Here is a 144,179-nt window from a genome sequence, read left to right as displayed (position 1 = left end):
ATTCAACCAAACAATTTTTAGCGTACTCTTTATTATAAAGCATACTGTATATTGTAGCGTAAGTAGTAGGTGGCAGTTCAGTACTCTGTAGTGTGGTACTGAATAGTAAGTTTTGTAGGCGTATGTTAAGTTTAGAACGGTTTAGATAAAATGTGTTCATATTACTTTTGGCATAAAATTTAGTACAGCAGTACTGGTTCTAACAGATTTCCTGTATTTCTCCAGGGTCATGCTGTCTGCAGCTTTTGCCTGCCAAACAATCACGCATGGATCAGGTAACGTATCTTCAGGCCATTTCTATTTCAAAACTATGAGCATCTGTTGTTTTAATACAGCATACAGTGTTTTCCTGTCTTGAATGGGGCCGTGTTTTTGTTAATCCAGGCTGTGATGGTGTAATATGTGGGAATGCTAAGGCACCTGGAAAGCAGCGTGACCAACACAGCGAACTGCTGAATCAGTTTAATGAAATGAATGCACCATCTTCGGCTGGCCAGCACCAGGGCTCTGGGGCCGTGTTACCTTTTATCGGACTCACTGGAAGTAAGTGATAAGCCATGTGCTATTTATGAGATCATCCAGGGTTTCCAAGTCTTGTTTGGTGTGTCCAGATTTTAAGCACAGTTTATAGGCTCTTTGTTTGTTTCGGAGGAACAAGCTGAAAAAAAAAGTTAACTTTTCAGTTAAACACTGTCCTTTCTGTTCAGTGGCTTGATTGGTCATATTAGGATTGTTTGACAAAGTATTTTTCACATCCTTAAGCATGAGGCCTTCTTGTCATATTGCACACCCTAATTGGGATCTGAAGTAGGACACAAAATCTGGATTGCTTTTGGCATCCCTCAGGATCTTACAGTCAAGTGTGTCAGGGAAATGCAATTTCTACTCAATTAAAAAAAATGCATGTGGAGCTGTGGACTGTTGGAAATGTCTACGCATTAATGCACCAATGCTAACAGATCTATGTCTTGTGAGTACAATGGCAATGCATCAATTTGCACTTTTTGTTTTATTGAAGGTGCTACACAGAGTCGAAACTGCTGTAAAAACGGGGGTACGTGTATTTTGGGGAGTTTTTGTGCTTGTCCAAAGCACTTTACCGGGCGGAGTTGCGAGTATGACGAACGTATCAGGTAACCCTCTCATTCATCACAGGCAGCATAAATTTGTAAATGAATTTGTAACACAGAATTTAACAGTTTTGTTTGGGTTGTTGTTTTATAACAGAAACTGTGGAGTTATCCCCCATGGAGAATGGGTTCAAAAAGGCTGCTCCTACTGCAGATGTGGATATGGAGTGTTACACTGCTTTCCTCAGGTCTTTCATAGTGACTGTGGTAAGCACAATGGTTTAACTGATCCACACATCCAAAAATCCATAAATCTAAATTTTTTTTAATAATATATACAAAATGTATGACAACATAATATAGTACAGATTTGTTAGATTTAAAACATCACACTGCAGTACTAGATAGTATAATAGACTAGTAAAAACCAAACATACTATATTATGTAAAAGGTCGCCATATTGTTTTGATAAACTATAGTTCTGAGTAAAATGTCAAAAGCATCTGTAATATTGCTAAATTAGTTTTGTGACATTTTGGCTACATCTGAAGCATCTATTACATAGTATGGCAAAATAACCAAGTATATCACAGTACTGTATTAAAAAATATGAAAAGAGTTTATCCAATAAATAACATATTTTACTGTAAAAAATGTCCACAGTTTAAATTTCTATTTAATACTACACAAGTATCAAAATTTTGCCTCCTACTAAAACCCAATACTGTTTTCCTAGGCACTGATATAAGAAATTACACAAATGTAAATACACTGGGCCACATCCTTATATAACTTTGGTATCCTCTAACTGATCTCTTGCATTTTGCTGTAGCAATGCATATTTTAAGCTTTCCTGCCTTATTTGCCCGCTTAAAGCTCTTCATGTCAGACGTTTATCTCTCCCATTAATATCGTGATAAGCAAGAGGGTGCTCCTCGGAGCCAAACCTGCTCTCTCTATCAGCAATTGTCTGGGAAAGGAATAGGCTGCGAAAAAAGGTCTTCACACCTCATTCACTGGCCAAATAGAGTCGCGAATCCCCACTGGCTGGCGCTTAATTCCAGAGAACTCTTACAGGATTAGTCAGCGGGGGCTTGTTTTTCAGGTCTAAGCATGTGATAATGGTCCTATTTCCCCCCAACATGCATCTCAAATGCTCAGTGTGTGGATGCGCATGCACTTAATTGCACGTCTCTGTTTCTTCTGGTCTGCAGACGATTCCCAGGAAGTGCGCTGGTTTCGTTCGAACGCCCAAAGAACACTATTGACCCACAGTCTCCTGTGTCTGGCGCTTCTTCTTTCATTTCTGCTTTGAAGACGACTCCAGGAATTGCTCTGATATTCCAGTCAGTCTTTTGGGCTCTGATGTTTTCAAGCAAGAGGGATGAGAGACAGGCTTAGCAAGAAGAAAGAAGTTTTATTAATGTATCTCTTTTTGTTGTTGTTTTATGCAGCATTTAATGGCAGCACTGATTTATTTTTATTATTTTTTCCATCCAATGGAAGCTAAGTGTCTAGCTGTGTTAAATATGACTGTTTTAATGTGAAGGACCATGTATAAAGGATTTATATAGAAAATATTTGTCAATGTGGATTGTGCCCATAGAGCTGTATATGTGTGATACGTTTTTTTTATATATATGAATTAATGTAACCAGCCAGTGAATGTCCTTTAAAGAAGTCTTGTACTTCTATAGAGTTGTTTGTTTGGCACCACTCTTCATTGGGAGAGAGTACGATAACGCCAAGATAACCTCAGATTGTTGACCTTTCCATTTTTTTTCACCTTATCTTACACAAACAATTGCTCAGGCCAATCAGTCACACTGGCTGAGTTGATCTGATAGATCATGGAAGGGATGTACTGTATTTGACTGTCACTGAAGCAATTAAATTGTCTCAGTAACGCACATGACTGATTATTTACTGGTCTTAATTTAGCCGGTAAAACCACAACAGCATAATTTATCCTGGGCATGAATTAAAGTTTTACAGTGTGGGCAAATAAAAATGCAATGTGCAATAAAGAAATGGAATATAACTGTGCTTTTTCTCCATTCGTGCTTCACTTAAAGTCATGATTTTAAATGTGGTAAGCATTTCTTTCAAATTACGACAAGGATTCAAGGTCTGAAATCTTGCTGTATTTGAAATAACTTAACACAAGTCTCTTTTCTTCAAATTGCATGGCCCCCTGAGAAACAAAGCAAAAAAAAAAGTTTTATTATATAAATGGAATGATCGATTTTCTTGTTGAGTACATCATTATATTTCACAACTCTGTTGAAATATTGTTTGTGATTGGCCTGAAATGAAGGTTAATTCATTTCCTTTAACGGCAGCCCTGGCATTAATGTAGACTAGGCTTCAAACCACAGGTTTATATTAATGCACTCATTGTACTATTTCAATCTTTTCTATAGTAACACCTCACTGTGGATTTGTAACCTGCACAGCAGATACTCTATGATCAATGTTGGTATTGTTACTTATGACAAGCCCTGGGTTTCTGTCAGTTCTTTTTTTGTCTTTAGCATTAAAAGAGAAAAACAGAAAAAAAACTGTTTACAGTGTTTGTTTTTGCAAACAATCCACCTCATCAAACCCAACTATAAATGGATAAAAACAATTCAAGGGCCATGTTTGATTTACTATGGAATGTATTTGTCCAGTGAATTTTGATGTAAGTGGAACAAATCTGCCACTTCCTGTTTTCCAACTCATGTCCCCTTAGTCCTTGATTATTTTCCTAGAACGACATGCCTTCACCTACATTACAGTAAATTGATTTCAATTCTTTTTCAGATTATTCTTTGTATATCCATACAGCCTTTCCATATCGTTAGTATCTGATTAGCTGAGGGCAGCTTAGCCTTTTTTGTCCCTGAGTAGTAAAGGTAGGCCTTTAGATTTTTTCAAATGTGCATGTACCATGTGCAATATCAAACATGTTAGGAAAATAAGTATTTAGAGCTTTGGAATGGATGCAACAACAATGAGATATTGTAAAGTATTTTTTTTCTATTGTTTATTGTTATTGTTTTTCCCCTGCTGATACCCATATATGGTATGAAGTATAAAGTCTTTAAAAATCACTCATCCTACTAAAGACTGAAGAGTGGTATAGTTCCTGGGTGAATGTGTAGCTCAGTAGTGATCACTCTCTATTGAAATGCATGCAAGTGTCTTTTATCCTGGTAACAAGGGCAGGGTGGGGAAAAGTGCTCAGCACACACGTTTCAACTCCTGTGACTTCCACCATCACTATCAGCACCTACAATGGTCTCTTTCTGACTCATCAATGTGCTTTTTTTCTTCTTCTCATTTTACATCACAGTGGTTGCTGAGTTGCTCCTTTACCTCAGGAGCCTCATTCATGCAAAATGAATAGTTCAGCTTAGAGAGTTCACTACAAGGCATCTTGCTCTGCGAAAAAGGCGTTCTGTCAGATTTATATTAAGCAAATCGACTGACGAATTGTTATGTCGAAACAACCCCCCAATCAGCTTAACACGATAGGCAATTACATACTAAATTGTTTAATCCTTTCACACAGAAACTCTTTCTTTCCCCTCAATAGATTGGATTCAGATCAAACCTTTGGGCATTTTTTTTTGTTAAGGACATTCTTCTTTAATTTCAGCTCCTTGCCATGCTCTACAGATACAGGTACAGGTGTGACAGGTACAGATGCGACTAGGTACAGACGCGACTGTCATATACAAATACAGATACGGCTAGGAGGTTGACAATTTGTTAGTTGTTACTTCAGTGCAGTCTCATAGAAGAAATAACCCACTGTCATGCATTTAGCATTCATTAGTTCATCCTTAGTAGCTACCTGGTCAGGTAGTTAAAATATTGTCTGTTTATATTTTGGGAATGTAATTTTTTTAAAGAAACATTGTAGAGAAGAAGAAATCAAACTACTAACTAGGATTAAAAATATTCAGTGATATAATTGGGGATGACAAACCAAAATGTGGCCACCAAGCAAGTGCCTCAAAGTGTTTTTTTTAAGACCCACCGACTTTGCGTTTAAATCCAACAACATATCAAGATATAAATAGGTGGAAGAGAAGCCTTAAGAAGCTCATTATTACTTTGAAAAAGATCTTAAGTTTATAAAACCAGGATTCTTAAATGACTTGAGTAGGTGATACTAAGGATTTATAGTACCTCCCACTTACCCTCCACACACCATTAGCCGATCCTCTTATCCCAGCGTTTTCCCACAATGTGCCCCCTTTTGAACATTGCCAGTTCATATGCACAGGCTCCATCAAATCCCTTTTGTAGCAATCCTTGTATGTGGGTTCCGCGGGACTGAACCTGACACGGCAGGATCCAACCGAAATGAAAAGCTCGGATGTGTGGGATTACACACAGGAAATCTGCTACTGTTTCATTCAAAAGGAGTGGACGTCTCACTCGGAGGGAGCTGCAATCATCTCCTGTGTCACGTCTGACTCCAATTAGACTCAGTCGAAAGAGCTTTGTTAGACAGCCTGTCCTTTATCTGTGCAACGAGATCACCTTTGCAGGGGGGGAAATTGAACTATAATAACACAAAAATGCAAAATAATAGTAATAAAGCTCAGGAGATTTGAAATGAGATCCATTTACTGTCTCTGCAGGTGTTCTTTGTGGTCCACGTCTCTTTTAACGAGGATTTCATAGATTTGAAGCTGAAGCCAATAGCTGAAGATTTGCAGCTCGATCTCAACATAATGAACCAGGCAGTGTAAAAAGTATTGGCCCCTTCCTGATTTTGTTCAACATTGTATGTGTGATAGAGTACTTGCATTTTATTTTATGCAGAATATTGAGGTTTTCAAATCATCAACCTCACAACACATTTCTAAACGCACAACGTTTTTGTTATTTTATTATATTTCAGTCAGGTGTTCAAATAGGAACTGCTCATCTTAGGCGACGCCTGATCAGATGTTCCTCTTTTTTGACACATAACAGAATTGATTGTCTCACCATTCCGGCACACACACCTTCCTCTCATTTAGCTCAGAGATTCAGTTTAGCAATAGACCTCAATTGAGCTACAGAATTTCATCTTGTGAGTGCACACTGAAGATCGATACATCATAGTTATTAATCTTCCTGCATCTGAACGTTTGAGATGAGGTTTGAAAGCTGAAAAGGGAAAGGAAACATAATTAGAACGAGAGAAAAGCTGTGTTTGGCTGAGGATGAGTTCTTGATTTAGAACACACACACACACACATACACGCACACACACACACACATACAAGCTCTTCAAGTCCGTTTTGGTTTTAGCAAAGTGCTGTAATAAGCAGAAACAAGATTTGTATCTAAAACTTTAGATCTCATATGACAAAGCACGGGTCTGTGAACAAAATATGCCAACCCGTTTTCGTTTCCATAGTAACTAGCAATTCACAAGGTCTGCTTTGTATATTGGATGCTCAACATATTTTTAATTGAATACAATATATTTATTTACATAGTGACTTTTTCAGTTGTGAAAGGAGTGGCCAGTGTCAGCTCATGTTGTGTTAGTTGCTTTATAGTTTCCCCATTGGGAACTCCAAAAACAAGTCTTTTATTTCCACCTATTTAACAAAAAGGAGAAAGAGAAAGAGTGGCTGGTGAGAAAATAACTAAATGCTGATTTGTACAGGATAACAGAAACCTGTGAAAACATAAAATGTAGCTACAAAGGGACAAAACAATGTCATTCTTTAATACTAAACTACAATTTATGTGTAACTGCTCAAAAACAACGAAACAAATAGATCTAAAAACACATTTGCTGTTATAGGAAGCCATAGTACAGTAAGTAAGAGTCTCGAGAGCATCACAATACATGCTCAGAGATTTTTCTAAACTATGTTTCCTTTATTTAAATAACTGTGGGTATGCTTACCAGGGATGCTAATATTTTTGCATAAAAAAAAATCACGTCTGTCCACAGACCTCAACAAACTCAGATTTATCAGCAGTGATCCATTTCTCATTTAAAGAGCACTTTTTGGTTCCTGTCCTGTCTGTTTCTGATTGAAGAGCCACATCACTGACCTTAATTAAAGCAAAAGAAGTCTGCAGCACTGCACTTTTCTTTTGGAGTGGAGACATTATTTGCCAGACTGAGCAGATGAGCAGTGATTCTTCTCGAGAGTGGTCAGTCTGGCAAAAAAAATATCTCCACTCCAAAAGAATGTGCAGTTCGCTTCGTCTCACTTCAAGTGTTCTCCACTGGGATACTGTGGTTTAATGGAATCGTGGGACTTGGAAATGGCACCGTTGCCCTTTTCCAGCCTGATGGTTATCATAAGCCACTTAGGGAATTCGTCTCAGTTGTATTGTTGTGTATAATGTGTGGAATTCTGTCTGCCGGTGAAACTGGCAAGTGAGGTGTACGACGTGCAGTGCTGGCTGTAATCTAGCCTGGCTGTGTTCGCTCATCCGACCCTAATGATCCCTTTAATTAGGTTAGATTTAAACAGGCAGTTTGGGGCTGACTATTGTTCGATGACACTGTTCACTAATGAAATAAATAAATTTACTCAATCAGTTTTTTAAAACTCCTCATTAAAGATTTTGATTCATATTTCAATTATTATCAACATTTCTTTCACAATCATGCCACCATATTGATATCAATATTCACAATCTTTCCTTTCACCATTCTCCTGAAGAGTTTTAGTTTTTTTCAGTTTTTCTTTCACTCCTTTTGAGCTGCAGCTTGAGAATGCTTTTCTGTGGTGGTAAATGCCTCTGCTCTGTGGCAGTAAACAATGGTGGATGGGGTAAACAAACCTTAGTGACCCACTCTAACAGGGTGGAAATAGAAGGTTAGCAGGAAAGTGTTGTCTGGCTTACACTCACACATCGAGGCATGCCATATATCACACCAGCTAGAGACATATTTACCCTTAACAAGCGTACGGGGAAGAAATCAGGAAGGTTCATAGAACTGACATAGCACTGAAAGCATTCTGGTGTTTAATGCCAATAATGTTTAATAATAATAATTGTTAAATGCCAACATGGAAATGAACAAAATAATTATAAAGGAGATACATTTTGTAGTTATTTTGCTATTAAATTAAGGCAAATATTTATTTTATTTATTTATTTATTTTTTACATTTGAACGGTTTTCCAAAACGTACAATTATTTATAAAATAAGGCCCTATCAAAATAAATATGCAGACATTTGCATTGTTATGAAACAAAACAATCTATTTTTTCCTTAGAGTTAAAATATATTTCACTCATGGTGTCTCACGGTAAAAGTATGCTGGAATAAAATTTTATTTTCTGAACAATACTATTGTATTCCAAACCAGAAACGTTTCCTGCAATATCAATTCTATATTTGTTTATTATTTAATACTGTTATCTTGAAAATTGCCTGTGTTTTTAAATGAAAAATAAATAGTTAATAGAAATGACCATTAACTATTTCCAAAGAGGGGGATTAACATTCTGTTCATTCTACTGCTTTATAACCACGGTTCCCAAATTCTGGGTTTTAGAAGACACAAGTGAAGTATAACCAGAAGTAAACAACAACAAAAAGAAAACAGATTAGTAGTAAGCATATCACAAGGAACATTACATACATCCCCAGTTTTGCTTGAATGACACCATGGACTCAAGCTGACATGTACTCCAGAAGTTGGGGTAAAACCTGCATTTTGTATTTGATAAAATCCTGTGGTCTGAATTCATCGCCATTTTAAGACAAAAGTAAAAGCTGACCTATTGTAAATCTGGTTAGCATCAATATAAAAAAATGTGCTTCCAATAGAAGCACTGAAGTTGAGTATCCTTGTGAGTGAAACCTTGAATATTGAAGATATTTTGGAAGGCTTTCTGGACCCCACATGACCCCTATATGTGTACAGTATAGTGTGTGTTCACAATTAAGTTAAATAAACTTTTAGGACAAATTTCTTTCAATGACATTTCCATTCTCAGTGTCAAGAAAAATGTTACGAATTGATAACATACGTCCACTTTTTTTTTCATCTTTCACTTTTATATTCTTTTTTTTTACCTGCACACTTTCACCTTCTTGATCGAAGCCGGTGCCATTCTTCCTTCCTGTCTGTACATTCCTACATCAGAGGCTTCTCTGCTTATCTGTTTGGGCAGTGTGTCAATAGCGCAGACCCCGCAGACACTTCCCAGGCCATCTGGTTTCCACACTGCTGCCAAACTGCAGAGCAGCAGCTGTGTACAGGCTGCAAGTGGTAACAGTCCTATAAAGAAACTTCGAATACCAATTATGTTCCAGTCTTATCTCAACAGGCCAAAAGTCCTGACCCTGAACACATTGCCAAAAACCAGGTTGACAGAGCCAACAGAGATCCTGATTGCCTCTGGAATGGAACACACAAAGTTTCTTCCTTATAGCTAGTGACGATTTCAGGGCAATAAGACTCATCATTACCCAAAAGACAGCTCAAACTGGCCAAATGACAAGTTGATTAATAGAGTAGGCAATGAAGTGTGTGATATAAACATACTCATCTTCCTGGCTCAAGCAGTGAACCCAAAAGGTCCAGTGAATGAATTATACAAAGCCCAAACTTACCTCAAAACCCAAAGCTGATAAACTACAAGACTATCTATTAAAGTTTTAGCAAGTCTTGGAGTTGGTCCATCAAATTTATAAGTAACCAGTGGCTAAGATGTTGATGCAACTCAATGTAATTTAAAGGTGTATCTTTGGATAATGGGAATTCCTACCAAACTCGATTTTGTGAACATGATAACATAGTACATTTGCAGAAAGAAAAGTACCACATTGTACCTTTTCTTGTGGCTGGAGTACTATCATCAAAAGAATATATTTTTAGCTTGGAATGAAGCATGTATGAATCTTTATTTACTTTTAGAGATAAGTTTTTATCTTTTACAGTGGCCAAGTTAGACCAATGACTGTATTTGGGTGGAAGTAGGGGAAAAATACTAATCAACATGCAGAGACATTGACACATTATTACCTGTGTGTCCTGAGTAGGATTACAATCAGACATGCCTAAAGAAAAAATCTCTGTCATCTAGCAAGCTACAAATAAGATTAGAACTGACAAAATATTTGGCTTACTTCATGTTATGTGTCTATATAACTTGCTAATGGTAGCTAAAAACGATCTAATGAAATCCAATGTTTTGCCACCAAATTGTGGTTTGTTCCTGCAAGACATTACACTCCAGCATTAAAATATTCCTTCATTCAAACAATTCTGTTTATATAATGGTAATGATGGTCATGCTACACCCATGTTTGAGAATTTATAAAATAACTTACATGTAATGTACATACGTTAATAACATTTACTAAAGACACATATTTAAAGTATTAAATATTTTACTATACAAAAGTACAGTTTGGTGGCTTTGTTTATGAAAGTGTCAGACAAAGCACATAGTAATAACGGTTAAAAAATATTTTTTGCAATTGCAGTTTAAACATATTCCAACCCAAACTTGAGTTCATTATTTTGGTTTTTAATTGTAAGATTTGATTCCCTCAATTATGCAATACACTCTCCATTAAGGGGGACTAAGTTGCACTAAATTGCCTGATTGCATCTTTACTTTTAAACGTAGATATTCAGTGGCATTCCTTTAAAAACGTTTTAAAGCTATACTATACGGACCTCTTTATGTAAAAGGCACATAGTAAAGATACAGGTGGTTTAAGTTTGAGAGTACCATGCCAGTACAAAGAAAAAATGTATTGTTTAGTGGCAGTTGTTTCTGAATGCATTACCCCTGTTATAATTGTCCTAACCCTAATTTCATAAAAAAGCAAGCAATGCATCCTATTTATTGTTCATATGAACTTAATAAGCAAGTGCAATTTTTAAGAAATATGTTCTCAAGCATGGGTATAAATGCTAAAATTGATTTTAGGATTTACATGATGCATTGTTGTTAGAACATCTGATGTGTCTGTTTATTCTTCACAAATTACAGAGACAAATACAAGCTGCTTGAAGCTTTTCGAGAATGTGAACAGTCCACAGGGAAAACATACTGTAAGGGGGAAAGAGCGGGGCAAGAGGAAAAAAAAAAACCCTGAGTTATTGAGACGCTTCGGTGGGGTAAAGCTCCGTGTGGGCTTGTGGGATTGACGCTAGGGCAAATGGATGGAGGAGGAGGGTTTAGGTCAGCCTAGAGGAGTGATTACTCCAGCAGGAGAGGACTGATCCTGTGATTCATCACTCCTCCCTGTCCTCCCTTCCCCTATGATCATATGCTCTGCTTCTTACCCAGGTTTACATGCAGGCACCTCAAATGCACTCAAGATCCCTTTAGGCTGCTGTTACTTCTATAGTACTAGAGACTGCAGCCACTTCATTAAACTGCAGTGTTAGTCCATGAATCAGGCAGGCGGCGACATAGTTCTCTTTCCTTCTTGTGCATTCTCAGGCGATTTCTTAATCAAGCGGTCTTGACGAGGGCTTGTTATCGTCGCACTGCTCCTATGCCACAGTGTTGGAGTCAGCTCAATTATTCACACTCATTCCAAGGCCTCCAGTCAGGCTTCGGAATGGAAAACAGTTTTTTATCTAATCTCACTTTAGACACATGAGACAATGTGCAAGTTTTTGTGTTTGTTAAGAGAAAGCACCAGCTCACAATTTTCTGTAAAGCATAAATGCACTACAGTACACTGTTTTTCTTATCATAAAAATGCAACATACCCCTAATGGTTTCATATCAAAGTAATTATTTACTTCTTTTAGTGTAACCTTTTAAAAAGTATCTTTATCTTTGTTTGTAAAAGTGCTTGTAAAAGTGATTTGTTAACATTTTTGCCTATGTGGATTTTAAACATCACATTTCCCATTTAGTCCCCATTTGCAATAATAATCTTCACTTTTCTGGGAAGATGTTTAAGTAAATTTGGAATGTGGTTGTAATAATTTGTGCTCATTCAGCCACAAAAGCGTTAGTAAAGTCTTGTACTTTACTAGTCATGTACCTGTGGTAAAGCCTCCTCCACTCCAACCCATGCAGACCATATCAAAATAGAGCTGGCATTGTGCACAGGGGCACTGTCATACTGGAACAAGTTTGGGTCTTCAAGTTTAAGTGAAGGGAAAATGTAATGCTCCTGCATCCAAACACATTCTATACAATCATGTGACTCCAACTTTTTGGAAACAGTTTGTTGAAGAATGACATGGCTGGAAAAGTCAGGTGTCCCAATACTTTTTTCCATAGTGTAGATGTATGGACTGATTAGATACAGTATATACATACTTAAATACTTAAATACATACATGCATATCCATACATACATACATACATACATATATACATACATACATTATATTTTATTTTCATAAACACCTCACAAGCACCTAAAATAAAAGTAACTCCAATTCTGCAAACATTAGTACACAGTATACTCAGATAACTGATTAACCTTAGATAATCTCACCCTTCACATGATTCTACTGTAATACACACATTACATTACAACTTTACATTCTTTTAAGTTAAACATTGAAATTTATTTCCACAATACTTCGAGCAAAGCCAATTTCTGTCTCAGAAAACACTTAGGATGCATCAAAGCATTAATGTCAATTTCGCTTTCAAGGCTTTCAAGACATTGTTTCAAAATTTCTCAACTAAAGTGCAATGAGGAGAGCAGCACTTTTCCCTCAGGAACTGGGAACTAAAGTATTTTTATTTTATTTGTCTATCTACTTCAAAAACTTTTATAAAGTGTTTTAGAATATATAAAAAATCAGACGTACAGCACAAAGCAATAAAAATAAAGTAAGCAATAAGGCACAGCACGGCAAGGCAATAAAAACAAATCAAACGCAAACTTTCTTGACTTCTGTCGGTGCTGATACAAGGCGCAAATTCATAAAATATATTTGTCATATTTCAAATACAAAAATCACATATATATATATATATATATATATATATATATATATATATATATATATATATATATATATATATATATATATGAGGGCTGTCAAAATTATGGTGTAAATGAATTATTAATAATAAATGAATATTAATAAATTAATATAGAAGAGGTGAAATTAAAACCTTAAACGCAACACACATTTATTCACACAAGTTCTTTGTGTACTCTGAAGAAAAAAAATCTCCAAACAAATCCCAGACAATTGTAGCACTGACCTCTTCTCAGCTGCGCTTACCACAAACTGAGGGTAAACAACCAGAAATGTAACATAATTGTTAAAGACATCACGTACAATGTTTACCAATTAAAACAACTACAAAAATTTTTTACAAAACTATAGAAATTAATGAAAAAGAAATTAATGTTAAAAGAATATTTTCCACAGTGTAAAATATTCAAATTAATGTAAAATATAACAAAGGAAGAGATTTTAAGTGGCATGATTATATTTATAACATCTGTTACAATTAGTATTGTATTAAAAACTTGAAAAGTATTAATTTAGGGTACAGTGAGAAAAAAAATGTGTGATTAAGTTATGATTAATAACAATAAAATATTTTAATTGATTTGCAGCCTAATAAGTTAATTTTGATATTTTGATATATATATATATATATATATATATATATATATATATATATATATATATATATATATATATATATATATATAATTTATACATTATTTAATTTTTTTTTTTTACTTAAAGAGGAATACTGAATAAAAGAGAGAAAATAAGACAGGTTTCTTTAAATGAACAAGTAATTAGTTTTTCTTTTACTTCTTAAACTTTTTATTGCTGAAATTGCATAAAAGAATATCGGTGAAAACTAAACCCATTTAGTGCATTGAATACATCACAATTACATCAAAATACAAATACAGCTGCATTAAAATAGACCCTCTGCAGTGGCTATGTAGAGTAGGTTATAGTATTCATAATACCATGTATTTATTTATCAAATCTCACACAGTATCGTGATGTGGTTTTCTTGTCTCCGGAAAAGCTGCTTGAAATGTTCTACGCACTAAATCCATTTATTTATTGCCAGCTTTAAAAACTTGCTCTACTCCCTACTTTACGCAGCCACTGTGGAGGGACTTTTTGACCACTCTGTATATAAATAAAAATACAAAACATTTTTTCATATTACTTTAAAAACAGTAACCACACTGTACAGTTTTTCTTTATGTTTTACTTTAAAATGATCCCAAACTTTGGAAACTTTCTGCCATTTTCTTTAGCCTGAATCTTCTCATCTCTCATCTCTTCTCCAAATTTCTTAATTTTTCATTTTGCAGAACCTTCTGTGTTACCTATTCAGAATGCTCCAGAGTTTATCGGGTGATGCATCAGTAGTAATGGTCCATGGGAAATACAGTGCTCCATGTTTAGTGGACTAAACGAAGCATTGAGGCAAATCAATTTGCCTTGATAAATTTTTGTAGTCAAGTTACTCAAGGAATTGTTACAGCCCTATATATGTATATATATGAAATATATCAGTGGTGACCTGAGGCAAGGCCTGCAAGCCAGCAAGGCCTTCTCTCTTGGCCGAAACATTATCAGAAGCACTGACCTACAACCTAAATTCTAATATTTGTTCAATGAAATTGTATTAATTTATTCCCAGCAGTTTATTTTCTTTATTTTGTATCGTTTCTCTTGGCTGCACTGCTTCCAGTACGTGTATGTGAATGTTTTTTGTCCAATCAGATTTCAGACTTTATGTGCTGCCATGTCAATCTAATCTGCCCAGGGCTTTCAAAGTCTGTACTGCTGGCCTTTTCACCTTAGTCTCTATTATCAATAGGTCTGTTTTTTAACCAATCATATTTCAAATTCGCCTCACAGGGCCAGCCAGCTGGCCCAGAATAGCGTCAGCATTTTTCCATCCTCTGATTGGTTGGTCAGAGCGAAACTGTTACATCCAGGGTCGACTGGCAAAACACGTCTGTAGTGATCTGCACACATTAATACATCTGTGTTAGACATTTTTACACCCACAATGGCTGACGGAGGAAGAGGAATTGATTTGGTCTTGGACATACTTAAAAATCCATTTCCAAGAAAAGCTAGACATCGTGAAGAGAGGTCGGCCAACTCCGAAGCTAGCTCGCTTGTCTCAGCCAGGGAAAGGGTTTGATCGCCACTTCCAGACCAGTGAGTACGAGCTGTACCACTGGCTTACAGCCTCTGAGGAGCAGTGCAAATTATGAGTATGCATTATGAGTCTGCATCTCTGGTAAGTAAGTTGTATTTTATTTAGATTTTTTATGTTTTTGCCATGTTCTAAGACAAATATTGATTCTGAACTGCTCCAGATAATGTAGGTGTCACAGTTGCGGTTGTAGTGTAGAGGTTTGGAGCTTGCTTTAGTAAAATGGTATTCACCCACCATATGTGAAATTCCTCCCTCTCTGTAATGCCACGCATTGTTATATTGCGTTTTTGTACAGTATTGATGGTTTCTATAATTGCAACGCGATAGTGGTAGTATTAAGAGGTGGATTAAGTTGGTTAAGTCCCCACTGAAGGCCCAGGTACCAAATGCATGGGCCACTGACACTGACACAAACACACACACACATATATATATATATATATATATATATATATATATATATATATATATATATATATATATATATATATATATATATACTGTATATAGTTGGGACACTGAACAAATTGTGAATAAAAAAGGAATGCAATAATTTACAAATCTCATAAACTTATATTTTATGCACAATAGAATATAGATAACATATCAAATGTTGAAAGTGAGACATTTTGAAATGTCATGCCAAATATTGGCTCATTTTGGATTTCATGAGAGCTACACTTTCCAAAAAAGTTGGGACAGGTAGCAATAAGAGGCCGGAAAAGTTAAATATACATATAAGGAACAGCTGGAGGACCAATTTGCAACTTATTAGGTCAATTGGCAACATAATTGGGTATAAAAAAAGCCTCTAAGTGTGGCAGTGTCTCTCAGAAGTCAAGATGGGCAAAGGCTCACTAATTCCCCTAATGCTGCGGTGAAAAATAGTGGAGCAATATCAGAAAGGAGTTTCTCAGAAAATAATTGCAAAGAGTTTGAAGTTATCATCATCTACAGTGCATAATATCATCCAAAGATTCAGAGAATCTGGAACAATCTCTGTGCATAAGGGTCAAGGCCTGCACTGCATCACATACAGGAATGCTACTGTAATGGAAATCACAAACATGGGCTCAGGAATACTTCCAGAAAACATTGTCGGTGAACACAATCCACCGTGCCATTCGCCGTCACCGGCTAAAACTCTGTAGGTCAAAAAAGAAGCCATATCTAAACATGATACAGAAGCGCAGGCATTTTTTTCTCTTGGCCAAGGCTCATTTAAAATGCACTGTGGCAAAGTGGAAAACTGTTCTGTGGTCAGACGAATAAAAATTTGAAGTTCTTTGTGGAAAACTGGGATGCCATGTCATCCGGACTAAAGAGGAGAAGGACAACCCAAGTTGTTATTAGCGCTCAGTTCAGAAGCCTGCATCTCTGATGGTATGGGGTTTGCATGAGTGCGTGTGGCATGGGCAGCTTACACATCTGGAAAGGCACCATCAATGCTGAAAGGTATATCCAAGTTCTAGAACAAAACTTAGCATTTTCCAACATGACAATGCCAGACCACATATTGCATCAATTACAACATCATGGCTGTGTAGAATGAAGGATCCGTGTACTGAAGTGGCCAGCCTGCAGTCCAGATCTTTCACCCATAGAAAACGTTTGGCGAATCATAAAGAGGAAGATGCGACAAAGAAAACCTTAGACAGTTGAGCAACTAGAAGCCTGTATTAGACAAGAATAGGACAACATTCCTATTCCTAAACTTGAGCAACTTGTCTCCTCAGTCCCCAGACTGTTTGGAGACTGTTATAAAAAGAAGAGGGGATGCCACACAGTGGTAAACATGGCCTTGTCCCAACGTTTTTGAGATGTGTTGATGTCATGAAATTTAATATCAACTTATATTTCCCATAAAATGATACATTTCCTCAGTTTAAACATTTGATACGTCATTAATGTTGTATTCTGAATAAAATATTGAAATTTGAAATTTCCACATCAATGCATTCTGTTTTTATTCACATTTTGTTCAGTGTCCCAACTTTTTTGGAATTGGGTTTTATATATGTATAATACTACACATATATGCATTATATTCCAGATTTAGTCCTTTTAAATTAAATTATCTCCATCATTATTGTGTACCTCATGTGGATTAGTTTTTAAAAATGACACGCCACACGCCCATGCTGAAAGCTTTATAATATAGACTTCTTCAGATGTGAGAGAGAATCTACACAAACAGAATTCGGTATCAACACCATGTTGCTCAGCACACTGGGCTGGAAATCCTGTACAAACCTGACAAATCTCTGTTCTCCACTCTACAAGTCTCTGCTCATGAATTCTGAAATGCCCCTGATGCATGAGCAAACTGTCGATAATAAGCTCACACACTGTGCACAAGTAGTGCATGGGCTCAGAGAGAGAACGAGAGAGATTAACATATGCTAAATGTCTATGGATTCATTCTCTCTCTCTCTCTCTCTCTCTCTCTCTCTCTCTCTCTCTCATGCCTGGGAATCGATGGAGCTCAGCCATCATTAACTCCTTGTCTGAGTTACGGGTCATTGCACTTCATCCAGCTCTCTTCTCTGCCTCATAGCACCCAAATTTGATCAATCCTTCAGCCGGTGTATGATGCCGTTGTCGCAGCTAAGATAGATTTTTCACCAACACCACAGAGCATTAAAAATCTTTTTTATTTATATTTCTTTTTATATAAGCATTTTTCTAAAACAACAGCTTACCACTAGGAGTAAAACAGTATGAAAATTTAATGGCATAATAATTGCAGAACTCAATATTGCAGTATTATTATATCACAGATTGTATTTCTGCACTGAATTACCTGTGAGAAGGGGGAAAGGGATGCAGCAGAATTGTTATTGAATAGGTTAGATATGGATATGCCTTATTCTCATTTTATCAGTTTGTAATCATTTTTACATAACCAACAAACAATCACTAACAATACAAGAAGACGGTACCAAATTTACATTTGACCCACAGCTAAATGTCGCTTAGGTCAAAAATATTGCTTATGCAAACTTATATGCATACCTTTTATTGTAGTTATGCTGTAAAAATATAATCAATGTGAATCGTAGGACTTCTCAATTCTGGATTGGTAATAAATAAAACGTAAAAAAAAAACAGAAAGTTAAATTGTTTATGCAATTAAGACTTCTGTGAGAAAATGCTTAGGGAAGGTGTTATTTATTTGTTTGTTGTCTAAAAATAGAATGCTAGTTGTACTAAGCAGTGAATTACAGTTACGATGATACACAGTGAAAGGAACACCTATGTTGAACATATATATAAAGCCTTAGGTTAACAAGTTGCTAGCTTGTTAGTACTAGCTATGACAACATTAGCCTGTTGAGATATTCAAGATAAGAAACAATTCATTCTTGCATATCACTGTCTTTTATGTCTTTTTTAAGATGATCCAAAATAAAAACCAACAAATATATAAGTTGTTTGTTGGTTTTTAACAAATGGTGTAGCTATATCAGCTAATGTGTAAATGGCACTATTTTTTCTGTAAATGGCTGAAATGCCTCTGGGTTATCAGTAAAGTGAATGGTGCTGTAGAGCTGGAAAATGTTCTCAGGAGAATGCATCCTAAGGGAAGAAATGGTCTTTCTGTTGAAGCTATGAAGCCGTCACCGCTCTGCTGCCATTATTTCCAAGCACACCAGCCCACAGCTGTTCGAGTTGCGCCGGGAGAAGCTCAGGCATCTGTCAACATGTTTGGTGTCTTGACTATTTGACTAAGAGAGAAAAAACTAACAACACTACTTGGTAAATGTGTGCAAAAAGTATTTCCCTGATGGAGCTTAGAGACAGAGGAAACGAAATCCGACGTCAATGTGGCTCTGCTGCTGTGCGGAATCGGCAGCGATCAGCATTTATGAGGACGTGGGGATGAAATGCAGGGTGTGACTCAACAAACAAAAAACTAAAAACCTGCCATCGTTCTATTTTGAAGCGAAGACAAATTGAAGTTCAGGATTTTCAAACAATTATCAGTGTAAGAGGATAGAAAGAGAGAAATGTACCACTGCCATCTAGGGGATGGATTGAAAGCATCTTAGCACAGGGAGGAAGAGATTAACTAGTTTTATTGCACGTTCGATGTAAATGAGAGAACGTGTGCCAGTTAGAAGGCGCCCTGGATGCCCTTGGTGTCTCTCAGCTGGGAGTTACAGGAGCACGAGACAAAGCTGCAGACCCAAAAAGTGCAGAGGCGCAGTGACTCATCTGTCTGTGGCAAAAAGGAGGAATAAAAGCAAGGGAACAAAGGAGTGAAAAGGGGGGAGAGAGAGAGAGAGAGAGAGAGAGAGAGAGAGAGAGAGAGAGAGAGAGTTTGTGTTGGTATGTGTGAGTGAGTGTGTGGGAGGAAGAGAAGGAGAAAGACAGGTGTTTTGATGGAAAAGGAGTAGAGGTATAAATGTTACAATTCAGAAAGGGGATGGAATATAGAGGAGTTGAAAGGAGAGAGAAAGAATGTGAAAGAGACTAAACCAGTAAAGAAAAAATAGAGAGTGAAACAACGGCAAAAAAAGAGAAAGGGAGAAGAAATACAAGCATGGAAAGTACAAGAAAGGGAGAAAATAGGTGTGAGAGAGACTGTGAAAGAGGAGCAAGTGAGTGTGGTTAGACAACAAGAGGGGAAGCAAGGAAGGTGAGACAATGAAGGAGTGAAAGAGAAGAAAGTGAGACAGTGGGGTGGAGTAAGACAGTGAAGAAGAAAGAGAGATAGCAAGCGAAAGCGAAAGAGAATAAAGTGAGACTTAATGGAGAGAAAAAAGGAAAATTAAACAGTTAAGAAGAAAGAGAAAAAAGTGAGATAGTGAGGAAGAATGACACGGAGAGAGAGAGAGAGAGAGAGAGAGAGAGAGGAAGTAGGGAAGAGTGAGAGACTAAAAGAAAGATAAGTGAAAAGTGGAAAAGAAAAGGGAGAAGGGATAAAGAGAGTGAAGAGGAGCATACAACGTTTTTCGGTAAAGAAATAATTGCAATAAATTGCCCCATGGAAAACATTTGTCAAATAAATAATGGAATAATGATAAATGTGAGGTTTTCTCTTCTCTTTTATTCTCATTCCCTTTTTCAGAGAATGACAGTTTCCAGCTTTTTGCTTGTATTTATGGATGACAAATGTATCCATTAACTACAGCAAATGAGAAATTAGGACTTGCCCAGTTTTATTAACATCCACTCTGCCTGAACACTCCGCAAACTCGTTTTAAAAAGTGTCCGACGATCAGACGGCAAAAGAGCTGATAATAGAATTCACGTGCCATTTCAGACTAAACTGTCAATGGCGGTTTCATTTGTCAGTTTCACTTTAAACTGATATTTGAAAACATGGCATATGGCTGCTTCTGTAATGGATAAATGGAGACATTTTGAAGGGGGGAAAGTGCTGTCTCAAGCATTATTCAGGTAATGTAAAGTGTGAATAGAATTATTACTGGAGTGTGAGATTTTAATCTGCCTGAAATCGCTTAAAAGGTTCATTCTGCATACACTGTATATATCAGAAAGGTTATTTAAAAAAATACACATTTTACAATTTCCTCTTTTACCATGCAGTTCATAAGTTAAATACAGTTTTCACTCTCATTGAAATAAATTTTCTTTTATTAATTTTGCGCTTGCGCTAAATGAACGATGCTGTATTATACTGGGTCTTCAGTGGGGACGTACCCGACTTAATCCACCTCTTAATATCACCACTATCACGTCGCAATTATAGAAACCATCAATACTATACAAAAACGCAATTTAACAATGCGTGGCATTACAGAGAGAGAGGGGCATTTCGCATAGGGAGGTGAATATCATTTTACTAAAGCAAGCTCCAAACCTCTACACTACAACCACAACTGTGTCTCCTACATCATCTGGAGCAGTTCAGAATCAGTATTTGTCTAATAACATGACACATACATAAAAAATCTAAATAAAATACAACCTAGTCAACAGAGATGCAGACTCATAATTTACACCGCTCCAGAGGCTGTAATCCAGTGGTACCGCTCGTATTTACTGGTCTGGAAGTGGCAAACAAACCATTTCCCGGGCTGAGACATGCTAGCTAGCTTCAGGGTTGGCCGACCTCCTCACAATGTCTAGCTTTTCTGGAAAATGTATTTCTTCCGTAGGCATTAAAAAGTCTAACTCAGATGCATTAATGTCTGCAGAGTGCTACACACGTGTTTTGCCAGTCGAACTTGGCTGTAACAGTTTCCTCTGACCAACCAATCAGAGGACAGAAAAATGCTGACGCTATTCTGGGCCAGCTTACTGGCCCTGTGAGGCGAATATAAAATCTGATTGGTTAAAGAAACAGACCCGTTGGTAATATTCTCAACGGTAAAAGGGCTAGCAGGAAAGACTTTGCAGGCCCTGGACAGATTATATTGAAATGGCAGCACATAGAGGCTGAAATCTGATTGGAGAAAAAAATCCACATACATCCATATACACGTACTGGAAGCAGTGCAGCCAAGAGAAACTCTACAAAATTAAGAGAATAGACTGTTGGGAATAAATTTATACAATTTCATGGGACAAATATTAGAATTTAGGTTGTAAATGTGGGTCAGTGCTTCTGACAGTGTTTAGGCCAGCAGAGCAGGCTTTGCTGGCCCTGACGACCACCACTGTATTCTATATATAATGAATGTAAAATGTTTTTTTTGCAAATTTCAAGATGAAATGAGATGAGAGGAGACAAGACAACAGCAAGTTTGACATTTGCTAACCTGTCTGAGCAGAGTTTCATACCAGGAGATGTCAGAGAGAGCTAAGATGTGAATGTAGATCTGAAGCAAGGGATCTTGTGTGGAAACTGAGGCAAAACATACAGAAAAAGAGAACAATATATACTGATAAGAGCAAATGTTTATGCAAAATGCTAACAAAAATAAATTTAACTACTGTGGATGGTTAAACTCAAGAACCATGAAGGGTGATTTTTAACTTATATAAATCAATGCTCTGAATAACGTGTGTAATCAGTCCAATAGAAAGCGGGCGTCACTGGCTGGGTGATTACAGGACTAGGAAGCTATAAAATGCACATGGAGTGAAACCGGCGCTAGCTCCTGAAAAGAAAAGGAAGCACTGCAGGGTTGCCGGCAGTGTGGCATGGAAACTTCCCTTGATGAACCATGGTCACATGGTAACCTGGAGACTTTCCCTTTAGGAGCTTGGGCTGCATCAACAACAGTTTGGGAACGAGAGTCCATTAATGCCAGACTGACCAATTCCTGCCTAGTGTGGATGGGCACAGCTAGGTAGAAGGACAGAGGGGCCAGGAGTGGCACTAAGGTCAAGACTATAAAACCTGACAAAGGTCAGTGGGATTGCAGATGTCTTGGAGGGAAACAAGCCTTAGAGACTGCCACACACGAGTGAGCTCTGACCCCGAAAGGAGCGGGGAAACCAGAGGACTCATAAGAGGATAAAATAGCATCTACCTTGCATCTGCTAAGCGTGTGCTTGTTCGCAGGGAGACCTCTCCTAAGAGGGCCATAGCAGACAAAATAGCTGCTCCGACTACCTCTACAGCGCCGTTCTCCCGTTCTACAGTCAGTTAAGCTTCTCCTGGTCTGGGGACATAAAAGAAGGAGGGAAGAATGCCTCGACCAAACAGGTCATGGGACAACCGAGGGTACCTTTGGAACATAATTTTGGGTAGGGAAAGGCACTGGGCATGCCTGGAGTAAATTCTAGGAAGAGGGGGCCACAAAGATGGCCTGAACATCCCCTACTCTCTTGAAAGAGTAGATTGTCAAGAGGAACACAGTCTTACCGGTGAGGAACCTCAAAGGTACCTTGGTCAATGGCTCAAAGGGAGACTCTGAGGGGTGAGAGGGCAAGACCAAACAGAAGGACCCGGTATTGGTAGGCTTCGGCCCCTAAGCAGCCGCAAAAGAGCAACGTAAGGAATACCGCTGAAATTGGCAGCGTCCAGATGAGTCATAGGTGCTTTTCAGTAGACACAAGGACCCATGGACCGACATATCTCCTACGTCTAGCTCCCGTCAGCCTGATACGCCTGCAGCACAGCCATGGTGTGCAGACAGCCTGCGGCTTGACCTAATGAGGCATAAACCTTGCCCACCAGCACCGAGGTAGTTCGAAGGGGCTTGGTGGGCAGCGCTGGGGGTTTTAGGGATGACGCAGCACCCAGGTAGAGATAGCTAGCCAGCGTCTCTTCAATCCGGAGGTCATGCAATAACACTCTTTCAGTCCAACTATATTAGCATATAGCACCGTAGGACTGAAGCGGCAAACCCGAGTATGGCTTAGCCCAAGATGTGGACACATCAATGTGCAGGTCATAGAAAAAGGGCAGACCCCGTCATGGAGGCAGTGACATGAGTTGCATCTGCCAGCCAAACTATCTTAAGGTCACCACCTCTAACAGCTCCTCGAAAAAGGACTGGCTGTAGGGGTAAGTGTCCCCTCTCCACACAATCTGCCAGGTCTATTTGTGAGCCCCAGGTCCTTGAATGCATCTTTGCCTCAGCAAAAGCGGGGCCAGAACCACGAGGAGAGGGAGCAGCTTGAGTTCTTTGAGTTCTTAGAGGAACTTTAATGAATATCATGTGTCACCCAGTTGAGGTTGGGTTTCCATTCGAATCTGGTTCTTCTCAAAGTCCTTCCTAATGAATTCTCAGTAAGTTTTTTACTTTTTACTATAACCAATGACACTCATTTGGGATGAACTTCAAGGGACAATTTTATGATGTTAAAATTTATAATTAGTTATCTATTTATTTCTGTAAAGCTATTTTGAGACAATTTTCATTGTTGAATGTGCTAAAAAAATTAAATTAAAATTGCATCGACTAGGTCAAAGTAGGGTTGCATGATATACAGGCAGAATCCCGATACTAAAGTTTCAGAATATCACAGATGACAATTTTTTAAACAGTGGTATTCTCAGTACAGTTGTACCGTAAGTAATATGTGCATAAGTTAATACTTTATTTAAACCCATCTGAGTTCCTTTTGCCCTTGTGCCTTCAAATGGATAAAATAGATTTAAATATGATGTTTGACTTTTTTTTTTTTTTGAGGGGTAGGAAAATCCATTTGCTGTGAAACTGCCTACAAAGATTTCAAGTACAGTTCAACATAGACTTTTAAACAAAAAGCTGATCGTTTAACCAAAAATGGGTGTTTCACAACAAATAACTACCAGATGTGCTGTATTTTGGTATTCCATGCAACTGTCAGGAAACAAACACAGGTTGATCAAGCCTTCTCAGCAGAGAATGAGAAAAAATCATGTAATTACTGGTTATGAAACATTGCAGTAATGAAGCAATGTATATATATATATATATATATATATATATATATATATATATATATATATATATATATATATATAAAATGGTCAGTATCTATCAAAAGTGGTCCAAGGATGTACTGGTGACAGGGTCATTTATACATGTGTCCTGTGTGGTCTAATCCAACAGACGAGCTACTGTAGCTCAAATTGCTAAAGAAGTTAATGCTGTTAATGCTTAACAGGTCAGGACTATTTTTGGCAGTAAATGGGGGACAAACACAATATTAGGTGGTCATACAGGTGGTCATAATGTTATGCCTGACCGGTGGCCATAAAGTTAGCCTGGTTGGTGTTGTGTGTGTGTGTGTGTGTGTGTGTGTGTGTGTGTGTGTGTGTGTGTGTGTGTGTGTGTTTAGGTGTTAGATGTTCACAAATAGACAGTATGCATACACACCCACACACACACACACACACACAGAGAGAGAGAGAGAGAGAGAGAGAGAGAGAGAGAGAGAGAATATCCTGCTATTTGTTTACGGCATTGTTCTGCCAGAGCTCAACGCTGCCCCCTTGTGTTCATTAAATTAAAAGGAAATTAGATTTTGTCCCATTGTTAATCAGTTAAAATAAACATTTAAAAAGAAAAGTCATGTATTCCTAAAATCTCAAACAATATTCCTCGCAGATTTATTCAAATAGTTTTCATATTTTTATATATTATACAAAATATATTTTACCATTCTGTCCATTATAGTCTAGGGTTACCTGGGAGTCCACTGTTAGTACCAGCTGATTAAACATTATTCCTAATCTTACAGACAATCTGACTGGTTTGACACATACATCATCTCTCTCTTTTACTTTTTCTCACCTGAAACAGCCAACCTATGACCCCTCCGTGCCTCAATTGCTCTAATTGGGATCTGGCAATTTGGCTTTGTGGTTTTCATTAATAGTCCTATTCCATACCATGGAATGATCCTGCAGGTGAGGCATGCGAGTGTCAAAGGACCAAGCATTAAACAAGGTATCTGGCTTATCCCAACGGACTGTTTATTATCAATGGAGATTTCAAGCATGCAAATCTCAGGACTTTGCTCCCTAAACTCCATCAGCATGTGGGCTTTGCAAGGAGAGGGGCGAACACGCTGGATCTTGTTTACAAAAACATCCCCAGCACGTATCGTACAGAGCCATCTTGGCTACGCAGGTGAAACAGTTACCGCCCAGTGTAGAGCCAGCAACCTGCCTCTGAACGTTGACAAAACCAAACAGATGGTTGTTGACTTCAGGAGAGCACAAAGCAGCCATTCTACACTGATCATCGATGGATCCTCCATGGAGTTCATCAAGAGCACCAACTTCCTTGGTGTACATCTGGCGGAGAACTTCACCTGGTCACTTAACACCAGCTCCATCACCAAGAAAACCCAGCAGCACCTCTACTTTCTGAGAAAGCTGAGAAAAGCCCATCCCCCTTTACCCATCCTTACCTTGTTCTACAAAGGGACTATCGAGAGCATCCTGAGCAGCTGCATCACAGCCTGGTTTGGGAACTGCATCGTCTTGGTTTGCAAGACCCTACAGAGGATAGTGAGGGTGGCCAAGAAGATCAGTGTCTCTCTCCCCTCTATCATGAACATTTACACCACACGCTGCATCCACAAAGGCAACAGCATTGTGGACATGCTTTCAGGAAGCATTTGGGCCTCACATCCAGACTGTGCAACAGTTTTTTTCCCTCAAGCCATCAGGCTCCTCAACACACAGAACTGAACTGTATATAACACTCACTCCACTGTGTGTTACTGATCTGTACAAGCTGAACTCAACACACACTCATTACTCATCTCTATCCATTCCACCACCCATATTATATTTATATTTAATCATAATACACTGTTTACATGCTGTTTTGCACCTCTCGACTGCCGCTACTGCTGTCTTGACAGCAATGAAATGAAAATGACAATAAAATGAAATGACAATAAAAGCGTTTTGACATGACAAAATTTGGAAGAAGCTTCAATTTATTCAGAGGCAAAAACAGAGACAAGAACCGACTAGCTGAAATAACAAAAAGAAGAAACCATGATGGTAAACAGACTCAGAGAGATGTTGCCAAATAGTGGGATCCCATTTTTCACACAATTCACAGATCTAACAGAATTGGTAAACATGGGTGTATGTCAACTTTATTAGTTGACAACTGAGCTATTCACTTATTGTTAAATTGTTTGGTTTACCCCCCTCTGATTTAATTTATGAGGTTCTTTTTTCTATATTTCTTTTTGGCTTCTGGAGGGATTTTTTAAAACTTGTTTTTCATCATGTTTTTCCCAGGGCCATCTGGTGATGATAAATTAAACCTTAATTGAGTAGAGACTTCTTGTCACTAATTTCTATGAAAAACACCATGATTTTTTTTGTGTGTCATCTGAAATTTTAAATTGTTGGATGCCAATGAAACAAATTAGTCCCTGAAGAAAGTAACATGTTTGCAAACTAAACTGACACTGAAAACGCCTTCCAAAAATTTGAAGTAAAAACAACTCCTCATAGAAAACGTCACCATTTAACAGATATGGATTACACAGATCTATTTTTTAACCCATTTTTTACCAATCAATTATGAGCTGCTACTGTAGAAATGATATGCATATCAGAACAAGCTGATTATATTATTTAACATAAACTGCTACTAAAGTAAAGGGAGTCAACAATTTGAATTCTTGACCAATCAGGAGATGAAGAATTCAGTGCTGTGGTATAACGAGTAACGGCATGTCTAGCTCTACGCTATGCAGACAGACTGATGCTTTGTTCACGAGTGGCATAATAATTACTTAGTATGTCACTCTCACTTACGTAAGTTGTCTTTGTGATGTGACACAGTAGGAGACAGGTCAGTCACTGCTAAAGTCACTGCTAAAATCAGCCAACATTTCTTAGGATTTAAACAGACAGGAAGTTTGGTGTGTGTGTGTGTGTGTGTGTGTGTGTGTGTGTGTGTGTGTGTGTGTGTGTGTGTGTGTGTGTGTGTGTGTAAGTGCTCTCTTGTGATGAAGCATTTTTATTGGGCCATATTTCTCCATGCATCATAAAGTCAGTCCTATATCCCTACACAAGTCCTACAGCCTGTTTACCATCCCTTTTTACAACACCTGCAGCACAGACACAGCAGAACCAGTGATGCTCAACCAGAATCCTGAACTTTGAACATGAAACATTCTCAAAAAGATCTCCAATTCTCATGCAAGATTATAAGTTATGACTTGCCAAGCTGACTTCAGTAGTAACAACAGGACAGGCTTCCAGACTGTTCCTGGCATCTGCATCTCTTACCCAGGAGGACTCCCACAACATCCACTCAGGCAGCTGACGATCCAACACCTGACACATCAAACCACGGTTTTATCATGCCTTCCGGGTGACTAGAGTCGCTCCGGAGCCCGAGATGAAACGCAGATGAGTGTGAATGTGTAAATATCACAGCTGACACCTCCAGTGGGATCGCATACAGCCAGTCTGCCAGGATTACATTCTTTAACAGGGGGAACGCTACAATCAATATTAGCAAATCTGAATAGGGATCGGAATGGCATGTGACATTATAAATGGCGTTTAAGCCAAATACTTTAGAGTGCCAAAAGTATTAGAGGATAATTACTGGTAACAGCTTGTATTAAATTAATAAAAACACTAACTTTGGTGACAGCTGCTTTTACAGTTTATGAAGAATTTCCATTAAAAATTTCCAGACTGAGAACTCCATATATAGATAGATAGATAAAAAACAAAATGCAAGTATTAGTTATACATGTATTTAACAGATGCGAACATTGTGTATACAACAGTATCTACATTATGCAGGGATACAACAATGTGTATAAGGATGTATGTAAAGATAAACTAGGAAATATATTATAAATCTTTAACTGTAAAATGATAATACATAATATACAGCATAGAATAGATTTGCAGAAGCTCAGCCAGGAAGGAAAAACTATTTAAGATGGCCTAAGGAACAAACATTTAGAGGAACCAGACTTAAAAGGAGCCTATTCTCATCTTGGTGACATTGAATATTTATTTATTTATAGTTCCATCATTGTTGAGGTTATCAACTGTCCACTGATGAAAATTTGAATGCAAAAACTGTTTATGGCAACTGTAGTCCTAAACCAGTAGCAGACGGCTTATATTAATTACAGTTTAAATTCATCCTAATTTTTTTTTTTTTTTTTCTCTGTTCAAAAACTTGGATTTTTAGAATGTTCGTGTGGGACCATCTTCAGCAGCAGCAAGTAGACTCCAATTAAAAAGAACTCCATCCAGAGGTAGGGCATCAGGATGAATCAGGCAAGTCCAGATTGAAGATAGGGAGAGCTAGAAGGTAATTCAGACATAAGGGAGCTCTGGGATACATGACGACCAGCCACAGCACAATCAACAAACATAAGTAAATATGTGAGAGTCGGGAAATGACCGCATCCAAACATCCCAACTCACCAAAACACTCTATAAACATGATTTCCTCTGTTAATCTACCTAAGAAAAACCTATTCACAAAAGGCTTGACTAAACAAATACTATATGTTTCTCCTCTAAACCTAAACCCTGAGACTGTGGCTTACAGCATAATATTTTTTTTTTTTTTAAGATTATTAGATTTTAGTCAAATTTCAGTATCACAAGTTGAATTTTTTTTTTTTTATCATTACAGATCTAAGCCCAGATTCTTGAGAAGCACACTCAATATTTTTAAACTTGTGAAACATTTCGGTTTCAAGTGTGACTGCTTTTGGCACTGAAACTAAAACTGCTGCCACACACAGGTGTTTCAAACAAGACTTACAGCTTTTTATTTCCATATGCTTTGACACCAGGGCATGAGATCAATATTCACAGTTGTACACATGACAGTGCATGTGCTGTGGATATATTGTGTTTTTTCTTTTTAGCAGAGATGAGAAAAACTTTAGTAACTTAGCATATTTATACTTTGTGCATTAATGAAAAGGAATAGTTGTACTCTTACATAATTTTATTCACAAGAGATAAAAACTTGCTTTGGACATCTTACATTTGAATTTAAATCTGTAAAGTACTTGTTAGCTTTCTTTTTCTCTCATCTAGTCAGAGTTTGCTTAGCATTCAACTGTGTAGACAAGGAATGTACTCACCAGTGAAATGAACTCACCAGTGACCTATTAATTTGACACAATGTAGTTAGCGTGAAAGCAATTCGTGTGTGTTAAAATGGATAAACCACTCAACTGCAGTTGAACTTAAAGACGGGCATCCTTCAGTAAAAAAATAAGGCGCACCACAGTAAGTTTTACAAATTTGCTAACATTAACCTTTACAGTTATGAAGAATTTCCATTGCCAGACTGAGAACTCCATAGATAGATAGATAGATAGATAGATAGATAGATAGATAGATAGATAGATAGATAGATAGATAGATAGATAGATAGATAGATAGATAGATTAGGTTAACAAACTTTAATATGTAAAAAACAATATGCAAGTATTAGTTATACATGTCTTTAACATATGTGAACATTGTGTATACAACAGTATCTACATTATCCAGGGATACAACAATGTGTATAAGATGGCCTAAGGAACAAACATTTAGAGGAACCAGACTTAAAAGGAGCCTATTCTCATCTTGGTGACATTGAATATTTATTCATTATAGTTCCATCATTGTTGAGGTTATCAACTGTCCACTGATGAAAATTTGAATGCAAAAACTGTTCATGGCAACTGCAGTCCTAAACCAGTAGCAGTTGAACTTAAAGATGGACATACTTGCACTTGGGCATAAGGTGCACCACAGTAAGTTTTACAAATTTGCTAACATTAACCTACTAGCCTGCTTTCTTTTAATAATATCAGGTTGGACTAGTTCATTCAAGTAGTTCATAAACCTGGCTAGGCAGGAAGTCCAATTATTTTCTTCGACATGTATAATTAATTATACATGTCGGTTATTGGCAGGATTAATTAGCAAAATTATGCAATTAACAAATTTGTTGAAATTGAATGTTGTTTTCACTAACAAAGGGCATACACAATGCAGTAACAATAATAAGTATTAAAAGCTACTTTTACACACAAAAACTACTTCTTTTTATTATTTTAAATCATTTACTTATTCCCTCTTTAAAGCCTGAATAAATTGTTTGGCCAGATTCTTCTACTTTTAAGTGCGTAGGATTTTGACACTGTCTGTATCTATGCTTTCACTAATGGATCGTTAAGTATAATTTGTCAGTCTGTCCTCTAATCTTAACAGCAAAAAAGCATATTGAGACACAATATTTAATGACCAATGTGCAAGAGTGAGTAATTGAGAGAGAGAGAGAGAGAGAGAGAGAGAGAGAGAGAGAGAGAGAGAGAGAGAGAGAGAGAGAGATGTGTCTAAATCCTGAAAGGACCAACCATGTTCTGTTTAATCTTCCTGTCATCATCAGATGCTCTGTGGCACAGCCTGCCTGGCGTTCCGCTCGGTCACCCATAGCCCCCAGCTCTGGTGGGGGTACGGCTTTTAGCATTATTGTTCTGTAACGTGTCCAAAAAGCTGCCTGTGACCCGTGTGGATAGACACACATGAACAAGCCTGCACAGATAGGCCCAATGTCTTTCCAAAATCTCTGTGCGTCATCCTTTTTGTTTTCAGTGCCAAATGCTTTATTGGGTTCTTTCTGGATTCTGCGTCGCATCAATGCACTGTGACTCAGGCAAGAATTAGCACAAAGGTAGGTGCCATGTCTTATCAGTAAGATTTTATTTAATAATAAATGGTGGCAGTCAATAGCTCTGTGGTTAATATGTGCACTAGTGACTGAGAGCCTGTTAAGGAAGAAATTCTTGTTTGTGAGAGATCAAATGTGTGCTTGGTTTGGATTAATGAAAGCAAATGTTAAAAGAATTAATGCTTGTATTGTACAATAAGGTTCACAAACAAGCACACACTCAAAGACCACTTTTTTAGGAATACCTCCATCTCCCAATTCAGTGACTTAATTATCCGATCTGCCAATGTTGTTGTTATTGGAGTATTGAAATAGGAGCTCTTGGCTGCAACAATGTTTTTTAGATCACTGTAGTTAAAAAGAGTAGCAATGATTATTTTGAATGTATTTATTATATATTTCTTTTGACTTGAATAAAGTTTTGTACAAATGGACTGTTTGTAATAATCATATTATATATACATAACTCATGATTAGTCGCAACTTAATCATTTAATCAAAAAATTAAACTTTTTTTATCTTTTATTTTAAATTAATACTTTTTTTATTTAAGTTTTTAATACTCTAATCAACATGGGCATTGACAAATTTAGATGCATGTTTATTATTAGTGAAACCATACACAACCATACTCCTCTACGAGGAGTTTGAATGCCACGAGATGGCACCTCTTCATTGTGTGGTGCGATTGGTTCAGTGCTGAAGTTCTTGCAGGAACAGTTCGCAACGGTTGGTTCCTTTCACTCTTAAAGTCTACGCGTCCACCATTTCGTCGTATTATGCCTCCGTGGTGGGGAATTCATTGGACAGAGACCCACTCCTGATGCGTTTTCTCCGTGGCACCCGGAGGCCGAGGCCTAGTGCGACCTAGAGTGCTTGGGGGGATCTGGCCATTGTGCCGGAGGCTCTATCTGAGCCCCCCTTCGAGCCTTTGGCAGAGGCTTCATGGAGGCACCTTTCAATTAAGACTGCGTTCTTGCTGGCTATCTGCTCTCTGAGGAGAGTAGATGATTTACTGCTCACAGGATAAGCCCTTGGAGGAAGTTAGGAACAGTCCTTGTTCATAAGCAGTCTCTTAGCAGATGGATTATTGACGCTATCGCTGAGGGAACGAGATGCTGCGTCTCTACGCCACACTGCTCCTTTACAGAAGCTGGCACCAGCTTTACTCCATGTGCGTTTTATAGCTTCATGGTCGTGACGTCACCCTGACGGTGACAGTCTACCTCCAATTTTGACTGATTGCACAGATTATTTCAGAGCATGAACAACGCTGCCGCGTTGTGACACAGTGTCTCATACCCTCAGGGAACTAGGGTTACATATGTAACCTAGAGACATTCCCTATTAGTTTTAAAACAAATTAGTTACGTGGTAAATTCAATTCCGCGATAAACCGGGGGCACGAGATTCCAACCACGGTATATATATATATATATATATATATATATATATATATATATATATATATATACACATTACACAATTGTAGGCTTTAATGTAAAGCCTTACAGGCTTGACAAAGTACACCAGCATGCAAGCTAAGTCACTTTTTAATAGCTTTAAAACATTTGGAACGGAATTGTTTTATTGGTCTTATTTTACTGCTGATTTTATTACTCTAGTAAAAATTGGATCCATGTGAAAACTCGAAAACAGTTTGCCTATATATAAAGCCAAAGCGGCTCCTGAGGCATTATGGCCGCTCGATACAAACGCCTCCATCCGTAGCAATAGAGCAGGGTTTGAGCAGCCTTCTTGTGTCTATTTGTCACCCTAAAACATTTTGCTCCCATCCATGCAGGCGATGAATTTGGCTCGGATTCATGACAAACAAAAGCTCCAGAAGTTTTGGGAGCAGAAGATTGAGAGACACCATCAGATGACTGGGAAAGAGGAAGCTCGAATGAAGAGGAGTGCTTTATCAAAGTATGTATGGCCTTGCCACACTGAGTGCTAGGGCTCAACCTAAATGACTTTTCCATAGGGGAGAAATGGTTCTTTATCAAAATGGATTCTTTGTTTCTGTCACAGAGACCTTTCTTTGTCTGGCAGGGGTGATTACCAAGAAAACCCCTGTCTATTAAATCAAAATTGGAGATTATTGTGAAAAATGATTCAGCTTCTGGAGCCCCATGTGCAGTGAATGAATACGGTTAAGACTGCAAGGGAAGATGGAAGGAGATTTAGACTTTTTTTTTGACAAAAGCAGATTTTCAGTAGTTCTTGCTTTCACTTTATATTCACAAATTCCTCAGGCATATCTTCAACTGTTTTCGAATAATAGTGGGTTTTGCACATTATCTTAATTAACCATTAGGCTACTGTTTTCCTGATTTAAAAAAGAAAATAACTAGCTAGCAAGCAGCCTTTATTAGTTATGTTATTTGAGAACAAAACTTGAGCTTCATTATTACCAAAATGTATCAAGTATCCTATATATACTTTTTTAAATAATGTGTTTATTGTGTCTTATAGAAGCGCATGACAATGAACAAATTTTATAAGCATGAATGACACATATGGTGATAATTTTAAATTTAAATTTTTATTTTATTTTATATGTAAAAATAAATAAATAAAATAATAATAATCTGTACATACTACAACATTAAACATAATTATAAAGATATAAATGTATAATGTGCAACCCTGACTCCAACCCCAATCCTTAAACTCTAAACCTAACTTCAAAACATACCCCCTAACTCCAATCCCTCAACATAACCCCAAACCATCCCCTAACTCTCTACACCTAAACCCTAACCCTAACTTTAGTCCCTAACCCTAAATCTAAAATTAACCCCTAACCGTAGCCCTGACCTAAAACTTGTTTTCACAGTGATGAATTAAATAAATATATATTACATTATATTGCATTATATAAGTACTAAATTATTATGTGGGATGTGACAAATTTTCCATGAGAGAAACTGGAACATAAGAGAACAGTGGCCGAAGATCAGTTTCTTCTTTTTTCAGGTTCTCCCATTAGGGGTCACCACAACGACTTATCCGTTTCCATACCCCCTCGTCCTCTGTTTCTTTCAAACCAACTACCTGCGTGTCTCAACACATCCCTAAACCTCCTCCTTGGCCTTTCTCTTTTTCTCCTTCCTGGTAATTTCATCCTCAGCATTCTCCTACTGATGTACAGTTGCGCTGTCCTTAATATACTAATTTCTAATCCTGTCCATCCTCATCACTCCCAACAAAAACCTCAACAGCTTCAGCTCTGCTACCTCCAGCTCCATCTTCTGTCTTTTACTCAATGCCACTGTCTCTAATCCATACAACATTGCAGGTCTCACCACAGTCCTATAAACTTTCCCTTTCACTCTTGCAGATACCCTTCTATCATTAATCACTTCTGCCACTCTTCTCAACCCACTCCACCCTGCCTGCACTCTTTTCTTCACATTACTTTGCACTGTTAACCCCAGGTACCTGAACTCCTCCACCTTCACCACCTCTTCTCCAGTTTATATCAAATAATATTAACAGGGCCTCACAATTTTCCAATGTGAATTTTTGGTCAAAAATGGAAATGAAGTGCCATAATTAAGAACCACAAGAAGATCTGATTTTGCCCTTCTTGTTTTGAGGTTTAAAATAGTAGCGTAGGTGTGTGCCAGATAAAGAACTTTAAAAAAGAAATATGCAAAAACCATTTAGCAAATCTCAGCTGTGCAATGAAACTAACCATGCTTGAACAAGATATAGTTAGATGAGATCTAGTGTGTTGGAGTGCAAAACCGCAATAAGAAAGTAGAGAAAAAAACATCCTCTCAAAATGTATTTACTTTGTAGGTTTTTGAGACATAAACCTTCAACAACCCCAGTGTTGTTTGGCTTTCTTTTCCTCTCCTGAATTTATCCCCAATTTGTATTATTCTAAATCACTTCTCAAACACAGTAAATACTACATTATTTTTTGCATTTTAAGATAACATTATATGTATGTATATATGTCAAACCATCCAATCAATATTAGAGAGCCACTATCAGACTGAATTACACAATAACACTATACCTTTTCCAAACTTGTTCTGCATCTGTTCAGTCATTTGAATGTAAATCTTAGATTACTAGAAATCACTCATAGTATGGGTATATAGCCAACAATATGACCCAGAAAACTGCCTCACCAACATTTATGGTCAGGAGCTGCTACTGTTCAATTGTCATTTAGCTTATTAAAATACAACCCTAATTTTGAAAAGTTCTCTAGATTTGTTTCTTTCAAACCAACTACCTGCATGTCTTCCCTCACCACATCCATAAACCTTCTCCTTGGTCTTCCTAATTTCCTCCTTTCTGGTGGTTCCATCCTCAGTATTTTCCTATTAATGTACCCCGTGTTGCTCCTCTGTCCAAACCATCTCAATCCTACATGCACTGTCCATCTGATAAACTCATTTCAAATCATGTCCATCCTCGTCACTTCCAATGAAAATCTGAACATATTCAGCTCTGCTACCTCCAGCTCCACCTCCTGTTTTTTAGTCAATGCCACTGTCGCTAAACCGTACAACATAGCAGGTCTCACCAGACTAGACTTCTAGACTACTAGAAATCACTAATAGTATGGTTATATAGCCAACAATTTGACCCAGAATCTGCCAACATTTAATGGTCAGAAGCTGCTACTGTTCAATTGTCATTTAGTTTATTAAAATACAACCCTAAATTTAAAAAGTTGGGACACTTTGTAGAATGCAAAAAAAAACAGAATACAATGATTTTAAAATCTCATGAATCCATATTATATTAGCAATAAAACAAAAAAAACATATGAAATGTTTAAACTGAAAAAATACACAATTTTAAGTAAGAAATAAGGTCATTTTGAATTTTAATGGCTGCAACAGGTCTCAAAATACTTGATCACTGTGTAGCATCACATCTTCTGTTCATATACCTGGGGAAAGTGAGGAGACCAGAAGTTTAGGGAGAGAAATGTTGTCTCACATGTGTCTGATACAAGATTGTAGCTGCTCAACATGGGTGTCCTTTTTTTTTCCTCTTTTGTTTCATGATGCACCAAATGTTTACAAATGGTGAAAGATCTAGACTACAGGTAGGCCAGCTCAGCACCCTGACTCTTCAACTTCAGTCATGTAATTGTAATAGATAAAGTATGCAGTTAGCATTGTTTTCTTCAATTATGTGAAGACTTCCCTGATAAAGACATTTTTAGATGGAAGCATATGTTGCTCTAAAACCTTTATATACGGTTCAGCACTGATGGAGCCTATCCAAATGTGCCAGCTGTCCATTCCACAGTTACTAATGTACCCCCATGCCATCAGAGATGTGGCTTCTTGAACTGAGCACTGATAAATAGCCCCACTCCTCCCACTCCTCTTTAGTCCAGAGAACATTGTGTCCATGGTTTCCAAAACAAAGTAAAATGTTCCAGTTTGCCTCGTTACATTTTAAATGAGCTTTGGCTCAGAGGGGATGGTGGCATTTCTGGATCATGCTCGCCTTCTTCTCTGCATGATTGAGACTTACCCTGCGTTTGTGGATGACATTGCAAACTATGTTTACAGACAATAATAAAAAAAATAATTTCTGGAGGTGTTAATGAGACCCTGCAATGACTTTCATTACAAAATCACGACATTGGGCCTTTTTTGTTTGTTCCTTTGTGCAAAGAGATTTCTCCAGATCTGTGGAAACTTCTAATAATATTATGTACTAGAAATAATGAGATATTCAACTGTTTTGCATTTTTATGTTGAGACACATTATACTGAAATTGTCCCACAATGTCCTGCCCATCATTACTTTTGAGAGTCTCTGCCTCTCTAAGAGGCACTATTTATACAGTACCATCCGACTGACTTGTCAATTAACCTAATTAGTTCAAAATGCTTGTCCAACTGTTTAATTTTAATAACACTTACTTTTTACAGACTTTTGTTGACCCTGCCCAATTCCTTTATTTTATCGTGCTACAGCCATCAAATTCAAAATTACCTTAATTTTTCTTCAAAATGGAAGTTTTCCTCAGTTAAAGCTTTTTCCATGTTTTCCATGTTCTTATTAAATACAGGTAGTCACCAGCTTATGATGGAGATGCGTAAAGAGGACCCCATCGTAACTTGAAAATATTGTAAGCCTAGGCATGGCCTAGCCTACCCAGGAGTCTTACAGAATGGTTATCAGTATGGGGTAGTATACTATAATTGGTTATTAATTTAACAAACTGCAGTATATAAACTTTCTTTCGGCTTCTCCCTTTAGGGGTCTCCACAGCGGACCATCCGCATGTTTGATTTGGCACATGTTTTTACGCTGGATGTCCTTCCTAACGCGACCCTCCCCATTTATCCGGGCTTGGGACCGGCACTAAGGCTTGTGCAACCCTAATGGCTGTGGTTGGTCCCTGACCAGCAGTGACAGCGTCGCATCCTAACCACTAGACCCCTGCAGTATATATTTTTTGCAAAAAAGAACAATTTACAGTACCATAATGTATAAACTTTACAGTATATATATTTATTGTAGTCGGCGTGTGGATGAGCACCGGTTCGGCAGTGGAGGACGGAGCTGGATGCACTCTGTTGCAGTGTTCATCGACGCAGTAAAAAGGAAAGAGATTACAGCTAAAATTGGGCATTGAAACACCAAAAACACAGAAAAAAATCACCGCTAGTGAGAGTAAGGCATCACACAAATCGGGGTATTTGTACATCCTGGCAGCGTCCTAACATATCATGCAGCATATACACTGCTACGTTTGCCTGCCATATGATATTTTTTAACAATTTTGTTGTATTGCTATTGTAAGTGCATGATCAAAAAATCATAATTAAAACCATCATAACTCAGGGACTACCTGTAATTGTGCATGTAGTTCCAATGCATTACTTTACAATAAAATTTAGTATTTGTGTTTAGCAGTATGCTAATAAAAATGATGGTATATATCAAAGTAACAGCAATGTAAATCTGTAAATATGACAATATATGACAATAATATATATGGCAGTATTATTAATTATAATCTGAACAAAACACTAACAGATTTTTTTGCCCTCTGTCTTTTGTTTGGGGCTGTTGGATGTAATAGTATACCATATATTTTTTTGAGTCTAGATACAGCATTTCCTTCTGTTCTATAAGGTTGGTATGGATTAACAAATGCAGTGATACAAACACACACTAATCCCTGTGCATTGTTCCTCTTGCTAATATATGGGAAGTTTCTGAGTTTATAAAGAATGTATAGATTGTTTATGCTGATCCAATACAACCAGTTTCAGGGCAAATCCATGGGTCTATTAGAAGAGGAGCTACATAAAGTGTAAATCCTTTAAAGTAGGACTGGAGGCTGATTGTAATTTGGGGTCTGAATGCAATCTCCTGAGCCTTGCTTAATCAGGGTTACGGTTTGGAGTAACAATGGCTGAATGAGGATAAAATGTTAAGTCTACCTACAAAAAAAACAATACAGAGACAGTAAAAATAAATTGTGGCTTTATGGTTGGGGGCAATGAGGTGCAAACTTGAATTTTATTTTTTTTTTTTACTTTTTCATTGTAATAAGTAACATTTGATATTGTAACTTTACATATCACTATAAATTAACCTGACATCCTATAAAAATTATACATACCAATATATAAATAAATATTCTTATTTTGCTATCACGTTATGCCAACATTCAAGTTATTCATCACATTTTGATAATTTTGCTCTGACTCTCCACAGGTTACGTAAGGAGTGGATCCAGAGACTGCAGATCCAGAGTCAGACTGGGAATGGAAGTATGAATACAGAGGAAATGAAAAATACATTAAAATAGAAAACTCAATTCTGATTTGACTCATGTTTGGTTTTTGCTCCCTGGATATGAAGAAAATATAGCATAAGCTAAAAAAAAAATCTATTATATGCATGCAAATCTTTGTTCTGAATGACCAGCGTTTAATTAATATACTGTATTCTGAGATCCTAACAAAGATTAAAACAAGAGCAACGAAAATACACAAGTCCTACACCTCTTTAAGAAAGGGCCATATGAGTTGGGCATTTTATCCAGCTTTGGAACTCTATCTTCAACTAAAATAGCATTTCAGGTCATGCCACATAACTAAATTATTAGGGATAATAAGTGTGCTCTCTCTGTATTCTAACTGTAGTTGATCCTAGCCAGTATTATGAATGACTTTGCTTAGAAAATAAGTGAGAAATTATAGAGTTATAGAGAAATTATAAAGTTAAATTTGATGAAAAAAGTGGTTATTATGTGTATATACATAAATGCATATGTCTTAAGCATTCAATCACATCAACTTTCAATCACATCCATCTATAAAAAATTATTTTCAGAAGACAATTGTTGTTACTAGACTTCAAAGACTACTTAAAACAACTTAACAACTTAAAACTCCGCAATTTAAAATTCAGCATTTGACAATGAGGAACATTGTGTACATCTCTCAGATATTTACAAAAATTGCTAAAAAAAAACACAGCATGTTAAATGTGCAAGTTCAGGACAGCACATAACTATAATACCAATAACAATAACTAATAGCAATAACTATTATACCACGACTATGATAACCTGAATAGAATTTTAAAATCCACAACATATTGAACTTTTGAAGAGGATAAGTCACAAGAGCAGAAGACCATATCACTTTCCACTGAATACTAATTTCAGATCATTTCTTCATTAAAATAATATAATGTGTACCGAAAAAGTTATTTTTATTAATGTCAGCTAACTATACATTTCATGAAACTGATAAATAACAGATGAATTAAGAGATAAAAAATATGCATGTTAAATGTGCAAGTTCATGACAGCACAATTGAAATAAGGCTGAACTACTAAGGTTTGTTTTAAAGGGTTGCCAAGAGAAAGCCTTTTCCCTCTAAAAGAACATGGCAGCACAGCTTAGATTTGCAAAGTTGTATCTAAACAAACCACAAGACTTCTGGAACAATGTCCTTTGGACAGATGAGACCAAACGGTAGAGGTTTGTCCTTAATGCACAGCACCATGTTTGGTGAACACTATACACAGCATATTAGCAATAACACCTCATACTACCTGACAAGCACTGTGAAGGAATGGTGATTATTTGAGCTTGTTGTGCAGCCACAGGACCTGGGCAACTTGCAATAATTGAATTGACCTCTTTTTTTTCTTGAAATTGTGTTTTGTATATATAGTCTTTTGTATATCAGTGTATTCTAGAGTCATGTGTGATTCCATCTGTCTGACAGCTAAATCTTGGACAAAATTTGTTGTCATATACAGTACAGACCAAAAGTTTTGACACACCTGCTCATTCAAAGAGTTTTCTTTATTTTCATGACTATGAAAATTGTAGAGTCACACTGAAGGCATCAAAACTATGAATTAACACATGTGGAATTATATACATAACAAAAAAGTGTGAAACAACTGAAAATATGTCATATTGTAGGTTCTTCAAAGTAGCCACCTTTTGCTTAAATGACTGCTTTGCACACTCTTGGCATTCTCTTGATGCCTACTTTGAAGAACCTACAATATGACATATTTTAATATGACACTTTTTTGTTATGTATATAATTCCACATGTGTTAATTCATAGTTTTGATGCCTTCAGTGTGACTCTACAATTTTCATAGTCATGAAAATAAAGAGAACTCTTTGAATGAGCAGGTGTGTCCAAACTTTTGGTCTGTACTGTATATATAATATATATAAAGTTTTGGTCTGTACTGTATATATAATATATATACAGTACAGACCAAAAGTTGTGTGTCCAAACGTTTGGTCTGTACTGTATATATGTTTATATATGGTTGTATTTACCTCATTTTAAGGCCTGCTCAAGACCAGATGATTTCTATTATGTTCTTATATTAGGGGTTGTAACAGTACACAAAATTCACAGTTCAGTGTGCGTGTTTTACATTTACTATTTAATTTACTATAGATATGTTCTACCTAACTGTTTTGCTTATTTCAGCATATTTTAACAAATGTCTTCATTCCTTCCATCCTTTATTCATCCTGTTACGCCAGGGCAAACATAGGCGGAAGCCGTGAATGTATGCGAGAGTGAATGCTAGAATACCGGTGAAGTCAATATAGTTCAGAGAAACCCGTAGCCAATGATAGGGAAAGAATATCCGTGGTACGCCCGAGGAGGGCGAGGCCCACACAGTCAGAAAGGGAAGCAGAGGCCCAAGGGGAATATCCGTGGTAGTTAGTATAAAAGAGATTGGCTCTGTGAAGGCGGGGTGTGCAGGAGAGGCGAAGCTGGTGGTTCCCTGACACATTCACTCCCTCGAAATTGTCAGGATTTTCTTCTTTTAAGAAAAATTCTTGAAGCTGTACATAAAATTCTGATGAATCCATAGCACTAGCATTAGCCGATAGCCACTTCCTGATCAGCAGCTAACGCTAGTACTATGGACTCTTTAGCTTTTTAATGCATGCACAAAACAAATCTTATTTCCGGTACGGAGCGAGTAGCCACAGTGACACTGCACTAACTGTAGTTTCTCTTTATACCCCTGGCACTGTTATGTATGTTTTTAATTTTAATAATAATAATTTTAAAAATGCACTCAAAGTACAAGACGGAGACTAAATAAACTTGCGGTCGGCCACTTCCTGAGGGAACTCAGATTTTAACTTTGTTCCGCACGTAAAAAGGATTGCATTCAGTACACAAACTGAAAGTCCTGTACCGAAAAATTCCGGTTCGAATATTTATACGTTACACCCCTAATTTATATGTAAAACCATTGTATTAAAAGAGGATTTACTTTATTTAACACATGGCTGTATATGTCATCATTTTGACATGGAAGATAATGCATTTAGATTGAAAACTTATTAAATTCTTGTCAAGTAAACAAGTTTACAAATAAACCTACACTGTGAAATGTGTGTTTATAATTTAGCTGTGTGTCTAATGGCACAAATGTAGGGTTTTGACAGCATATGCTGAGTGGTCAATAATTACGCATTTACATTTTTTGTAATTATATTACTTTTTATTTATTCATATTCAATTTAGTAATATTGTGTCTACAAAATGTGTAAAGTACAAAAGGGATGAATAGTTATGCAAGACACTGTGCATACAAACAGAAAAAAAATTAACAAAAGAATATAGGATTAATAGAACACAACTGTATACACTAAACTTTAGAAACCAGGAAAAAAACTCTACTTAGTTGCAATCTTTCTTTTTTCAAGCTTTCTTAAAATATTCTATTTTAAATATTTATGTTTTCATTTTTTTTTTTTTTTTTTTTTTTTTTGCTTTTTTTTTTCTTTTTTTTTTTGCTGAGCTTCATCAGCAAAACAGACCAGAAACTTTTATGTAAAGTAAGCACTGACAAGGGGCAGAAAATGTATTAGAAACAGGAACTTAAACAATTTGGTAGAGGAGGAAGTGGAAGTCACTTTCGGCCAAGAAGAGCCATTCTAATTATAAAATATAAATAGATTTCCTGTGTGCTTTCCCATGAAAGCACACATTACTAACAACAGAATTCTGGTTTTATAATAAATAATCTAAACAACATTTTACCAATGCAATTGCTTGGCAAAGCAGAAAATAATTAAAGTTTACATATTTGTGTTTTGGTGACACCCAGTGGATGATACATAAGAGTCAAACTGTGCGCAAAGTACTGTGTTTTGTTTGTTTTACATTAATGATTGTTTTAATCAAGTTTATTTGTGTTTCAATAACACCCAATCAGCATTTACAATGAAGCAATCGTTGCATGCAATAATATATATCAATAACCAAATAATAAAATATGAATAAAGTGAAGCATATACAGATGGGAATACTGCAATTCATTTGAACATTGAACATAATTTCTAAACTTGTCATTCTATGTTTGTTTCATCAAGGCAGTGCAAAAACCAATGCAATTATGATTTTTTTTTCTTTTTTCCTTTTTCATCATAATACTATGATTTATTTACAAGAATTTCTTTGACATTACTGACCCTAGTCCATTTAGGAACCTCATGCCATAAATGTGACCTATATAGAAGTAATGATCTAGCGATTTATAAGCCCCTTCCAAAGTGCAACAGTTTGAAGCTCTTAAATAAAATAAAAAATTAATGAATAAAATGAATAAATGGAGCGTTACAGAATATACAATACATCCACACGCTGCTGTATAGAATAATGTTTTGAGTAATTCAAAAACTGGTGATCTCTTGGTATTTTTTTTGCACCCAAGATTTTTTATCTATTTTTTATCTAGATTTTTTATCTATTTTTTATCTAGATTTTTTATCTATTTTTATATATATCTATCTTTGAAAAGTTAAATAACTATTTAACCACAACCATGTTAACCTAAATAGCATTTCAAAATCCACAACACATTGAACTTTCAAGCGGGTGAGTCACAAAAACAGAAGACCATATCACTTTCTACTTCTGTCAAAGGGATACTGGACAGTATGTGAATAAAAAAATGTCTCCTGTGTCCAGATTTTATACACTGAATACTAATTTATTCATTGTAATAATGTTATTTCCTTTTTCCTTTTCTTTCTATTGTCTTATTCCTTTCTTTCAATACTGATTTTACTTAAAAAGTAAATATTTTATAAGTATGTCAGTTAACTATAAATTGTATTATATGCAACTATACATTTTATGAAACTGATAAATAATAAATGAATAAAAGGATAAAATAATAAAGCCAGGATGTGTAATGTGGTTGTGCTTTCACATATTTCTGTTACAAGACACCATTTCACAATTCAGTATTTTACAGAAATACAAAAGCTACATAGGCAAAAATTATTCACTGACAACAAAAAAAAAAAAAAAAAAGAACTTCCCTCTAATCCACTGTGGCATGCTTAATAACAGATGTTTTCAATAGTTGTTTAAGCATGGATTAGGAAGAAGTTTAACTGTGGCTTCTAAAGCATTCACAAAAACAAAATACATTTTTAGCAAATCATTATTTCCTTATTGACAAGCTGCCTAATGAAACAAAAATTCTAAATTGAAGAAATCCATTGTGACCCCTTAATGTTTCAATCAGTCATACACCAACCAAACAGCCAGAACATTAAAATCACTGACAAGAAAAGTGAATAACGTTCACTTGGCAGGTGCCACTGAAACAAGATAATCAGAGGTATATTAAGCAGCAAGTCAACAGTTAATTCACACAATTAATGTGTTACAAGGTGGAAAAATAGGTTTAAATTAGAGCATCTCAAACATGTCAGGACTAGTGGGAAGTGATGGTTATTACCAACTAAAAGTGGTCCGACGAAGGGCAACCGATGTACCAGCAATAGGGTCATGGTTGCCAAAAGTTCACTGAAGCAGTACGGAATGTGTGTGGTGGTCAAGAGGTGAAAACCATCAAATGTTGCAGTGGCCAATAATAACTGATCACTAAAAGTTTTTGCCAACATAGGCTACATACTTGCAACATAAACTTTTGAGGAATGCAGCCATTAGTTAATCTGTCTCTTTTTAAGTGTCGTTTCCTTATGTAGTTGACAAAGTCATAGTGAAACAGACACGTTAAAATGCTTGCAATGGTTTCATGTCACAATCAGAATAACAAATTTGCATGCCGTTTTTCTCCATTTTCACTTCATCTAGTTTTAAAGGACTATTCTGCACCATCATCTATTTCCTTCCCCCACCCCCACCCCCACCCCCATCCTTTTTTATTAATGGTAATTGGTTTGTGTGAAAAACTGCAATGGATCACTTGAATACTTATACATGTTTTGTTATTACAGAAAATATAGTAGGACTCCATAGTTCCTTTCCGTGCTATAATTAACATTAAGGCACATTATACATTCACCGTCACAAGCATGATCTGAGAGACTGTCAGAAAAATAAAACGTGCAAAAATATACGGCAATATGCAACTCTGACACAAACACGAAAAAAATGATAATAAACCTGCCCTGAGTAAGCAAAGATTTTCTATTCTTCATCATCTTTATATCCATCCTTTATATCAATTGAGTCATGGTGAATCAGGCTCCAGACTAAACTGTACATACTCACTGTCTGACAAAACTGTTCAAGAATGCTGAGTGTACCTCATGAATATTGAAACTTCCCCTCCTGGAATCTGATAAAACCATGACTCAGATGTGTTTGCTGTTCTGCATGACAAACTTAATGACTGCAGTTGTTCATTTAATAGGAATGCAAACATCTAAATAAGTGCTCCTAATTTAGAAATCCTGTCGTTTGATGACCTTTTTTACTCAAGTGATAAGAATCTATAATGCCAGCATGGCATCTATGTGGAAATCTGAGGTCTAATATCTGAGGTGGTGGTAGCTCAGTGGTTAAGACATTGGGCTTTGGATCAGAAGATCACAGGTTCAAATCCCACCACCACCAAGCTGCCACTGCTGGGCCCTTGAGCAAAGCCCTAAAACCCTCCCCTGCTCAGTTGTAAGTCGCTCTGGATAAGGGCGTCTGGCAAATGTAAATGTAATTTTGTTAAAATTATAACTAGTTTTTATCCGTTTCAATGTTTTATTTCTTTACCACAGCAGCAAAGATCATAAAATAATAGAGTTTATAGCAGGTAAAAAGCAAAAGATACACATCAAGAGCATTAGTTAAGAGTCAAAAAAAAAGTGTAGTTCAGTAAAATGTGCTCCAATTCTGCATTTGTAGTTTTCCCTTAATGCTATACTATAAACATAAACTAGACTGTACTGTAAGAGTAAAAACATGCTCTGGGCATCATGTAACTTTTATAGTTGAGCATCTGAGGAGTTGGTGAAGCTTGTATGCTGTCCTTTGGAAGTAGCTGACAAGTGTGTTGTATCTTCACTGAAAGCTTTCTCGAATACCCGTCTTAATGAAAGTTTCACTTTTTCTTTAAAGTCCTGCCCCATAAACACATACAGTATGGGGTTCATGCAGCTGTTGGTGTACGCGAAAGAGATGACCAAAGTATCGATCTCTCTAGCCAGCATGGCACTGTGTTTGTCACCATAAATGTTCAGCAGATCCACCACATGGTAGGGAAACCAGGAGAAAAAAAATGCCAACACCACAGCTATCATGATATGGAATGCCCTTCCTGCACGAAAGTTGCTGCTCCTAACCCTACGGGCGATCCCGGTGTAGCAAAACACAATGCACAAAAGTGGTATAAGAAAGCCAAACACAAACCGGGTTATGGTTAGTGCCCTATAAGCACTAGTGTAGTCTGGGCTGCAGACGTCTTCTTCTGTATCGAATATGTTGTTGAACATGCAGATCGTTACGTTGGCATCAAGGTTGAACGTTTCTCGCATGATCATAGTGGGCAGGCTGAGGATTGTGGCCAGGGCCCATGCAATGGCACAGCAGATCCACGCTAATCCAAGTGTACGATTGTTCTGAGCCCAGACAGGCTTGACAACCTGGATGAAGCGATCCACGCTGATGAAGTTCAGAGTGAAAATGCTGGTAAACATGTTGACAACAATGATCGTGGGCAGCACTTTGCACATTGCATCTCCATACGGCCAGTGATTCCCCAGAAGGATTCCAGCCACAGTAAATGGTACAGACAGGCAGCACAGGAGGTCTGTGATGGCCAGGTTCAGAAACCAGATGGTGTTTATGGTCTTCTTCATTTTTATACCAGCAATCCACACTACCAGGACATTTCCAGGAACTCCAAGGATAAACGTCAGGCAGTAGAACACGAGTGCCACCGTTTGAATGGAACTCCTTGATTTTTCAGACAAACCAAGGTCACAAGTGTCATTTTCAATGGAGTAATTGTAGTCATCAGAGAACGAGTAGTTATAGGTGTCATTCATCTTGATGCCTTTTCAAAATCCAGGTGAAAATTTCGAACTTCACAGCTTCCTTGGTCTGGAACGTATGGAAGCAAAAGAGACAAGATACATATAAAATGAGATTTAAATGTTAATAAGGGAATTTTAAACATGACATGAAGACATGAAACTCAAGTATTTTACTGGTAATGATCCTTAGAGTTTAAAGGGCTATTTCAGAGTTACATTTAAAATTCATAAATTTCAAAATTAATCAATCATTAATGTTCTGATTTCTGAGTAATAAACTTTGGTGCTACGAGGCACCCAAAGGTTTCAAAATGGATCTCAGTACTGCTAATCAAAACTGGAATCCTTATTTTCATTCTTCCCTTCTAATCTTTCCATAGTTTCCAAGTGTTATAAAAGCACTCTGGTGTCCCTGTTATAATATCTCATTACATGTTAGATGTTACATTACAGAGTTACCATGATCACACACACAGGGTGTAATTATTCCAACAAAACCCCCAAAAAAATAACAGATACAAAATAATCAAAAGAAATTTACATTTAAATTTACTGTTCAGACTGTAGAAGAGCTTACTTACCCTGCTGATATCGTGCAAGTCGAAACTAAAATTTGGCTAAGAGTTAAAAAAGAAAGAAGAAGAAAAAAAGCAGTCCACAGGAAAAGCATTGAACAAGTTGTGGCACAATCGGTCACGTCACCTTATCAGCAGCAAGGATATTTAACACAGGAAGTTGACAAACCACTAGCGAAAATGAACGGCTGGACTTTTTTTTCTGAAAATACATACATTTATAGTTAGGACACCATTTCCTTCAGTGGTTTTACTTTACATTTATTATTATTTTTAATATTGTACAACATTAATACTGAAGACATCCGAATGATAAAAGAACACATATGGAATTATAAAGTTTAAAAAAAAGGTGTTAAACTAACCCAAAATATGTTTTAGATTGTCCAAAGTAAATACATTTAGCGTTGATGACAACTTGGCACACAGATTCATGAGGTACAGTGGGGGTAAATACTAATTAATCCCCTGCTGATTTTGTAAGTTTACCCCCTTACAAAGAAATGAACAGTCTAAACATTTTTTGGTAGGTTTATATTAACAGAGAGGGACGGAATAATAAAAAAATCCATAAAAAAAAAACATTAAAGAAAAAAGTATTTGATCCTGTACTAACCAGCAAAAATTCTGACTCCCACTCTCCCAAATTAGTCCTGTCCTTTTAAGAGAGTACTCCTAATATCAACTCATTATGTTTAGAAAAGACACCATTCACAGAATTACCCTCTTCCTTTCAAACCTCTCCACCACCATGGGCAAGACCAAAGAGCTGTCAAAGGACGTCAGGGACAAGATTGTAGAGGCTGGAATGGGCTACAAGACCATCAAATTGTTGCCTTGGCCATATGTTTTTGGTCATTGTGGAATCCTCATCCATGACCCATCTTCTGTGTTTTGGCTGAGGCCAGAAGGTTCTCATCCAAGATTCTGCGGTGCATGGCCCCATTCATGTGGTTAAGTCGTCCTGTACCCTTAGCAGAGAAACAGCACCAAAGCAGAATGTTTCCTCCTCCATGTTTGGCAGTGGGGATGGTTTTCTTGGGCTCATATTCAGCATTTATCTGCCTCCAAACACGGCGAGTCGAGTTGATGCCAAAGAGTTCAATTTTGGTCTTATCTGACCACATCACATTCTCCCACATGCTCTCTGAATCATTCAGGTGTTTAGCGAGTTAGGTGTTTTCTTGGTTCTTCCAGCTCCCTTGAGATCATTAAAAAGTTTCTCCCGTGTAATTCTGGACTGATCCATAACCTTTATCAGAATCATCCTTAACCTGTTAGCCTTCGCCACAGATTTTGGGACTCACAGCTGAAAATGCCCTACCTAACTTTAAATGTTAACAGTTCCTGAAAAAAGTGGGCTACATAAACAATTTAAATATGGAAAGTTATAGATAATGAAGTTAAATAGTTTTTCCTGAATTTAATTATTTTTTTCTTCATATATAAATACACAAAATCAGTCCTGAAGCAATCCAGAAAAGTATTGGGCTAAAAGCCACATGTCTGATTAGTTTATCTTTTAAATTGAATGAAGATATCTTAAAAATGAGATTCCTACAAACATTTATTTGAGACTATGGTTCACCCCGCCCTTCCACTGTTTGAGAGCCACCTGCTAAACTCAGGTGGCCATTCATACTCTATTCATACAGTCTGCACATAAATGAATGGCTGACCATTAAAGGCTATTGTTATGTTTGCATGTTTGGCTATTGATATTGAGTTTGCATTCATATTGATGGCCAGGTAGTCAGACAAGCTAATTTTTTACAGTCATGGCCATTCATATTGATGTCTGGCCATTCCAATCGCAACAATTCACACACACACACACACAGACACTTACTTTTTTTCGTATAAAAACAAACGGACAATAAAACGTATAACATCGTATAAAACTGTAAAGGGAGATATATTGTAACTTCTTCTTTCAGCTTCTCCCATTAGGGGTCGCCACAGCGACTCATCCGTCTCCATACCCCTCTGTCCTCTACATCTGCCTCTTTTAACCCAACTACCTGCATGTTTTCCCTCACCACATCCATTAACCTCCTCATTGACCTTCCTCTTTTCCCCCTTCCTGGTGGCTCCATTTTCAGCATTCTCCTACCGATATACCCTGTGTCCCTCCTCTGTCCAAACCATCTCAATCTCGCCTCCCTCACCTAGTCTCCAAAACGTCCTACATCCGCTGTCCTCCTAATAAACTCCCAACGAAAACCTCAACATCTTCAGCTCTGCTACCTCCAGCTCCACCTCCTGCCTTTTAGTTAATGCCACTGTCTCTAAACCATACAACATCGTAGGTCTCATCACAGTCCTATATAACTTTCCTTTCACTTTTCCAGATATGCTTCTATCACAAATCACTCCTGCCACTCTTTTCCACCCACTCCACCCAGCCTGCACTCTTTTCTTTACTTCTTTTCTTCTACACTCTCCATTATCTTGCACTCTTGAACCCAGGTACCCGAACTCCTCCATCTTCTCCACCTCTTCTCCCTGCAACTGCACCACTCCACTGCCCTCCTTCTCATTCACACACATGTACTCTGTCTTACTCATACTTAATTTTATTCTCCTTCTCTCCAGCGTGTACCTCCACCCAGACTCTTCTCCACCCGCTCCCTACTCTCACCACAAATCACAATATCATCCGCAAACATCATAGTCCACGGAGACTCCTGTCTGACCTCGTCCGTCAACGTGTCCATTACCACTGCATACAGGAAAGGGCTCAGAGCCGATCCTTGATGCAGTCCAACCTCCACCTTGAACCAGTTTTTATTTCCTACTGCACACTTCACTGCAGTCACACTGTCCTCATACATGTCCTGCACCACCCTCACATACTTCTCTAAAACACCTGAATTCCTCATACAATACCACATTGTAACTTACAGATGTAAAATAGGCTCAGATTGTCCATCTCCATGCAGATTTACAAGTCTCTGTTGTTACTTCGCCCCCAAGTATGTTCCACCTTGCTGCTTTGCAAATCGCAGATAAAACAACTTTTTTGACTGTTCTTTTTGTTTTGTTTTTTTTTTTTTTTTTTTGTTAACAAACCCCAGTTGGCACGAGCTGAAAACAGCTGTTTGTGCCGAACTGAGAGCTGCATTTACTTACTGGTCTGTCCCAGTGCACGTGTGCTGCTTCGACCAGTAAGAGTTTGTAAAGTATACTAAAACTAAGACTCACCCACGTGGTGAACAAAATCCCCCCATATATCGTTAGAATCCTGCAACCATTGGCTACATTTTCCATCAATCATTTTGTGTCCATAATGCTACTGGCTGGAAATAAAAGATTTAAAATGATAGGTGGTGCATAATAAACATCACCTGGACACTTACCTATGGATTGTATACTGAAGGCCGAGATTCCACCTCTTTTACTTTTTTTTTTAGTGTGTGGTCTCATTTGTTTTGTAACACTATATTCTACCAGCCATATTTGTTTTTTTCTATACCAGAAACATACACACACAAACACCAACCAAAGTTCTGTGTACAAAAAAGAATAACCATCTAAATTACAACACTATTGTTTGGTTATCTTTCCTAATAAACTGGGATTTGCAGCAGTGAATGTGTTTGTGACTCGTTATTGCAATAATAATGTAAGTAGTGCATTGGTGTTTGTAGTGTACTGCTTACACAAATTCAGCAAATAAATCATTATACGTTTTCCATTGAAAAACAGTGATCTGAAATCGCTGCTTGAGGCCTAGACCTTTAGAATGATGTGTAGTTAGTCATGGTTATTCTTGTGCCTTTTTATTTAATCTATTGCGAAACATTAACACCTCAGACGCTGATGACTAAACGTTTTTTTAACCCAGGAGGTGCTACACCCTCTGCTACATCCATATTATGGCAAGAATCACTCAGTAAAATAAAGCAAAAAGACAGTCCATTATTGCTTTAAGAAATTAAGTAAAAATATGAAGAACTTTATATGTATCCCCAAGTACATTCGGCAAAACCATCAAAGCCTATGATGAAACTGGCACTTACGAAAGGAAGATCCAGCTACCACTACTGCAGAGAATACGTTTATTAGAATTGCCAGTCAAAGTACCTGCCAATTTGCAGCACCTCAGATTAGAGCTCACATAAATGCTTTCTTGAGTTCAAGTAACAGATATATTTTAATATCAACAATTCAGAGGAGACCATGTGAGTCAGGCCTTCATGGTCAAACTGTGGCAAATAAATCATTATTTCAGAACAACAACAAACAGCCAAGAAACACAAGAAACGGACATTAGATAGATGGAAAACATGCAAATTTGAGACAAAATATGAGGAGGTCCACTTTATTATGGGAACAACTGCATATTTGCACATTTATATCGTTCATGCATTTATCAAACTTCAGAATTTAAGGAAACATTAGAAATGTCGATAGTATGGCCAGACTGGTTGACCCTCAAGAATGTCAAATTTTTTTTCAAATAAGCACTTTTTGCCATTACAGTGAGCAGAAAAGCATTACAGAATTGTTATGATGTTGTGGGCATAGAGACACTCATCACACTCTCAGAGCCAGTCCAGAACTAAATTTTATCTGCATGTACACCTTTACATTGAGGATACATTATTCCTGACCAAATCTCCAAATCCAGATTTGCAGCCCGAGACTTCCACCATGCTTTACTGTTGCCACTCTCCAAACCTTCAGCAAACAACTTGCTTTGACTAATCAGTCCAGCGCACCTGTTGTTATTTTTCTGAACCCCGGCTCCTATGTTTTTATGCATAGTTGAGACGCTTATGGCAAAGGTATGCCTTTTTGGCCACAATTTTTCTATGACCAGTTCTGTCCAGACTTCTCCAGCCAGTTAATGGGTATACCTGGGTCCTACTGGTTTCCATCAGTTCTTTGTGGATGGCACTACTGGACATCTTCCACTGTTGAAGGAAAGTATGCATAATTTGTCCTTCATCTGCTGCATTCAGTTTTCTTTGACAAAAACTGCACCAACAGTCATAAAAATTGCCTCTATTTTTTTAAAAAACACTATATTTCCAAAAGTTAGAGGACATCTGGTCATAATTATGGTACGTGCTTTTTGAGCATTGCATTCCACATTCAGTCCCAATTTACTTTTAAAATTCTCTAAATTTTTCTGGAAGATGACTACATTTTAGTGTGTGACTCCACAAAACAAATGGCAGGAAAGGTCAGGTGTCCCAGTACTTTAGTCAATATAGTGTAGCTTGCACAGCACATCTCAAAACCACAGTCAGATCCCCGTTGTACGAGCATAATTCGTTCTGGAAAATTGCTCGTAGGTCCATTTGCTCGTACGTTCAAACTGATTTTCCCCATAAGAATGAATGTAAAAGTGATTTAATCCGTTCCGAGATCTCATTCGAGCGCTTATTTCTGCACTTAAAAAGTAATTGTAGCCTATTTTAACAAACAAATACACCGCAAATGACCGTAATGTAAACATAATTTAACACTTACTGTCAGGGAGCTCCCTGATTCTTCTCCCGTGCGTGCCCCTGCCCGCAGGGAGCTGCTCGCCGGCTTACTAATCACACACCTGACTCTTGTTTAGCACTCTTTACCCAACCATATATAAATCCCTCATACACCTTCACGCGCTGTCCGTTATTATCAATGGTTTGGCTGTACATGTCACGATTCTCCCGCGCTTGTGGTCAGCGGCACGCGTCTCCTACACGCTCCTTTGGATATTACACAGACTGCTTTTCATCCAGTTCGGGACTAGTGGACCGCGCTCCCACCGCGCACCACTGGATTACTTTCCAGTTACTGCGAGTACACGTTTTTGCAAAATAAACTTTGTTTGCTTTGACTTCGGCTTCCGCCTCTGTTTCTCGCATAACACTTACTCATGTGGAAGTGGTCGATTGCGAGTGTGAGACGCACATCACGCGCGTAACCTCCTCGGTTTCCATGGTATTTCTAGTTACTTTCGTTTTCACAGCACCATCACTGATTTACTTGGGAGATATTTTTCAAGATTTCTAGTGAAATAAAAATATAAAACTAAAAAAAGTTAAGTTTTTGCTGCACTGAACAACGAGAGCGACCGAGTGATACGTCATTAAGTAAGAGACTGATGCGACCCGCCGCCGAAAACGGTGAACCGGCAGCGTGAGTTTGCTCGTGAAACAGGGTAAAATTTTGCGAGCAAATCCGTTTGCTCGTACAACGGGGTTTTACCGACAATTAATTTTATATATATATATATATATATATATATATTCAAAAAGTTTAATAAAGGTTACTAACTGACTGACTACATGACTGTTCAATGGTTTCTAATAAAAAGGCTAGTCCCAGAGTTATGATGATTTAACTTACGATGTGTTAGAGTGCATAGTTTTTCTGTGTTTTTGGCATCTTAAAGCTAAATATAGCTCGTCTCTCCTTTTAAACGTCGTCGGCGGACACAAACAGAGCCCATCCAACTGCACCCTCAAATCTCTAGCCAGCGGTCGTCCATGCTCCAGCAGTAACATACATGTATACCCAAATTGGGAGCTGCAGAAAGAAGTATACTACCCTATATTAATCACTATTTTAAATGGATTTTAATTGACTCCTGGGTAGGCTAGGCCATGTTACGAAAGCGTTATCGGAAAGAATCTCCATCGTAAGTCGGGACCTCCTGTATACTGTACGGATTTTTGGTGTAGTGCTGCTTATCTGATCTGACTGCGTAACACAAAATTATAGCATAACAGTGCAAGCTAAATTGCAATTTGAAGAAAAAAAAGAAAAAAAATTACCCCTAAATATGGGGGAGGACAAAAAAAAACAAAAACTTTTGCATCTGATATTATGGATTAGATTGCTGTATTTTCTTGTTTAGGAAATAAGCAACTCACAATACGTAGTTAAGGTAAACCAATCAGTAGCAAAAGCATCATTCATTTATTTACACATTTGTGCAATCTGAGAAACTACACCATTGGCGAAATGAATTCAACTATGAAATATAATGAACCCTTAACTGTATTTCCCTGGTTAAATAGGTAGTATGTGATGTACACCATTGCAGAATCAATAATAAAATTCACAGGAATCAACAGTCACCAAAATGGTGTTTATTTCATTGATTTGTAATTTGAAAATTATGTCAAACATCAATCAGCCTACTTTATTGCATGAGGGGGAAAAAAAATAAAAACAATGTCATTTTGGTAGAAGAGTATATCTGATCATGTGCTTTAACAATAACTCTGAATAATGGGTAAATTAAAGTGGATTTTTAAAAACAACACCAAAACCTACAATAATTTAATTCTAACAACTTCAGACCTTCGGAAACCAATGCATCAATTTAAAACACTCACCTCACCTGGAAATGTTGTACACAAATAGCAGAGCAGTAAATCTATTTATTTTTATAAGCTATGTCCATTGTAAATATCAGAAGTGTTTTGTTTTCCTTACTTTCAAAAACACACAGACAAAAGTGTAAAATGTTACACTACAGCTATTAGCACACTGTGTCCCCACATAAATGTGCATCTTTACTTCAGGAAAGAGCAGAACATTGGATGAGATCATGCAAGGAGCAGAAGTCATAACATACAATATGTGGCAGTAAAAATGATTGACATTTGAATTAATACAGGTGTACAGTTCCTTACAAATCAAATGCATTAGTAAGGAGGGTCAAACGAAAGCTATTACAACATCCCAAATATTCCACCTCAAGTCAGGCAAGATAAGACCTTGTCGCCAGTTTAAATTAAATATATACATAATTAAATCTGTACAAATTGACGTACAATTTCCTGTCCCTTCCTACTCAGATAATCAACATGTGCCTGTCATACTTCTACCAGTTAAATGACACATCCGCATATTTGTTTTGACTACAATATGTTTAAAAAAAAAATGTGTTTCTCCCACAGAAATGAACAGAACATGTTCCAACAATTGTCCAGTCTATTAACACAATTTTTACACCGAGGTGACAATATAGGACCCACTTTCCGTTGTGTCTCCTTTAGAGTCTCTCTTTTTTACATTACTGTTAACTGGAGTGGGAATCTGAGACGGTCTCGGTGTTGTGTTATCAGCACTGCTCTTTCTAGGGCTGGGTGTATAGTTAAAAGGACTAACTCTAGCAGCAACAGCACCACTAGGGGAGCTGTGCTTGCTGGAATTGGTCGAGCTGAAAGGTGTACGGTCGGCAACAGCAATTTCATGAACTTCCGTAGCGATATTTGGAGTGCTTAAAACAGGCTTAATGTCAGTCACCTTTCTGTCAAGACTCTCACTACTTCGTATCAAGTTCAAATTAGTTTCTGAACCGAGACGTCGACTGGACACACACTCATTGTTTGCTGTCTGCTTATGTTGCATTTCACTCAAGTCCCAATCACTGGGATGCAGCCTTCCAGACAAGCCATCAATTACTGGAGGTGTGTTTGCTGTTGGTGATTTACTAGACCTAGGGCTATTGATAGGACAATCTTCAATTCTCACCCAGACATCCTCAGTTTTAGACGTTGTGCTTACATCGCTAGTTGGATCAGACAAGTCTAGAGACATTGAGGGACCCGATTCATTATTTTTAATTTTCTTCCATGTGCCTTTCCTTTCTAGCCCCCCATCTTTGTTCTGTCCAGATCGCTGAGGAGGATTAGCTGGCTGACGCTCATCTTCACTTCTGCCCTTTTCACTGGACTCGGATGATGCAGAGAGTATCGAGGAACTGCTACCTGTTCTTTTCCAAGTGCCTACTCTTGGAAGAGAGGAAGAATGTTTACTGTGCTCCCTTTTCCATGTGCCTCCTTTGTTAATTGGGAGTCTTGAGGGGGACTCTGAATGCGATCGGGAGATGTCATGCCGTCTAAGTGACTTCCCATCTCCATTTTCAGAAGAATTTTGGCTTTGAGGGGACTTTTTCCAGCCACTTCCTTGGTAGGGCAGTGAGAGAGACATGTCTGGTAAGGATGGGCTTGAAATAGGTGTTTGAGACTGACTTGGGGAGGAAGGGGACAAAGACTCAAAAGAAGCAGACTCCTCTAATTTCCTTTTCAGGGTTGGACTAGGGGCTTCTTTAATAAATGTAGATTGGCGAACAAGTCCAGGTTTCTCTGATCTGTCTGACTCACTCCCACTTGACTTTGTGGAAGACATTCGCGATAGATCCGTTTTCTTTGAGGGTCCTGTGGCTCCACACTGATTTAGACTTTTTGAAGCAGATTCACTCCTGGGTATACCACTGGTGCTTCTTGGCAAGCCACTGTGTTTTGGAGGTGTTTGCTGACCCAGCTGTCTTCCTGGAGAGGGGTAAGACATTCGACCAGACCCAGGTTTAGAAGCTGCATTTGGAGAAACAGTACGAGGTATCTGAGAAAATTTGTTTGGTGGAGTTAGCCCATTTCTACCTGGAGAGGCAGAGGTACGGCCAGGAGACTGCATGGGTCTAGCTAGGGATTGCTGGGGTGGTCTAGATGGTGTGGAATCTCTGGATCCTGATCGAGAGGACGTTTTACTTAATCCTCCTTGGGAGGCAGCTGATTCTCTGGCAGGACTAGGATCCGATTTTGATGATGTTTTCATAGTCCTTGGAGAATTTCCAGAATTTGGTGCCTGAAGAGCTGTGGGTTTTGTGGCTTGCCCACGAGTAGGAGGCTTTTTTGGAATGGGGCTGGTACTGGGAGAGCTGCTTCTCACACCAGGAACATGTACCATCGTCCGGCCTCTTGAAACTACAGGACCTTGTCTTTGTTGAGAAGTCATGGTCTCAAGACTAGGTCGTGGTTTTCCAGTGATAAGACTTTTATACACTTTCTTACCACCTTTAAGGCTTTTGGCAGTTTCCTCCTCTTTCTTTTTGGTCTCTAAAGTGCTTTTCTCACCTGGTTTCAGTATTCTTGGTCCTTTAAGGGCAGGTGTCTTATTGTCATCTTGATTCAAAGGCAGGTGGAATGGGGATCCAATGGAAATGCCAGATTTAAGAGAAAGGATAGAATCTGAATCAGACGAACCTTGTCTAGACAGACTCGCTGCAGCCTGGTGCAGACTGCTAACAATTGAATTAGCACCTTCTTGGATGGCTTTCCAGTCAAACGATTCAGAGTCTGGAGACAAGGCTTGCTCTGAAATAGGACTGTGTGTATCGGTGAGATCCAGTATGAGGTCTGGTTCCTCTGCTAAAATCCCACCAGCTGACACACTTTTCTCCTCCTTAACTCCTTGTTCATCACTCTTACTTCTAGGTAGTTGTTTCTTTTTCTTTGGCATCGCAGAACTGATGCATTCTTGTAGAAGATCATCCTCAGAATCAATACTGAGTGAGCTAAGAGAACTATTCCGAGAGAAACATACAGGAGTGTCCTCCACATGAAAGGCTTTTGGTGCATAGCCAGAGGCCTGGGGCCTGGGCATTTCTACTTGTGATGTTTCCTCTTTTTGTGAGCAATCTTTGTTGTTGTTTTCTTGATCAATGTCACTTAAAGAACTTAGAGAGGAATTTCTTGAGAAACACACTGGGGTGTCCTCTATTGAAAAGTTTTGCTTTTCATCAGACACTGTTCCAGCATTTTCTTTGGATGCAAGTGAATAACCTGTTTTTTGAAGAGCCTTTGCTGGGGCTCCCTGTAATGTGGCCACTCTGTTTGTGTTTCCAGAATGCTCTCCAATACTCTTTGCAGGTGGGAGCTTTCTTTGTTCCTTCTCTTTTCGGAGCTCAGCCTTCTCTTTGGAAAGGTCAAGATCGTCATCTTCGAAGTCAAGTGAGCTTAGTGAATCATTGCGAGAAAAGCAATAAGGAGTACCCTCAATTGGTGTGTAATGATGCGGAGAATCAAAGGCAAAACCTGGACGGGCACGTTCCTCAGCATTTAGAGGCTTATCTACCAATGCTTGTCTGGGGCCTGGCTTAGACTCTAGTTTTTTTGTTTCTATGTTTTTATCAGGATATGCTGCTTCTGATAAGTTGCTTGAGGCATCTGGGCGCTTAAGCATTCTTGCTCGATATTCATTGCTTTGTGGCATTGGTTTTACAGGAGAAGTTGGCTTTTTCTTTTCAAACTCTTGCTGAACTAGACTGCCAGTAGCAGTAGGAGGGTGCTGAGTTTGATCTGACATTTTTTGCACTCTGAATGGCTTGTGTGTTTTACCTTTTGGCATTGCTGAGTTGATGCACTCAGCAAGAATATCATCCCCTTCATTCTCACCAGCAGCACCGTGCATGTCAAAAGATGCAACAATATCTGTTGTTTCTGTACTTTTACCCTCTGGGATGGTGTCTCGTATTTGATTTGATGCCTCTGTTTGAGGAGCTGGAATTTCCATAGTAGCCAACTCATTTGGAGGTGAATCAATGGTAAGGTCACTAAGAGATGTTGCTGTGGAGAAGTTAGTTGGTGTTCCTTCTACGCAATATACCCGAGGCATATCCTCTCCATGACTTAATGTCATATGTTTTTGCAGTTGTCTATTTTGTGTGGGAAGTATTTTGTACACAGGGAGCTGGCTTGGTTTACGGACCACTGGTGGTGGTATTCTCGAAGAAACTGGGGGTGTTTGCTTCTTGGGTTTTCTTGAGGACTTTGTAGGCATGGCTGAATTTATACATGCTTCTAAGATCTCTCTATCGTCGTCATCATCATCAGAGTCATCCAACATGTCCTTTTCAGATTCAATATTTGCTGGAGGCTTGTCTTGTCTCTTTGAATCATTATTGTCTTCTTTCTCTGGTTCGGTCTTGTTTCCATGGTCATCCTCATGAAGTGGGGGCATTATCTTTAGCTCAACATCCTTTTGAATGAAGGGCTCATCCAGACTTAACGCACTGAGGCTCGACGCACATGAAAATCCTTCTGGCGTACTTTCTGTAGCAAAATGTAGAAGTGTGTCATTATCTGGAAGCACTTGCACTTTTTGCACAGCAGCATTGACAGCATTGACTGCATGTCTTGGTGCCAAGTCACATTTTTCAGCATGGGGTGGCACAGTAACTTTCTGTTTAATGGATGTTGTACGTGGGGGTGGTGGCGGAGGTGTCTTGCTACGACTGGGAGGCATAGTTTGGCCAGGGCTATCCGGCAGGTCACTAGGGCTGATTATGCCGCTGACCATTCCACTGTATGGCTCACTCTGTACCGAACTTGCAATGGAGTGGCTCTCAAAGCTGTCAAGAGAGCTGACAGAAGTGCATCTGCTAAACACAAGAGGGGTCTCTTGCACATAATGCTCAGGGGGACTTTTGGGAGTCTGAGCACCACTTTTTGACGGAGATTTAGCACCTGATGAAAATTCTACTGCTTTCTGATGTCTGGAGCCCTCACCTTGCCCAACATGAGATCCTTGCTGTCGTGGTGGTTTCATTCTAACATAGTGGCTAGATGACTGACCTTCTGTTGCTCGCTGATCAGAAACGTTATTCGATGATTTCTGAGAAACAGGCAAAGTTGTATAGTTACTAGCTGCATTGACATTCTGTTTACAGCTCTCCATTTCATCCTCAGACGATAAGGATGATAAAGAGCTTCCCCTTGAAAAACATATAGGTGTATCCTCCACACAATAGGTCTGCAATGTTTCTTGATTTATTGTTGGAGCCTTGCAAGTGCTCTTTTGAATTGCCCTGCCAGGCCCTGGTCGGTTCTGAGCTGAGGATTGCTGGAGCTGTTTTTGCCTGTTTTGAGTTTTTATTGATGAAACAGAAGATGAACTGTCCTGGCTTAACTGGTCCTTGACAGAGCTTTGTGAAGATGATGCCTTTGAATGACTGAACACTGTTTTTTTAGATGATGTATCAGAATACTTCAGACTGTAATCAATTGGTTGTTCTACATGATGATCTTCATTGTATTTTATACTGTAATTGGTAGGCTGCTCATCAAGTTGATCCTCTTCCGAATAGCATTCACTGTAGTTGGTTGGTTTGTCCTCACCAAAATCATCAACAGGACAAATAGTTTGACTAATTTTTTTGTTCAATCCATGACCGGAAGCATTGCTACTTTGCTCACTAGGTCCCCTGGAACGGAATCCTGCGGATATGTCCTGTTGCACAAACAGGGGCTGGTATTTTTTAAGCTTATCTTCACTTTCACTACTTCCATCTTTGTACATTGGGTACCCTGGGCTTTGGGACCTGGGATTGTGCTCAGAAAGTTTCATTTCTTCCTCCAAAATCTTGGGCCTTGCCCACCTCTCATTCTGACTTGGGCTTTGTCGGCCAGAATTGAGCTGCTCATCTGAATACTTCAAACTGTAGTTAATTGGCGTGTCTAGATCACCATCATCATCCTCCATATGATTTGCATTGTGTATCTTATGAGCAAGGTCAGCAGGATATTTTCTGTAGACACACCACTTTCCTTCATCATCTTCAGAGTAGGAATCTACAGATGGTTTCATTTGACCCCTTTTTCCATAGCCATCAGAGCTACTGACACTATTAAGGCTGTCATTAGATGCCCTATATTCCAGTTTGGGCATTGGGCAAGGTCTACCCGATGCCTCTGGTTTACTGTAGCTGAACATGTTTTGATGACCGTGAACCCCAGTCTGACGTCTGATGAGATCATCCTGTACCACAAGAGGGTCAGGTGTAGATCCAGCATTCCGATCATCTAGGCCCAAGTGCATGTTTTGTACTTCTTCCATTACCATTGCTATTTGTGCTGCAGTGGTAGGAATTTGGATTCCTATTCTTTTCCCAGAGTCAGGATCTGGGTGGACAGCTCTTCTTTCCCTATCCAGACTCTTGTCTCTTTCAGCCCTAACACTGTCTGCATTTCCCCTATTCTCCCGAGAAGATGGGCTGGAGAGCACTGGTGTGTTCATGTAAGGGGAGCGAACACCAACACCGCTACTGTTAAAACCATCTGACCTGCAAATCCCGTCGTACTCGCCATAAACGCTGTGCTTATGCCGAGGTTTGCTCCTGTGAGAGGCTTTAGGACTCAAATTATCTATATTATCAAACGTTTCAGAAAGATGCTGTGCATCCAGTTCTTCAATTAGTGCTTTCTGTTTTCTTACATGTAGTGAAGGCAGGCTAGATCCAGGAGACATTATGTTTGCGTCCTTGTATTTGGCAGGCCGATTGGCCATGAGGTTTCTCAGAGCTGCAGCACTACCCATAGCAATCATTTTGTGCTTGGAGTGAATCAGATTTTTTAGCATACTAACAGCACCCATATCCCACAATGCCTCCTGATCTTTTGCATTTCGAGCAGAGAGGTTCCACAGAGTTCCACAGGCATTGCTCACTATTGTTAAACTGTGAGATTTCAGGTGCTGAAGAAGGGTCTGCAGACAGCTGCTCTCACGCAGAATTTGCCTACAAAGATATTAAAAAGGGGCAGGATTTTGAATTTGCAGCACTAGGAGCACAATACAAACTGCATATGAGAAAAGCATAAAATGGAATTTCACCTGTGTTCTTCATTTGTGGCTATAAGACTCGAAACGTTCCTCAAGATGCCTCCTCCACTTTCTATAATGGCAAGGGTGTTGGTTTGGCTTCTGTAGGTTAAAGTGCTCACTAAAAAAGCCAATGCACCAGCAACAGAACAGATATCAGCCTTGTTTTCCGTGCAATGAGCAGATAAGTTCCAAAGGGCACTAAGAACACTTTTTAGTGTTGATTCCTAGAAAAAAAAAAAAAAATCAATGGTTTGTAAGATTTCATGATACAAAACAGACGACAAAATGAATACTGTGCTTAAAAATGTCCTTACCTTCTGAACCTCAAGAGCACACTCCATTAGAGCTCTGACACTGCCAACCTCGCGCAATGTCTTTTTACTATTGACATCAGCACGCCAAGACAGATTTCTCATCACACTGGCAATTACCTGAAGGAATAAAAGATAATCAAATAAAAAATTATTGGATTAATCCAAGATAGGTATTTACACTTGCTATATGATACTAAATTTACCTGTTGCAAATCCTCACTCTCAGATTTTAACTGCGCTACCATGGCCCTCATACAGCCCTTCATGGAACAAAGTGTGGCCTGTTTAAAAAATAATAAAGAAAATCATAGTTAAGAACAACATTAAATTATTATTATTACAATAATTAGTGAAAGTATCAAAGGAATTCCTTACCTTGTTGGCTACATCGCCAAAAGTTAAGTTAGTTAGAGCCATGCCAGCATATCTTCTTAGTGTAACACTGTAGTGGTCACTTGTAAGGCCATAGATTTCACAGTCCACCTGTAACAGTTCACCTATAGCCTGCAGTCCACCTACAAATCATAACCATTTAGAAGTTATAAAACATTGTTTTATAACTCATTGAGAACTTTAAATATCAATAGAAATGAATCAAGACATTACCAAGTTCATTCATTGCATGTCTATGCTCCTCATCAAAGGACAGCTTCATGAGAACACAAACCGCTGGGCAGATCTGGTGCTCCATAGGTGAAGGCACTAAAATTCAAAGGAGACTTACATTTGCAAAATTCAATGGTAACTTAGTATAAGAGTTCTGTGACATAGCAATAAAACCTATAGACAAGAAAATCAAAAATCCATCCTTACTTGGATTTTTGTCTTGGTCTACTCCACGCTCATGGCTTTCTTGCCATTCCCAGCAGGTCTCGCAGTAAGCCCTGATCTGTTCCAGCAAGTGGAGCACTCGAATCTCTCTCCGGCCACGTTTGTCATCTGGCTGCGAGTGAATGATGTTATGTAGCGCAGCACTGGCCCTTGCTCGGGCTTCCTTGCTTCCTCGAGAGTTGCCCAGCAGAACAGAGTCCTTATCATTGCCATGAAGGAGCTGGATAAGCAAAGGCAGGCAGCCAGATTGACGCATGGCTATGCAACTGTCCTGAGAACTCGACATGGCCAGGAGAGTGCGAGACATGTCATCCTTATCATGAGTGCCCAGCATAGAGAGTAGAGAGTACACCATTTCAACCTGCAAAGTTGAGACAAAAGTAAAAAGTTCTTCATGTAAGAGCAATTAGAAATCTAATAAATGATACATTGATAATAATTGATGTATTTTTTGTAGTAAAAGTTTTCCCAAGAGCACAAATACAGCTAGAGGTGTAGTACTTTTTTTAAAGCCATGTTCTACAGTATTTTGTAGGTTTGTCCTCTGTTATAACTCGGGTATATTAATTCACCTTGGTGCCCAAATGACTGGTAAGTCTGCGTGGTACCGAGTAGCTTCCTCCACTACTCATCTCACTGGCTGTGTCATGATCCACACGAGAGCTTGAGCCCTGGCAAAACATAATGAGTTATCTTAAAAAAATAATAATTTTATCCTTACTGCAAAAAATAAGCAATTTATTGAGGGACATGTTTAAACAGGAGAACAATGCAGAACATTTAATTACAAGTCAAATTTTAAGTCAACCAAGGTCAAGAAAACACATTTGGTCCTTGTGGCTAATCCAGTGATACAGCTGTGGCGCAACCTCTCTGCAAAACCCTATTGTTTAGAGAGCCAGGAAAACAGCATGCACTTTTCCAGCAAGTTCACAATAGACACTTAAAAACATTACATTTCTGTTTTAAAATAGCACTCTTTGACCAGTCTTTTAAATTTGGTTCCAATTGCCAAAATTAGGCTGCAAAATGAACAAATTCAGTGAGAAGTGCAAAAAGTCTTTTGCGAGTTTGTCTTTTGTTACCTGAGAACACGCTCCATTCCCAATGACAGGGTCTCCTGATGCCTGTGCCCCCTCAGCCTGGGTCATGAGCTCATGCTTCACCTGAGGCTGGGCAAAATTTGAGTGATAAAGTGGAGGTGATAAAGAATAAAACACAATCTGACACTGTCTGATAAGATCAAATATATTTAATTAAGAAATAGTTTTAAATTATTCCATGAAAAACTACTGTTTTCTATATCTATCTATCTATCTATCTATCTATCTATCTATCTATCTATCTATCTATCTATCTATCTAGTGAAAGCAAGCAGCTAATTTGATGAGGGTTTTTTTTTTTTTTTTTGCATGCAATGCTCCAGTTTTGCAAGAAATCGCTTACTAATTCTACATCGTGTTATATATTGAATCTGAAAATTCCGATACAGGCTCCTACCCCTACTTGCCACTAAATACCCGACCCCATCATTTAACTCCGTTTATTATAAAACGCCATGTCTATTTTAATTTACAAGTGTGAACTGGCACACTCTGATACAGTCAGTCAATTAGACAGCTGTAGTCACCAAGAGTTTCTCTTCCTGACCTACATAATCACAAAATGGCACAGAGACACATGTACGTGTATGGCGTGTATATGAGGTGTACGGACACCTGTATATGCAGCTAATTTATAGGTCAACATATTTCTTACCAAAAACTCGAACGGTCTTAAATGCCTATATAAACTGGGATTGAACCTTCCACTCACACGTCAAGTCTAATGGACACTAATATGTACACCTAAAGGCCAGGTCACATTCACATCTGTTCACGCTCTGTCAAGCAAAGAGGCTATATTTGGTACACAAGAGAATTCCATTAAACTGTAATAGCAGAAAGGTTCATGCATGTATATTTATAATCAAAAGCACAGAAGTGCTTATATACAAGAGGATTCTCATTATGAGTAATATATTTATGATTATATAATCAGTATAAAAAAAATAGAAAAAAATAATAGATTTCTCTAAATACATTTTTCCTTATGCCATTTCTTATTCCATTCTGTTCATTTCAATTGATCAATTATTCGACACATTCATAGGCCAAAAACAGGGAAAAACAAAAAAAAGTAACAAAAAACCCCAGGCGGAAATTGAGACATCCTGTCATCTCTGAAAGGGTGAAATACTTAGTCATGTGACCTAGATTATTAAAACCTCTGCCAGTTGTGAGGAAAAAAAAAAAAACACTGAAACAGTCAATAACATAGTCTGGCGATTTTATCAATAGCACAAAACTGTCCCAATAGAGCATTTTTGATCATTGAGATACTTAATCAAAACACATGACATTGAAATACCTCAATTGTGCAAGGATTCGTACTAAATGTCTCTAAAAAGACTCCCCACATGCATGTGTTTAATTGATTCTATTGAATCTCCATGAAGGGTGCTGAGAGTTTGGTAGACTAACCTCAGTTTCTGAAGGCTGGGATTGTAAATGCTGGCGCAACCTCAGCATGTCTTTCTCGATCTGTTGGATACGTGCCAACCTCACCTGAGAACATAGCCAGCCACATTATAGATTTTCGAAAATTCTAAGGCAACAAGACAACCACAGTTCCTTAAACAAATTCTCAGTATTTAGATTAAGTTTTTTCCTTATTTGCAAATCACTTTAAAGTGACGCTTATGTCTCACACATAATATAGGAGCAAATGCTAATAGCTATAATAACAGTCAAGCAAATGGCAAGAAAATAGTAAGGCAAAAGTTTACAGTGAAGCTATAAGTCAAAATGTCAAGCAATTTTAATGCTGAACAATTAATACTGGCAACCCAGGATACATTTGAATGTAAATTCTGTGCATTTTGTTTACTGCCACCTCACCTGTGCCCTCTTCTCCATATCCTGGCATGTACCCAGCTGCTCCTCCATCGCTGCCCGGATCTGCCGAGCCTCGTAGTCCAGCTGCCTGCGAGTCATGTCTGTCTGTAATGAGAACTACACAGCAAAAAAAGTCATTTCTAATAATTGAAAAAAAAGGACCAAAACAAGACACTACAATACGTCAACTATGTACTGCACAAAGTATTTTCTGAATAAATATATCTGGTCAATGATGCAATATAGAAAATCTATGATGAGGGAATTTATGTACATTTTCAGTCAGTGGCAGGCTGTCGATCCGTTTAGTGAGATTTTGCAACTGGGCATAGTACCAGTCCTTCTCTTTCTCCTCTTTCTGAAGTTCAGCCATTAACAAGGACCTAAACAGACACCAAATGAAGCACAAAAAAAACCCAGACAATCAGATAAGCAATGCTATTAAATATGATACAAGGATGAAATACATTAATTCAACTATGCCATCTGGAAGTAACAAGCACAGGGTTAAGCATAAAATTAGCACAAATTACTTTTAGATCATTGTAAACCATCTATTTAAGAAAAGTTTGATCCTTTAGCGCTCAAGGAAAATAAATGAATATCAGAAGAGGGAGGGCCACCTCTCCTTTTCCAGCTCTTCCAGGTATCCAGGACCATCTCTGCCTCCATTAGTGACACCTCTCCTGGGAAAGGAGCTCATGGGGCTGCTGTCAGCGGAGCGGCCTGAACTTGAGCCTGGCATGGACACCTTCGGTCTCATCTTCACCCCTGAGAAACTGTTAGGCTCTAGATTTATTTCTGAAATGTGAACAGAAGAAAAAATAAATGTGTGATGGCTTCCCATCTACTGGAACGTTTTTGAAATTAAAAAAAGAACTAAGCAACTTATTAATAAACAAATACATTTTAAGGACAAACTGTTGAGCATAATAAAAATCCTGTAGCCTATTATACTGTATGGTCAGAAATACTGTACATAGACACATGATCAGCCTCTTAGTTCTAGTGAAATTGTAATGCTACAGCATAAAAAACAGTTTTATACAGTTTGTTGAAATGTCATAGTCAGGCTTCTGCAAACAAACAAATACATATGATTCACTGAATACTCATACCTTTAAGCCTCTCCAAAAAGTCAACCTGGCCTTGGGGATCTTTCGAGTCTTCTTCAATACTTCCTTGGAGCTGCTTCAGCACCTCCTGCATCGGAAAAACAGAGAACATGTTCACAATCTTTAGATCCTAGAGATCAAGCAAAAGTACCTGCCTGAAAGGAGGGGAAATGTTTTCAGAGATTTTTTTGCCTGTAGGTTAAAGTGGTTATGATAAAGAGAAGAGAACCGTGAACATCAAAGAGCTTTGAAGTCTCATCAAACAGTTTCTCTTGTCAGAAGCTCAGAACTGCTTTGAAGTGGAGCAGATGTGATCTTGCTAATTCTTTGCGATTCTGTGTTCGATCCTGCATCTCAACATGTGAACAGAGAGGAAATAGTCGCTCTGTTTGAAGGCCCCCCAACATGCCTTTATATTAAATATTATGGCTGCATTGCTCGTGGAATTTAGTTTGCAAGCCTTTAAGAAAGAAAAGCCACATTTTAGAAAAAGACCTGCAAAATTGATTTGCTCCCAACCTGTATTAAGTGTACCTAATACCTGTGTATTTACAACTTTAACAACTTTAACTACAATGTTCGTTATCAAGTGCATCGCGAGAGTCACGGCATTTGTTTATAAACTGCAATGCTCATTTCTTAAGCAATGAAGTGAACTTCTAGCTACACTACAGAGACACAGTTACCATGGATTGCACAGTGCTGAAGTAGGGAGTGGGTTTTCTTCCGCACATGTACAGCTGTTAGCATGATTAATTGATTTCAATCCTTTATCAACAATGACCAATAATGACAAGTGCGTCAGGTGGGTGCTCGCTTATACAACTAGCTACTAAAGTAGTGTGTTAAGTTTTATAATAAAACCGATCTGTATTGTAGGGTAATGTGGTAGTTTGACTTATGTTGCATCTTGTTTTTTGTTATGCCGTGTGTTAGTGGCATATCCAAAACTAGGTTTCGATTGCATTCGATCACATGGTATAGGTGCTGGTTCATTGTTATGGGTACCAATATTGGAATATGATTGTGAATGACCTCAGATGCCTGATTTAAAATCGTTTTTGACGCACGCCTAGGTGTAACATGCCAACCCAAATTTCTGATATCTGGCATTTTAAAATACATACAATACCCAGATAAAGATGCACATTACACAAAACGAAACCAGATACAAGTTCTGTAAACCATGCTTAACATTTCAGGTAGTTGCTTGTACTGTGTATATGACACAAAATGTTTTTGATTAGGTATTATAGAGAAAAGATTATTAAGAGGTAGTTTCTAATAAATGTCTCAAACAAGATTAAATCTTAACTAAAACTTCAGTGAAATACATCCAATAATGTTTCCAAACAATGCACTTGTTTAAAAATTGTTTAGTTTAAGATTCCTCACTGGGTAACCTCTGTCAAACCACCATCAAGTAGCTGTAGACAACAACACACAAGCTCACTAAACATGCAGTGTCACAAAATACAACTTTTACTATAAACACCAATTTTAACAACCAGGTGTACTTACCACAGCACACAGTGCTTATTCCATCTTTAAATCAAAGCTATTTCAATATATACTCTTTAAACCAGAACTTAAACCACCCTTCGAACATCCAGTTTACAGAATCCTTCAGCTAATCCATGAAGCAGAATCAGAAAAATAATTCCTCCAGCATTGTGACTGCCTCTCAGGAAGCAGCTCTTTCCTCCCATCCCATCCAGCCTTGTGGAAAACAGCCACTTCCCATTCAGATACATGGCCCATGGCCCTCTGACCCCCTAGCTGACACACATCACCGGCTCTTTTCACTGACAGCCAAAAACCACACAAACAAAAATGACTGCACATCTGTGATGCTGATGCCCCACCAACCCCAACACACACCAAATAAAATGAGACGTCTCTGAGTAGACTTGGGAAACAACAAGTTCATTATTAGAGAAGAGGGAGTCATATGATCGAGGACCTCTTACTACGCTCTTAGTCAGAGCAATATATAGAACAGATGACAACAGTATAACTTCTCTTGGTTTCACTGTGGTTTAAAATTGCAAAACAGGGCAGAGACACAGTGTATCCCAGAGAACAGTTAATTACAATGTTCACATGGCAAATCCACAACAGGCAATATTCAGCCTGACAAGTCCCGGCTCATGAGTGTAATTTAGCTTTAGCTCGCACTGTTCAATGTCAGGCATGGTGTCAGCTTGCATGGCTACAGAAGGGACAGCAGATGCCCTTGATATTCTGTCACACAGAAGCAGTGATGTGTACAAACCCAGCACTCACACTTTTAAAAATGTTATTCTATCCTCCTGGTAATGAAAATCAATGTGGTTCTCATCTATAGGGATGGAGCCAGGAATACTGGGGACACCCGAGTATTCCATAGGGGTATAAACAGGTCAGCTGGGAGAGGGTATAGGAAAGACCCTCCTTCTGTTCCTTCCTGTTGATAAACATTCTTGAGACATGAATAGAAAACTGGACAGATAGGATGCCACTGAGATGAACCAAGAAAAAAATAAATGTTTCCAAGAATTAGGAAACAAGAAATAGAAAAGTACAACGAGTCAAATAAATGAGTTTAAATGTCTCAAATGTAAGGTATTTGGTATATGCAATGGAGGACAGTAATGAAGTAAATGTAATTTGCTACTGTACTTAAGTAAACTTGACATGGGCCGTCACAGGGCATCTAGGCAATAAAAAAAAAAAAAATCTCATATTATATGGGTTTTTTTTACCGTTAATTTGCACCGTCACATCAATAATAATATGTCACGGTCAATAAACCTGGTCGGCACTCGAAGTGTGCGCCCACCGCCCGGAGAAGTTCCCTCACTCATACAAAGAAAGTAGAGGTGAGGGTTGGGTGACGTCACATCATTAAGGAGAACCAGATCCAAATTAAAATGGATAAAAAAAGACGGGAAAAAAGGTCTAAACCCTCAGGAGCCCGATTCAGGAAAAAAAAAGAAAGTAGTATGGGGAAACGTGCAAAAGATAAAAGGTGTGTATGCAGCTCATCTCATTATGAGGATAGTAGAGGCAAATGCATTTAATGCAATAGGCTAATAACTGCATATCACTTAGGTTATACTGTGTTTCCTGCTGTTTTTTTACGCATAGAGCAACAATGTTTCTTTTAGCTGCATAACATTATAATTTACAGCATGCAGTTTATAATAATGTGTGTAGCAACAAAACAATTACAACCTAAATAGTCTTGTAGTTAAACAGCACTTTTCGATTTGTTTACCTTTAATTGAGCAAGGTTCGCGTAATTGTACTGAATATGTCCTGAACTGAGTCAGTAAGGGGAATCTCCATCACAACTTAAAAGGCTCATTTTAAAGACCTCTATTATAAAGATATAGATGCTGTATGTATCTTATTGTGTCATTCAAGCTAGAACTGCCATTGCTGCTTGGTGGTATCTACTTAGCACAAACATACAGTTCAGCATCAGTTCAACAGCAAGCAGAACATTTAGAGAGAAATAAACGATAGCAGAAACTCCTGACTCGAACTTGCCACACCTTTTTAAGTCATTGAAAAGAAGGTTTTGTTTTAATGATAATTTATTAGATATCAGTGTTTGATTTATTAATATCATTCTATGAATAGATTGGTGTGCAGAGAGTAACAGAGTCTTTTCACATTAACTGAATTGATTAGGCAAATAATCTTGTGAAATGATAATAGGAACATTACAGCCATAATAAATAATAGTACTTGGATACTTAAGTACATTTGAAGACAAACTTTTGTATTTTTACTCAAGTAAAAGTTTAAACAGAGAAAAATACTTTTTCTGGAGTAATATTTTACCTACTGTATCTCTACTTTTACTTTCGTCCACCACTGAGTATATGCATCCAATGAGAAAGACGTGTTGCAAGCAGGTTGATGGATTTGAAGTGAAAAACAAGGACATGGCTGGTTTAAGTACTTAGGTACAGAAGGATTCAGGAACTATCTTGAAAAAGTTGCTGGATGATCTAGGTTTCCATCAAACAGTAAAGTCTGATAAGAAAATTTTAAAAAAGTAAGCATGTGGTGAAAGTAATATAATAAACACAGCAAAGCCTGGGACCTGGGTTGAGTCACTAGACATCTTCCAAAATGTTTTAAACCAATTGCTCCGTGTAAACTTTATCGAACCTCATTGGAATTTTTTGGTGTTAGACAATTTTCACAGCTCATTGCAGTTAAAATAAGACAATACACTCTTTTCCACATTTCTCTGGCCATAAGATTCAGAATCTTGAATGTTAAAATCTGATTTATCTCCCAAGCCTGGTTCCTAATACTACATGCAGTCCATTGATACTAATGTGAAATGTGATTTCCAGTCAGTGATGGTCAGACTAAACTACACTGACTGCTTTGTCATTACCACAATTATCCAACACAGCACTAGCAGGCATTACGGCGAATCAATACTTTCCCACTTTAATTTCTAATACGTCAAGACTTTGTATAGACGTATATAGTACAGACCTTTTGCCTATTCTAATGTGATGACTAAATGGGCTTCACATTCATGTCTCGCTAAGTGAAGCCCTGAACAACTGTTGTTTTAGGCACTGGGCTCAGATGATTACAGCATTCTAAGTCACTGGGGAAGGCAGAAAGGATGAGTAACTAAATTCACTGCTATGTAAGAGACTAAATGGGATTCCTCCGAGCCGTATCCTCAGGTTACCAATGTTTGAAAAATCTGCTTATCAGATTCAAATGGCAGTAATCAGATTTTTGCCGTCTTGTAAACACGTACCCATAGGACCAAGCATAACTCTTGCCTTACCGATGGGCATGTGTCCATATTGGAACAATGGACTGTGCTCTGGATATATAGTCTACCAGGGCTGAGGGGAGGAAGTCGAGATATTAATGAATGTGAGGTGTTTACTGTCTGCCTGCAGATGTTTGTCTCCGGAAGCCTGGGAAAGGGGGAAATGAGGAAATGGCCATGGGACAGAAATGAGCCACATTCATCAGCGAGACAAAGCCAGGAAGGGAGCACTGCAAAAAGAGAGGTGACTGAGGAAGATGGTTGACTCTAAACTTGATTTAAGCAATCAAATCAAGTAAAAAAATATAGAGGACATACATGTATATAGGGAGATATCTTTGCTCTGACTTAAGCAGATGTATTTTATAATGCAGTGGCAGAAAACAAAGTTTTTTCTATTTTAATCCAAGTTAGTAAATATATCTGTAGTCTGTAGAAAAGATGGACTAAAGAAGAGACATATGGGGAACACTTTACTGGTCCATTCTCAAGATTCTAAGGAAGACATGCACTGCCCACATTCATCATGTCAGCCCAAACAGCATAGGGCAAAAGCAATGTCTCATTAGTGTCCAAAAGTCTGTGATTACTCCTACAGCTGGCATACATACTGGCATGTAACATACTGGCATGTAAGACAGCTGGATGTTCCCATGTTGGGATTTCTTTTCTTTCTTTTTTCCTGAAAATAAACTTCCCCAAATGTAGAAGGACCTCTGTACTCTACATAACCCAAACTTGAAGACTGTGAATTTAACATCTTAAGAGGCCTCACAGTTCCTCCTTTTGTGTCGATTAGCAAGCAAGGGATGATGGGAGTGTGCAGAAAAGCACTGAATTTGCTCCTGGCAACTGCAGAATGACTGGCTGGCATCTCTTCTGTCTAATAAAAGGCCCTTTCTTTCGTATAAAGGGAATCCAGGACTGCAGTAAAAAAAAAAAATTAAATAAAAAAAAAGAAAAAAAAAAAGGTTAATTATTTGGATTATAATCTAACAAATATTCAGATGTACATAAGGGCTGCTGCTGCAAATTTAAATTTTTTTAATGATTTTTTTTTTAACACATTATTACTCATACTATTATATAGTAATAATATAGTATTTGTTTCATCATCTGTATTTATCATATCTGTTTATTTAGATCTAAATTTGTATTATCTCTAACAGGCTCATGGTTAACCAACCAAAACTGGCATCATTTCACTTTAAGGATCCAACAACGAATGAACAAGAGAGTGCAAAAATCTGCTTCAGTTTCCTCTGGCAACACCAAATGTGCGTCGAGAAAATGGCACAAACGCTCAGACGTCATTATTCAATGAAACTGTTCGAATACAGAAACGCTGTTTATGATATAAAAATGTGAAAACAGGGACCAATATCCTGCATATAACTGCACTTGGAGACAATTATAAAGGCACTCAGAAAGGCCCGTTTCCTCTGACGCCATCTCCTCCCCTCGGATAAAATCTGCCAGGTCACATCTGAATGACTCGTTGCCCACCGCGCAGGCAAGCTTGTGATGCAGAAAAGCCAGCCAAGAGCTCAAGCCTGCCCATGGCTTCATAAAAAAATAATAATAAACGCATTCAGGTGGAAATGATGGATCAACGGTTATGTTACAGCAGTGACAGAGGTGGTGGGGGTGGGGGGGGGAGGGGATTTAACGTAGTGTACCAAGAATATAGTAAGAGACTTGTTGGCCAGGATGACGGGGATGGGTGCTTTCAAAAGCCAGTGTTAAAATTGCCATTACAACATTTCAAAAAAGTACAGGCACAAGAAAATGCGGTAGAAACGCTGTCACATATTTCATAATTGCATATCAATAGCCTACATAATGCGAGGTACAGTTTCAATCAAATTTGCTTAATGCAAATATTAAGCAAATATCCAAAGAGCTGCAGAGCTGGTAACGGAAATGCACGTTTTCTATTCCTTTAGAGCTCATCGTGAAGGTCAAACATGTGCCACTATATCATTTATTTCTTTGGGAAATGCAATGAACCAAATTCAGCAGCAAATACAATAGAAATACCAGGTGCAACTATCGGAATTATTGTGCTTGTGGAAGTAAAAAACCACTAGTCCAGGCCAGATTTTGCGAACCCAGTTGTGTAGCTGAGCTTGAGGAACTTTCATGGTATGAATTTACATTGCAGTCCATGTTCCACTGTTTTCTGGGAAAATACATCACATCCACGTTCGGGTTTAATAAATATATTTGGAGCACTTAACCCAATACAGCAAGCAGAAATTGATTACACTTGTTTTATTACTACATGTGCTACATAATACAAGCAACATCTTCATACAAGCAAGATTTCACCCAGACACCTTTTTAATCTTCTAGAACTTTCCAGTGTTATTCATTCTCTTACCATTATTAAAAATAACTCTCAATCATGAAGAGAGTAATATGAAGAGACTGGGAATATAGCAGTGTTTGACTGGGAGTCCTAGCAGTAGTGATCTAAAATCTTAACTACAAACAAATATTCATTCATTTTTAGTTCATATTTTAATGCCAAAACATTTTTATGTCTGCAAATGAGTGTCTTGGTGGATATATATTAAGAAAGGAATTTAACTAAACTTGTAAATGTGACAAATGGCTTTACTTTCATGGCTTAATACTCATGAGTTTATATTATGAAAGATATTTTGCTATTTTGTAATTAAGTAAAGGTTATTCCTCTAGTGACTTAAAGTCAGTGACTTACCATGAGGGACTACAGTTTAAAGGTAAACCATTAATGGATGTCAGGGGGAAATATATAGGCTTTATATTACTGACTTTAGACTTAGAATGATAGGCTTAATACGATATGGTTTTCTGAGTGGTTTAACATCAGAAGCTTGTATATTAGTAATGACATTATATGAGTGACTATATTAAGAAATAAGTCCTGCAAGATTTCTATACACATACGAACAAAAGTTTGAGGACACCTGAACACAAGATTCGTATAAGCTTTTTGAAAATCCCATTCCACATTTAGTCCCTGTTTTCTGTTACAATAACCTCCACTCTTCTGGGAAGATGTTCCACTAAATTTTGGAGGATTCTTGTAGAGATTAAACTCATTCAGCTTTAAGGGTTTTAGCAAAGTCAGGTGATCTAGATTGAGGAAACCAGGGGCGTAGTCAGAGTTGAGGTCAGAGCTCTGTACCGGGCCACATAAGATACAGACCGTAAACCATACCGTGATGGAGCTTGCATCTTAATGCTGGAACAGGTGTGGGTCTCCTACTTCAAGTGACGAAAAAATGTTGTGCTATGCAATTGTGTTTAAGTTTAAAAGTGTGTGACACTTCTTCTAGGCTATTCTTCTAGTGATTTAAAGTTAGTAGCTTTACATGATTGACATTATATTAATACATTGGTGAGTAAAATATTTAGAAAGGAATTGTGCTTTATTTTTATTAAGGCTCTAAATACTTCTCCAGACTGTGTGCAATACAAACTTGCCCGTTCTTTAATATTAATCTTTTAACCATCAGCCATTTGTGTTTTCATATGTGCAAATTCAGCGTTCACAGAGGACAGGTGGATAGTTCGCTCGAGCGTATCAGAATCCAGTTCAAAGGCGGTGGATTACCATGAATAAAAGACCAACATCCTTGACTGAGGATTTAAATAAAACCCAATGGACAGCGTTTTAATTACAGTGATAATTGCTGCAATTCTCTTTCAAGGTTTTACTTTTTAAGCAGGCTGCGAATAAATCTAGCCGACAGCTAGACGTACCTTCATGTTAGAGGCCTCGGTCTCCAGCTTGGTGAGGTGATTCGAGTTATCCTCGAGTTCTTGTCTCAGGTTGGAGTTCTCCATCTTCAGGGCCTCCACTTGCTTTAGCAGCTGGTCATATGATGCTGCAGCCATCTTGAACTACCTTTTGACCTACAATGCGAGAAAAGAAAAAAAACGAGCAGAGTGTTAAACAGAATGAATTATGTATTATTGAAACAATGCATTGTAACAGCTGTTTGTTACAGGTCTGTTACAAGTGCAGACACATTGCCAGAGAAACTCTGTACTTTTATACAGAGATCACTGTGTTAAAAAAAAAAAAAAAAAAAATGCCTAATGAGGAGTGTTAAAAAATAACTTCTCATTAAGAATTCTGGAAGCAAAGAGGAAATCAAACTAGAAAGAATTTTGGCATCCAATTGAGGACGGACCATCTTAAGTGATCTTTGTGCCTTGGTGTGAGCTATGCCTCAGTCATCACTGTGAACAGATCAATTAAAAAAAAATATATGCCATGTCAAAGAATTTGGTGGACAGTCAAGTTTATTTCTATAGCGCTTTTCACAACGGACATTGTCTCAAAGCAGGTTTACAGAATTAAAGAGTTAAGGTGAACGGTGTGTATTTATCCCTGATAAACAGCCTGTGGCAAAGAAAACTCCCTTAGATGTTATGAGGAAAAAACCTTGAGAGAAACCAGACTCAAAAGGGGAACCCATCCTCATTTGGGTGATATCAAGAGTCTGATTATAGTCTTTAAACAATACAGAACACTGGAGAGTGAGAACTTCCATGAGCACTGGAATGTAAGATTGTGAGTAATGTTCTTTTACAGTCTTATACAGTCATTTGAGATTATGGAAGCAGGAGCTACTGAACAACTCATGCAATAGCTTAACATTTGCGACAGTCACGTTCAAAACACTGCTTTAGCAATAAAATTGAGAGTTGCCTGCACAAGTCAGCTGATTAGTCACACGAAAGGTTCTGGTAAGAACAAAAGCATTTAGAAGAAGTTAGCCAAGAAATACGAGAAGAAATTCAAATCTACAGATTAAGCAGTAATTTACAGATTAAAACAAGTAAATACATATTAAAAGAGAGACACTTTTGTGCTCACTCGCTTTTTGCTTCTCCAAGAGAACAGTCTGGAACACTATGTACATTTTGGCTATTTTTAAAAACCATATAGGTTTGGGAAAACTTATATCTGAACTTAAAGCAGATTTTGGATCACTAAAATGTGACACAAATATTTAAACATTCTCAGGAATCGAAGTCTAGATTCCTTGGACTACATGTATAGTACACGCTAGATTTGCATGTAGATGTAAACACAGCAGACTTATTACAAGTATATGGTGTAGTAATCCACCAGATCTATCCTGCTATCTGGGAACATACATTCCAACCTAGAGGCAATTTTGTGTAGATAACCTACCAAGCTTTTTTTTTTTTGGAGAAAACCAGAGGGCCCAGAGGAAACCTATATAAACAATAAGAAAACATGAAAAACCTGAGCTCTAAAATTTAAACCGGAAGAGTTACAACTAGACTGGGAGTGGTTCCAAGTGGTTTCGATTGGTGATCACAGAATGACCAGAGAAGAAAATCAATCAACCAAAACATCAATCAAATGCATCCCCCTACCTCAAAAATGTACACCGAGTTGCCGGGTAACCCTTTCTATTTGAGCAGACTGGTTTCTTCTGCTTTTTTGGCAAAACATTAGATAGGATCTCATGAGTAAGTGAAAAAATAAATTAATAAAATGCAAATCAGACAAATGGATCGGTGTAATGTTGACCTGACACATAAAACAACAGGGATTTGACTCCACACATGGCAATTTTAACAATGATTGTCATTGTTTATCGTTAATGTTGAGTAATATCAATAAACCAAGTTCCACTTCTCACTTACCTTATTAGCAGCATTCATTTTAAACACATTCTTAGTTGTTAGTTAGACTAGAGACTCCTTATATGAATAAAAGTCCCAGAAAAGATTACAATATAAGCACATCTTTGCCCTATTGCATTCTTATTTGTGGATTAGACTTTGTATATGCATTCCTTTAATGGAAACTGTAAAATGACAGATTTGAACATAAATCTGCGATTTGATTTTTAGCCTAAACTACTGTTACAAAAAAAGCTAAATGATTAACAAAATGTTTTTTTTTTTTTAAACGTTCGTTTGTTATAAGCAAGAATTTTAGTCTCTGCTCCAACATCCAAACTGGCATCCATGTTGCTCATCCCTTTTAAAAGAAGATAAGGACGTGTGTGCTACACTTTTAGGCTGATGGTTGCCGGAATAAAATGGCTTCTTCAAACCAAAGTGCGTGGCAGAGACGTGAAAATCTTTAGCGAATTAACATGCAGGCTGTGAGGAAACCAAATCAGCATTTAGTCCTTTTTGGAAATCAATAGAATAGCGCAAATGAACAGAGATGGGAGAGGCGGTCAAAACCGCCACAGATATTCTGCTGACACACATATGCTGACACACATTTGGATCATTGGAAATAATTATGAAGCATAATTTTGGTATCGTTCAAAAACAAACATTTAAAACAAGTTTTAGTTCAAACTTGCATTAGACATTTCATTTGTGGTGCTTTTTTTTTTTTTTGTTTATTAAATGAGACACCTGTCTGCAGTTTATAGGTACTTAAAAAAAATAAAAATCTTGTTTAAGGCAAGGACACTAAAATGGTCGACATTGCGACAAAGGCTTTAGAGGTGCATAAGAAAGAGTGCAAGATGATGCAAAATCTACATTGTGCAGGAATTCATGGTGTCTAATGTACATTCATTTATTAAACCAAATGCAGTGCTATTCTGAACGTATGAAAATATGGCTTGTTTATCGTGTTCATGTCACAGCTGTCTCAGCTTTTATTCAAACAGAACCCATTTTTAAGGCTGTTTTTTTACATTTTCTGAGGTGCAGCCTTGTAAATGTAGCATGTATACCCCACCTCATGTCATGCAGGTTTAGAAAAAAAAACCCTGCAGTCAAGCTGCAAGAGTGTGAATGTCCTTCCCTTCAGTCCACAAAGACACAGTGGGGCAGCTGCGAACGTCCATTAGCACACACCTTGAGCAAAGAAATGACAGCATCGAAAAGAGCAAGACATGGTTCTGAAACGAATCATGAAAAACCAGTCACCACCAGGACACATCTGCTTTGTTTGAGCATCGCCGCTAAAACGTCCGGCCCCTCCTTCAGCACATTATTTTCTCCTAAAGCACATTATTGCACTTCCATTACGTTTGCAACTCTCCACTTTTCGTCAATGCAAGCCGTCTTTGCCTTGATATTGCAAGAACCGGAGAATCTGTGCACATCCCCCAACACCCACCCAGTCTGCCTCTCAACAAGCATCAAAACAAAAGGCTTAGAGGAACCGCCTCACTATTCAACCACATACACACAGACACACACCCAGATGCTGCTCATTCACCACGGACACTGTTACAAATCCTCGTGAAAAGATGGAAGAAAAAAAAACGCAGCTGCACATCCTGTAAAGATGGAAAAGCACAAACCTACCCCATTGCGATACCAGTGACAGCCTCCATCCCATCTCCAGTTCGAGCTGCCTCGATTTTTTTTTTTTTTTGCACGAATGCATCCAGCCAGCACGGTCACATGGGTGCTGAGGGAGCCAATCAAAAGGCTCACAGACGGCGCTGCAGTGGCCGACTGGTGGCTGGCTCGCTTCACAATTGCAGCTACATCCCTCGGCTCAATTAAAGCTTTTACAGCAAAGGGGAGTGAAGTGAAGGAGGGGAAGATTGTAACAGGGTTGAAGTGGGAGGTCGTGGTGCCTAAAGGTTGTGGCTTGAAGCTAACAGCTGAATAAAACCAAGTCTATTTGTGTACATAATATGACTAGACCAAGCACCATGACAAAATCAGATTATTGTACTAATTTAGGCTGATAACATTTTAAGTAATTGCTGGAAAGACGTGAAAGAAGTTTGTTTGAAATCTTTACAAATGTATTTAAAATAAAAAATGAAAAGAAAATCTCATATACATACTGCAAGTATTCACAGCCTTTGCCATGACACATAAAATTAATCTCAGGCACATTTGGTTTCCACTGATCATCCTTGAGATGTTTCTACAACTTGATTAGAGTCCACCTGTGGTAAATTCAGTCGATTGGACATGATATGGAAAAGCACACACCAGTCTATATAAGGTGCCACAGTTAACAGTGCAGGTCAGAGCACAAACCAAGCCATGAAGTCCAAGAAATTGTCTGTAGACCTCTGAGACTGGATTGTGTCAATTCACAGATTTGGGGAAGGGAACAGAAAGAATTCTACAGCATTGAAGGTCCCAGTGAGCACAGTGGCCTCCATCATCCATAAATAGAAGAAGTTTGGAACCACCAGGACTCTTCCTAGAGCACAGCCGCCCAGCCACTCTGAGCAATCAGAGAGAAGGGTCTTAGTCATGGAGGTGACCAAAACCCCCGATGGTCACTCTGAAAGAGCTCCATCATTTTTCTTTGGACAGAGGAGAAACTTCCAGAAAAACAACCATCTCTGCAGCACTCCACCAATCAGGCCTGTATGGTGGACTGGCCAGACGGAAGCCACTCCTCAATAAAAGGAATGGAATGAACTTCCTCTAGATGTCCGTACAGCGGAGTCCCTGATTATCTTCAAATGACGACTGAAGACCTACCTCTTCCTGAAAATTTAAATCAGCACTTTCCAAGTTTGTAGAGTTCTAGGGTTATATTTATATTAAGTTTGTAATCTGGCATACCAGTGTAGATGGTATTCATTACTAGAGATTTAAAGCACTTTTGTACGTCGCTCTGGATAAGGGCGTCTGCTAAATGCCGCAAATGTAAATGGCACATGACAGCCAATCTGGAGTTTGCTTAAAGGCACCTGAAGGTCTCTCAGACAATGAGAAACAAAGATTGTACTCTTTAGTCTGAATGCCAAGAGTCATGTCTGGAGGAAATCAGGCACCGCTCATCACCTGGCCAAAAAATATTTACCACCATAGATTTTCCATGTCAGAAACTGGGAGACTAGTCAGGAACGAGGGAAAGATTAATGCAGCAATGTACAGAGACATCCTTGATGAAAACCTGCTCAGATTGGGATCATCATCATCTGTGAATGTCCTCGAGTGGCCCAGCCAGAGCTCAGAACTGCTTGAACTGGATTAAACATCTCTGGACAGATTTGAAAATGGCTGTGCACTGACGTGCTCAATCAACCTGATGGAGCTTGTGAGAGGTTCTGCAAAGAAGAAAGGGAGAAACTGCCCAAAAATAGGTGTCACGCTTGTAGCATCATAATCAAAAATACTTGAGGCTGTAATTGGTGCCAGAGGTGCTTCAACTAAATTTATGTACATGTGATTTCTTTTTTTTTTATTTGTAATAAATTTGCAAAGATTTCAAACAAACTTCTTTCACATGGTCATTATGTGATATTGTTTGTAGAAAAAAATAATGAATTTAATTGAACTAATTCCCTCTTTACTCGGTCATTGTTTGCTTTCGTCAGTTTAGTGTTTTTTTCGTGTGCTCATTAGCTAAGCTGAATAGTCAATCAGAGCTCTTTTTCTCATCGACGAGCTCCGCCGCCACTCGACATGCAGAATCGGCCGACTCAATCTGACTAAAGCGAACAGTAGGAACGTCCCGGAAAAAAATTAAACCAACTGGTGCTTTGAAACCCCCCCAAACATTACCCAATCGACGACGAGTTTTTGAAACTGTATTGTTTGCAAGCCTTCAACCAGCTGTCGTTTAGACTACAGATACCGCAACCTGGTAACAAGTACACTGATTGGAGAGGCTTGTGTTGCGGAATAAATGTTTAATTGAAGCAATTTTCTGTAAGGTCTTATTAAATCAACTGTTGAGAGGAAGGGGGCAAAAAAAGAAAGAAAAATGTTTCATAAAAAAAAATAAAAAAGAAATCAGTATCACATATCCATCGGTTGCACAGTCAAATTTTATGCTGATGTGAATCAATGAATCTTACCATCCCTACTGCACATGTCCAAACACATTTAGCAACTGAAAATATGTTATTATATATTAAATTATATTATTATAGCTATAGAGCATTATATAGCATTATAGCTACAGAATCACCTAAAAATAAACATAGTTTTTATTGCAACTGCCAACAAGCAGTTCCTAACTACATAGAAGATTAAAATTAAACATCGTACTGTATCTCTTCTTAAACCTGAAATGGTGGAAATTTTTTTCCACAAATAAGAGACGGAATATAACACGGGTCTCTTAAAATGGTCTCTTAAAATTTGTTTTATTCTTTTTAGAAAATGTATTTTTATCGCTGAAATTACATAAAAGAATATCGGTGAAAACGAAACCCATTTAGTGCATTTAATTGCCGTATTACATCAAAATCCAAATACTGTGTGTTCAAAAATTCCCTTCACAGTGGGCGCTAAAAGTAAGTTATGGGAAACTATTCGTTTATTAAAACTCAATTATTCACACACTTATTTATCTGTTTATTAAAGCTCACACAGTATTTCGGAAAAGCTGCTTTTAGAAACACGCTCCACGCGGCCACTTTTTGAACGCACTGCATATAAATACAAATATAAAAATCGATTTCAATTTACTTTAAAAACAGTAACCACACTGAAGGGTTTTCTTTATGTTTTAGTTTGAAATTATCCAAAACTTTGATGTTTACTTTGGTCTAAATCCTCAATTTTTTCCATTTTGCATTCTTCTGTGTTTACTTGTCCAGAGCGCTCTATAGCTTGGCAGGCGGGTGCATCAGTAATAATTGGTCCATGGAAAACACAGTGCTCCATGTTTTGTTAAATGGACTAAACGAAGCATCGAAGGCAAATTAATTTGCCTCAAGGAATTTTTGTAATCGAATTACTTAGAATCGTTACAGCCCTAATAAAAATATTTTCACTCTTGAACAAATGGTATCAATTAACTTGTAATTGTGATAGTTATGAGGAGCCAAAAGCCGTTTTTAGATTGGTTTGTTTCTTTTATTACCATATACAGTAATCCGCTGCTTTCCCGCGGTTCGAATCTCGCGCCCCGGTTTATCACGGAATCGCATTTGGCGGATAGCACGATAGACCAAAAAACTTCTAGGGAATGGTTTTTATGGAGTTTTTATTAATACAAATATTATTCATTATAAAATAAAGTAAAATGTTAATACAGTACAGTATACATAAAATAGCATTTTTGGGGTGGCGTCCGTTTATCGCGGGCAGTTTTGGGACATAGGTTTTATCATTCACCAATTAAAAGCTTTGCTTTAAATCACCAAATAAATCTTCAGAAGCGGCATGTCCACCATCTGGCCAAAGGCTTCAAATGACAAAGTTTTGAGCCGACTCATCTCAGCAGGCTCATTCTACTTGCACAAAGTGTGACTGTACTGAAGAAAAGCCTTCTATTTCGAACAAAACAGCTTCCAATATTAGCATAAATAATAGGGTGCGAGTCCTCATTCGACTTCATTATCTGACTATCACACAAAGTGAATTATGTTATAAAATTAATTAATACATAGTCACTATATTACATCAAAAGGATAAAAATTGGTGGACCTGTTGTGCTGTAGTGGCATTTATTTTTACTACTATTGGATGGGTCCTCGTTACCTTTTAGAGAAGGTTTACTTCAAATCTGCACAAACCTCCTTTGACTGACTACTTATATCTTACAATGGGAACATTTCTATCATGATGGGAGTGGTCTCTTCCATAAGCTGTCAAACCAGAGACTAGCCATAAGGACAAGGAACTCCCCTGTTCTGTCCTTTAACCAATCATAAAGCTGAAATCGCATGTTCTGCTGTAATTGCTGCTTGAAAACGCTCTTGATTTGTGATTCTAGCAAGTTTAGAAAACTAGCTAGAAACAGCCAACATCCTGACTAACGTTGGTTCTCAAACCAAGAACAGGCTCTGCTTGTTGTGTGAAGGTTAAGTGGTTGTCAATCAAATTAGCACCAAAGCAGCTCTTCAATCAGAATCATTGGATTCATCTTATTCTTTTTAACATTTTACTTAAGTGACTACATGCTTTATTTCATTTTAATCACCAAGAATCACCATCCCTCACAGTTCCAAAAAAAAACATTGTTAGCATCTTTTCCTCACTGTGTTGTTTAGTGTCATTTGGAATCCAACCACAGCTTCTACAGCACACATTTTTACACTATTAGCACCATGCAGCGCTTATGTTACTGTAGCAGAACCAGCCAGTTGAGAATGGTGTCCTCTGAATAAGCCCTTGTCAACATTAAGCTAAAGCGCATTCAATAGCCTTCGTTTTTCTCTTAACCAAGTAAATGAATGAAACCCTTGGAAGGAGGAGGACGTACTCTGGTGGGCTTTTTTGCTTCTTTTCATGTAAATTAGGTGCGAGGCTCTGAAAAGCTTAAAATGAACATTGGCAGGGACTCTTGTTCAACAGTCTTTTCCTCTCAGAGATGCTCGCCAAAGAGCTGAAGTGTGGGAAAATGAGGCGTTCATGCTACACAGCTTAAACCTCAGCGGTTAAAAAAAAAAAAAACTGTAAAATTGCCCATCGTAGTAGTAACAAAGCAGAAAGGTGTTTTGTGCAGTTTCTTTACAGTAATTAGAAAGGGATACTGAAGGATAAGAAACATATTTGTTAATGCACCTTTTTTGTCCTGATTAATCTTCTCATAGCTTTAAGTCTCAACTAGCTTGAAACACGTAGAGCCTCCGAGTCATGATTTCTGACGCTGTAGTAAGCCTGGTTCATAACCTAAATTAACCATGCGAGAGATCAGAGAAGAATATTCAAATGCCCAGCATGATAATTCAATAACCCACTCTTTCCATCCGTGGCGAGCCGAAAAGCATTTTGTCTCTCCTCACGAACCCACTGAACTCCCACTCATTATTCTGGATACAGCACAGGTACCAAACATTTTCCTATGAAGGGCCAAAAATAAAACCTGATTCAGGGCTGTGGTACAAAAATAAAAGTTGCATTTTATGTAACCTTATACAGTCAGACCCCAACCTACGACCACTTGACTTGCGACATTTCAGAGATATGACGGTCACCTCCAATGGAAAAAATAAAAACCAATAAGTAATTATATATATTTATATTTATATATATATATATATATATACACACACACACACACACACACACACACACACACACACATGCATACATACACACACATCCTATTTATTATTTACTTTATGTGTACTATGTAAAAAATAAAATTTAAATGTGTTTACAGTGCCTCTTTATGTTTGCGTTGGAACTCATCATAGTCACTCTTCTCGACTTACAACCGGTTTTTCTGTCTCTACGTCATAAGTTGGGGTCTACCTGTATTAAACCTAAAATCAGCCATTGCTCCTCTCATTTATTTCATAATATTGTAACAAACAGAAATATATTACCCTGTAATTTGTTTATCGACCTAATCATTTCCAAAGTTCTATTTCAATTAAACTTATAGTACAATGAGAAAGAATTCAATGTATTGCACAATAGAGTTTAGTGCCTACTACAGTTATTTAGTGAACTGTAATGAGAGACATGCAGGTCCTTATTTTTCAAAAGGTTTTTCCAAATGGCATTTCCCACTTTTCTCCCTCTTCTCATAATAGGCCAAATCAAAAGTCACCACCAGCTTTTTTTTTCCCCTGCAGACCCAAGTTTTGGTATTACTGCTATAGACGCTTGTGTTTGGAAATCATCAATGCCTGCATGCAAACATTGAAACCTGTCTGGTAGAGATGATGTGCATCCAGTGCACATTACTATCAATCCTACAAATGTACAAAAGGTATGAGGTGTGGGTTTGTGTTTGCAGAGTCACAAATAAAGTAAAAGAAAAAAAAAGAAAAAAGGAAAAGCCTTGAACATCAACAAATCAGAAACAAATTAAATTCTTTCACAGAGAAATGAATGATATTTAAAGAAGTGAGAGGGTGAGACATACAGCATTTAATCAGAACCTGAGAACGGAAGAAATAAACGAAAAATGGCAACACAATTGGTGTCTTTTTTTAATTTTAAGTATAAATACCTTTACCACATCATGTGCGCTATATGTACTAGTGTGCGGATTCCTAAAGTGTCGTGCATGCCCCAGCACGATGAAAACAGGGTATATTGTTCCACAGTATGCATGTGCGCATAAGTATAGGATAACAAAGATGGACAAAGATGTCTTTACGTACAACAAGCTCAAATGAAGTGTCTGTATTTCCCAAGTATCAGTAACCAAAACACAAATGTTTTGAGCAGTGAAATCGTTTCGTTTCAGAAATCCTTAAAAAGAACGCTGTGGAATACACGATCAGGCAAAGGTTTTAAAAAGCACGGCTTAAAATAGAGCATGAAAGACAATCTGTAATTTCCTCTGGTCCGAGTCCATTATGAGCTTTCGAAACTTTTTCCGGTGCAGGCAGAAAGCCTGAGATCTTGCAAGCCAGTTATGGATCATCTCTTGTGTTTGCTCAAAGAGCCAGAAAGCAAAAAGAGATGTGACAAAGGGTGGGAAGGTTTTTTGCTTCCTGATAGAAGATATTTATATTGTTTGAGCAGACGGATATTTTACCTGTTTGGAAGGAGTCTATAGTCTTAAAGTAAGCAGGAAAACAAATGCCCTGATGGGTCAGGTTCACATCAGGTCACATTGTATTTGATTAGTTTAGCAGTTAGCTCTGTGTACAGGTCGGTGCCTCGCTGTTAGTTTTACTGTGTTGTTACACTCAATGTTGTTTTATGTAATGTGTATAGTTTTGTGTAATAATGCGTTGATTTCTGGTCCTGAAGGGACATTGTGTACATGGCTGAAAGGACAAAGCCATTTAACTTAACTATTACTCACATTTTGTTTACATTTTTTGCTACTGTTCACTTTGTCTCTTTACAACAGGTTTACTGGTGGAGCTCTTTTGTTTTTTGTGCATTTGTCTTGCACCCTCCTGCGTTGTCTTGCACGTCCTGTGTTGTCTTGCACCGTCCTGTGTTGTCTTCGCACCGTCCTGTGTTGTCCTTGCACTGTTTGCACACAATGTGCACACAATGCACTTTATGTGGCGAGGACACTCACTAGTCCTTTCCCCCTGTGTTTTCTGTGATTGTTGTATGTATGTAGCATCAGGGTTCAGGAGGAACGTTGTTTCATTTCACTGTGTACTGCGTCAGCTATATATGGTTAGGACAATAAAAGCATCTTGGCTTGACTTGACTGACTAGGATACAGGAACTGTGTTTTTTTCCATCAGTTGATGAATAATGCATTATTGATTAACACTGCAGGTTCATGCAGGTTGAAAACATTTTAGCAGCACTTTCTGAAAACTTCTGCTGGTGTGGAATAAAAAGAATAATCACCTGGACACTGTCCCAAGTCCAGACCGTTGTGTGAAACTGCTGTTTGGGGATGTAGTTGATTGTGTTTAGTTTTGCTGCTCAGCTTTCCATTACCTCGTGCATTTACCCAGGGCCACATTGACGCTGTATCCCAAATACAGCCGTGTAGCAGCTCTAGTGCACTTAGTACACTGGAAAAGCCATTATCCCACATTCGATTAAGTGCACTCAGACAGGAAGCCAGGATCGATTTGGCATTCATCCCTGTACAGAACAACTAACTTTCGGGAAAGGGGATTCTACACTTCCACAAAGCGACTAAATATCCTCTCACTTAGTTTAAACATATATAATCTCGCAAATGCACAGAAATGCAAAGATTCGGCTGTGATCGTACTTTGCTGTTTCGTATCTTAGAGCTATTAAAGGCATCATTAAATCTTCTTACCTGCACAAACATTCGTCCACTTCACCAACTTGCGCGACTCTTAACGCCCCGGACTGAGATTATCCATTAAAACCATGATGCTGTCTTACAAACAAGCCGGATCGCCCTGAAGTTCAGGCACCAACTCACTTCTTAGGTTTCGAACCAAACTTTTCCCTTTCTTTTGTGTCTGAATTCTCCTCCTTTATCAGCGTTTAGTCCGAGTGTTACGCCATGTTGTGAAGCAGGAGGCTAATCGTGCGCATGCGCACTGGCACGCCGCGGCGAATTTAAATCTGCCATCTAGCGGTGAGCAAAAGGAATTGACAACATTCCAGTCATCCTCTTTCATTCCTGTGTATTCCATCAGATTCCTTCTGGTTCCAGTGATCATAACATCCTGTTCCATTTTATTCCAGTACGTTCCATCTTGTTCTCTTCCTCCTCGATTAAAATTTAATTTTTATATTTTAAAATATTTTAAAACTGAGATTTTCCATTAAAACCATGATGCTGGCTCACAAACAAGTCGGATCGCTGGGAACAGCCATGATACAGACCTTCCAATCAGTAACCCACAGCTACCACTGCCCAAAGGTTTTTGTAGATCCCAGTTTGTCAGAGCAAAGGGCCAACCAACCCTGGAGCAGACTGGGTTAAGTGCCAACAGTCGCAGCTTGGCAGCGCTAGGGCTCGAACCCCTACCCTTATGATCAGCAATCCTGATCATAACTGACCTGTTGTCTCTCTAAAATAGATTGTATAAGGAACCTTGAGGAACCAGACTCAGCAGGGAATCCATCCTCATTCGGGTGGCACCGAATGTCCATTAATTATTGTTCCATCATGGTTGAGGTGTGCTATTCAGTGAAATGTTCATGATGGATGTTTAAATGCACAGCTGTTCATGGCAATGCCTTTACACTCTCATACTGCATTTATTTAGCTTTATTGCATTTGATCCCTTCTTTTTCACTCTCGTTGCATGTTAATCCGTGTTTATTCAGTTTTATTATCTATTTAGGTCATATTTCCTTTTATTCCATCTCAGGCTTTCTTGCCCGATGTTCATTTATGTTCATAACATTTCTTCATTCCATGAGGATAATAGTTTGAGGTATGTTCGTGCAAAATTAAAAGCCTGTTTGTTTGTATGGGTTTTTTGGCACATCACCATAAAATCATAAAATCTGAAAGACTGATGTTTTGCTCAGTTGAAATTGTATTTAAGTAACAGGAGAGTCATTTGGATGCATCCTGAGTTCTGTAAAGCTTCTCACTGAGATATGAAATAAATTGAACTGCAGTTGATTGAAGTGCAGTAACTACATCCATTCATTTTCTATACAGCTTTTCCTACAAAGGGTTACAGTGGGGATCCAGTCCCAGGAAACTCAAGACACAGAAGCCTGGATGGGGTGCCAATCCCATCTCAGTGCACATTCAAACACTCACTCTCTCTCTCTCTCACACACACACACACACACACACACACACAACAGACAATTTGGAAATGCCAATCAGCCATGTCAATACCACACATGTCTTTAGACTGGGAGAGAAATCCAGAGTATCGGGTGGAAACCCCCAAGGCAGAGGGAGAACATGTAAGATGAGGGTGAGGTTCAAAACCCACAACCCTGGAGATGCAATGGTGGTGCAATGCAAACATCCTAACCACAGTTTATTTGATGTTATAGTCTGTATAAACTGAACGTTTTGTTAGTCAAACTTTGAAAGAAACTTCCACCGTAAAGTATTTACACACTAAACACTAAAACACTATAACTGTGATGCGTAATCAAATCACTATTTAGCATTCAAACACTTTTGTCAGATGATGCATCTGGGGTTTTTTTTTTGGTTGTAAACATAACTGTTTGTTTGGGAGAAATGTTTCGCTAGTGTGCTTGTGTCATACTTCAGAAGTATGCACTGGTTGGTTTTGTACATTTCTAAGTGTGACTCATGTGAGCAAATAAATATTTGTATACTACCGTAGAACATGATCCAAATAAACTGGTGTTTAAAATATACTGAAGGTAATCTACTGCTATATTTCTATAAAGGATGAAAAATGACTTAATTCATATTTTTTTTTATTTAAATGGGGACCTATTTAAATAAATGCAGTTCATTTACTTTTGCATGAACTTCATTTGGGCTGTTTTTGGGGGATATATTATTGTTTGTTTGTTTGTTTGTTGGCACCTAGTACTTCCCTAAATGTAATTCATTTCTCTGACAAAGAAATTCATCCTTTGTTTGCTGATTTGTTGATATTTCCAGGCTTTTCCGTTTTTTACTTCTTTGCTGTTTCTCGAGATTTTCATGGCGATCATTTGAAAAATCATTGGCCTGTTTTATACTTCATTTGTGATTCTGCAAGTACAAATACACACTTTGTACTTTCTGTGCATCTGTAGGATTAAGAGTGATGTGCACTGGATGCACGTTTAAAACGAAGCATCTCCACCAGACAGGTTTTAATAAGCATTATAAGACACCGACTTTCATCTGTTGGTGATGTCGCATCACACATGTGCAGGCACTTATAAGTTCCACACAAAACAGTGTCTCTTTTTAATAGAGATGCCAAAACAAGGACCTGCAGGTCAGAATGAGCCTGTGGTGATTTTTTATTTAGCATGCCATGTATGTGAAGTGGGAAATGAAATGAAATGTAGAGGATATTAATGAATTGGACTTGTTGTATTTCATGTACATGTACATACTTCAAGGTGCAGGTAAAGCATGCTTTGTGTCACACACCAAACTGCTAATTAGGGAGAAACTTTGGCACCTGACAAGAGGAAATTGCTGTTCAAATACAACATTTTTTGACTTTCTTAAAGGAGGGCTGCGAGAACATTTACTTTCATGCAACATTTGGATCTTTATAGGAACAATTTGGGCCCCTCTGCTTTATACTTAAGTCCTTTTTCGTCCATAAGAATTTAACCTGTTTTGAAATCAGAATCTGAATCACCTTTATTGCAAAATATCATGGGTTACATGTCAGAGGAATTTGTCGGGGGAAAGAGAGATCAGAATCTTCTCACTTCTGGACTTCGGAAGTTGTAGGTTCAAATCCCAGGACCACAAAACTGCCACTGCTGGGCCCCTGTGCGAGGCTCTTAATCCTCAACTGCTCAGTTGCATTAATGAAATCATTGTAAATCGCTCTGGATAAGAGCATCTGCCAAATGCTGTAAATGTAATAATGTGTGCTATAAAATATAAAAAAAACTATTAAAACTAGGGGGATATAAAGTAATAAATAAAGGCATTGACAGTACAGTTAGTACAGGGTATGTAAAAGTGAAGCAGTGCAAATTAGAATATTTTCCAAATAAATCCAAAGGTGCAGAAAATAATAGTCCGGCAGATGGCAGCAAAGATGTGCTTCTTTTATTTCACCGCACCTTCTGTCCGACCAGCATGAATGAGGGCGGAGACCCAGAACAATTGTATTAGACTAAAAGCCTGAATCTCAAACAATTCTACTTTACATAGATGAACAAGTGCACTAGGTAGGGCGTAAACAGCTATTTAATTCATCCTCTATAGAGCGTGCTCGTGTAGTGATTCTTGCGCGGTTTGGAATTCGGCCGCGGTCGGGGAAGCTCCTTGGCAACGGGGCGCTGGGAAGGTTTACGGTCCGTTCACTTGCCTTCAAGTCGGCGCGGAGCATTTATCGTGGGGATCTATTTAATTATAAAAATAGACCGAGTAAAAATTAGTAATAATAATAATAAAAATAATAATTGAAATGAGGAAATTGTAATACGGAATTACTTTTGGGACTCAATAGCTGAATTTCACCTGAGCGCTCGCGCTCTCTCACACAGGGTCTCGTGAAGTGTTTGCGCGAGCGGTGGGAATAGAAAAGATGCTGAGGAAACGCGAATATTTCGTTTTTTTACGATAAAAAGCTAAATGTAATACGACGTATTGTTTCAAACAATATTTATTCGGTTGTCTGGGCTATTCCTAACAAAAGAGTCGTGTGAACAAAGTAACTCAAGTCGGTTTATTTCTCTCTGGACTCGGAACCACTATGAGGAGCAGCTCAAAGACCAATTGAATATATATTTTAAAGAGGGAGAAAAAAATTGGAGTTTTCAGTGCAAATATGAGCTGTTTCTGCTCCACCCAAGAGGAATTTTACTGCGAGGTGTTGCTTCTGGATGAGACGAAGCTCATTTTGACCAGCCAGCATCAGGGCATTAAGGTAAGACACAATTCTATCAAGTGACCAGGTTTCCACCCTGACTGGATTCACTCTGCTGTAGGGGTGGACCGATTACTTGTGACCCAATATATCGCGATATAATGTCTATTATATGTCGATATTGCGGTATATGACACTAAATATTTCTGTTGTCAGGCTCATGTTTTTTGGGTGTTCTGCAGAAATATTGTCCATTTCACACTTCTTTATGTTTTTTTAATGTCTGTTTTAATTCATGAATTTGTCTGTTTATATTCATTTGCTTTATCTTGGTTGAGTGGGCACTGTGTATGAGGCAGGAACACACCCTGAGTGAATGGGATGCCAGGGCTTAGTGCACACACACACACACACACACACACACACACACACACACACACATACACACACACGTTTTGCCTTGGGACAAGTCAGCATAGCCGAACCACCTACATGCATTTGGGAGGTGGAGGAAACTAGAGAACCCTGGGCAAACCCACACTGAGACAAGGAGACCATTTAATGTTTAAAGCAGGTGCTGACCCAATATCACAATCTAGGGATGTTATAGAAGATAGATGGGTATAATAAGAACAGAATACAGTGATTTGCAAATCGCATCAACCCATATTTTATTCACAATAAAACATAGAAAACTGTGAAAATGTAAAATTTCTGGAAAAAAATAAGTAAATTTTGAATTTGTGCTAAAACACATACGAATATGATATATATGAAAAATAAATATGTCAGGTATTTGAGGAGACCAGTTGCTGGAGTTTTGGAAGAGGAACATTTTCCCATTCATGTCTGATACAGGATTTTAGCTGCTCAACAATCCTGGGTGTTCTTTGTGGGATTTTTTTGTTTCATGATGCGCCAGAAGTTCTCAATTGGTGAAAGGTCTGGAGTGCAGGCAGGCCAGTTCAGCACCTGGATTCTTCTACTACGAAACCATGCGGTTGTAATAGATGCAGTATGCCGTTAAGGATTGTTTTGCTGAAATATGCAAAGCCTTTCCTGAAAAATATCTGTCAGCATTGCTCGGTGCCTTTCCAGATGTCAAAGCTGCTCATTCCATAGACACTAATGCACTCCCATACCATCAGAGATGCAGGCTTTTGAACAGATGATGGTGACCTGATGGTCCCTCTCCTCTTTAGTCTGGAGGACGCAGCTTTTTTTTCCATGGTTTAACTTATTACCATAATTTCCGGACCCAAATATAAGCCGCACCCACTGAATTTTAAAAAGATTTGTATTTTGAACATAAATAAGCCGCACCTGCCTACACTGATACTAATGAACTTTACACAGGCTTTAACGAAAGACTGTTACACGGCTTGTAAATAAACAGTAGCCTACCAAGAAAGTCATTGTTTACTGTCTTCCTCCTTCCTTTCACAACAATTTCTCTCTGGAGTTTATCTTTTGGCATCGCCTTGCATTTAAAAATCACCATCTGTGAAGCTTTTCTCCCGATGCCGTTCAGCTCAGAACACAGGTGAAGTGTGTTTTTTCATGCCCGGTTGTTTTCAGCGTGACAAATGATTTGCATTTCCTGTAGACAGTCCGAGTGAGCGGCAGGTCAAACGCCAGAGGAACCTCATCTATATTTATGATGTGGTGCGGCCCGATTCAGTGGGAGCGCAACCGATTTAATATAAAGAGTTTCAATGGTTCACCTGAACCCGTTCGGCAATTTCATTGGTCTAATGTTATGGGGCTCGGTGTTTTGGCTTGAAGCTTGTGAAACCGGAAAAAACCCTGGAAAAATTCATAAATTAGCCGCTTCATTGTTTAAGCCGCGGGGTTCAAAGCATGGCGGGAAAAATAAGCTTATAGTCCGGAAAATACGGTATTATTTTTATTCGTCTGACCATAGAACAGTTTTCTATTTTGTTTCAGTCCATTTAAAATTGAGCTTTGGCCCGGAGCAGGCAGTGACATTTCTAGATCATGTTCACATATGGCTTCTTCTTTGCATGAGAGAGCTTTAACCTGCACAGTGAGGCAAACTGTGTTCACAGACAATGATTTTTGGAGGTGATGCAGTAATTTCCATTACAGAAGCATCCCTGTTTTAATGCAGTGCTGCCTGAGGGCCCGAAGATCATGGGAATTCAATACCGCCCTTTGAAGATTTCTTTAGTTTCTCGTGATCTCTGGGTAATATTATGTACTGTAGATGATGAGATTTTCAAAGTTTTCACAATTTTATGTTGAGGAACATTGTTTTAAAGTTGTTCCACAATTTGTATACACTGCAGATCCTGCCTATTTACTTCTAAAAGATTTTGCCTCTCTAAGATTCCCTTTTTATACCCAATCATGTTACTGATCTGCTGCTAATTAACATAATTAGATGGAAAATGTTTTCCCAGCATTTTTTTACTAACACTTTTTTCCCCAGGATTTTGTTGCCCCATCTTATCTATTTTGAGACCTGTTACTGTCATCCAAATCAAACACAACCTTATATTTTTCTTTAAAATGGTACATTTCCTTAGTTTTAACATTTGATATGTTTTCTAGGTTCCTTTAAAAATAAAATATGGGTTAATGAGATTCGCAAATCATCGCATTCAGATTTTATTCATATTTTACACACGGCGTCTCGATTTTTTTTTGGAATTGGGGTTGTATATACACTAGACTTTTATTTTAACATTCTATTTTTTATAGTTGAATAGTTGAAAACAATTATGTAAAAATGTCATATTTAAAAGAAATAATGTTTAGGTGCTTCCAGTTAGTTTTGTACTTATCTAAAAAAGGTAATAATTGAATAAATGAAAATTAAATGAATTGTGACATAACCTATATAATATTATCATGATTATTATTGTTGTTGTTAATAATAATAATAATAATAATAACAATAATATTGTTGTTGTTATTATTATTACTATTGTTATTTCTATTATTGCCATCATTATATTACTATTCCATAGTGTTATATGGTAATGTCTGTTCAGAGGAGGGGAAATGTTGGTGTGCCAGTCATGTGGGTGCCAATCATTTTGCAGAACAGAGGTTTTAATATAAAAAATGCAGCTTAAGAATATTTCAGTGTAATTTATTTTATTGATTTATTTTATGGATTTTTCTAAAATAAAAAAAAAAAAAGATCTTAAGATTCAGTGACTGTACACACATTCTTTACTATCTTACAAATCTGCCACTCAATCTCTCCTGGTCTGGTCTCAGTCCCTGTTTTCTTTTCTCCAATTATTGGTGTTAAATTTAATACTTTTTTTGCTTGTTTACTCATTTCCTGTTTGATATCCTAGTGCATTTCAACCCTGCTGTGTTTGGCTGTGGTTGTAATGCAATTGCACATTACATAAAGCCTGTTTCCCAATTGTGTCTCTGTCGATTTATGAATTCCACGGCCTACACATTCACCTATTATTCATTCATCCACCCTGCCTGTTCATTCCTTAGGGCATGCAGTAGTTATTTATTAAACCTGAAATATATTATATATTGACCAAAATGAAATAGAAAATGTTACCAGGTTATTTATGGTACAGAGCAGAGTACAGCTGAAGTGTGCTTACGTTCTCTTTATAGCATTTACATGCTTAACTGTAAACTGTGGAAAAGTTCTTCATCTTCTTTTGTTTGTCGAGCAGCTCATTAGTTCACGATTTGCTCATTGACAGCAAGGAATTAAACATTTTCAGGTGATGCTGTTATTGGAAAATGATCAAGGACCAAAGTTGATTCATGCCCTTTAACAGCTTAGTGTTTAATTCCTCAAATTATCATACTATTTATCCACTTATAGTTGCATTTAATGTTGTAGAATGTTCATGAAATAAGTCGTCATCGCTGTACACATACCTTCTCTGACCTGCATGTTTTTTTTCTCCTTTATAAAATAAGAAAATTACCACTTGCTACAGAGAAACTCACAAAGCCTCCTGCCCTGATCAAAACTTTATTTCTGACTGTACTACTTAGTATTACAAAAAAATATATCAATTTGTGCATTAATAACTGTTGTAGGTACATCACCTATTACTATTTTATAAATTTCCACAATTTTACACCACTACAGTACCACATGTACTAACAGAACAGGCGCATAATAAGAAATTATTTATTAGTAGTAGTAGTATAAGTTTCTTCTTTTTCTTCTTCTTCTTCTTCTTCTTCTTCTTCTTCTTCTTATTATTATTATTATTATTATTATTATACAGTTTCTTAATATTCAGAGTTCAGCATTACATGTACATCCCTAAGGATCAAGGTGGATTTGTGTTTTAATAATATTTTTAAAGTACCTCATCTCCTCTGGTGGATACACACACACACACACACACACACACACACACACAGACACACACACACACACACATAAACAGGTGACAAATAAAATAAGTTAAAAAAATGTAACAGAAAACCCTGTGAGGGTTTTGGTCCAAAAGAACCTGTTATAACATATTTACATTCTTTGGTACATCGTGTTTTCAACATGTTAATATTCTGATGATGATGTTGGACAGAGCACCCTAACATGTTGCTCCAGAAATTGATAGCCTGAGAATTTGATATCTACAATATTGCATAATCTTTAAACCATTTAGTGAACCTTCTTGAACGAGGTGGGAGGGAGTCATCCGGGAAGAGGTCACATCACTTTATAAATGTTTCTTTCTGGAATAAAGGTGATCAGGACAAGCAGGAAAACATTGTTTTGTTTGTCAGAGACTCTTAGCTGTAAGAGAGCAAGTGATTATAAACTTTAATTTATAAAATAAATGTCCACCTGAGCTAAACATTAGCAATTTTGCTCAGTACAGCCACAGCAAAGGAAAACAAGCTCTTCATCCCCACAGTGTGCTCTGCATAATTGACAAGATAGTAAATAATTAAAGATCAGGTCATCCAGATCATAAATCAAGATAGTAAATAATATAGGTAGTTAGTGGATACTAGCTAGTTTTGGTATATGGATTGTTATGGCTATACTGTGCATATTATGTGCATATTTTTGACATAATGAAACACAAAAAAACACTAATGAGGCACTCTAGTGTGTAGAGGCTGTTGTGCATTAAAACCTCAAGAGATCAGACCTTTCAAAAATTAACTCTTGACCTATAACTGGACTGTTAGTATTCTTTGCCACATGATTTGCTCAAGTGGAAAACAGCATTCATGAGCAGATGTACAGGTGTTTCTTTTAAAAGTGGTAAGTGGCGAGTGTATGTTCATTCCCCTTTAGGACCCAGTTCTCAAACAGTTGTTAATTACGAAGGTTTTCGTATCAGCCAACCCACTGATATGCATCAACACGAATGTTGCTTCTTATCAGTAACCCGTGAATGAACTGTGTTTCCTCACTGTGGTCTCTGGATCTGTAAAAGCTTTTCTCACATCGTCATGGTGTCCCCTCTCCGTTGTTAGGTACACACTCGCTCATTCACACACACACTCACATGCGCACTCTGCACAAAGAGTCCATTGAGTTTGCCTACAGGGTGTGTGGGATTTAATGCGAGAAACGGAGCAGCTCACATGTTTCACTGCCACAAAAGAAAGACCAGCAAGGAGCAGTTTGTTTTCTTAGGCCTGCGTTCACCCCGGCCTCTTGACATTTGGTAATATTTTTAAAAAAACTAGTCATTTTAGCTTTATGACCCAGACTCAAGGTGACTCCTGGGTGTGACTTAAATCATCTTTGGTTTGTCCTAAACAATGGTAAGCGAAAAAAGTAATATCTGCATTACATGCCCCAAGTCTAAAAGGTCCTGTGTCCAGAAAGGAAGCCAATCCAGTTTCCTGTCATAATGAATTACTGTGTGGTTTATTGACCTTTTATAGCTTAGATCAAAACATTAGACATATGGATGACAATTAATGCGCAACAGTACTAAAAGCATCAACGGATTCGTTGCCACTACAGGGAGCAGGTTGGTGAAGCGCAGTATTTTATTTGGGAGTGTGCCTGGTGGCCGACACTCATTACCCTAACACAATCGACGAGGAATCCGTCTGTGCACGTGATGAGACGGAACAGATTTGCGTCAACTGGACCGAAAGTGGACTAATCTAATTGCTTGGATCACAGGACTTTAATGGCGTGTTTAATGAGATTTCAAATAGGACTCCTGTCTCTCTGCTACTACAGCAGCTCCGTTTCACACGCTGCCATATGGTCAGTATTTTCTGGAAAGTCATCCTGCATAGGTGCCAATAAGCTACTTAGTAGTGCTTTTCATGTTCCAGTAATATAGTAAGTTATCAGTGTGCAGCTATATCAGTTAGCAGTAGATGCTTTTCAGCATGTGCAGCATACTATCATCTCAATTCACACATCACTGCTGCTCTCGTTTTATGCATCGTTTTATTTTTTTATTTACTTGCAACAGCGAAATATAAACTTCAAACACACTTTCTATCTGTTTGCGCAGGCATGTTCCCGCATAGCCATGTGTACAATAGAACCCCAGAACAAAGACACACATGATGTTTTCTCCATGTCTCCCAGTATACTGTAGCTTTTTATTTTTTTTAATCAAGCTGTGTTGTAATTACAGCCGTCTCCATCCCCCACATATCTTCTGACAACAAACACGGTGCAAACAAAAATACATAAGTAGAAAGCCATCTGCTGAACGGATTGCAGGAACAGTGCTAGTCATTTGCAATCTCCATAAAGACAATAGGGACTACAGGCATCGCCATGGTGCTGTTCTACTATGGCAAAAATGCACCAGTACGATATTCGCCAAAATGTAATAATGTAACAGTGGTTTCTGGGGGGTACAGCAGCAGCACATCAACTGCTACTACTGTTTTTGTGGAATAACCTTGTGTTATGTGCTGAATCTATTTGATTTTGTGCCTGTGCTGTAGGTTTTCATCCTGCTGACATAAATCTATTCGCAAATGCATCAGGGATGCACCTGACTGATTTTGGATTTCCTGAGTCCTTCCTACATTATTTTTGAGATGAATAATAAAGAGAGTCAGAGAGAGAGAGATCCAGAAAAAGAGAGAGAGAGAGAGAGAGAAAGAGAGAGAGAGAGAGAGAGAGAGAGAGAGAGAGAGAGAGAGAGAGAGAGAGAGAGAGAGAGAGAGAGAAAGCCACCAAATGTTACTGTCTACATCCTAGGTTTTATATTTATTCATGGGACATAATGTCAAACAATGCTAATATTGCAGGAAGTATGGAGCACATGCAGTGATTTCTGTTTCCCAAAGTGAGTGTGTGTGTGTGTGTGTGTGTGTGTGTGTGTGTGTGTGTGTGATTTAGTGCCCCGGGTTTATGGCCCAGCCAGAGACAGGCACAGGCATTCTCCAGGCCTGCACTTAAAAAATAAAAGATCTTATCCAACTCCCCTGCCAGGAAATATACATCATCCCTTCTCACCCACTCAATTCTTTAGCAACATCCATATTAAAATCCAGAAGGTGAAACTAATGAAAGTGATTGTCACATCACTCAGCATGCTGCTTCTTAATCCTGTCCCACCCCATTCTCATGACATGTAGTCTTACAGCTCAGAGCTGTCATTCCAGACAATTAAGGTCAAACCAGGAAGCACGCAGGCTGGGCAGAAGGGTGGAAAACAAAAGAATCTTTGCCCTTAAATAAAACATTGATGCATTGCGAAGCCTGGTTTGTGCTTATCTCCAAACATGCTGGAAACCTTTTGGGGGAGTTCAGTTGTATTCAAAGTGAAGTAAATACATTATGTTTTCAGTTTTTAAGGAAATGACACGATGTAGGCTAGTACATGGGAAATCAACAGCAATGCGGTAGACTGCATAATAGCAATCTAAGAATGATCATAAAACAAATACTGGAAATACAAACTAAAAAAGGGCTGACTACATGCAAAAGATAAACATAAAAGCTAATGTGAAAAAGAACCCACAGTATAATTACTTTAGAGACAAAAAATCTCTGACCTGCATTTTTTACGTGTTCTATTAAAATGCACGTTTGTTTATTGATCTACACAAAGACCACTTAATGAGCTGTATGATAATGTAATGCCATGTTAATCTTCGCAATAACTGCATATAAAAGACCATCACACCCACTTATTAGAGATGTAGAGATTGTGCTGACTAACAGGCGTTTGCAAGCAAGGCATTAATTAAATGGGCTGCTGTGTGAATATACAAGCAAGACGATTTAAAAGGCTGTCAGACTAATCTCTGCATTGCTGAGTGTTCTTAGATCTCACTTTGGACATTAACGCATTAACGCAGATAGCACTGTTTATATTAGCATCCTTTCAGCATGCTCCCATGTGTTATTACAAAAAAGAGTTTCCTATTCTTCTTCTTCTTCTTTTTCTTCTTCTTCTTCCTCCTTCGGCTGCTCCCCTTAGGGGTCGCCACAGTGGATCATTCGTCTCCAACAGAAAAAGAGTTTCTTATGTTGGAAAATATAAATGTCAGCAACTCTGACTGGTACAAAGTGCTCACACTGGAGACTCCTCCCACAAACAAATGTCCCCTTATGGAAAACTGTATGCATTCAGAAGATATTGAGTGTGTGTTGTGTGTGTTTGCACCAATATTACTGTGTAATTTTCTTTTATTCCTTTTATAATTCAGAAATGCTAAGCTTATTTTAAATGCACGCATCAGTCCATTTATAATGGCTTTCAATGTAGATTCTTTGTCAGCATTATTTGGAAACCATACCCATTTTATAAACGAAATTTAAAAAGCACCATCGCCTGTCTGTCTGTTTCTCTCATGCAGTATCAAGCAGATTTTAAATCTGAATTATTCCTGAGGCGAAACACATTTTAAAGAAGAATGAAATTACACATGATATTCTAGTTAAATAAATAAATAAATAAATAAATAAATAAATAAAAGCAAAAATCCCAGTAGTTAGTCAGGTATGCTTTCCTTTTGCCAAAACACCTAATTCAGTCTCTCAACTAAACACTGAGGTTAATAAAGTGTGTTAAAACAGGTACAACCTAAAACTTGGCAAGCCTTTGCTTCCATAGAGAACACAACATGCCTGAAAGCACCCTATAAAAAAATCTTGGCTGATGTGTGACTAAAGACATTTAATAGTTTGATATTCAGTTATAACACACAGACTGTGGCATAATCAAGACACTATATTTTTCTGTTTAGTGCTACAGTATGAATATTTGGATCTGTATCTGGATTTTGGTGTACAAACACACACACACACACACACACACACATACAAGGGGTGCCTTTAAAGGGACTTTAGAGTTTATACAAATTACTCCACTGCTACATTTATACACTAATCCCAGTGTTTAACTAATGCCTGGAAAGATTCACCATAATAAGATTTGTCAGTACACCTGAACCATCCTAGGACAGCTGTTCACCGTTCCCACAGAACGATTTGTCTCTTGTGCAATTTCACGGCAGGTTATGCGTTGATTATCCAGGATCAGGTGTTCCAAGTGCCTGTGAATGTTCACAGGAATGACTACTGACAAACGTACGGCCATCTTTAAAACATTTATACCATTCAAATGTCTTCCTGCAGCTTCCCATCACCGTAGTGTTTTTGAAGTCTTCTGTTGATATCCGCGGGTTTTACACCTTTGTTCACAAGAAACTTTATCACACACGCTGTTCCATGCACCCACTAACGCTGTTGTCTGCCGTCTTGGGTCTCTGGACTGGCCCGCGACATGTGCGGTAATAGGACACACCAGCCACCTGTACCTTTAAAAGTCTCGGTTTGACTTTGAACACCCCGCCCCAATCAGATCGGTCAACATACAAACATGTTTACTTATCAAATCTGTAACACTGAGAAGGAAACTATAAATCACTTATTCATTAAGCTGGCAGCTTGTTAAGCACAAAATACTTTATACTCACTTTGTAGATCGAATACCCAGAGGTCTAACATGACCTAGTACTGACCTTTAAAGTAAGTTAAATGCCACCTTATTTATTTATTTTTTTGTTTGTTTGTTCATTATGTATGCTTAAGTTAATAAACCTCTTATTTTAGTTTGTACCCACCCATGTCATTTTCTAACAAATTTCATATGTTCTGTTACCCAAAATATATGCTAACAATACTCAAATTAATCCACCATGTCCGTGACCAGGGAGTAAATAAGCATGCATGAATGAACTCTTTTAACTCCTCATATCTGACAGTTCACACATGAACCTTTCTGGCAACTCGCACACCTCTGTTTATTCATGTGTTTGTCCAGAACACATTATCTTTGTTCTGGACAAACAGACTCTGAATAATATTCAGGTTACATAATAACATCTATTTGATTTGGCTTAATGTGTTTACTGAAGGCTTGATCATGTGTTAATGTTATCGTGTGTGTGTGTGTGTGTGTGTGTGTGTGTGTGTGTGTGTGTGTGTGTGCTGATCTACAGAGAATTTTGCAGCTTTTACAGCCATTAATTGGAGACATGTGTGGGTGGCAGTCCACTTAGCAATTAAGTGCAAGTGTTTTTATATACAGGTTATAGTTCTTTTTCTCCCCGTGGCTATGTTTAATGTGCACTCTAGCACGGGTGTTTTTCACTGCTCTCCACTGTTTGTCTGTCCTTGACAGCAGTGTTTTTGGACTGCATTTATTTATTTATATTTGTATACAGGAATAAATCCCGAATGTTTATACTGGTTTTTATACAAATCAACTGCCAAGGTTGGACTGTTGATTGTAGGGCATCTGAATTGGGCTTTTTAAAGCATTTCAGCACGTAATTTGGTAACTTTGTAGATGGAGATGCCTCTGGATGGATTATTCATACATGTGGATGGTTTCTTTTGGTAACATCAATCATCATTGCCCACAGAAGCTTATAAAGCAGTTATGCTATTGCATAGATTTTCTATTGATAGTTACTTAATTCCTATGAGCCCATTTTTGAATTTATCAATTTGATTGGTCAGAAGGTTTATTTTAAATGTTATTATATTCATTTTAATTAGATATTACCACAATTCCAAAAATGATTAGCAAATCTCATAAATCCATATTTTATTTACAATAGCACATTATATATACATATATATATTTACAATGTTTAAAGTGAGAAAATGATCCATTTTAAGGTCATTTTGAATTTGATGACAACAAAAATTATTTTTTTTTGTAAAAAGAAACAGCTTGGCAATGAAATAATTAGGCTCATTAGCAGAAGGTAAGTAACATGATTGTATATATCTGTGTTTCTCAAACATTTTGTAGCCTGGTGCTGCTTCAACTGAAAAATTATTTACTAAATGATGTGAACCAGTTTGTCTTAAAGATGCTTCACAACACTGATTGTAACTATAAATGGACAAAAAGTGTATTCATTATATAAAGTAAGAATTGTAATCAGTGTGAAATCTCTGTGGTGTAAGAGACATGCATCACTAACACATGCATCACTTTTGTGTCAGACGATGTCACATTACCTCATTGTAGATTAAGTTCCTCTAACAGCACGGCCCAGAGGGTTTTATTCCTTACTTACGGGGCGCAATTTTCCAGTCAATGTTCCCGAATATGGCGTGTGGAACATCTGCTGATGAGGATCTCACAATTTTCACACACACACAGCAAGGGTCATCAACACACCCCTGCAGCCAACAGCAGCAGATGGTCCAGTCCCCTCCTGTAATGACCTTGTTGCCATAGGGACAGGGGGCATGGGAAGTTAAATGTTTTCAAGAACATTTTAAATGAATCTCTTCCCTCTTGACACGCCCCCAAACCGCTGCCCCCGCCGCACACACACACTCACACACACTCACAAACACAGCTTGTTAAATGCTCCCTAATTCCTGCTAGCCACAAAAACAAACACAAAGACCAACCTTATTAGCTCTGTTTGTCATGTATCTATTTTATCACGCTGCTCAAAAGATTTTTAAATAAAGTACACCATATAAAACAAGTGCTAATGCTCAGCTGACAAAGTGTGGTAAGTCGTGTAGTCGTGATGAGCTTTACTTTAAGCATTAACACTAGATTATGAAGATTATAAAGCAACTGATCAGAGAGGTGTACATTTACAGTTTTTTGTATTGTGGAATAAAAAAGGAGAACACCTGAGAATGTTTTCTTGCTAGTGGGGCACCTGGGGATTTCCTGTACAGGTGTTACTTTGAGTCACTGTGCATTGATACACACAGAAAAAGAAAAGTTGCAAGCGTATGTCGTAACAGAGAGACACAGTGAGTCAGAATGAACTGTGCTGTTTCTCAGGAATTGATGCTGCAGCACCTTAATGACTTTTAGTTCGTCCTCCAATGCATGACTGCCTGTTCATCTTTAGGATTTGCACACTGACTTGTTCTACTACACCGTACTTATTAACCTGCTTCCTTAAAGACTTCGAATTTGCTTGGACAACGATGGACAGAACTCCCAAAATCCACTTCCACACCCTTTCTCTCAGTTTACTAATCACACTCACCCGCCAATACTAAATCTGTACCAAATAGCATTCAGGTTGGTTCGAACCAGTACCATGTTGCAATTTTCGACTCACGTGCTACAACATAAATCACATAATTGAGCAACGTGTCACTTCATGCTTGCGATGAGCAGTAGTAGAAAATTATTCTTCGGGCAATTTGTCATGAAATTGTTATAAAAACGAGACAAAAAAACGAGACAAATGCAGCAAGGAAGTTTTGAGCATTTACAGATCAATAACAATCACTAGAAAAGGCATAACAGAAATGTTTAAATGAGGATAACTAGACAATTTACTGTTTCTGCAAGAGTTAAGATCAATTGTGGTGTGTTTGTGAGATGTTGCTGTTTGTCTAAAGTTAAATTTTTACAAATGCTCTAGAGAGATTTGTATACAAAAAAATTTTAGCACTTTATCCTTAGGATGCGAATATGTTTAAGGGAAAGTACTACTTAACTGAGTAAGAAATATGACAGTAATGGTTCAGTTGATAATTACCTAATCATAGAAATGATTAGGTTTACACGTGGTGTATTCTACCACATAATGCCATCTGCCCATGCTCAGAGAGCTCACACTTGGCGTTAACAGAAGGAAGATTGTTGTAGTTAATTAATCCTCTTTGTGACTCTGGGACGTCATGCCACAGTCAGGATTACTGTTCACTTAGCTTTTGATTTTATCCTTTTTCAAGGATCAACACTTTGGCAAAATGTAGTCGTTCTCCTGGCCCGAAATCTCACTAATTTGTCTTATAGATCTTAGCAATTGACCAGTGATCCATCTTGTTCTGTAGAAGTCACTTCGATTTGGCACTCGAATTCAAAATAATTGGAAATTAATGGGACTTTAGTGGTGCTTACTTTAATTAAGTTTGAGTAATTAAGCATTTGAATGTCACATTTGCCTGAAATAAATTATTAAAACCAAATGTGAAATACAAATACAGACAATTTAATTGTCTATAAATTAAATGTGTGTGTGTGTGTGTGTGTGTATATATATATATATATATATATATATATATATATATATATATATATATATATATATATATATATATATAATATTTTGTTAAATAATTTATATATATAATTTTTAGTTTGTTTGTTTATTTTTTGCCAAACACTTTTTTAGCCAAACACACAAATGTAATGGCCAGAGTTTAGCCAGGTTCAGGGTGGGGGGCAGACTGTATTGCAGTAAGATTATTAATTAATTAAGAGATTTTTAATTAAGAATTTAAATATCTAATCTTGATTACGCAAACTACTTATTTAGAATGTGTTGCTGTTTGATCATAGATTTGGCACTATATATTGCTGTTTTACAATACACTAATAGCAGTAATGACAGTAATGATGATGGCAGTAAATTTACAACACTATAAAGTCCCACTAAGCTGCCCTGCCAGGCACAAATGCCCTCAAAACTACCCTCATGAATGATGATCTTTCTTAGAACTCTAATAGCCGTGGCGGCTGAGTTGTCCTATATGCAGAAGTTTATATAATTATTTTAATTTATTCATGCATCTAACAAGCTAAATAACTCACTGTACTCTAATACATTATATTCAACTCTTTTGTTACATGCCTGTCCACTCCTATGGTCTTTTTAATGAATTAGTTTCTCCATATTCTAAAAATTATTATTTTCCATTGTACTATTTTAATGAAAATGCATTTCTAATTCAGTTACAAACTAGAACAGCACAAAATCTCTTTCGTCAAAAGAGAGTAGAAATGGAAAATAGCATGACTAAATACTCGGAAGCACATTTCCTCCACAATTATTCTCCGCCCGGTGTTGTTTTTGCAGCCCCACCCCATTTTGACCATCTGCATTGCCTTTATCAGGGAGAGAGATATGGCAGGAATGTAGGGAGCAGGTTGCCAGTGTCAGTCTGGATACTTACTTTCTAGCCAATGAAGTAGAAAGGACTCATTTTCAGCCGGAGCCCCTCTGGCCTTAGAGGCTTGAGTTACACGACTGACAACAACTAGGGTTACAGCACTGCACATCAGTGCTACTTCAGGGCCGCATGGCTGTTTTGGCTTTTGGTTTGGAGTCTTAGTCTCAGAGCTGGTATCTTTTGTAGACATGTAATCTGATACACTTTCCACACTTGCGTATGCAACCATTTCTGTGCTCCAGATTTGAGAGAAGTCATTTCAAAGAGCTTGAATCTTGCAGGCAACAGTTGTAGTAAAGTACCAGACACTCTAGCCAACACTAAAATAGCTGAACCTGCAAGACCGGATTGCCACCAATGCACTTAATGTCTTGAGTCATTACCTGATCACCTGGAGTTTACTGCTATGGGCTTTACTAAGTAATGCAAGCCAGAGTGACGCATTGTGTGGCACAGAGAAAGAGAGAGCGAGAGAAAGAGCGATCGAGCAGCATAAGAACAACCTCAGGGGCAGATACCAGTTACTGTTCAAGTTTCAGATGGTGTTATCGAAGCCAACATGTGTCATAAGTGGCTGCTATATAACAAACTAACAGCAGTATCACATGAAAAAGATGTCTTGCTATATGATATCACTGACACATATGACATATTTTAGAACAAGGCTTTTAGTTAAAGAAAAAATATTTGCGAGATTGCTTTCTTCTATTTGGATTCAGATGATGTATTTCAGTTGAGAGAGGGAAAAACAAGGGAAATTTGTGAACAAGTATTTAATAAAATGTGGTAAATGTCTAAAAAAAAGTCTAAATTGCAAATGGCCAAAAACTGTATAAAATGAATGAAAAGGGCGAGAGACTTATGGCTGCATGAAGCCTCATGCTCGAAACCTACCAGTGACGAATTACACATCCAGAACTGTTTCTGAAGACTTTTCAATTAAGCCATAAAAATCCCTCAAGAACAGCAAAAACAAATTCATCATAGTATATAACCTATACATTGTCTAAAGGATTTTATGGGCCATTAAGCTTTCAGGCACATCACAGGTAATGATGACAGCTGTCTTTGTTCCTGCTGGGATTAGGAAGAGTGCCAAGTGCCTCTCTGTGTCATGTTCACACTACTGCTTTTTGCAGAGACTGAGAGACAGACGGGTTGCCATGTTAGGGTTAAAAAAGCTTTACGATATCGTCTGATTTAACCGGATAATTAGGTATACTATAGTGTAGCTAAAGAACACTGATAGCAGTTTAACTGGTCATAGGTGCAGCTGCTTACGCATTTCATCTGTCACATTTCTATTACACTGCAACATCTGCGGTCTCTTTTAAAGGCATTCTCTCATCCTATTTAAAAAAAAATAAATAAAATAAAATTTCATGCTGGCTACATTGTTGACTAAAAGGACTAAAAAGGACTAAAAGGTGAACATAATGCAATTAAATATTTAGTCATTTGATTTGCTACTAAGTTTCACCAAGGTTGATTAATAATGTAGCGAAACTAACCACCTGTGAGTATTAGCAAACATCTATAGTATTGTTTTCTATTTTTTACAGAGGAGCAAAAACAAATAGTAAGGAATGTGAAGCAAGAACACACAATTGATTTACCAACGTATTGCACAATAAATCTAGCCAAACAAAGCACATGTCCAGCCGAAGTCTGAAAATGGAAAACTGAAATGAAATATCGATTGTTTGCACAAACATTTTAGTTAGCGCATGCTGTTTTAGACATCCAGCCCACACACACCCTGCCATCTTTACATCCTGTTTCATCATCCAGACAACTCTCGTTCATGCGAACGTAACGTTCTTTTGTTGATTTGCTCAATAGCTTAAGACTTCGCACGTCGCATTTATCATATGTGCGGTTTGTGGTCTTGCTCAGTGTCAAAGCTGAACACAACGCCTCTCTCAGATAGAGATGAGATAATGGCATGTGATGACAAATGCAGCTTGTCACTGAGATTGCGGAATGAAGGGAACAAATCGTTTGAAAAATGTACTTTAATGTACTTCAAAGAATGTACTCTATTTCCCTGTCAAATTATTATATGAAGAATAAAACAATAGGGTTGTAGAAAAACAATCAAAAACCAACAATATATTTTTTTACCACCAATACATTTTTTACTTAATGTTGTAGAACCTTCTGGTTATCACTACAAACGTGATCCCACACCACCTCTATTTGTTGACAACATCTCAGAAATGCACAATGATCTCTTAGGAACCGCTGGCACTGGAAACTCCTTCTATTGATGTTTAAACATCCCCTTATGGAAAAGGTCAGATATCATTCTAAATAATATCACTTCTATGGTTACATTCCCAGAAACTTGTCTGTATACATCTGCATCGAAACATTAACAGCTCAAAGGACATTTAATATAACATAGAAGGTGATATTATGAGGTTTAAAAAGAGGAGGTGTACCAGTCATCAAGGCAGATCATCAAAATAATAATAATAATAATAATAATAATAATAATAATAATAAAAGAAACAACTCAAAACAAGGGGATGCAAACTTTCTCTGCAATTTATTTATTATAGGCCTTTTGTTCATGAAAAATGAGATTTGATTTGATCACGTCTCTCCACAGAAATCCACCAAGGCCTCTACGGTGCTGGAATACGTGTTCGGCCATGTCAACCTTTTAGAAAGCGACTACTTCGGTCTGCGCTACTGCGACTGCAGCCATCAGACAGTAAGTACCGACATCCCACAACACCTCATCCATGTTCCTGTGCAGAGATTCTGTATCGTTTTTCCCCGAAACTTTTATATACTCCATAGAGGGATGGGTTTACAAAAAACAAAACCTGTGCACAAAAGGTTGTTTTAAGAAGTGAAGAGTGATGGTGTTTGCCCGGGAGGGTCTAAATGCCAGACAAGGTGATGAAAGAGTCGTAAAAGGAAAACAAGACAGTAATTTTTCCATAACCTCCTTCCAATGCAGATGTGAAATGTTTCTTTTCGCGCAGAGCCAGGGTTTCAGGGCTTGTCTTCCTAACCGTCGTTTTGTCTTCCAAATTTATTGCAATTTTTGCTGACACAGCATCGACGATGGAAAAAATAGCAATTAACGAAACGAGACGTGATACCAGTGTGCACGTGTTGTCAGGCTCTCACATTGGCTCATGCGGTTTACATGAGTTCATGACACCTCTATCTAGCCATTGCAATGAAAAGAGGAACCAAATGGGGGGTCTGCTTTTATTTAACAATGTCTTTTAATGATGCTATTATTCCATAAATATGTACCCATTCTTGATCCAATAATTGGAATAACGGGAAGAAGGTTTTTCAGACACTGGACTGCAAAAAATGTCTTCTTGTAATTTTTCTTTTTTCTTTTCATAAATTGTGTTGCTGCCATTTTGTTTTCTATTTGCATAAATCAGAGTGCACTGGGAGACACCAGCTGTAGCAGCATGATTATTAGATAACATCAGCCAATTCAATTAACTTATTCTAATTTCATCATGCCCAGCAGTAATTGACCTCCCTCTGCATGCAGAATGCTCATGTAAAGGATAGGGGGAGATGGGGATTTTTTTTTTTAATGGAATCCCCTGTGTGTAATAAAGGTTTAAATATTTTAGGCACGTTCATTCGCCTGCACAGAACAAAGTCACTCCACTAGACTAGGAGTGTAAGACAGAATCACAATCTGAATAGTGTTCTTAATATTCATAGCTGTATTTTCTTCCAAAATGGGCGTGGCTTAAACCAAGAGAATTTTTTTTGTCAACTAGTCGTCAAATTTCAACCACTGCAACTCTGATGAGCAGTTATGATGAACTGATTATGGATGTTAAAGACAGGTTAATGAATGTGGTCATTATTTGAGCTTCCTGTCAGACTGAATGAAAACAAACGTTTCTCCATGAGACGTTCCTTCTTTTGAAACAAGCCTGCTCAGCTTTTCTGATCCGACAGTGCGCATCTGTTTAATATGTAATACAGTGGTCCCCCGGAACTCGCAGGGGTTACGTTCTAAGACCCACCCCATTAGGTTCCAATAATCCGTGAATTTTGGATGCAGCCCCTATGCCTTAGTGAATTCATCTAGATATTACACCAGTAAGTTGGTTCATTTTTAATGCATATTCAACAGAAAATGTGAAGTAATAAACATAAATGCTTTAGTTATCACTTAAACTCAATAATACAATCATGTGTTTTAAAAGTTTTTATGACATTTGTTAGTGAATAGTTATTCCTAACGTTCCTGAACATTCGGTCCCGCTGCAGATTCCCGCGAATTTTAAGATAATCCGCCACTTGCTCTTTGTTAGGTTCCAAATGAGAACCCGCGGTTTTCCCAAGCCGCGGGTTCCGAACCGGGAACGATCAGAGGTTGACTGTACATCGAATTTCCGACAAAAATAGACCAGCATCGGCACAATGCGTCCTGTTAAGCGTTTAAAACACATTTAAGACACATCATGTGCATTCTTTAACCTCTAAGCGGCATGCCGTGACCTGCCACCTCTTCATCTTTTATTGATGCAGTCAGTAATGACTCTTATACAGAATTTTTAACAAGCCTGTTTTACAGTCCTGTATTAAGAGGCTTCGTATTATGCCACTGCTTGCATGACTGAACATCTCTAGGAGCTCACAGTCAGCTTAGCACTTGGGAGTTTAATACACTGACTCTTTTTATTTCATGAACAAAAAAACCCCTCAGACAGGCATGCCACCTATTACAACGGCCTGTATACGCTGTGTTCACAAGTTACCTCTACCTACAAACAGTAATGCGGCTGTGCTTTAGCAATAATATATAGCACAAGTGGTACTTCAGGACCAGGGTCAGTATCCTGTGTGCTAACATGTAATGGATATTATATTGAGTATTGAGTCATCATATCACTTCTAACATCTCTCTCTCTCTCTCTCTCTCTCTCTCTCTCTCTCTCTCTCTCTCTCTCTCTTTCTCTCATTCTCTCTTTCTTTCGCTCTATTTTTTTTTTTAGTATTGGCTTGATCCGATAAAAACCCTGGCAGAACATAAAGACCTTATAGCAAGTAAGTAGAACTTTATCATATATTAATAATGCAATAAAGTGACATCTGGAGCTTAAAATTGCCTTTTGTTGCTTTTGTCAATATGAATAGCAGAGATTCTAGAAAATCGTATTTAATATCTTATTTTTGCAGCCGGCCCACCGTACACGCTCTACTTCGGCGTGAAATTTTATGCCGAGGATCCATGCAAACTGAAGGAGGAAATTACAAGGTGTGTTTCTGTGTAACATCTGATAGCACAGTAGCTAAAGGGAAGAAATATAAAAATTACAGAAGACTATAGAATTGGATATTGGGTAGTGCAGCGTGTGTGTGTGTGTGTGTGTGTGTTTGATGTGGTTTAATTTTCTCGTGTCAGGTATCAGTTCTTCCTTCAGATAAAGCAGGATGTTCTGCAAGGGAGACTTCCATGTCCTTTCAATGTCAGTGCACAGATGGCAGCTCTGGCGATCCAGTGTATGTATAAGTATTAGCTTTTTGCCTCCTTGTTGGATGCCGAAGCCCAGGTTTTAAAACTCATCTGCATCTTCATGTGCTTATACTTATTACTGTATGATATGTGCACATATAACCGTTATTTTAGACCCCCTAATCTACATGATTGATTTTTGCCTTTTTCAGCTGAGCTTGGAGATTATGACCCGTACAAGCACATGCCTGGCTACGTGTCAGAATATCGCTTTGTTCCGGACCAGAAGGAAGACATGGAGGACGCCATTGAGCAGATTCACAAAACACTAATGTAAGAGTCTGTAGAAACCACATTAGCTGTTTAGAGGACTGTTAGCCTTCAGTTGTGTCTCAAATAGCATGTGATAGCGAGTTCATCCTGGGATAATAGTCAAAAACTCACGATGTATGAAGTGTGGACTGTTGGACTCATTTGTAACAGAAGGGGCAGATCCACAGCATGATATTTTGACTTCATGACATCTAAACACAGCTATACAAGAAACTCATTCATACATAACTATTTAAGACAAACATTTTGGGGTTGTCACATGTGGATGGCTCATGATCTGAGGTTGCCATGTTGTAATGATGTAAATGATGAGTATTTATTCGTACATGAAATGTTTCCAACTTATAAAAAACCACTTACTGTATTCTGGGGCACAAAATAAAAATAGAGAAACAAGTAAAGGTTCAGTAAAGAACATACTTTTTTCTTTTTTTTTTTAATAATGACATGTTTTGCATAAACCTGCACACACTTAATACCACACTTAATCATGCATTTAAACATAGTGCATATTATTTCTCTGACCATAAAATCTCCTAAAATACATTGATAAGACAGCTTTTGGAATAAATCTAATATAAAAACATACCACAGGTAGCATAGTTCAGCCTATCTCCTAAACTACAGCAAGTTTACAATGTTTACTAAGATGTGGAATGCGGTAATTACAACTCACACCATCCACCATATACTGTGCACCTAACATCATTAAATTTCCCTCTCAAAACGAGATACACATCAGTTCCCTGTTTCTCACATTCGCTCTGTTATCAAGAACATGTGTTTACAGTGTTCACAGGTTAGCAGGTCCTACAAAATTGCCACTGGAATGTTGTTTGAAGCAGAATCGGGGTTCCTCCCTCCAGTCACAGCCCACAGCTTTCTAATGAGAGCTAGAACTCAGACTCAGTTGCTCAATGAATGTTATAAGTTGCAGGAAAGGTCACGTAACTAAGGAGTGCATGTTTGTGGTTGTGTGGGTTGACCTTTTTTTGGTAGCAATGATGATTTTTGACTTTATGAATATAAAAACTCTAGTGTCACTCTCTTGTCAACCTGAAAAATAAGACTTATAATGAGATACTTGAACATTCCTCTCTCCTCTATCACGTCACCCTAGCGACCCTGGCCAATCATGGGTATCTATGAGCTAATGTATTTAAAAGAAAGCAGATAGCGCTTTTCCTCCATGTGTGTGTGTTCATACACACGACCTTGTGAGTCAGAATGCGCATTAGTCTGAATAAAATGGTGTTGACTGCTTTAATGATGCTTCTCCCTGATGTTAGTAGCTGCTGTATAATAGGAGAGACTTGGCTATGATTATCTTGAGTATACGCTTTATAGCTGCATTGCTAAAGAGCTAAAGAAACACCCATCCAAGTATTGACCCGAACATGAGAGTTCCTGAGGAGAACGAATGCAAGAGCTGTCACATGATTATGTCTAAGTGTTTTGTCTTGTTCACCTTCTAATGCGGGAGTACTCAACATCAGCACAGCGCATTGATTTTCTTGCTCTAAGCCGCCAAACAAACCTGGTTATTTTGATCAAGAAGAACACGTATCTGTGCTGGAGGACTGGAGTTCGATACGTTGAATCTCACATTAGAGGGAATTGTTATTCAGCAGTGCACTCAAAGGGCTGGGATTCACATATGCACAGCTTAACTTTTAAGAATAGGGATTAAGGTGATGGGCTTGATAAATCCCAGCACTGACACTGTGAGAAAGTGTGTAAAAAAAAGGATAGTGACTTAGAGCAGCACAGAATCGCTAGTGCAGGGCAGTTATTCGAATGTCATACAATCCAATAAAACTGTGGGATAGATGGTGACATGCATTCGTTTAGGAGTCTGAACATTTGTACACATTTCTGTACAAGAGAGGTCCAAACTTTTTTTAAAGGCTTCTTTTTCGTTCAAGAGAGGTTAAATGTTTGTTCAAGAGATGTTCAATATTTGTGCATGAAAGTGATTAAACAATTTTTACCTGAGAGAACTGAATTTTAGTGACAGGAAGGGAAGTGTTAATTCAGCATAAGCACAGGTTAAGGTGTTGGACTTCTGATCGGAAGGTTATGAGTTCAAATCCAAGATTCACCAAGCTGTGGCTACTGGATCTTTGAGGAAGGATTTTAACCCTTAAACGTGCAACAGTATAAATTAGATCACTCTGGATAACAGTGTCTGCCAAATGTGTGTGTGTGTGTTTGGGAGGGTGGGGGGTGGTCCACAGTACTTTCTGCTTTAAATCTGGGAATACAGAAGACATGCCTCTCAATTCAGCCTCTTGTACACAATAGCACACATACAGAATATTAAGAACTGAATCTAGACAGTGATGAACGTTGCTGTACGGATTCTCATTAGCAAGTGCATGACTGTGCTTAGGAGAGCTTTAAACTTTATAAGACGTGTTCCGCGAGTCGTTAATTTGATCACGTGACAAATGCGTGCAGGCAGGGACATGGTCATGGTCTGAGTCATCTTTGTCTTATTCAGCGCTTTGATATGAGTCACTATGTGTTTGTTTGTGTGATTCATGACTGTCACATTGGTCTTGCTGCTAGTACTTGAGTTTCCTCTCCAACTCTGTAAATTGCCTTCAGTTTTGAATCATTACCAGCATGCTGCTATTTCTTGGGCATGCCGTGAGGAGTTAATCTGCCGCACACGATGGGAAATCGGTCAGAAGGGATTGATTTCTCTTCGTTCAGCATCTCGGTGATAGATGAGCTGACACTACATGAGTTCCTTTTATAGGAAAGTGGAAAAAAGAGAGAGTAAATTTAGTGAGGAAGAATTGGAGACGATATAGTGCGATGAAAGGCAAAAAAACAATACAGGAGTAAAAAGCAACAGGATCTGCCCCAGTTTGACACCCATTTACTGTAGCTGTAGTAATTGAGACACAATTTATGCCATTTCATTTCGTATTCATTTCCAGCAGAGAATATGTCTCAAGCCTTGTTTCGCAGTCAGATGAAAGCTTAATGAAAGGGACAAGCGGAATCCCTGCAGCGGCAATAAATAACAGGGCACTTACAACAGGGGATCTGCAATCATCTGCTGCTCCACCCAGCCCCACAAAGCCTCCAGCAGCCTGCTCACAGAGGGGAAATTCACACTGCAATCAACCGCAAAGCACTTTAAGGCAAAGGATGTAATTTTTCCTGCATATGGTCTAGTATAAGGCAAAAGCATTGAGGGCGAAACTATACATATGGATTACACAATAGCGTTAGCTTGGCCGTTACTTACTATGTGCTTTTACATTCTGACCAGGTAAAATGGCTCCTTGGTTATGTTGCTAATAAAATAAAAACAATTGAGATCATACAGATATTACAATTTGCAAGGTATGATGTAATTTCCAACTTAACTTCAAACCTGGACTCCTCTAACGTTAGTGATTTTTCTAACATTGATAAGTTTCTTCAAAATTGTAATAAGTATGTCCAGTGTTTTATGATTAACTGATCTAAAGCTAATACTGCTGCAATCTAATTTCACTGCACGGCCACCTTGATTTGACGGCACTCCGTAAAACAGGGAATGAACTGGTAATTTCATATTGAGAGTATGTTTGCAATGGTTTTACCAATTGTAAACACACCCTTTACGTAATAATTAGCTTTTATGGGGAAGGCTTTCCACTAGATTTTGGAGTGTTTATGTGGTGATTTATATTCATTCAGCCACAAAAACATTAGTGAGAAAAGGCACTGATCTCATGCGATGTCAGGTGGGGTGCAGTCAGCATTCCAGGTTATTCCGAAGGTGTTCAGTGGGGTTGAGTGCAGAGCTCTGTGAATGACACTTGCGTTTTTCCAGTCTACAGACACTACAGTGTATCCGGAAAGTATTCACATTCCACATTTTGTTTTGTTACAGCCTTATTCTAAAATGGATTAAATTCATTATTTTCTTCAAAATTTTACAAACAATACCACATAATGACAATGTAAAAAAGTTTGCAAATGTATTAAAAATTAGAAAAAAACACGTGTACGTAAGTATTTACAGCCTTTGCCATGACAAAGGTGCTTCCTGTTTCCACTGATCGACCAGTGTCGAGGTCTACAGATCTGGGGAAGGGAACAGAAAAAATTCTACAGCATTGAAGGTCCCAGTGAGCACAGTGGCCTCCATCATCCATAAATGGAAGAAGTTTGGAACCACCAGGACTCTTCCTAGAGCAGAGACGCCCGGCCAAAATGAGCAATCAGAGAGAAGGGTCTTAGTCATGGAAGTGACCAAAACCCCCGATGGTCACTCTGAAAGAGCACCATCGTTTCTCTTTGGACAGAGGAGAACCTTCCAGAAGAGCAACCATCTCTGCAGCGCTCCACCAATCAGGCCTGTATCGTAAAATGGCCAGACGGAAGCCACTCATGGGCACGACAGCCCATCTGGAGTTTGCCAAACGGCACCTCAAGGACTCTCAGACAATGAGAAACAAAATTCTCTGGTCTGATGAAGCAAAGATTAAACGATGTTTGAGGGAAACTGGCAAATAACATTCCTACAGTGAAGCATGGCGGTGGCAGCCTCATGCTGGGGAATGTTTTTCGGCATCATGAACTGGGAGACTAGTTGGGATCGAGGAACAGATGAATGCAGCAATGTACAGAGACATCCTTAATGAAAACCTGCTCCAGGGTGCTCTGAAACTCTGATTGGGGTCACGGTTCATCTTTCAACAGGAAAAATGTCCCTAAACACACAGCCAAGATAACAAAAGTGTGGCTACAGGACTCTGTAAATGTCTTCGAGTGGCCCAGCCAGAGCTCAGAACTGCATGAAATGGATTAAACATCTCTGGAGAGATCTGAAAATGGCTGTGAACTGACGCACCCCATTAACAAGATGAAGCTTGAGAGGTTCTGCAAAGAAGAATGGCAGAATCTGCCCAAAAATAGGTGCCAAGCTTGTAGCATCATAATCAAAACGATTTGGGGCTGTAATTGGTGCCAAAGGTGCTTCAACAAAATATTAAGCAAAGGCTGTGAATATTTATGTACATGTGATTTTTGTTTTGTTTTTTATTTTAATTAATTTGCAAAGATTTCAAACAAACGTCTTTCATGTTGTCATTATGTGGTATTGTCTGTAAAATTTTGAGGAAAATAATGAATTGAATCCATTTTGGAAATCCATGTGGAAAAAGTGAAGCGCTGTGAATACTTTCCAGATTCGCTGTGAATTAGTGGGATTGGATAGAGATGTGCAACCCATGGCTTTGATAGCACACTTTCAGTATTCACTATGCTACAGCGCTGTCATTGTAATTTAGCTTAAATCCCTTCGAAAACAGGCAATTTACTTTTACTTTTAAATTGTTAATGGCCCATGAAGGTTTTTTTTATAGATAAATATAGAAGCATTAACATTTAGTCTGGATTCTTCACTTCCTCGCACCTCACTACTTTTTCCACCGCCCAGACAAAACAACATCCTCACAGCGGGATTGTGTAAACGTAATAGTCAAGTCATCCACGAACCCCCTGGTCTGATGCATTTGTGTCTGGCAGCATTATTTAGAGAAAGATATTTTAACAATGGCCAATCTTTGTCCGTCTGTTGATCAGTAATAGGAGGCACACATCCGCAAACTGCTGGTTAGGAAATATTTTTTAAAGGAATGCTAAATATTTCTGGAGATACAGTATATTTAGACTGGGAAATGAAGTTGTTAATAATTTACAGCTTGGGATAAGATTAAATAATGTTCTGCTCACCTTTGCTCAGTGGTGATGTTATTATTTAACATTCGATTTATTTTCATTTTTTCCTGAATTAAATTTTGAAACCACTTTGTTTAACATAAAGGAAGATTATACTATGGGGAATGTAGTTATAGCAAAAGAATGAATGACAGGGTGGTGTATTGTGTGCTGTATCGTGTGTAGTATAATTCCATGTGTTAGATTTTTCTCTATGCATTAAATCAAACTCAATGAGTCAAACGTGTGATTCTGCAGAAAATCTTTTGACCAGGTAGATTTCAGAATTCAGCACCACTTGAGATAACGAAAATTAGGAATCACTATAAATATTGCTGTGAACCTGTACAACAGGCATGCTTGCACACCGTGCTGGTAGAGATGTATTGATGTCTGTGATCCATGTTTAAAATTAATAACATAATAAGTTTCTACTTAGTAACAAGAGAGTTTCTCTGTGCAGGGGTCAGACGCCATCCGAAGCTGAGCTGAATTATTTAAGCATGGCCAAAACACTGGAGATGTATGGGGTGGACCTTCATCCTGTGTTTGTAAGGAGATATATTAATATTACAACATTTGATGTGTTTATTGTGTTTTATTGTTGTACATTTGGAATAACCTCACTGGTTTCATTTCAGGGAGAAAAACAGTCCGAATATTTCCTGGGCTTGACACCAGTTGGTGTTGTAGTTTACAAAAATAAAACACAAGTTGGAAAGTATTTCTGGTAGGTAAAGCTACTAGTAAAATATAAATTTAGATTTTAAAATTTGTTTCGTTAATATATATTTGTAAAACACTATGAAAGACTGCATTGCATGTTGTAGATAGGGATCTTTTTGGGGGGTTAGTTAGGAAGTCTCTTTGGTCCTTGAGCATTTTGTGAGATATAAGCTAGCCGATCTCATCTTTACTCTCAAACTGGCACCAAACTGGACTCATTTTCATCTCTCTGTGGAGGAAATGTATTTTTCTTTTATTCTACTCAGGAAGTCAAAGCTTGATTGTTAAATGAAAGCATTTCTATGTGTTTGATGTTTCAGGCCAAGAATTACAAAACTATTTTTCAAAGAAACCCAGTTTGAGCTGCGCGTTCTAGGGAAAGATGTAAGTCTCATTATTTTCAAAAAAGTGGACCAGCTAATGATACCTCTGTGTTAAACTGTTATGTACATTACCATGGAAACCAGTGGATTGCTGAAAGAATGACTTCAAATATACATATACGAACAAAAATCAACATTAATAGACAAGTATTCTTTATTCCAACAGGAGTTTTTTTTTATAACTTCTGTATGTTTTGATGCCATTCTAATAAAAGTATACTGGTTCCCATGGTAACACCTTCACATATTTGAATCGATCAGTTTGCTCATATATCATATATCATAAAACCCTGTTTTTCATAAGTCTTTGCATTTTGCTAATTTTACTTGCTCCTTCTGTGCAAATACAAAGAGTTTTATTTCTATCTCTGGAAGAAAAATGAAAAAAATTGGAACGTGATGGTCTCTCAGGCGGAGATACGAAGGCAGAGTTCAAATGCAGGACTGAAAAAAAACCCGATTATTGACCTGAGACTAGAACTACCCCCCAGGCCTCAAATGAGATTTTACAAAATTACTCTTCGAATGAAAGAGGTGCTTCCCTACGGAGAACATCCAATCTAGTGAAAATATGCTAATAAGGATTCACCAGGTCTTTTCAATTACTTTTATTGAGCAAAGAACCACAACCATGCACGATCAGCTCTAGGATTATTGCCGCCAAAGGAGAGGAGAGTGAGGAAAAAAGTTTATATAAACGACCTTATGGTTTTATCTCATAGCAAAGATATGATAGAAATGCAATCTTTACTGAAATGATCTCACAAATGTTGCCACACCTGCATTGTTCAAAATCATGAGGCCCAGAGGTACTAGACAACAGAGGCTACTGTTTAGATGATCCAGCAGATCAGGGGGTTTTGGCCTTGTCCAGAGCTTGAATTAGTTGTCTTTGTGACATATTAGTGTCGATTTTGAATGATCATTATAACGTAGTGGCAGAGGCGAACAGGTTTTAATTTAAATTTAATTTCAGGGCCTCTCATACATAACCAACCTTAAGTAGTTGTTGCCAAATTGTTATAGTTTTTGTCTTCTCTGATCATGGAGTTTCAGTTCCAAGTTCAAGTAGAATCCAACAAAATAAATAAAACTGTGTTTAGATACTCCAAATATACTTGTTGACATTTTATTCTAGATTAGAAGACTTGGTTACCTGAATATGGTGCAAAACTGTTTCAAACTTCTTCATTTTTTTGCCCTCACAATGGATGCAGGTATTTTAAGACATGACATGTCTCTGTAGCCACTGTCAGATTTTCTTTTGACTCTTTTCATTTGCGTATTGTGTAAATCGCCCTTATATCAGCTCATAAGTCATTCAATTCATAAATGAATTAACTTTTCTAATTGACATTTCCTTACTGCAGTGCAACGAGACATCGTTCTTCTTCGAAGCTCCCAGCAAGGCATCATGTAAAAACCTTTGGAAGTGTTGTGTGGAACACCACACCTTCTTCAGGTACGAAAGCAGTTTGCACTTTGACCTCTTTAAGCACAAATCAGGGGCCATGACATTTCTTTTGGTGGTTTAAGCCACAAAAGCTTTAAAATAGCAGCAATAAAAAGAAAACCTCAGCCACCATGTGGGTTTCACCAGCTCATTTTTAGTTCTGGGTCATTCCTGGAGCAGCCTCTAGATTCCAGGTGTTGCATTGCCAAGATGAATGGAACCACCTCTGGGGAAACATACTTTTTTTGGAGAACATAAATAATTCATTTCACATCAATTTCACTGACAAGAATTTACATGCATGATATATTAATACCCAAAATGATTTGGGAGGTATCAGAGGTATATGGTATATAGTGATCATGAATATGGTTTTATTTCTTATTAGTCATCGGTTTAGTCATTGGTTTTGTCTACAAATAGAAGAATGGAAATGTCAGCGGTTTAGTGATTGTAGCTTTGGGCCACTGATCAGAGGGTCATGAGTTAAAGACTCAGTATTGCCCTTGAGCAAGGATCGTAGCTTTCTCCCCTCTGAAGAAAATGCAAGACGTACTGACACTTTTTTTTTTTTTCTGATGTCATGTATTACATGGATGAAAGACACAGTATTCCCATAGTGCACATATCTGCACCTATGGCTTAGGTCACAGAATTAGTGTGCTCTTGTTGGTTTGTTCATTCATCTTTTACCCATTATTTATCCAAATAACTAAGCATTTGTAGTCGGAATGCTATGTCTATTAAGGTTGGAGACTAAATGTTATTTGTTAATTGTAGTAATCTTTTATCAAAAACTAGCTCAAGTAACCATTTTAAAGCACATTTATTTCACATCTATATTTAATTGTCATGTCTGGACCAATTATGCAGCATTAAGCATTAAGAGTGGTCCTTTCCCATCGTGCATCTAACATCGAGTAGTTCCACCAGTTTCACTTTTCTCTATTTGCCTTTCATCACGCTTGTGTCAAGCCAGAGAACTTAAAAAGCCCAACACGAGCTGCAATAATCTCCAAATATATTAAATCTACTTTCTCAGTCAACTCTACATCTCTCTTCTACTCATCCTCTGTCTTTGAAAAGTGTTTGCTAGCTCCCAGGTTTTTTTAATAAGTTCTTGTCTTTGAGGCGTCTACTCTAGATCCCGATTCTTTTCCTTAAGACCATTTCTTTGAGTGAAAGCTGGCTGTTAGGGAATACTCCCTACAATCCCTCTACCTGAAGTGGTTGCTGCTGTTTGCGCAATCAGTCATTGCTCATCGTGTTGTTGCTGCTAATCCGCGTGTGAAAGAGTATCAGTGTAAAAAAACATATGGGGTTTACGCTACATATGCTACAAATTTTCACACTTTTTTAAGTCAACATACACGGATTAAAGTATCAATCAGACCATATTAAAGGTTTTCTTTTCATGTCCAAAAACTCTAAAACATAAAAAAATATCATCAGGCATAAAGCAATAGTTATATACCCTATATATGCAAATATAATGAACAAATAGTTTAACGCCCATTAATTAGTGCAGTCTCGTTAACATAATTATACATTCATCCAACAGATCACAATCTGATTGAATATTGTCACCCGATATGCTAATTTAATTACAAAATAATAAGCTACCTGTTTATCACTACAACCTCATTAACATAAAGATCATTTCATTTGAATTACTATTCAAACAATCAGTCCCACTATGTATGGAAATATCGCTAAGAATGAATAAAGGCTCAGTACCAGAATGCTAATTGGGTGAAATGTGTTGATTAAAGAATAATACCGCCATTGTGGTACCATAGCTAAGATTTATTTCCAGTACGTGCTAATGACAATATGTATGTGTAAATGATAATTCCTTTATATTTATTATTAATAATAACAATTATAGAAAAAAAAAATAATGAAGGCAACTAGCCACCAATCAACAGAGCTGTATTACCTTAAGTGTTTTTTTTTTTTTTACATTTTCAATTCAATTGATTTATTTTTATTTTTTTTAACATTTCCATTAAACAGGCAATGTAATGTTATAAAACATACAAAAGTGCTATTATTATTAATAAATACAAAATAGGTTTATAGATTAGAGTTTAAGCTGTTCTCATTATGTGGACTTTTCTGAAGCCTTTAAGCCGTGGCGTTTATTTGTATTTTTTTAACTCAGAGGTGCACTTCAAAGCTGTTAATGTTAAACCAAGCCAAAAGCTGTCTTTAGTGTTTTCCACCTTTAATTCACCTCATTAAACCGCCACAGTCTGTCTTAGAAATGTACAGAGAGACTGTAAAGAATTCACAAATGTGCATATAATCACTTCTTTTTAGAAACTTTCAAAGAAAAGCATTACGACAGTGCATTATAGGTTAAATCACCTGGTGTTTAAAGCAATAGTTTTTATTACATATTTATAGTTGTGTTAAATTAGTTAAAGGAATAATGCTGTTACACTATATGAACAAAAATGTTGAGACACCTGACTCTACCCTAGGCCTCCTCACCCTACACCAGTACCTGAATTTACTAACACCCTTGTGGTTGAATAAGCACAAATCTCTTTAATCACACTAAAAAATCTAGTAAAACTTCTTTCCAGAAGAGTGGAGTTTATTTTAACAGTAAATGGGGACTAAATATGAAATGGGATGTTCAAAAAGCACATTCAAATCGTATGGTCAGGTTTCCACTAACATTTGTTCATATAGTGTACATTTAAAATTATTTCTCGTGCTATAGATTCTTTGATTGCATATTCTAAAAGTTTGTAAGAAAATGTTATCTAAACAGAAAAAATGTTCTCTGCTCTTGTTTAACTGAAATATCAAATGTATTTTGTAGAATGGCAGAAAATGAAGTCAACACACTGTCGAGCAAGCTGTCCAAATTCAGCTCTCTGGGCTCCAAACATCGTTACCGGTTAGTAAGTTGTGTGAGTGAACAGTGAACAATGAGGAAGAGGGGGAAAGGAGAAGGTTTATAAATATGTTGTGTAATGAGGTTTTATGCATAACATGTATAGCACTGAGAAGCATACAGGTTACAGGCAGTTATATCTTAAACTTTAAGCATTTACGGAAGACTTGTTCATGGAAAGAAAAATCTGCCAGTATTGCGTTACTTACAACTCCAATTGCAAGAAAGTTGGGACACTGTAATACATGGAAATACATACAGAATGATTGCAGATCTCATAAACTTGTATTTTATTCAAAATAGAAATAAGAAAACATCAAATGTTTTAACTAAGAAAGTATACCACTTTAGGGAAAAAAAAAAAAAAAGGTCATTTTGAATTTGATGGCCCCAGTACTTCAAAAAAAAAAAATGTTAGAAAAGCTTCTTTTAACAAAAGTCTGTATACATCTGAGACTGAAGAGACCAGTTGCTGGAGTTTTGAGAAAGGAATGCTGTCCCAGTTATGTCTAATACAGGATTCTAAGTCTTCTTTGTCATATTTTTAATTTCATGATGTGCATATTGTTTTCAATTGGTGAAAGGTCTGGACTGCTGGCAAGCCAGTTCAGCATCTGGACTATTCTACTACAAAGCCATGCGGTTTAGCATTGTCTTTTCTAAAAAGTACATCATCTGGATATAAGCATATGTTGCAATAGATCCTGTATATACTGTATATTCAGGCTTTTGAACAGACCATTGAAAACAAGTCGAACAGTCCTTAGTCCAGAGGATGCAGCATGCATGGTTTCCGAAGAGAATTTCTCATTTTGATTCGTCTGACCACAAAACAGTTTTCCACTTTGCCTAAGTCCATTTTAAATGAGCTTTTGCCCAGAGAAGACTGCATAGTTTCTGGATCATGTTTACACATGGCATCCTCTTTGCATGCTAGCGCTTTAACCTGCATTTGCTTTAACCTGGATGGCAAGGTGAAATGTGTTCACAGGCAATGATTTCTGGAGGGGTTTCTGAGCCCCTGCAGTGATTTTCATTACAGTATCATGTTAGTTTTTAAAGCAGTGCTGCCTGAGGGCCCGACGATCACAAGTATCCAATACTGATTTCGCTCTTGTCCCTTGTGCACAGAGATTCTCCAAATCGCTTCATTATATCATGTACTGTAGATGATGACATATATTAAGTATTTGCAATTTTATGTTTAGGAACATTATTCTGCCGTTTTTTTACAGTTTGGTAAAAATCTTTCCACTGTAAGATACTCTTTTTATACCCAATCATGTTACTGACCTGCTGCCAATCAACCTAATTAGTTGCTAAATGTTCCGCCAGCTGGTTTTTTTTTTTAGTAACACTTTTTCAGCCTTTTGTTGCTTTCAGATGTGTTGTGGATGTGTTGCAAATTCAAAATAACCTTATATCTTTCCTTAAAATAGTACATTTTCTCAAATTACACATTTGCTATGTTTTTAATGTTCAATTATGAACAAAATAGAAGTTTATAAGATTTGCAAATCATTGCATTTTTATTTACAATTAACACAGCATTCCAACTTTTTGTGGGGTTTGTACTGTTAATATAATGTAAATGTTCCAGTGTAATGTAATGTGAACTATTCCACTTACAGAACACATTTTTATGATTAAAATGATAATTTAAGTTGACAATATTAATAGACCTAATTGTTTTTGGATTAAACCCATTCATGTCAACTAATTCATTATATAAATTTTTTCGCCTTTGGGATATTAGATAACAAATCAGTATCGGTATCATTGCTTTGTGTAAACCAGAGTGGGCATCTGTGAACTTTGTACACGTGTGTTATTTATTTCACTGATATCCCCAGCAAACGTTAAAACCTGTACAATAATTACAGTAAACAGGCTGAAACATGTACTAGCCTCTTAATAAACAAACACATGACCTAGCAGGAAACATGCTAAAACATGAAATAGAATTACAGTAAACAGACTAACACATGAGCCAACATGAAACAGACTACTACTTAGAATTAAACAAGCTTAAACGTACTAATTTCAGTAAACATGAACTTACATTCTAGTAAACAGACTATCACATAGGAAATAGCATTACAGTAAGCAGACTACTAACTAGCATTACACCAACTTAAGCATGTACTAGCATTAGAATTAGCCTAAATCTAACAAAAATAAGCATCAAAATGCACAAAATGTATCATTTTAAATGTTATTGGGTTTAAAATGTTTTTTTTTTAATACAGTATATGAATGGATATGTAAAGAACGTCTTGAAAAACAAATGTAACATTAAGTGTAATTTCTTATAGTGGGAACACCGCCATGCAGATGGGAAAAGATCAGTGTGTTGTCTTGCCCAGGCAAAATCTGGAGGTGGTGCGCACACGCAGCAAGACCTACCCAAAGAGGAGCACACAGCCCACCAGTGAGCATCCATCCATCCATCCATCCATCCATCCATCCATCCATCCATCCATCTAACATCATCAACATGCTAAAGTAACAGTTCATTCACAGGGACTTGTATAGCACTCCATGTAGATGTAACCTAACATAGTTTCTAAATGTTTTATTATTTAACAAAGAAATTCTGATGAATCTTTCGGTAAGGAGATTGTTTATGGAAGGAGTCTCGAGTGTCAGAACTTTTACCAGCAGTCAGCAATTTTTCCACCCATAGTAAATGTCATTAGGTCAGAGAAATTTTGTAGTTTGCAGTTTCTTGATAACATGATTTGCTAGCCGCTCTAACATGAGCGATATTCAGACATGACTATAATTCTTGAAAGTGCGGAAAACTACATATTGTTTGCAAAAAAAAAAAAAATTTACAATTTGAATCATTGGCGAATTGCTGTAGTATAAGAGGAATAAAACAATTGTCGTTGTTAGTAAACAAATTATATAAACTTTATGATGGTGTAGGGACACAACGCAATTCCCTCTCATTGTTAATGCTTACAGTACATAAGTATACACTAACACATTTCCCTGCTGTCAGTATAGCCATGTGCATAATCATACCATAGCCATGGGCTAATGGTAACCTCAGCATAGTTGTGTACATGTAATTATTAACCCTAAGCCCATAAGAATTAGCATTCATCATTTGTTGTGTGCTGCACAGGCCTGCACTAATCCTGTTATTCTGGATGTGCGAGTCGCTTCACTACCGCTAGCCGTGTTTATTATAACAATTGTGAGATCAGGTTCACTTCATCGCAGGTGTGGGGACGCAAGCAAGTTCAATCCCTTACAGCTTTCATTTAGTCATCTGTCAAAATGCGCTTGGTGCCCTATCACACAAATATGCACTCTCTCTCTCTCTCGCTCTCTTTCTCTCTCTCTCTCTCTCTCTCTCTCTCTCTCTCTCTCTCTCGCTCTCTCTTTCACAAAAATATTGCCTGTATTTGCAAAAAATATTGCCTGCATGTCGTAGCACATTGTAAATGATTGAATGATTACAGGATCAATGGGCACTATTTAGTTCTACACTGCTATAACCATCTCCACCAACAAAACATAATCAACTTCTATTTCATGGCAAATTTTGAGTATCAAAGGCTTTTTAAATCCTTTTTTTTTCCACCGGCATGTAAGACGAAGGTTTTCACAGGCAAAGAAGAACTGTTGATTAGCTTCAGGTGACTGCAGTCCAAAAGAAAGGTTTCAAATTCTACTCCAAAGAAGACTGCAAAATGCACAGCAGACGTTAGAAAAGTAATCAACCTCGACTGGCTTTTGGACACATTTTGAAATGAGTAAAATCCATGAAGATATAATTTACATGGTTTGGAGTCAAAGACCTTTAGGTGCCTGCTATAGAGTTCTCATCTCAACCCTGTTGAACACCTTTGGGATGAATTGGAATGCTGACTGCACCCCAGGCCTCCTCACCTCACCTACATCAGTACCTAGTTTTACTAACACCCTTCAAGTCAAGAGTCAAAAGGCTTTTATTGTCATTTTTACTATACACAGTGGTACACAGTACACAGTAAAAACAAGACGATGTTCCTCCAGAACCCTGGTGCTACACTAAACATATAAAAAAAAAATATATATATATATATATATATATATATATATATATATATATATATATATATATATATATATATATATAAATAATATTTTATATCGTTTAGTCAGAATCAAAGCAAATGTTTTTACTTACAGTAAGATATATATATATACTATATATATCTTACTGTAAGTAAAAACCTTTGCTTTGATTCTGACTAAACGATATAAAAACATGCAAAGAAAACTCTCTTGCAACTCTTACTGCAATTCCACATCGTATCAATTATACATTACACAAAGTTAGTCAGTAGTTACAGCCTGAGATAATTAGATCCTATTCTTCACTTGGTGAGATTATTTGGTGATGGATCCACACAGACATGCTAACTTATGCTTAAACCTGACAGTGATATATTGCACTGTGGAGCTATAACATTAATTCAAAAGTAAAATAGTCCACACACTTTTTTTACTGTATCTTCCAGGCTTGAACAATGGGAGCCGATCAGTCACAAAGGCAGGAAATTCCCTGGGTGAAGTCCAGGCTAAAGCCAGCACACTCCCACCAGCCAAGAGGTACTGACCTCATGCACACTTGTATGATAAAGACTGTGCAGTGAAGCAGCCCTTTTATCGATTCAGTGTAACAGAATAAGATTTAATACTTGTTTCATTATGTTCCAGCCCCAAAGTGTCCAAGACGGAGAGTATTTCAGAGGATCAGCCAAGCAAGCACACGGCCCCCTGGGACGAGAATGCACCGCAGAGGTACAGCTATAACAGAGGTCGTGTTAAAGTGTGGCTAAAGGTTCAGCTAATCCGGCCTGAATGCATGCAAACATGCACACACACAAGTCTCGTTTATAGCAAGATAAAGATCAAGTACTGTATTAAGTCAATTTTCCTTCTAAAACCTTTGAAAACAAATCTCGAATCACTGTGAAGGTATTAGTTGACAAATGTGTCTCACTTTACTTGAGAACATGAGTTAAGCTTCCTGAAGAAAATGCCAACAGCTTTGGATTTACAATTTTCCCTTTTATTCCATGCCACAGTTTCAGTATGAATGTCTGCCATTCTTTGTTTTTCCTCAGCGGACTGTACAACTCGGCCAGCGAGCGAAACAAATCTCCCAAATTCCCCAACGCGCGTAGACGTTCGCCCTCAGGAGGCAACGAGAACGAGGTTATGAACTCCTCCAGGCCCAGGTACAGCACACTCGTGTTTATAACATATTCACGTGTATACTTTCTACAGGAAACTGCTGTTATATTATAATTTTTATAAATAGTATCGTAACTTATCTTTTTAAAGACTAATAGAAGCAAAAAAAATACTTTTTGCCAGAGTATTCAGGAAGCGTTTACATTTTTAAGGAGCTGCTTGTTTTAAAATCCTGTACTGTGATGTCTTACAAGCCAGTAGTTTTTCTAGCAGGTAGTTTTCTAGCATCAGTACACCCATATATTTGTTAATGAAATTCTTTCTTCGCATATTATATATATTAGAAAGCTAATGTCAGCGCAGTGGGTAGGCCATGATACACCGCCTCTGGAGCACAGAGGGTTAAGGGCCTTGCGAAAGGGCCCAAGAGTGGCATCTTGGCAATACTGGGTTTGAACTCCCAACCTTCCGATCAGTAACCCAGCACCTAAACCACTGAGCTACTACTCTTTTGAGTTTAAGTCGTGTACAATTTTTCCCTTGTTTTCATAGTTTTAAAGACAATTTACGTTCTCTGTTAAATGACAAGATAATTTTTTTTTAAGGGGGAGAGAGGGTTAGAAAGGGAGAAAAGGAGAAGTCAGTGAAGGAATGACTGTTTATCACAGCTATAAAAAAGTGATTACAGGAACTAACTTGTCTTTTAGACGTTCCACAATAGTAAATCTAACTTTAAAACCGCTAAAATGTGTGCTGTCATTCATAAAAAAAAAATGAAACATTGCTCAGGTGTAAGTGTGGTGTTTGCCATCACATCTACTGTATTCCTAGCAGTCCTGTTAGTTTTGCACCATCCTATGCCTGGTGGCCTTTTTGATTTGTAGCTAGGGTTTTAGATAAAAAAAATGTTTCTTCTCACACTGGCAATAGCTCAGCTTATGGCAAACACATACCCCACTATGTGTTTAAAGACCTCTGATCTGCACTAATGACAAAAGAATTTCTCTTCGATTTTTGTCTGGGACAGCCGAATCAGGCTTAAATTTTATAGTCTAAACACAGCTGTACCTCAAAGGAATGATTCCTACTCTGCTCTTTACAAATTCACAACAAACTGCAAATCTTGATTGCTTTATGTCTCTTGAAGGCAAAACATGTTCACACACTTTCCTGAGAAATTCTCATGGCAAGGGGAGCTCACTGGTAGAAGTTATCGCAGGTCAGAAGGTCATGAGTTTCAATCCCACAGCTTGAGTAGATGTTTTAACCCTCTCTGTGCCACATTATAGCTAACCCTATTCCATTAAACTAGCTTCCTAACAAAACTAGAATGTGTGAAGTAAGGTATTTCAATGTGCTTCACTTGAGACATTTGTCTGTCTTTCTTTTCTTTCTTTGCCGGTGTAGAAATGTACTCAATGTGGTACTTGGACTCCCTCTAGTGAGAAATCAGTATATACAGTGCAGTTTAATTACACTATAGTCTGTAACTAAATATTTGACAAATATTATGCTGAGGGGGGAAAGATGCACTTACATGCTCTATTCTGCCTTGAAGTGATACTGTTTGAAAATAATAGAAATATATTTTACTCCTTAATATTTACAAAACATAATTCCTAGGTTTTTAAATGGCATAATGATTTAGATCATGAACATTTTAGAGAGAGCTGTCTAGATCCTGCTTAGGTTAGAAAAAAAAAGGAGAAAAGGAACCATTATATGAAAGCATCAGAATAAATAAGTAATGCGTGATAAAGTTTAATAAGGCAAAGAGATATTTTCTCGTGTTTCGTAAAAACATGTATAGGGAAGGCCAAATGCTAAGATTGTGTGCTTTTACAGGAAACTCCAGAGCAGTGAGGATCCATCCAGCAAACAGCATCGGCGGAGGTGGGCAGTTTGTTTTATTTTTAGTGTTTTTGGTACGTTATTTTTATTTTAGCAAAAAGAAATATGTGTTTTTAATGTTAGGCTATAAACTGATTTTAAAATCCATATATAACAAATACATGTATAGACCTGATTATAATGATAATATATGACTGAATAATACAGATTAACATGCCTTATAGAAATATTTACATTATTCCTTCACCACAACTAAAAGCTCTTGAGAGATATGATTTGCCTTCTTGTCAACTTTTAACCCCTCTTGTTTGTCCCCTTAGGTCACGTTCCCGTGGCAACACAAGCAGCGGCAGCGAGACCGAGAATTCCAACAGAGAGCATCGTAAAAAGAACCGGTACAGAAACTTTTCTTTTCCCCATGCACAAAAATATAATTATGATATAATTATATCCCCATGCACTAAAAGAATATATATGATATAATTAACAATTATATCATATTTCTGTCCACACGCTATCTAATTTAACATGTAAGAGAGCAGATGTTCGGCACTAACTTCTGCATGCTTGCTGTAGATCCCGGCAGGAGAATGAGATGGTAGATTCTGCACCACAGTGGGAGGCTGTGCTGCGCCGACAAAAGGAGAAAAACCCGAATGACCCCAACCATCGTCGCTCGCGCCATCGCTCTAGATCGTTAGTATTTCCCATCGCACCTCTCATTCCCCTGTCAAGCAAAACAGATGTTTCTGTGAGCACTTGAATGTGGTTACCATATAGTCTCAACTTTGTTGATACAGTGCCACATAAACAACTGGAGGAACTCCTTCTCATAAGATTTCCTTTTAAATCCTTCTCTAAATTCTTTTTTAGGTTGCTTTTTCTTTTTCTTCAAGCAAATAGCGAAATGATTAAATACACAAAAAAAGCACATAAAAACTGTGGTCGCAGTTAAAATAGGGTGCAGTCCAAACTTAGGAATATAAAGAAGCTTAAAAGATCATGTAAAATCCTGCTGTTATTCTCTTCAGGGGAAGATGCAACGAGGGGGTGGCTGCTGATCATCTTAAAACCAGGGTTTTAAAGAAGAATATTGCACTTACAAGAAAATCTTATGTCAGAAAATAAATATTGTGTTAAAATAAAACTGCTGCTCATTCATGCATTGTACAGATTTATTTACAGTTTTGACTTGGAAGCTTGGTTGTTGTTTTTTGTAGGAGAAGTCCAGATGTTCAAGCTAAAGAGCAGCTGTGGAAGCATATACAGTAAGTAGTAATGAGTCATTCTGTAAAAGCCAGTGTAAACTGTCTTTACTTGCTCTTGGCAGGCTGATGCTGTGGTTTTGATGATTCACTCTGACAGGGTTGTAATGATTTTGTGTGTGTGTGTGTGTGTGTGTGTGTGTGTGTGTGTGTGTGTGTGTGTGTGTGTGTGTGTGTGTGCAGGAAGGAGTTGGTGGATCCATCCGGTCTGACAGAGGAACAGCTAAAAGAGATTCCATATAAGAAAGTAGAGTGAGTAAACCAATGTATTTTGTGTTCGCTTATCAATATAGTGTGTTACTGAAAATATGCTAACAGTATCTCTGTTAATGCTTTAATGCTGAACAATTCTAAAAATGTCTGAAAACGGAGATGTCAGCCTTTAAATTTAGAAATGGAATGGAATAAGTTCCACATCAACTGTATCTGAAAATACCATAGTGACAAACGAGTCCTCTTGTCCTTGAAGTCCCAGTCCTATGTAACACTATGAACAAGCATCTATGTGATTGGATTCTGTTGTTTTATATCAGTAAAAATGTTTCCCTAAAGGAAAACTACGGTTCTGATGCAGGGAAAAGAATGTTCTCAAGGAACCTCATTATTTCTTATTACTTTGCATTTACTAATTAATGAGAAGTTACAGTAAGCGTTCATGAAACCTTAGATATCCAAAGAAGTATGATTTCTGGTCAAAATATTGCAAACTTTGTCAGGAAAAAATTATTTGAATCTCATTGGATATCTGCACCTAGTGATCTGACACACTAAAAAGAACTGAAATTCATATCTATATGTGCTTTAAATGTGGCCTGTTACATCATAAAACAATTAATTACTGACTTTCAAAATGACTGTTATATCTGATTTCAGAACTCAAGGTGACCCGATCCGTATCAGGCACTCTCAGTCTCCCCGGAGCTACCGCCAGTACCGACGCTCACACTGCTCTGATGGAGAGAGGTCTGTCCTCTCAGAGGTCAAGTGAGTACAGGAATAGTTTTGTTCAATTCAAATATCACATTTCCCATCTGTAGGTCATTCCCAGGTGACAAGAAACAACTTGAGTGTCAAACTCATCCAAGTTATTGCCGGGCCCAGGTGCATGTTTTTTTGACCACTGACACTGTTTCTTTTTAGCTCTCGGACTGATCTGGTGCCTCCACTTCCTGTTACTCGCACTGTAGACATGACAGGGTCCAGCACTGCCAACTCACAGGTTAGTTTCTGTTCTCTGAAACACTGTCCTACAAGGAAAACATTCATTTGCAAGTTAGGAGTCTGTGAATATGAAGTTAGAAAGGATGAAGTCACTTCCCTTTCAATCAGAGTGACACTGGCCAATCTGTATGTTCACTCATGTGGAAGAAGGCAGATAACCCCTACCTCTGTGTGGGTTAAGCTGCACAGTGGCACAGTAGAGCAACAGATCCAAAAGTAGCGTTCAGTTGGGTTCATATGTCTTGAAAGAACTCTGGGCTTCACCAATTGGTAGCTGTTGTGTGAAATCTAAATCAGTGGGTTTGAATGTGCAGATTGTGAGAAATGGGTGCAAAATAATGATATTTAAAACATAATTGAAATTAACATATGTACAGTATTTAGTATATACACTGACCAGTTATAACATTGTGACATTATAACATTATGACCGGTGATTGAATAACACTGATTATCTCTTCATCATGGCACTTGTTAGTGGGTGGATATATTAGGCAGCAAGTGAACATTTTTTCCTCAAAGTTAATGTAAGAAGCAGGAAAAATTGACAACCTTAAGGAATTGAGGGAGTTTGACAAGGGCCAAATTGTGTTGGCTATACGACTGGGTCAGAGCATCTCCAAAACTGCAGCTCTTGTGGGATGTTTTTGGTCTGCATTGGTCAGTATCTATCAAAACTGTTTCAAGAAAGGAACAGCGGTGAACCAGCAACAGGGTCATGAACTGTTTTGGCAGCAAAAGGGGAACCGACACAAAATTAGGCAAGTGTCACAGCGCTTCACTGTTTCCACATTTTTTTATGTTACAGCCTTATTCCAAAATGATTTTTTTTCCCCTCAAAATTCTACAAACAATACCACACAATGACAAGGTAAAAGAAGTGTTTGAAATCTTTGCAAATGTATTACAAACAAAAAAGAAAGAAATCACATGTACATAAATATTCACAGGCTTTGCTCAATACTTTGTTGAAGCACCTTTGACACCAATTACAGCATTATGTCTTTTTGATTATGATGCTACAAGCTTGGCACCTATTTTTGGGCAGTTTCTCCCTTTCTTCTTTGCAGAACCTCTCAAGCTCCATCAGGTTGGATGGGGAGCATCAGTGCACAGCCATTTTCAGATTTCTCCAGAGATGTTTAATCCAGTTTAAGTCTGAGCTCTGGCTGGGCCACTCGAGGACATTCACAGAGTGTCATGTAGCCACTCCTTTGTTATCTTGGCTGTGTGTTTAGGGTCATTGTCCTGTTGGAAGATGAACCGTGGCCCCAGTCTGAGGTCCAGAGCGCTCTGGAGAAGGTTTTCATCAAGGATGTCTCTGTACATTGCTGCATTCATCTTTCCCTCGATCGGAACTGGGAGACTAGTCAGAACCATCCAGAAGAACAACCATCTCTGCAGCATTCCACCAATCAGGCCTGTATGGTAGACTGGCTAGACTGAAGCCACTCCTCAGTAAAAGGCACATGACAGCCCATCTGGAGTTTTCTTAAAGGCACCTGAAGGACTCTCAGACAATGAAAAACAAAGATTGAACTCTTTGTTTCTCATAGTCTGGCCAGTCTACCATACAGGCCTGATTGGTGGAGTGCTACTGAGATGGTTGTTCTTCTGGAAGGTTCTCCTCTGTCCAAAGTAAAACGATGGAGCTCTTTCAGAGTGACCATCGGGTTCTTGGTTACCTCCCTGACTTACTTACTTCTCCCTGATTGCTCAGTTTGGCCAGGTGGCTTTGCTTTAGGGAGAGAACTGGTGGTTCCAAACTTCTTCCATTTAAGGATGATGGAGGCCACTGTGTTCGCTGGGACCTTCAATGCTGCAGATTTTCTGTACCCTTTCCCAGATCTGTGCCTCGACACAATCCAGTCTCAGAGGTCTACAGACAATTCCTTGAACTTCATGGCTTGGTTTGGGCTCTGACATGCACTGTAAACTGTGGCACCTTATATAGACTGGTGTGGGCTTTTTCAAAATATGTCCAATCAGCTGAATTTACCACAGGTGGACTCTAATCAAATTGTAGAAACATCTCAAGGATGATCAGCGGAAACAGGATGTGCCTGAGCTCAATTTTGAGTGTCATGAAAAAACTGTAAATACTTACAGTATGTATATGTGAGTTTTTTCTTTTGTTTGTTTTTTTATTTGTAATAAATTTGCAAAGATTTTGTAAAAAGGCTGTAACATAACAAAATGTGGAAAAAAGAAACGCTGTGAATACTTTCCGGGTGCACTGTAATGTTATGCCTGATCCGTGGCTATTAAGTTATGCCTGGTCAGTGTCTAAAATTATAGAAGATTATCAGGGTCAGTGAAACATTATGAAACACAGAACATGCGGTTTGGATATCAGCACCCAGGCATAATCAGCTGCTGGTTTGCTCCGCTTACTTCTCAGGAGGCCTAGAGAGTTTTGGTTTGCATGAATATGCTGAGAAATGACAGGTTTGCTGCGAGGTGTTTTTACAGTCTTGTTCAGAAATGCCTGTGTTTTCCTTTGTGCAGAAGAAGAATGGGTCCAAAGACAACCTGTCGGAGAGCTCTGGGCAGGAGACAAAAAGCAGCATCAGGGCGGCAAAATCCTCACACAGCACTCGGACCAAAAACGAAACGTGACTACATTCTCAAATTTTTCACCACAAGAGGTTAGGAGAGGTCATGGACAATATACCGAGACCTGGAAGTATTTAACACTAATAGACGATAATGTCAGACAGGCATGGAGTTCCTAACTAAACGAAATAGAGATGGCTGTATCCGTGCCATGAGCTTGTCTCAGAAGTTATTGTTAATTTAAAACAAAGGCATTTTTGTACTTATTAACTGAACGAAAATGATCATTGCAAGCAAACAAGTGTTTTAAAACCCCTCATTCTATTCCGACAATCATGTGAAGGAAAGGAATCATTAATACACAGTGAACACTGCACAGTCTTGAAGGTGTTGCACAGAACATTGTGACATTTTATACAGTATTAAATATTCTTGAACTCGTTATTGTACGTGTGGATATTATCACGCAAAGCAATTTGTATTTGTGTCCTCCGTTGACTAAATTCTGTAGGAAATTGTTGCTGCTCTTACTCTTTGGATTGTCTTTCTCTGCTGTTACGAAATACACTGTACACGGTTAACTGTATCTGAGCTGGAGACTCAATAAACTAAATATATTGCCGATAGAATAGTCAATATTTTCATGTTCTTTGGTGTTCATTGTTGCTACAGATACACATTGGTGGACCAAAAAAGGAGGAATCTGGTTGGAAAATTAAAACTGCAGATTTTACAGTTTATAGTAGACTGCACTGCATCCACACATCTGGAAAAAGGAAAACAATGTCTGGAAAGCTTAATATCTGGAATGGGAAAACCAAATCCGGAAAGACATAAAAACTATTTTAATTAATTGTGAGCAGTTCATTACATTGCACATAAAAAGAAAATGGTCATGCATATGTTGTTGCATGCAATCTTAATCATTTTAATATTTCAAATGGTAAATACTCAATATTTTGGGTGGATGAAATATTTGAAATGATTCTTTCCAGAATTGAATTTACGTGAACAGCATAACAATATCAGAGAAGGTATTCACTGTTGTGTACAACTTGCTGCCACTAGGGGGAGTCACTAAACATGTCCTAATGCCTCAGTAAGTCAGCTTCTCTCAGAAGTATCTGAGAATCCAAATATCTGGTACTTTTTAAAAAATTTTAGGCCAAGTTTAATTAGAATACTAGATTTATTTTATTTAATATATTCATTCAATCGTCTAATCCTGGTTAGGGTTGTAGTTGTTCTGGAGCCTACTGCAGGAGCAGTGGTCTAGAGAATTAACCCTAGATTTGACATCAGTCCATCTCAGATACTGTGCACATAAACACACTGTTTTGTAAAGCCATAACTGAGTAATTTACTTGTAATAGTAACCATCACTGCGATTATACCGAAAATCAGCAAGTCACAGCTCTGCCTCTGTGTGATATTCGGTATAACCACATTATTGCAAATAAGATATTGCTTTTACACTGCAGTTCAAAAAACAAGCAAAAAGAATAACATTATATTATTTCACACACAGTATAGTTAAATGTTCTGTTTATTTTTCCTTTGTTAGCACAAATGGATGCCAACAAAGCCTTACTTGATTGAGGGTCAGTGGGCTAAAAATACATGTTGCATTAGTCCAAAATTGCTATTTAAATGAAAGTTTCCATGGTTCCTCTCATTTACGGTTTCATAATAACTACAAATGAATAGAAAATATTACTTTTTTGTCGTCTAATGCAGTTTTATTTTCAAAGTTCTAGTTCTGTAAACTTATAATACAATAAGAAACAATCAATATATCGTACAATGTAGTTTAATGTCTAACAGTTATTCAGTGACCTCTCATCAGAGACATGAAGCTGGTCCTTATTTTTTCCAAAAATGTTCCCCCTTTATTCCTCTATTTAGTAGGTAAATCAAATGTCACCACAGACCAACGTTGGCCATTGGACCCTAGTTTTTGGAACCTGTGGTCGGCACATCTGGTCAAAAGTCAAGTCAAACATTTTATTCCTGAAAAATAGCATTTGCCTTGTTCATCGATGATGTCATTCACGTTGCTGTAGCAATAGTTCAGAACAAATTAGTGGAACAAAACTGTTGTTTAATAAGAAATACATGTATAGAAATAATATGCAGTAGCGTATAAACCTGGTGTATGTTACCCAAATGAAGTAATGTAATATAGTTAGTTAGATTAAATATTATAATATTTTTGTTCTTTTGTTTTTTAACGATATTTGACAAGCTGAAGGCCGACCTCACAATATATCATGGTGCGATTTACAACAAAACCAGTCAATACATGAAGTGCTGAGAAAAACAGCTGTGTTGATCAGAAACATGCCTCATTACAAGAACATGGCCACTGTTATCAAACGTAATCATTCGCTTGTGAAATGATTTTGAAATATCCTAATAGCCTTTTTTCATTTACATGAAAAAAGGCTATTCTCTTCTACACCCTGAATGAACTCAAGAGGTTTTGAAAAAAAAAGGCAAAAGTTTTTTACCAATCCTTCATGTGTCATAAAAGAATTTCCATAGCATAAGCTTGTTGAATGACTGGTATGTGCAGCCTGTAAGGGAATAATACTGCGGTTACCTACTAATGCCATGTTTGTTTAGCCCTGGGGGTGGAAATATTCTACTAATAATCATACCAAAGTGAGTTTATTGTTAAATGACACTGAGTAAACTTTACATCTATAATCCAAATACATTAATATCAGTGTTTTCACAGTGGAATGAAAATGAAATTGGGATCGATTCATTTTTTTTTTTTCTCCAGTAGGCATGTTTGTGTCTGTGAGGCATCTGGGTTTGATGTTGACTTTTGCTGAGCGTTGTCCTCATCTCAACTTCTAGCACAAACTTACCATGCTTACGTCTGGTTTACAGCAGGAACGTGTTTCACCTGGACATTTACGATCGTTTTTAGGTTGAGACGAGCGCAAAGGTGTGTCATGTAGAACAAAAAAAAATGCAGTTAGTAAAGCCTCTCTTTGTTTTTGTCCATGTCCACTGTTCTACATCTGCAACAGGAGTTCTGTGCATCGGGGCAGAGCGCCAACAAATGTATTCCAAATGCACTCGTTCACCTCGACCGATTGAGAAAGTAAAAAGGAGGGGTGAGATTCTGAGAGAGTTCAGATTCTGGCTTTGCTTTGTGATCTGGGACGGATGTTGTTTTCTTTTTTTTTTTCTCCCCACATAGGGAGCTTGTAATGTTGGAAAACCTGATGAAAAACTTGTGCTCTATGATTAAACTTGGGAGTTTTTTTTTTTTTTTTAAAGTTTGGATTTGATTCCATGCGGCCTTTCATGGGCATAGACCTGTTTCTGTTTTGTTTTTTTTCTCAAAAGCCATAAACCTTTAAACCCTAACGGTTTGCAGATGTCACACTGGTGTTTAACCCCGTCTTTCAAAGCAGCATTTCTGCAAGTCCATTCCTTCGCAAATGGCAACAATGTATGCTACATCTGGCAACGTGAAAGCATCCTGTGGGTCCTTGAGGACAACTGGTTTCTGCACAGGGCCTCGCGTAAACAGGATTTCACCCTTTCCTGTGTGGAGACCGATTATCAAATTAGCAGCTCGAAGACTCATCATTCACTTGTAGCCTTAATGGATCTCGCAGACGTTAAAGCTCGGCATGAAGATCCTCGCATTGCTAATACGGGAGGTGTTCCTGCTCTTGATTTGGAAATCCCAGGTCCTTGAAGATTCTTAAGCCTGATTTAATTTATTGACTAGTTATAGAACATCTTTTAGCTCAGATAACTTGGAACAAAAATAAAAGAAACACTAAGATGACGTTCCCAGTGCACACAAACCAAACTATCAACAATTTTCTATTACACTTTTTTCTAAAACCATCAATAAAGCAATAGCATTTCTTTTTTTTCTGGATCTTCAAAATTATGGCTTCTCCTCAAACATTGAACCAGAAACATTTGTTCTTCCACCTAGAGAATTCCTCTCCACTGCTTCTCTTTCTTCACCCATCCCGAGGCATCCTGAGGTTGCGCCAGCCCCAGTCACGTCCCACCTCATGAAGATTGTGGACCTTTAAAGAAGTAGATCCCGACCCCGCAAACATCCAGAACCATCTAAAGACGTACCAGCGCTATTTGGATCCCACTTCATGTAGAGTTTGGACGTTGAACCTCCTTGATTGTTTGAAGGTTCTGGCATGGAGAAGCTGGTGTTGGATCTGTGATGATCTCAAAAGTTTAGCTATTGCATGAGTTGCTCAGTAGCTCCTGGTTCCATAACCTCAAATGACTGTATAAGACTGTAGAAAGGACATTACTCACAATCTTACATTCCAGTGCTCATGTAAGTTCTCACTCTCCAGTGTTCTGTATTGTTTAATCAGACTCTTTATCACCCAAATGAGGATGGGTTTCCTTTTTTGAGTCTGGTTCCTCTCAAGGTTTCTTCCTCATAACATCTAAGGGAGCTTTTCCTTGGTATATTCACCCCAGGCTGCTCATCAGGGATAAATACACACTTCAATTGTTAAATTATGTAAAGCTGCTGAAGTTGTGAAAAGCGCTGTAGAAATAAACTTGACTAACACTGCAGTAGGAGCAGAGGTGGGAAGTAATGAGGTACAAATACTACTTTACTGTACTTAACTGGATTTTTCTGGTATCAGTACTTTACTCCACTATTACAACGTTTTACTTTCACTCATTACATTTTTACACAAATATCTGTACTTTCTACTTCTTACATTTTCAAAACTTGACTTTTTGTATTATTTTTTCTCATTGCATGGTTTTTTCACCATATCACTGTTGTATTATTTCCTGGCTATCAGACGTAGACGTAGGCAAGCGGAGCGAACAATGAGCAAGGCGACAAGAGGAATGGCGGAGGAATGGAGGAATGAATTCAGAGGGAGTCACCGATGTGAAAATCAATAAAAACAAAGACATTCCTCAACACCCATAGCCATATATGAGGGAGATGTTCGAAATTATCAGTATAAAAAAGTGCTGACTTTCAAGAATTCACCTTCAAATTTGTGAAAGCACATCAAGTCAAGAGTCAAGAGGCTTTTATTGTCATTTCTACTATACACAGTGGTACACAGTACACAGTAAAAACAAGACGATGTTCCTCCAGAACCCTGGTGCTACACTAAACAACATAGAGCTACAACACAACACAAAGCTACATAAAGTGCATTGAGTGCAACCTAGTGCAAACAGTGCAGACGAAAAACAGTACAGACAGACAGACAGACAGACAGACAGACAGACAGATGGACAGACAACACAAGACAAGACACAAAACCCAAGATAGCGCCGACCAGTAAACCTACTGTATACTTTGATTATACAGTACTGTGTGAGGGGAACTGTAAAAACTATAACTGTAGTAAATATAAACAGACACAACGCAGTGCAAAAAAACAGCACTAGCAGCAGTCAAGAGGCGCAAAAAAAACAGCATGTAAACAGATGTGTACAGATGTTGTAAAGTTTTATTGTTATATCTTTCTTGTCATGAGCCATTTTGATGTTGAAAGTTTTTTTTTCCCTACAATTTTGTTTGTCTTATATATAAGGGCTGCAGCCTCATGTTAAATAAGGATGTTCTTAATGTTCTTCATTTTTTTATAGTATGTAGCTGTCATTTGAAATCTGAGGTTTAGTCAGATAGTTTCTATATGTTGTAGAACTGCTATACAGGTAAAGTATAAATAATAAACTTCCTGTTTGAACTTCAATAAAATGCACCGGAAAACTCACCTTCGATTTGTCCTTCGTAAAACATCATAATAACTTTGAGTTGTTTTCAAGGACAGCTAGAATACAATCTGGAATATGGCCTGATGATGGCAAATAAATATATCTGAATATATAAAAAAGTATTGACACACCTGACCTTTCCTGCTGCTATATGTGGTTCTTTTCCAAACTGTTACCACTAATCTGGAGGCACGTAAATGTACAGGACGTCTTTAGATGCCCTATAATACAATTTTGCATTCACTTGAATTCGGAAACCCGAACCTGTTCCAGCATGGCGATGCCCCGGTGAACAAAGTGAGCTCCATGAAGATCTGGTTTACATGCTTTGGAGAGGAAGATCTTGAGTGGCCTGCTATAGAGCTCTGATCTCATCCCTACTGAACACCTTTGGGATGAATGTGAATGCTGATGCCCCAGGCCTCCTCACCTCACCTACATCAGTACCTGCCTTGTGGCTGATGAACACAAATATCCATAAGCACTCCCTAAAATCTAGTGTAACAAGAAGAGTGGAGGGAATTACAAGAGCAAATTGAGGCTAAATGTGGAATGCAATGATCAAAAACATACCGTACTTATGACCAGGTGACCCAATACTTTTAGAAATATAGTATATATATATATATATATATATATATATATATATATATATATATATATATATATATATACACACACACACACTCACCAGCCACTTTATTAGGTACACCTTACTAGTACCGGGTTGGACCCCTTTTGCCTTCAGAACTCCATTAATCCTTCGTGGCATAGATTTAACAAGGTACTGGAAACATTCCCAAGAGATTTTGGTCCATATTGACATGATAGCATCACGCAGTTGCTGCAGATTTGTCGGCTGCACATCCATGATGCGAATCTCCCATTCCACCGCATCCCAAAGGTGCTCTATTGGATTGAGAACTGGTGACTGTGGAGGCCATTTGAGTACAGTGAACTCATTGTCATGTTCAAGAAACCAGTCTGAGATGATTTGTGCTTTATGACATGGCGCAGTATCCTGCTGCAAGTAGCCATCAGAAGATGGGTACACTGTGGTCATAAAGGGATGGACATGGTCAGCAACAATACTCAGGTAGGCTGTGGCGTTGACATGATGCTCAATTGGTATTAATGGGCCCAAAGTGTGCCAAGATAATATCCCCCACACCATCACACCACCACCACCAGCCTGAACCGTTGATACAAGGCAGGATGGAGCCATGCTTTCATGTTGTTGATGCCAAATTCTGACCCTACCATCCGAATGTCGCAGCAGAAATCGAGACTCATCAGACCAGGCAATGTTTTTCCAATCTTCCATTGTCTAATTTTGGTGAGCCTGTGTGAATTGTAGCCTCAGTTTCCTGTTCTTAGCTGTCAGGAGTGGCACCCGGTGTGGTCTTCTGCTGCTGTAGCCCATCCACCTCAAGGTTCGACGTGTTGTGCGTTCAGAGATGCTCTTCTGCATACCTCGGTTGTAACGAGTTATTTGAGTTACTGTTGCCTTTCTATCAGCTCGTACCAGTCTGGTCATTCTCCTCTGACCTCTGGCATCAACAAGGCATTTGCGCCCACAAAACTGCCGCTCAGTGGATATTTTCTCTTTTTCGGACCATTCTCTGTAAACCCTAGAGATGGTTGTGCGTGAAAATCTCAGTAGATCAGCAGTTTCTGAAATACTCAGACCAGCCTGTCTGGCACCAACATCCATGCCACGTTCAAAGTCACTTAAATTAACTTTCTTCCCCATTCTAACGCTCAGTTTGAACTGCAGCAGATCGTCTTGACCATGTCTACATGCCTAAATGCATTGAGTTGCTGCCATGTGATTGGCTGATTAGAAATTTGCGTTAACGAGCAGTTGGACAGGTGTACCTATTAAAGTGGCCGGTGAGTGTGTGTGTGTGTGTGTGTGTATGTATGTATATATATAATGTACACATACACACATAATATAATTATATATAATTATTTATTTATTTTTCAATGTCATCTTAGTCTTCTCTCTGCTTGTATTCTATATGGTGGTTGTTTAGTCTGGATACATTCAGTTTTCTTTATTAATACACTGATATTTTGTGAGGTTCAGTTACCAGAATGACACAAAACAGGTAATAGTAACTGCTACTTTTTACTCAAGTGCATGTCAGAGCCCAAACTTCTTTACTTTAACTTGAGTAAAGAAGTGTATGTCTGGAAGTAGCTGTGGCATGCCTATGAGATAAGCACCTGAAGTTGTGATGTGAAAGAGTGATATGGAACTTCTTGGCAGAGGACTCAAGAACTTTCCTCCCTGACTAAAGTCAACTTTAATTTTTTTTTCAGTCTTTGAAAAGAACAAAAAACTTTGTGGATTCTTAAGTTATCTGATTTTTTTTTTTTAAGCTTCTCTGGCAGTAGCCTGTACGCACCCATTAACTGAGAAATGGACACCTTAATTAATGGACACAGTAATTTGTCCTCAACGAATGGTTAATGGTTAAAAGCATTAACGTTATATAAGCAAGTAACACACACTACAGGTGACACGTTGGCAATGAATGGCCTTCTTGTGCTAGGAATCGATACAAATCAGATTTAATCCACCAAAAGGAAATGTGTGTCACTTTCACTAGAAAGTAAATCTCCTCCTTTTATATTTCATAGCCAATTATTCAAGTGAAAAAAAAAAATGTTTAATTGACATGAGCGCCATACTTTAAGCCCAAAAGCTCAAAACCTTCTGTCTAATAGAAAGTCTTCCAAAAAAAAAAAAAAAAAAAGGACATTGGTGCATTCTGGGTTTTTCCAAAATGTGGGGAAAAAAATGCACATGGAAAACCTGAAAGACTAAGGTGTCTGTGAGCTCTGAGTGGGTCGAGATCAGCGAGGCATTGTGCAACTCCAGTTTCCTTGCAGCATTTTCCATCTGATGAGAGATGTTTCTTTCCCACTAGATCACCACCACAGAGAGGGTTTTCTAATAAAACCCGTTATTGTGGAGTTTGTTTTCCACCCTGTAAACAAAAATTGACTGTGCCAGAGCATGAGTTGGAAATAAACTACTTGCTGCTGAAATAAATAAAGAGAATGCCCTTCATACACCAAATATTTAGTCATGGAGAAGGAGCTTAGTGAGGCTTGAGTGATCCTCAGAGCTGTAGACTTTTAATACCCCCCAGTTAGACCACACTATAAACCAGACCCTAAACAGATCATAGGG

General features: G+C 37.9%; 4 protein-coding genes and 1 long non-coding RNA gene across 5 annotated transcripts in view; 3 read left to right on the top strand and 2 right to left on the bottom strand.

Moving 5' to 3' along the window:
* The window catches only part of tdgf1 (teratocarcinoma-derived growth factor 1), a 3,621-nt gene extending 504 nt beyond the window's left edge, over positions 1–3,117 (top strand). The window contains exons 2-6 of the mRNA XM_046861603.1: positions 226–275; positions 385–543; positions 1,019–1,133; positions 1,228–1,337; positions 2,286–3,117. Of these exons, the coding sequence (XP_046717559.1) occupies positions 226–275; positions 385–543; positions 1,019–1,133; positions 1,228–1,337; positions 2,286–2,386 (535 nt within the window). The 3' untranslated portion in view covers positions 2,387–3,117. The remainder of the gene's footprint in view (positions 1–225; positions 276–384; positions 544–1,018; positions 1,134–1,227; positions 1,338–2,285) is intronic.
* A 27,824-nt stretch (positions 3,118–30,941) lies between these two features.
* On the top strand, positions 30,942–39,072 carry LOC124393894. The gene is made up of 3 exons (XR_006927404.1): positions 30,942–31,244; positions 33,046–33,170; positions 38,964–39,072. It is a non-coding gene; the product is annotated as an uncharacterized LOC124393894 (long non-coding RNA).
* Positions 39,073–45,812: 6,740 nt separating this feature from the next.
* Positions 45,813–47,886, bottom strand: LOC124393636 (C3a anaphylatoxin chemotactic receptor). Its single transcript, XM_046861581.1, has 2 exons — positions 47,631–47,886; positions 45,813–47,116 (listed from the first exon to the last, which is right to left on the bottom strand). Exon 2 carries the CDS (start codon positions 47,059–47,061, stop codon positions 46,000–46,002), a length of 1,062 nt encoding a protein of 353 aa, XP_046717537.1. The 5' UTR covers positions 47,062–47,116; positions 47,631–47,886; the 3' UTR covers positions 45,813–45,999.
* Positions 47,887–54,703: 6,817 nt separating this feature from the next.
* Positions 54,704–87,840, bottom strand: apc (APC regulator of WNT signaling pathway). Its single transcript, XM_046860916.1, has 16 exons — positions 87,605–87,840; positions 75,766–75,918; positions 67,218–67,302; positions 66,723–66,900; positions 66,374–66,482; positions 66,103–66,216; positions 65,686–65,769; positions 64,249–64,335; positions 63,736–63,834; positions 63,146–63,524; positions 62,939–63,034; positions 62,708–62,847; positions 62,536–62,613; positions 62,333–62,449; positions 62,028–62,242; positions 54,704–61,932 (listed from the first exon to the last, which is right to left on the bottom strand). Exons 2-16 carry the CDS (start codon positions 75,898–75,900, stop codon positions 55,584–55,586), a joined length of 8,265 nt encoding a protein of 2,754 aa, XP_046716872.1. The 5' UTR covers positions 75,901–75,918; positions 87,605–87,840; the 3' UTR covers positions 54,704–55,583.
* Positions 87,841–91,147: 3,307 nt separating this feature from the next.
* epb41l4a (erythrocyte membrane protein band 4.1 like 4A) lies at positions 91,148–135,837 on the top strand. The gene is made up of 23 exons (XM_046861402.1): positions 91,148–91,817; positions 108,749–108,853; positions 111,132–111,183; positions 111,316–111,394; positions 111,542–111,639; positions 111,805–111,925; positions 118,116–118,203; positions 118,294–118,382; positions 118,699–118,762; positions 120,132–120,223; positions 123,048–123,125; positions 125,438–125,553; positions 127,640–127,730; positions 127,839–127,922; positions 128,249–128,362; positions 130,164–130,211; positions 130,490–130,564; positions 130,746–130,865; positions 131,390–131,437; positions 131,618–131,686; positions 132,308–132,418; positions 132,575–132,653; positions 135,164–135,837. Exons 1-23 carry the CDS (start codon positions 91,719–91,721, stop codon positions 135,272–135,274), a joined length of 2,031 nt encoding a protein of 676 aa, XP_046717358.1. The 5' UTR covers positions 91,148–91,718; the 3' UTR covers positions 135,275–135,837.
* Positions 135,838–144,179: the final 8,342 nt, after the last annotated feature.

This window comes from Silurus meridionalis, chromosome 11 (assembly GCF_014805685.1).
Source record: "Silurus meridionalis isolate SWU-2019-XX chromosome 11, ASM1480568v1, whole genome shotgun sequence".
NCBI classification, from domain to species: domain Eukaryota; kingdom Metazoa; phylum Chordata; class Actinopteri; order Siluriformes; family Siluridae; genus Silurus; species Silurus meridionalis.
This window is presented reverse-complemented; position numbering and strand designations above follow the sequence as displayed.

Coding starts and splice junctions, on each gene's coding strand:
- epb41l4a (XM_046861402.1), top strand. CDS start 91,719: ATGAGCTGTTTCTGCTCCACCCAAGAGGAATTTTACTGCGAGGTGTTG. Junction 128,363..130,163: donor ATGAACTCCTCCAGGCCCAG/GTACAGCACACT, acceptor GTGCTTTTACAG/GAAACTCCAGAGCAGTGAGG. Junction 130,565..130,745: donor GAGCATCGTAAAAAGAACCG/GTACAGAAACTT, acceptor TGCTTGCTGTAG/ATCCCGGCAGGAGAATGAGA.
- apc (XM_046860916.1), bottom strand. CDS start 75,900: ATGGCTGCAGCATCATATGACCAGCTGCTAAAGCAAGTGGAGGCCCTG. Junction 63,525..63,735: donor CCAGTCATTTGGGCACCAAG/GTGAATTAATAT, acceptor TCAACTTTGCAG/GTTGAAATGGTGTACTCTCT. Junction 62,450..62,535: donor AGAGTGAGGATTTGCAACAG/GTAAATTTAGTA, acceptor TTATTCCTTCAG/GTAATTGCCAGTGTGATGAG.
- LOC124393636 (XM_046861581.1), bottom strand. CDS start 47,061: ATGAATGACACCTATAACTACTCGTTCTCTGATGACTACAATTACTCC.